This window comes from Gastrolobium bilobum, unplaced genomic scaffold (assembly GCF_033153095.1).
Source record: "Gastrolobium bilobum isolate Gb01-03AN ecotype WA unplaced genomic scaffold, APGP_CSIRO_Gbil_v1 utg1103, whole genome shotgun sequence".
In the NCBI taxonomy this organism is placed as follows: domain Eukaryota; kingdom Viridiplantae; phylum Streptophyta; class Magnoliopsida; order Fabales; family Fabaceae; genus Gastrolobium; species Gastrolobium bilobum.
Genome location: NW_026895762.1, coordinates 1 through 144,179, shown reverse-complemented (window position 1 = coordinate 144,179; position 144,179 = coordinate 1). Strand labels below are relative to the sequence as shown.

At 36.0% G+C, this 144,179-nt stretch overlaps 6 protein-coding genes and 1 pseudogene across 10 annotated transcripts; 3 read left to right on the top strand and 4 right to left on the bottom strand.

Moving 5' to 3' along the window:
• Nucleotides 1–1,944: 1,944 nt before the first annotated feature.
• LOC133295694 (putative pentatricopeptide repeat-containing protein At1g12700, mitochondrial) lies at nucleotides 1,945–3,386 on the top strand (annotated as a pseudogene).
• Nucleotides 3,387–4,759: 1,373 nt separating this feature from the next.
• On the bottom strand, nucleotides 4,760–8,761 carry LOC133295689 (probable galacturonosyltransferase 12). The gene is made up of 6 exons (XM_061494541.1): nucleotides 8,043–8,761; nucleotides 7,244–7,299; nucleotides 6,982–7,137; nucleotides 6,277–6,867; nucleotides 5,856–6,158; nucleotides 4,760–5,702 (listed from the first exon to the last, which is right to left on the bottom strand). The coding sequence occupies exons 1-6, from the start codon at nucleotides 8,251–8,253 to the stop codon at nucleotides 5,418–5,420; spliced, it is 1,602 nt and encodes a 533-aa protein (XP_061350525.1). The 5' UTR covers nucleotides 8,254–8,761; the 3' UTR covers nucleotides 4,760–5,417.
• A 31,107-nt stretch (nucleotides 8,762–39,868) lies between these two features.
• LOC133295690 (autophagy-related protein 18f-like) lies at nucleotides 39,869–48,283 on the bottom strand. Of its 2 annotated transcripts, XM_061494542.1 has the most exons (8): nucleotides 47,387–48,283; nucleotides 43,743–44,207; nucleotides 43,234–43,665; nucleotides 42,088–42,318; nucleotides 41,129–41,950; nucleotides 40,843–41,012; nucleotides 40,213–40,581; nucleotides 39,869–40,016 (listed from the first exon to the last, which is right to left on the bottom strand). In XM_061494542.1, the coding sequence occupies exons 1-7, from the start codon at nucleotides 47,717–47,719 to the stop codon at nucleotides 40,215–40,217; spliced, it is 2,820 nt and encodes a 939-aa protein (XP_061350526.1). In that variant the 5' UTR covers nucleotides 47,720–48,283; the 3' UTR covers nucleotides 39,869–40,016; nucleotides 40,213–40,214. The 2 variants fall into 2 exon arrangements, with proteins under 2 accessions (XP_061350526.1, XP_061350527.1); XM_061494543.1 differs by lacking the exons at nucleotides 39,869–40,016; nucleotides 40,843–41,012 and having other exon boundaries at nucleotides 40,437–40,581.
• A 38,817-nt stretch (nucleotides 48,284–87,100) lies between these two features.
• On the bottom strand, nucleotides 87,101–95,688 carry LOC133295692 (disease resistance protein Roq1-like). Its single transcript, XM_061494545.1, has 7 exons — nucleotides 95,554–95,688; nucleotides 91,486–92,066; nucleotides 90,028–91,129; nucleotides 89,653–89,922; nucleotides 89,183–89,506; nucleotides 88,652–89,113; nucleotides 87,101–87,673 (listed from the first exon to the last, which is right to left on the bottom strand). The coding sequence occupies exons 1-7, from the start codon at nucleotides 95,686–95,688 to the stop codon at nucleotides 87,101–87,103; spliced, it is 3,447 nt and encodes a 1,148-aa protein (XP_061350529.1).
• Nucleotides 95,689–106,335: 10,647 nt separating this feature from the next.
• LOC133295686 (uncharacterized) lies at nucleotides 106,336–117,114 on the top strand. 2 transcript variants are annotated; one of them, XM_061494536.1, is made up of 20 exons: nucleotides 106,336–106,447; nucleotides 106,529–106,617; nucleotides 107,135–107,244; nucleotides 107,358–107,412; nucleotides 107,844–107,932; nucleotides 108,317–108,383; nucleotides 108,478–108,540; nucleotides 108,706–108,825; nucleotides 108,982–109,075; nucleotides 109,171–109,250; nucleotides 109,552–109,627; nucleotides 109,760–109,803; nucleotides 110,976–111,043; nucleotides 111,473–111,558; nucleotides 111,865–112,022; nucleotides 112,118–113,294; nucleotides 113,602–113,861; nucleotides 115,364–115,570; nucleotides 115,655–115,811; nucleotides 116,816–117,114. In XM_061494536.1, the coding sequence occupies exons 1-20, from the start codon at nucleotides 106,336–106,338 to the stop codon at nucleotides 117,112–117,114; spliced, it is 3,411 nt and encodes a 1,136-aa protein (XP_061350520.1). The 2 variants fall into 2 exon arrangements, with proteins under 2 accessions (XP_061350520.1, XP_061350519.1); XM_061494535.1 differs by having other exon boundaries at nucleotides 108,706–108,876; nucleotides 112,118–113,489; nucleotides 113,596–113,861.
• A 5,944-nt stretch (nucleotides 117,115–123,058) lies between these two features.
• On the top strand, nucleotides 123,059–123,616 carry LOC133295691 (uncharacterized). The gene has a single exon (XM_061494544.1). It carries the CDS (start codon nucleotides 123,059–123,061, stop codon nucleotides 123,614–123,616), a length of 558 nt encoding a protein of 185 aa, XP_061350528.1.
• A 1,155-nt stretch (nucleotides 123,617–124,771) lies between these two features.
• Nucleotides 124,772–138,401, bottom strand: LOC133295687 (disease resistance protein RUN1-like). Of its 3 annotated transcripts, XR_009749386.1 has the most exons (9): nucleotides 137,880–138,401; nucleotides 136,418–137,522; nucleotides 136,046–136,315; nucleotides 135,149–135,925; nucleotides 134,405–135,063; nucleotides 133,391–133,550; nucleotides 125,504–125,580; nucleotides 125,324–125,402; nucleotides 124,772–124,892 (listed from the first exon to the last, which is right to left on the bottom strand). XR_009749386.1 is itself a non-coding variant. In XM_061494537.1 (5 exons), the coding sequence occupies exons 1-5, from the start codon at nucleotides 138,392–138,394 to the stop codon at nucleotides 134,476–134,478; spliced, it is 3,255 nt and encodes a 1,084-aa protein (XP_061350521.1). In that variant the 5' UTR covers nucleotides 138,395–138,401; the 3' UTR covers nucleotides 134,200–134,475. The 3 variants fall into 3 exon arrangements, 1 of the variants encoding a protein (XP_061350521.1); XR_009749387.1 differs by lacking the exons at nucleotides 125,324–125,402; nucleotides 125,504–125,580 and having other exon boundaries at nucleotides 124,856–124,892; XM_061494537.1 differs by lacking the exons at nucleotides 124,772–124,892; nucleotides 125,324–125,402; nucleotides 125,504–125,580; nucleotides 133,391–133,550 and having other exon boundaries at nucleotides 134,200–135,063.
• Between the last annotated feature and the right edge of the window lie 5,778 nt (nucleotides 138,402–144,179).

Genomic DNA, 144,179 nt, shown 5'->3' with positions numbered 1-144,179 from the left:
ATGTAAAGATCGATATATGACGAGATGGATGGGGTTGAAGTACATACCCCCAAATCCCAAGTGTTTCCCTTAAAGCTACATCCACACCCATCCAATCCTAACTTTCTTCTCATAACTCAACCATCTCAAAAGAGGAGACTATGCTGCTGGCTTAAACTTCTCTCTCAACAACGCCTAACTTACATGCAAAATAAATAAACTAAAGCAAAAAAGAAAAAAGAAAAGTAAAGCAACCCAGGTTCAGGGTTGAAATTCCATTGATACATACATAACTTGCTAGACTCACTATCCGAACTTGCTCGAGTCTTGGATGTTTTTAGGAACATAACCATCAAAAGAAAAGGTGAGTCCTGACCCATTAAGATCTTGATCATGTGCCCTGATCCCAGCTTAAAAGAGGTTGCCACCAACCACCCAAGTTGAACACAGAGACATTCCTCCAGTTACCCACACTGACCCCAGAATCTTGAATTCTGCAGATGTGGCAGTAGTATTGTTGGCAGAGACTTGTGTGTGGGCCCGGATGAAACATATGCAATGCCTTTTATCCAAAGCCAGTGGTTATAAATTATATTCAACCCAAAAATGGCATTTGAGGAAGAGAGCAACTTAAGTGAAACCAGTGACTTTGCTGATTCATTTTCAGTGGTTTAAGCAAACCGTTTATATCAATTTCTTATCGGAGGCTTTATGCAAAATTCATCATCTTAGAGAAGACGGTTATACTATTCACGAAACTTAAAAGATGATGGTATACATCCAAACATGTATTTAACATGGGAAAATTGTTTATCACTTTAAATGACATAACTTATATTATTTTACTCTTATAAAGAGGTAAGACTCATACTTTTATTTTTTTTGTCAACTCTCTCTTCTCCTTTATCTATTTCTTTCTTTCTCTTAAAATGACACAACTTTACATCTTTTAAAATGACACACACTTTTCTCATTTAAGATATTGTTAAAGATAATTTTTATTTTTTATAATTTAAAAACCATATATAAAAATAAACTAAGTCATTGTAATTTTTTTTAAGAGTAAAATACCTTTTGAATCCTCAATAAATATTACAGGATCAATTTAATTTCTTAGAAAAAAAAAAGTTAACTCGTGATCCTTCTGAAATTCAAAATAAATCCATCTTAGTCTTTTTGAGAAACTAATGTGGAGTCTTCCTTGAATTATAGAATACCATAATTTTTACTAATTGGATCTATTTTAAAATTCAAAGTAATTACAACTTGATTTTTTTTATTTTTTTTGTAAATGATTAAAATGGGGGTGGCGTGATTTTTGTTGAGGATCAAAAGTTATTTTATTTTATTTTTTTAAACTAAAGATACAAACCCGAAAATAGAAGAAACAATGACCAAAATGTCATTGTTCGCCAATTTTTTTACCTAAATGTCACGCGAATAGTCTTATTTCTCAATCTGCCACGGGGGCGAGTTCGCTACCCGATGTAATGAACTCGGTTTGCTGACGTGTCATGTTTCTAGTGGACACCAAGTTCGCTATACGAGGTAGTGAACTTCAAAACATTTTTTTTTTTTAATTTGGTACTTGTTATCTACTAGAAATGTGACACGTCAGCAAATCGAGTTCGCTACACCAGGTAGCGAACTTGCCCCTGTGACAGATTGAAAAATAAGACTGTTCGCGTGACATCTAGATAAAAAAATTGATGAACAGTGACACTTTGGTCAGGGTTTCAAAATAGAAACGGATAGTATTTATATTGAATTACCCAATTACCCTTATCCATCAACGAAGGCACTTAACCCTGTTTGGTTACCGTGAAAAGACATCAGGGGATCCAACTTGACCTATATCAATGCTCTGTATAAGTAAAATACGCTCAAGCCGTTTTCATTTTACAAAAACCAACCCTAACACAATTGGTAGCTACCGCCTACCAACACATGTTGAGTTCAACAACAATGTCAATATCAAGGTTAAGGTATGCTGTTTCCATCTCAAGGTTTCTTTCAAACCCCACTTTCCTTCTTTGCTTCAATTCGGTATACTCTCATTCTCAGTCTCAAGCCCCATTCATTGATAATGCTGATGACGCTGTTCTCTTATTCACTCGTATGCTCTATATGCGTCCTACCCCACGCATCATCGAATTTGGCAATATTTTATGATCTCTTGTGATGATAAAGCATTAGCCAATTGCTCTTTCCCTTTCTAGACATATGGAATTAAGGGGAATTAACCCAAATATTGTTACTTTGAGCTTATCGATCAATTCTTACTGCCACCTGGGTCAAATTGCTTTTTCTTTTTCTGTATTGGGTAACATTCTTAAGAGGGGTTATCAGCAAAATACCATAACCTTGACAACACTTTCGAAAGGTCTCTGTCTTAGTGGTCAGGTTAAGAAAGCATTGCTCTTTCATGACAACGTGGTGGCACAAGGATTTCAGTTGAACCAAGTTAGTTATGGAACCCTGATCAATGGTTTATGTAAAATAGGAGAAATGAGAGCAGTTTTGCAATTGCTGAGAAAGATTGAAGGTCAATTGATTAAACCTAATGTGGTAATGTACTACATCATCATTGATAGCCTATACAAAGATGAACTTGTAACTGATGCCTGTGATTTGTATTCTAAAATGGTTGTCAAGAGAGTTCATCCTAGTGTTGTCACTTACAATGCTCTAATCTTTGGCTTTTGCATCCTGGGTCAATTGAGAGCCGCAATTGGGTTGTTAAGTCAAATGCTGCTGAAAAACATCGACCCGGATGTTAATACCTTTAGTATATTAGTTGATGGATTATGTAAGGAAGGAAATGTCAAAGAAGCTAAAAATGTATTAGCTGTGATGATAAAAGGAGGTTTAAAACCTAATGTTGTTACTTACAGTACATTAATGGAATGGTATTGCTTAGTTAATGAAGTGAACATTGCAAAATATGTATCGTACAAAATTGCCCAAAGTGGAGTGAATCCTAATGTTCAGAGCTATAATTTTATGATTAGTGGATTATGTAAGATTAGAATGGTGGATGAAGCAATGAATCTCTTTGGAGAAATGCATCGCAAAAATATGATTCCTAATACGGTAACTTACGACTCTCCTATTGATAGCTTGTGCAAAGCTGGGAGAATCTCTTGTGTTTGGGATCTTATTGATGAGATGCATGATAAAGGTCAACTAGCCGATGTAATCACTTATAATTCCTTATTATACTTTTTATGCCAAAACCATCATCTTGACAAGGCAATTGCATTATTCACAAAAATTAAAGACCATGGAATTCTGCCAAATATGTAGACATATAATATACTTATTGATGGACTATGCAAAGGTGGAAGACTTAAGAATGCTCAAGAGGTTTTTCATAATCTTTTGATTTAAGGCTATCATGTAAATTTCATAACATATAATGTTATGATCATTGGGCTTTGTAAAGTGGGCTTGTTTGAAGAAGCATTTGCCTTGCGGTCAAAAATGGAAGAGAATGGTTGCATCCCTAATGCTATAACTTTCGAAACAATTATTCGTGCTCTCTTCGAAAAAGTTGAGAATGATAAGGTTGAGAAACTTATTCATGAAATGATTGCTATAGGCCTATTGCAAGAGTAAAACTAGGTGAGATACTTTTTTTTTTTGAGTATTAACATAAGTATACTTTTTTCTTCCCATTGTAGTGGTCTTATGCTTCATCTACTTTTATGGATTTTCTAGTCACTACTCATTGTTAGTGTTTCAGATATCAAAGCTTTCAGCTGGGCTTGTTATCTCTAATAGTTGACTCTCTTTTTTTTGGATACAGTATAGTTGACTCAATTTACCCCATATTATGGATGGTAGAGTTGGATTTTTTTTATATATTTTTTTGGATATATGTTTCTCGTGGTGTTTTAAACAAAAAGTGAAGAGTTCTTTAGTTAAACATACAAGCCTAATTTTGAGTTGTCTTAGGCATTGAAGTTGTTGATATTTTCCTCATGTTATTGTTGCACAATTAATTGGAGCTTTTTCAAAGGCTATGGTTTATTTTGGTGATAATTATTTTAGGAATGTGCATAGTGATCGTCTAAAATCTACCTTTATGAAAGAATGTACAAAAGGGATACAAGGAATGGGGATTATTTAGAAGCTCAGATTTTATTTTCTAGTTTACTATATGATCATTTATTGGGTTAATACCTAACTCATTCCCTCATTAAAGTTAGACTATAAATATGATGTGGACATCAATGCTTTTTGTCAGCTGGTTTTATTGGACTTTAATTTGGTCGTCTATCTTCTTATAGAGGTATCCATTTTCTTTTGGGTACTTCATTCTTTTGATATCAGCAGCTAGAGGTGGAGTTACTTGTCCCTTGTAAATTTTTCAGATCTGTTGTTGAACGGCATGTAAAAACTGTCATCTTTTTATTACAAAAAAAAAAGATGTCATCTTTTTTCTTTTCTTTTTTAGTTGGGCTTTGAAAGTATTTGTGAGCTTAATCCTATTGTCACAATTTCACTTCTTTCTGACAGATTTTTCTCCTCTGATATCTCGAGGATAAAAACAATGTTTACCTTTTGTTCATGAACAAGCAGAACTTATAACAGATGCCAAGAACATAGAACATAATGTTGCAGTTACTCCAGACAATGCCTACAATATATAGTAGAAACACAGCATTTTTCAGATGCAAAATGAGCTAAAAAGTAGATGAGTATATGATGAATGGGCAAAGCAGCATGATGAAGTATGGAAGTATAGATCCAATAGTTTTAATGCTGACTTCATACTTAAAGGCATTTACTTAATTTGGCAACTTTCAACAAATTTCCACTTGATTGAACTTGTATCAGTGAATGTAGGGCATGTAATGGTACCAACCATTCTGATTCAGAAGTCAGGTTGCTTTGGGAGATAATTCTAAGTTTTTGATATTTTGCATACAGTATACTTACGCATCCATGTATTTTTGCGAAAAACATGACGTCATAGATTGCAGGATACTACTGTCTGCATATCAAATACATCATGGTAAAAGCTTTGCTGTTATTGTGATATATTATATAAATGGGCAACAAAATAGGATTTTCAATTGTCCTTTTGTCTTTTCCTCGAAATCTTTTATTTCATCTTACTAAAAGCTTATTTTTAAGCCATCAGCTTGCTTGTTTGTTTCCCGAAAGAACTGCATTTTCTTTATACATACATATATGATATACAAATACTCATACTTACAATGTTAATTTGACGAGAAAAAGAATTGAGAATTTCAACTGAAAAGTTAAAAATTATTATAACAAGAAGGGAGCATCATGCCATATCATTGTTGTCTCTTCTTTGTCGTGGATGGGGGCTTATGCTTGGAAGTCCTCTGATTTTCATCTTTCCTTATATATGCAAATAACTTTTCTTCACTGATCATAAAGGCCACATTTTCTCAAGATCCAAGCTACGATGCCCTGATGTGACAGCTCTTGATGAAGTAATCCGAGAAGTCAATATACTTGGTCCACAATGGCCTTAGTTGTGGAAAAGCTATATCTAGCCATGGCTTTGCCCTGCCATTGAAATGGATGACACCAGCACTCTCAGCATCTGCAAAACTTGTATTTTCCTGATATCCCAATCCCAGCATGTGCCAGAAAGGATCAATAGTGTGGACATGACCATGGAATGCTATTAATCCGGGTGGTAATGTCCCTAGCTGCCACAAACTGAGGTCTGATTTTATATTCTGCATAAAGCATAAAACGATTATTGTAATTTTGTACTATCTTTATCTATCGTGGAAACTCAAATTTTAATGACAAATTTTAAACATATCAAAAGTAATTTACTTTTTTTCTTTTTCTTTACAGTGTTATGGTAGGATGGAAGATACATGTACCTGCTCTACCCAGTAATGGTATGTAAAGCTTATATTGGTCTTCCTCCAAGCTGCCAGGTCGAAAATGTTCATGCCATAAGCCCAAGCGCATTCATTGGGATCAAAATTTGTGGATATTAGAGGGTGGGAAAAGTTCAAATAGCTTTTCAACCTCTTTGACATCACAAACTTATCTCCTCCACTGCATGTTTCTACTGCTCCATTGACGTTTCCATTCATGTCAATGTCCCACAGAGGTGAAAGATCTGTTTGTACTACAATGTCATCATCGAGGAAGACCACCTTGTTAAGGCTTGGGAACAACTGTTTAGAACATTTATTATGGCAGTAAGCATCACAGGCATAAAAATAAAATAAAATAATCATTCTGAGTTATAAGCTGTCAAAAAGTAGATTTACTTCCTATTGCTATCGTTTTTACCTCTGGAAGATATATCCGAATGTGATTCATCACTGAATTATACTTGGGACTAAGTGCTTGCAGCTTTGCTGCAATGACATGTGGCTTCTCAGTAGTATTTGCAACTATAGCTGATGAACCCCCTCTAAACTGTGATCGTACATGTTGATCTTTTTCCATTGCTTCCAGCACAGGAACTTTTCCCTTTGTAAACCAATCAAAATGGTGCAATGCCTTGATCTCAATTATAGCAGGTGATAAAGGATGCAATGAAAACCAAGCCTGCATGGGATAATATGTCTTTCTATCTGTGATTATGTGCAAAACAACTTTCTGAGGTCGCAAACTGTTGCGGACAAGTGATGTGGCAACCACAGAGGTTGCCAGCACATTGTCTGAGGCAAGGACAAAGTGGAAATAGGAGTTGTCAACCAGGGCAGGGACAAGTTCTGCTGAGGGTAGCTGAAGGCGTGCTGCTGCATTGTTGGTGTGCTCATTGGCCAGCCTCAAGTCAAGGCAGTGAAGCTGTTTAGGTATGCTGCTTGATGCTACATGACGATATAAATATTCTTGGATTTTGGCAGTCCTGGTTCTTTGTTCCATAAGAGTTACCTAAGAAAATGTTCAGCACTAAGTAATGGAGACTTGAACGTGGAAAACTGTTATTTTTGCATTAGATTAATCTTATTCTAATTCCTCTAGATTAAAGGAGTGAGAAAATGGTACCATTTCTCGTAGTTTAATTGCAAATGTCTCTGCATCATATCTACCTTCCTTCATTTCGGCCATGAACTCTTCTAAAGTCTGAGGGATATCAGACCTTCCCTCTAGTTCAACTTTGCCTAGGGGTTGATTTAATATTCCGTATATCACTTCCGGGACCTATCAGAAACCAATGTCATATTCAGCCAGTATTAGAAAATTCAGGTCAATTAATTACCATATGGATTCACATGCTGACAAATATAATTAGAGTTCAGCAGATTACAGCTGGTTCAAGACTTCTTCCCAAAATCTTTGGCCTCAGTTTTTTTCCCAGGCAACCTGCAAATATTATTTTTAGTAAACCAAAAGGTCATATATATACATAAATAGTCACATTTACTAGAATTGTAATTTCTAGACCTAAAAAGTAATGCACTTGCTTCAAAAGGTCAGAGAATTTATCACTACCTTAAATTTATGAGTTCAGAACATGAGATTTGCAAATTGTGGAATTCATCCTTTGTTATTGTACTTTTTAGAGCATGTAGTCGATATTGAATGTGCATATATTTTTGTTACATAGCGTACCTTATCTACTGTCAAAACGAAAATAAAGTGGATGATATCAAGTTTAGCCAACAGTAACCATTGAAGAATCCCACTACACTATTACAGTGCAAGATACGTATTTCCGACAAAGGAAACTCAGTAGATATTCATAATCTTGGTAATGCATCTCATAACCAAATATACATGAGTAGCCAAAATTGAAAAAAAAAACACACAATGTTAATGCTTCGTTTCCATTGGTTTCGAGCTCCTTTAATATTTAAAAGCCCCGTTTATCATTAATCATAAAAATTTGAAATCAAAGGTTGGTGACCATTTGCACAATATATATAACTATTTACTAATCCTGAAAAGTTCAAAGCTTTGTACAATACATATATTCTTTGATATAACTATTTGTTCATGTCTTTCTGTGTATGCATGTAAGTGTTTATGTTTGTGACTGTGTGTATGTGTCAGTGTGTTTCTGTGGATGCAAGAGAGACAGAGAAAGAGAGAAGCTGATATTGTACCTATCGTAGAGCACTTGTTTTCTCCATCAATGCTATCCACTGCTGTTAAAACAAACACAAACCGGAGAAGAAAAGTGAAGAACAAGAGTGCATAGAAGAGCATCCGATAAGAAAGCTTCCTTGATGCAACTGTCACTTTGATAAATTCCTTCAACCCTTTAGCCGGAAGCACAGTGACATGCCTCAAACTTGGTGATATCTGCAGCTGCATTTTGTCCAAACACAACAAGGCAGGACAACACCAAAAGCCAAAACAACAGTACTTTGAGTTCCTCCTCTTCAATGGGTAGTTGTAGTTTTTGTCATTTGGCAATTCACCTCCTGATCAACAACAGAGGAGAATCTCAAGAACCCTTGTCAGGTTATGCTGCATAAGGAAGGCTTTGATGGTGCTTAAGGTTGCTATATTTCACCTAACCTTGCTTGGTATTTGGTACAGGCATGTCAATGGGGTTTCAAGGCTTTAATATTGTTGTGGAGAACTATGGGGGCGGGGGTTGTTAAAGAGAAAGAGACATTGGACTAAGAAGGACGATGTTTTTTGTTTCAAGTTTTGGCTATTGACTTGGTTATGAAGAAGGCAAGTTGAGGAACAAAGGATAGGAAGTTAAATACGAACTTGGGGTTTGTTTGGCGTACAGATTTAAATATTAAAATTTACAGTGAAAACTATCACTCAACACCATTCTTTTTATGTTGTCTGAATAGACTCTAATCATTTAGTCCATATTTAATTAGAAATTTATTGTATTTTTTTTTTAAATGACCACTTAATTTGTCTAATAAATCAAATATCATAATATAATTGATACTTAAATATGCAACAAAAATGATATAGAAATATAAAATTTCCTATATTAGGGGATGCTTGGCTTTGCCTCCACATGAAGTTCGTATATTTTTTTAGCATATAGAGTTTGGAGTTTGGACTATGACAGAACAGGACTTCTACATAGAAAATGACAAGCTCTCTTTATCTCTCTTGGGTGGGGTTCAGGATGTTGTTGGAGTGAAAACTCAGCAAACGTTATTTCTATTTCTTGGAAAGTAACTGAAATTTCAAAAGGAGAGTAAACCCTGATTGGTGAGAGAACTATTAATTTGCATTATGTGGAATATTTATTTCTAGCTGAATTTAATAAATCTCATCACTAATCTTGTTTAATTCTGCAGTTTTTTTTTTATTCTCCTTTTTCAAAATATTTTTATAAATTACTAACTACGATGTGAACACAAGATGTTTTGTGTGATGTACAATTCACATCTTCTCTTATGATAAAATAAAAAAGTTGAAATTTGACCAAAAAACAAAACCTACTGAACTCTTAAGTTATTAGAAGTGGGTTAGTAATGAAAGCTTTAGGATTTTGGGTTATTTGTTTAAATTAAAACTGCTATAATTCTCAAACTTGATGAAACTAACATTCATTTTGGGAAAAAAAAACCAATCTACTGTTTTCATTTCTCTTCCAAGTATTTATACAAGTGCTGTTTTACATCAGAAAGAAGTAAGATAAAAGCGCGTGAAAGTCTAACAAGAACCTAATTCTGTTTTGCCAGTCCACGTGGCATAATCTTAACAGCATTAGCAACACTAGTTTGATTACTATCAGATGTGGGACTTCTTTGTTCCAAGACCCCCCCACAAGCTGGACGATGTATATCAAACATCCCCAGCTTGGAAACAGCATCAGTAAAAGCAGCACGACCCAAAGGTTTGGTAAATGTGTCAGCGAGTTGATGAGAAGTGCCAATGGGAAAAAGTCGAAGGAGACCAGATTGAATTTTGCTGCGAGTGACATGGCAATCTATTTCAATATGTTTGGATCTCTCATGAAACATGGGATTATGAGCAAGATGTATGGCGGATTGGTTATCACAATACACAGAAGCTGGTGACGGCCATGGCAAATGAAGGTCTTGAAAGAAGTATTGAAGCCACTGGATTTCGCAGGAGAGGCTTGCAAGGGCGCGATATTCCGCTTCAGTTGAGGAACGACTGATGGTAGATTGCTTCTTTGTCCTCCAGGTTACCAAAGAAGAACCAATGAAGACACAAAATCCAGTAATGGATTTTCGACTCTCTGGACATGTAGCCCAATCGGAATCTGCAAAAGCTTGCACACGAAGATCATTCTTTGCTGGAAAAAATAGACCAGTACCAGGAGCTTGTCTGAGATAACGAACAACCCGTTTTGCAGCAGCCATGTGAATATTGGTAGGAGCAGAGATGAACTGACTGAGAGTTTGAACAGCAAAGCAAATGTCAGGGCGAGTATTGGTGAGATATAACAAGCGACCAACAAGTCTTCGATAGGGAAAACGATCAGAAAGGAGGGTCCTTTGATTACTTTGAAGCTTGGCACAAGCTTCCATTGGGGAAGAAACAAATTTGCTATCAAGAAGACCAGAATCCTTGATGATGTCCAGCATATATTTCCGTTGATTCAAAATAATACCTTTGGAAGAGCGAGCCATTTCTAATCCAAGAAAATAACGTAATTCTCCCAGATCTTTAACACGAAATCTGTCATCAAGCAACTTTTTGACTCTTGTAATCTCAGTAAAGTCATTGCCACAAATGAGAATATCATCAACATAAATCAGTAAAGCAGTAGAAGAAGTATGCTGATGAAGGAGAAATAAAGAATGATCAGAATGTGCCTGAATGTATCCTATGGATAGAAGAAAAGTAGATAGCTTCGCATGCCACTGGCGACTAGCTTGTCTTAATCCATAAATGGATTTTTGGAGATGACATACTTGGCCCTGTTTAGGTAGAAATAAACCTTGTGGAGGTACCATGTAAATTTCTTCAAGGAGGTCCCCATGTAAAAAGGCATTGTTCACATCTAATTGATGAATGAACCAGCCTTTAGCAGCTGCAATTGATAGAAGATTACGAACAGAAGCTAATTTTGCCACTGGACTATAGGTATCAAAAAAATCAACTCCCTCCAATTGAGTGAATCCCTTGGCAACTAGTCTTGCCTTGTATCGTTCAATGGAGCCATCTGAATTGTATTTGATTTTGTAAACCCATTTACATTGAATAGATTGTTTATCAGAGGGGAGATCAACAATATTCCATGTATTGTTTTGTTCCAAGGCTTGAAGTTCTGCCTCCATTGCTTTTCTCCAATGTACTGATTTAACAGCTTGAGTGTAACAACTAGGTTCATCATTAGTGGATATATTATGACAGAAATGTGAATATTGAGAAGAACAATTTACATAAGAGAGTACAGTAGAAATGGAATGTTTGGGAGGTATGGAAAATAACTTACTCTCACAAAAATTGGTATGCTGATTGATGATAGGGCTATAGTGATATTGGTCAAGATATTTAGGAGTTGCCTTTATCCTGGTGGATCTGCGAAGTTGAGGTGGCTGAGATAAATCATGAGTTGTAGCATGTTGTGTAGGATCCTCAATAACAGTAGGTGAAGTGTCTCCATGAGCAGATAGAACATTATCATTGCAAGTATGTTGATCAAATGCACACTGTGATGTATCAGCAGGTAGAGAGGTGGGAGCTGTAGGGATAAAAAAATAATGGTCAAAGTCAAGATATGGTTGAGGTGTAGGGAGGGTAGCAACTGCAGTATCAGAAGAAGCAATAGGTTCTGGCTTATATGTGGTATCAAGAAATGGGAAGTGATCTTCATAAAAAAAAACATTTCTTGATAAAAATATCTCTCTGGACAAAAGGTCATATAAGACAGAACCTTTAACACCAGCCTTATGACCTAAATAAACAGATTTGCGAGCCCTAGGAGAGAATTTTGAACGATGGGCATGAAGGGTGGAAGCAAAAGCAAGACAACCAAACACTTTCAAATGAAGAAGAATTGGAGGTTGATTGTGGAGAACCTCATAAGGTGTTTTGTGGGCTAAAATGGGAGTGGAAGTTCGATTGATTAAATGAACAGCATGTGTGATAACATAACTCCAAAGGGAAATTGACAAATTGGATTGAAAAAGGAGGGCTCTAGCCACATTGAGGATGTGTTGATGTTTCCTCTCCACCATACCATTTTGTTGGGGACATTCCACACAACTGCATTGATGAACAATTCCCTTTTGTGAATAAAAATCAGCCATGAGAAATTCCTTTCCATTGTCACTTCGAATAACAGTAATGGTAGTGTGAAACTGAGTCTCAATAAAAGCCACGAAATTCTTTATATGAGAACTAGCTTCAGATTTAGCCTTCATTAACATCACCCAAGTAAATTTTGAATAATCATCAACTATGGTCAAAAAATACCTATAACCTTCAAGGGAAGCAATAGCAAAAGGGCCCCAAATGTCAACATGAATCAGCTGAAAACTATGTATTGAATTCGATACAGAAATAGGAAATGACAATTGTTTCTGTTTTGCCAAGTGACAAGTATCACAAGGGTGCAAACAGTCACCCAAAATAAAAGGAAATCTAAGAGACATCTGTCTCATTACAATATGTGGTATATGACCAAGTCTTCTATGCCAAACAACAGAATCATGTTTCTGCATATTACAAATTTGAGTGTCTTTATTGCTACTATATCTCTGCATATGACAAGCTTCCTTGATATTCTTTCCCATGATCACATATAGCCCATTTCGTTGCTCAGCAATACCAATCTTCATGTGGGTATGGATGTGTTGTATAAGGCAATGAGAGGCACAAAAAATTAGAGAACAAGGGACATGAGTTAACAGTTTGGCAACAGAAATGAGGTTAACCTTAAATTGGGGAACAAAAAGAACATCAAATAAAACAAGAGTAGGAGAAACATGAACAGTTCCAGAAAATTCTGCAAGAACTGTGACTCCATTAGGCAAGTTAATAGAGATAGGTTGGATCTTTCTCAATTGTGTAAATTGGGATCTCAAATATGTCACATGATCTGTGGCACCACTGTCTAAAAGCCAATATGAATCTATGTTACCTGGCTGATCCATCAATGCAGTATTAAAATTGGATACTTGTGTAAAATTTGTGGCATGATTGGTAGAAGGAGCAGAAGCGGAAGTAACATTATTCTTCTGGAGTAGGCTCAGAATGTGCTGATATTGATCACCAGAAAGAGTGACACTTGAAGCTGAATCTGATTTGCTAGTAAAAACATCAGATGTGTTTTGTGCTACAATATTGGTAGCATGAGGTGCAGGATTTCGTGGTTTTATGCTTGTGGAAAACCATGAAGGTGAAAGCAAGTTTCAACAGTGTGATTAAATCTACCACAATGAGTACAAATCTTTGTAAGTTGAGTACGACCTCCACCATAATTGTTGAGAGGAACTCTGCCTCTTCCTCTAAAACCTCTAGCACCATGATTTCTTCGAAAAGAAGCATTATCAGAAAAGCCAACAAAAGATTGGTTGTTACCTGCACGACCTTCACCTTGAAACTGTCGTTCCTGTTGAGTTACCATGGAAAAAGCCTGAGAAACATCAGGAAGAGGCTTAAGCAACATTATTTGGGATCTGACTTGTGAATATTGCTCATTTAATCCCTTGAGGAACCTTATGATATAATCTCGATCACGATAATCCTTCATTTTCAAATATCCACCACATGAACACTTGGTCGAGCAACTACAAATTGGTAATGGCTTCAAATTATCTAATGTATCAAACAGAGTTTTAAGTTCAGTAAAATACTCTGTGACATTTTTATCTCCTTGCTTCAAACGATAGATCTCCTCTTGAAGATCAGAAATCCGAAATATGTCAGAACGAGAGAATCTGTTACATAAATCAACCCAGACATCTCGAGCTTTTTCGATCCATATGATCGATTGGACAATTGATTGTGAAATTGAACGGTGAAGCCATGCATTTACCATATTATTACACCTCTGCCAAGCGAAATAAGAAGGATCATCTTCCAATGGTGGATCCATGCTACCATCAATAAAGCCTATCTTGTTCTTCGAAATGAGCGCAACTGTCATGGCTCTAGACCACGTATGATAATTGTTTCCATTGAGTAACTGAGGAACTAAGATTGTGGATGGTGATTCGTTCGGATGTAGAAAAAACGGATGAGAAGGATTTGTATAGAAATCAGGCACCGCCGGAAACACCACATGATGTGGAGGCACCGGTGGTGGTTGTGTCACTGTAGCAGAAGCATCGGTGGATTCACCTTCTGCCATTATAGAAGACAACAAAACGAAAATCACGCGTTTCTCTCACTGCGATACCAGAGCCCCAATTTAGGGCTCTGATACCATCTCAAACTTGATGAAACTAACATTCATTTTGGAAAAAAAAAAAAATCTACTGTTTTCATTTCTCTTCCAAGTATTTATACAAGTGCTGTTTTACATCAGAAAGAAGTAAGATAAAAGCGCGGGAAAGTCTAACAAGAACCTAATTCTGTTTTGCCAGTCCACGTGGCATAATCTTAACAGCATTAGCAACACTAGTTTGATTACTATCAGATGTGGGACTTCTTTGTTCCAAGAATAATTATAAAATTTCTAAATTTATTAAAATAAACTTGACATTATTTATAACTCATCGATGGAAGAGTGGTTTCCACTAATTTGACTCATCAAAAAATTACTTTTGAATCTTCAACAAATTTTAACTGAATTTTCTCCAAATTTTTGTAACTATATAGCATAAGTCATAAAATTTTATAAATCCTACGACACATAATTTACCCATCAAATATTTGGAGAAGACTCCTATAAAATAAACTGATCCTTAAAATGAGCAAGTAAATGTATATTTACTCTTAATTTAATTTATAGTGTATCTATAGACATACTTACTTTAAAGAAACTATTTTCATGATAGATAGAAAGACAGAAACAGATGGTCCAAGATTGAAAAATATCTAATATATTACCATAATATTTACATCCGGCCAATAGGAATATAACACTTGTGCTGACATATTTTTTGAAGGGAAAAAGAAAAAGAAAATAACTTTAATATTATGATTATGTGATAGTACTAAAAATGTTCTCCCAAGATTGATAACAATTTTACATAGAAATTAAACCTTCTAAGAAGTGAAAAACAGGGAAGTGCTAGAGTTGTTTTAAAAGGGCAAGAGGGGAAACCAATATAATAGGTCTAAGTTTGCAAAAACCCTGTCCTGCACCTAATTCAGTAACAAACTGGTTTGAGGTATTATGCAATTTGTATATCATTGGCATACCAAACAGGGTAGTTCAAGAAAGATAGCAAAAGCATAAAGGAAGAAGAACTATAGGATCCCTCCCCTCACTTACTAATATGTACCGTGGATTCCATTGCCATTGCATGCTTTTGTGGGAAGACCTGCTTGCTATTCTCAGACTACCTAGTTTGCACAGTAAAAAATTCAAAGGTTATTAGCATCATTTGGCTTGTCATGATTTGTTTAATTAGCATAACAATAATGGTACCTTTATCTGTGCATCTTAAGGCCACTTGCAATGGAACTAGCTTACAAAATTTGGAATATATCTATATTATATATAAAAGGAAACATTTACGGTCATTGGATCATTGAAATTTTCGCCATAGCATATTATATATTGATTTGTCCTTACATTTGGTGTTTCTCTAGTCTTCATAGAAGTAGGCAAAACATTTACCGCATGTTTGGTGAATAGTATAGTATAAGATCTGATAGTATAAGATCTGATTAAATTTTAATATTATCTAGCGTTTGGTATGATATAGTATAAAATAATATATTGTATAAAGATAATATCATCTAATATTTGATAATACATTGTATAATACTATATAGGATAAAAATAAATATTTTTAATAAAAATATCCTTTAATAAAGAATTTATATAATTCTTCAAAAAATGTCATATGATACTAATTTTTATAAAAATTTATTGATCAGTGTATCCAAAACATAAATTAATTTTTATAAAAAATAAAAAATATTCAATATTTTAAAAATTAATATATTGAAAAATTAATTTTATTTTAATATATTAATATTAAAATAATATATTAATTTTTTAGAATTGCACTGGTCAACGATGTTAATATACTAACCTCTTATCAGGCCTAATCCTTCCCCTTAGGCCGGATTAAGTTATACATCGTTTTGATGTATTAAGAGATTATGCTGTATAAGCTTATACTATACGATAGTCACACCAAACAGTTGAAAATGTCATAATGTATAGTATAAGTTTATACTATCATGCCTTATATGTCACATCAAATAGGTCCTTAGATCAAGTCTTTCGTTTACCAAAGAGACTGAGGCTTTAATATTAGAAGGTTAAATGCAATCTTATTATTCTTGTTACTCATCTTTTTCATTCATATTATACATACATGCATATTAGTCTTTTAATATATATATATATATATATATATATATATATATATATATATATATATGGTAAAATCATTTCTAACGCCGCTTTACGTATAACAAAGACAAGTGTATGGTTATTATTTTCCACATTTAATGCTTTCATATACATATATGACAAATATTTGTCTGCTGCACGTACAACAGCTGCAGAAATGTAAACCCATATATATATATATATATATATATATATATATATAGAGAGAGAGAGAGAGAAAGATTATATTTACAAACTTTTTGTTTACAAACTCTTACAAACTACACTAAGTACGACCGGTCATACTTCAATCAAGAGTGTATGACCACGGATCCATATATATAGGGTTCTCTTTTCTGCAATAAGCCCAATACGACGTCGTTCTTGGCGGAAATCATGGTGTTTTTGTAATTTTAATTTATTTCAGGGTTATTATAGTCTTTAAAATTATAATTTTCTAATCTTTCAATCCCAAAACGACGTCGTTTTGGAAATAAATGCAGATAGCTTATCTGTATTAAGTACAAAAATATTTTTCTGATATATATATATATATATATATATTTATATATATATATATATATATATATATGACTTTAATGTTTCTAAAATGAATGTAGATAAGTTATCTACATTTTCTCCCGAAACGAGGTCATTTTGGTTTGAAAAAATTAAAAAATATAATAAAAAGACTATTATAACCCTAAAATAAATTATAATTACAAAAATTACCTTGATTTCCGCCTCAAAACGATATCGTTTTGGGCTCAATGTAAATAAGTTATTGACAGTAGAAAAAGCGAACCCTATATATATATATATATATATATATATATATATATATATATATATGAGGTAAACATTTCTACCGCTACTTTAGATAAGGTTATCTACAGCTACCTCAAAAACTACGTCGTTTTGATTAATGAAGGGTGTTTATATAATTTTAGGTTAATTAATGAAGGGTGTTTTCGTATTTTTGTTTATTTTTTTATCATATACGTTTTACTGAAACACCCTTCATTAATTCACCTAAAATTACAGCAACACCCTTCATTAATCAAAACGACGTAGCTTTTAGGATAGCTGTAGATAACCTTATCTAAAGTGTCTGTAGAAATATTTTTTCCTATATATATATAGGGGTTTACATTTCTGCAGCTGTTGTACGTGCAGCAATCAAATTTTTGCCACATATATACTTGAAAGCATTAAATGCAGGGAATCATAACCATACAAATGATGAAAGCATTAAATGTGGGAAATCATAACCATACACATGTCGTTGCTGTACGTAAAGCGGCTGCAGAAATGATTTTACCGTATATATATATATATATATATATATATATATATATATATATATATATATATAAAAGATGATACTCATACAAATTGTTCTCCAAAATTAGTAGATAAGAACTAGTTTAAAGGAGAGTCATACATAAGGGATACATAATTACTCAATAAAATTATATAATTAAATTGAGTAATTTCACCATTTAATAAGTTAATTCTCCTTATGTGTAAATATCTTGACAGAGTAAATAATCCTTGTCAGTAACTTTCTAAATTTTTATTCATAAACTTGCAATATTCGTCGGCGACACTAGACTGAAATCGAGTGAAAATCCAAGGGAAGTTTGAATGAAAAAGTTGCAAAAGGAAAAAACATCACTTTTCAGGTGAAAATGAATAAATTTACTCTAAACGGATTTAAGTAACCTTTGAATGTTGATATATGATGTGAATACTACTTGAATATATGATATTCTAAAATAAATGTTTCTTGACCACTATTTCAACTGCTATGTTGATGTGCTAACTGAACTGACAAGCATAGTAATAGAAAATTACATGGACAAAATGAAAATCTAGTTTACGAGTTTTAACATCATTTTCTTGCTTACAACTTCTTGGGGTCCACCTTTCATGTACCAATAGTATACGTAAGTTCAAAAGTTTAACTTCTTTTAGAGGGAGAGAAGAAAAGTAAAATATCAACATTGAACAAGTCATGTATGACAAATGACATGTAGAAGGACAAAAGCATAAATATATGTAAACAGAATTGATAAGCTAACTATCAAATAGAAAAATATGTATATTAACAACTTTCAATCACATAAACAAAATTGAAATGCTTTTATAGACTTTGTAACCACATAATATGAATAGAATCAATAAAAAATTATGGCTTGCATTCTAACATTGAGGAGCCAACCTTTCAAGTCTTTAAAGACACTTTTGACACGTGCAGCAGCAAAGACTGTCAATTTGTTCTAAATTTGCATCCAAGCTACTACAGAAGGTAAAATGTCCAAAACAGAGAAGCTCTTAGATCACTTTGACCTTGTAAAGCACAGAATCGCGAAGCATGCTTATTATGATTTCAATGCTTTATTTGCACGTCTATCAAAAACTAAGTACTAAATCACAGGTTTGCTCGAACCGGCTATATATGGGAAAAACTATTTTCATTATTATACATGAGATAAGTTTTTCCTCTTACACACCCTTCGATTACTGTGTCATCTTTTTATTTTATTTTATCAGTAGTGGAACTCACAAATTTATCTGTATGACATGAAATAACTTATCTCTTTTAACATGAGATTAGTAAAACGCCGATATATATATATATATATATATATATATATATATATATATATATATAGGGTTTTATAATAGTTATGTTGTAAGAAAAATGATTGTGTAATGTTATAGAGATTCATTTTGTGTGCCGTAATTTTCTTTTTTTCTTTTTTCTTCAAAAAGTGTGAGCCCCACAAAATGTTGTGTGTGTAGGAAAGTTTGTTGTGTCATGTTAAATGACAAATGCAAACCCCATATATATATGGGTTTTGTTAATCTCATGTTAAAGGAGATAAGTTATCTCATGTCATAGAGATAAACTTGTGGGCTCCACCACTTGAAAAAATAAAAAGAAAAAGATGACACAGTTATCGAAGGGTGTCTAGGAGAGAAATATTATCTCATGCAACATGAGAATAGTTTTTCCTTATATATATATATATATATATATATATATATATATATATATATATAGAGTTAGGATCTTTTGACACCAGTGTCAAATTTGAAATTTGACACCTCACCTGAGAGCCGTTAGATCAAAAAAGATCAATGGTGTCACATGCTTACAAATCAGAGTCGTTGATCTTTTTTGATCTAACGGCTCTCAGGTGAGGTGTCAAACTTTAAATTTGACACTGGTGTCAAAGGATCCTACCTATATATATATATATATATATATATATATATATATATATATATATATATATATATATATATATATATCGGTTCGTCACTTCTCATGTCGTGGAACTAATATCACCCAAATTACTGCTTTGTGCCTTGGGAAAAATCACCCCAACTCAGTGTTGTTAAAATTGGATCAAAACGGTTGGTGTGAATGGTTGAACTGGAACCGAACCTGATTGGGTTCAATTAAGGGATCGAATTTGTAGACAAACTAGTGAATCGGTTATAAACTGAATTTAACCGGTATTAAATCGACTTTGAATTTTGGTGCAAAATATTGGATAATACTATTAGCCATTAGGCGCATGTGATTGTAACAATAACCACACCTTATTCAAAGAAAGGAGAAAGGGAATCTTATGATTAAGGTGTAATGGTTTAGTGGTTATTGTTACAATCATATGCCTGATAGTATTATCCAATATTTTGCACCAAAATTCAAAGTCCATTTAATACCGGTTAAATTCAGTTTATAACCGATTCACTAGTTTGTCTACAAATTCGATCCCTTAATTGAACCCAATCAGGTTCGGTTAACCATTCAAACCAACCGTTTTGATCCAATTTTAACAACACTGAGTTGGGGTGATTTTTCCCAAGGCACAGAGCAGTAATTTGGGTGATATTCTGCAATGCTGCCTCTCCCAATAATTATAAGGGGATGGGTTCGTTTATAATTTTTTTATAAATTACACTAAGTATGACCGGTCATACACCCTTCATTATTGTATGACTGGTCAGACATAGTGTAGTTTGTAAGAGTTGGTAAACAAAAAATTTGTAAGTATAATTTTACTATCAGTACAAATATTATATTTCTTATTATTGTGGAATTCTTTCAAAATCTGGTTTTTTATTTTCTAAATTAATATATTCTAAAAACAATTTACAGTTCCATTATCTGCATAAATTCTTTTTGATTAATGAGTCATTTTATAATAGAAAAAAAAAATTATAAGACCCATTTGAAAAAATGAGTGTAGAAAATAATACTTTTTTATATAACATAAGAAAAATATTATCCATAAAATATTGAACAGAACATACTCTAAACAGCAAAGATTATCTCGAAAACGGAATTTGGAAAACCTTATTCATTTTTGTTCTTGTCTATCTATTTTTAAGTTTTGCCTAAAATTTTAATCAAATAGCATATTTTGTTAATAATAAATTTGTTAATTAATTTTACTTTTTATTAATTACTATTTATTAGCCATATATCTCATCATTACCCGAAAACTATTGAACATTCATATTCGACGACTGACAGAGTCAATTTGGTTTGCTTAGAGATTCAATTTGGCATTAATTTTGTGCTTTGGCTTGTGTTGCATCTTTCATGTATTGCTTATGTTGTGCTTGAAAGGGATGGGTTGCACGAGTCCACCTAAGTCCCCTTTTGAATTGATTGCATCACTGAGTCCATGGGTCATAGCATACCATAGTCTCTCAATAAGGTCATTCTATTTTTTTATTAATAATTGCATATTATAAATTTATCTGCCGGCCACTAAATGATAACGTTACAAAGATAGATAAATGATGATAAAGAAAGAGAAAAAAATAAATCATAATCATTTAAAGGTGAATCAATTAATATAAGAAAATAAATAAACAAAACGACATAGTTTTGGAGTTGACGGAGATAAATATATCTCAATTGACTTAAGAAATATATATATATATATATGGCTTATTGTTTCTCAAGCTGCTTGAGATAATTTTATCTACGGCCACTAAATTATAACCGAATAAAGATGGATCAATAATGATAAAGGAAGAGAGAAAAAGAGAATCATAATCATTCAAAGGTGAATCAATTAATATAAGGAAATAAATAAACAAATCGACATAGTGTTGGAGTAACCAGAGATAAATACATCTCAAGCAACTTGAGAAATATTTTTCTCATATATATTTATAATAACTAAAATATTGAGGAAATATTTATTATGAAAATTTTTATTTATAATGTTTTATTTATAATATTGATATTTATTTTATTAATAATAATTCGATTAGTTGTTCAATTTATGATTTATACTATCAATTAATTAATTAGCATTAATATTAATATCTAAAATCTAATACGTACATATTTGTTAACTATATTGATTATAAATTTTAATTAATATTAATAAATGAGAAAAAGTAAAAAAAAATAATCAAATATTAAATGGGGACATACCTTTATGCTATGGTCCATAGACCTAGAGTAAAGCATGTTGCGACTAATAGTCAGAGAAATCACAACTTTTATGGGGAGACTTAGTGTGGGGAGTTGTTCCTCCTTCAATGCTTGACTTAAGTCCCAAGAGGTTGGAACTCTCCATTTTTAGTGCAAGGCTCAAGGGTCATAAACTTTTAGTGGTTGGATGTCTCTCCATAAATAAAGGTGCAAGGCTCAAGGGTCAAATTTTGAGTGGTTCAATGTCTAGAATCATTTTCCTCCTCTATATAAGCTTATAGTGTGTGAGGTTTAGAGATATGAGATGAGGTGAAGAAATCCTCCATGAGATGAAAAAGAATTTGAATACCTCTAGAGAGAAGTTTGAGTGAGACCTCTTTAGGGAAGTTTGATATTACCACCATTGTAGGTGAAGTTTGATTGTACCTCTAGTGAAAGACTAGGGAAGTTTGATTGTTGTAACCCATTATTCTTATAGTGGAAGTTTGATTCTGAACTAGTGTCCCGTGAGTTTTTACTTCTTCATATTGGAGAAGGTTTTCCCACGTTAAACAAATTGACTGTGTTCTTGTCTATCTCTCCCCTCTTGCAATTGACTTGAGGATCCGTCTTGACCCAACAGTGGTATCAGAGCCCGAGTTCGAAGGGTTCTGAAGGAGACAAGATGGAGACCAGTGGCATAACTCATGACGGAGATATGTTCAAGCTAACCGCGGACAATTTCACTTATTGAAGACCGATGATGGAAGATCATCTCTACTGCAAAGATTTACATGAGCCCATTATCCTTAATGAGAGACCAGAAGAAAAAACTGATAAGGAGTGGGAGATCCTGAGTCGTAAGGCGGTAGCTACAATCAGGAAATACATAGACAAAATCCTCTTTGAGCACGTGTCTGAGTTCTCGAATGCGTACAAATTATGGAACAAATTGGAGTCCATGATTCAAAAGAAGACTCCCAGGAACAAAGCACACCTGGTTCACCGACTTATGAATCTAGAATACAAGGACGACATGAGCATGATTGAACACATCAACACCTACAAAGGGATTGTGAATCAGCTGTCAAAAGATGAGATGAAAATTGATGACGAGATGCAGGCTTTGCTGTTGTTGAGCTCGCTACCAGAAAGCTGGGATACTCTGGTGGTGACTTTGAGTAATTCGGCTTCAAAAGGAAAATTGAAGATGGATGCCGTGACTGACAACCTCCTGAATGAAGAAGCCGGGAGAAGGGAACGAGGTGTAACCAGCACATATGAGGCAAACGTGACCGAGAATAAAGGAAGGTCTGACGCCCGGGGTCGTAGCAAGAGTCGGGGTCGTGACAAGTCCAGAGGTCGATCTAGGCCAAAATATGAGATGAAGTGCTTCTATTGTGGGAAGCCCGGTCACAAGAAGACGGACTGCAGGACTCTACAGAATGACGAGAAGAATATCTATGTGAAGCCTGATCATATTATTTCCAAGAAGAGGGAAGACAAGAGCACTACTGTGGTGACAGCCAACTCCGATGCCGAGATATTTCTCCTCGACGAAGATAATTATTTGAATGTTGCATATGATGACTACACCTGGATTATTGACTCTGGTGCCTCCTTCCACGTTACTCCTCACAGAGGATTTTTCTCCTCTTACCGAGATGGTGATTTTGGAGTCGTGAAGATGGAAAATCAGGTGACCAGCAAGATTGTTGGTATCAGTGATGTAACTCTAACCACATATGTCAGATGTTGACTTGTGTTGAAAGATGTAAGGCATATTCCTGACATGCGACTGAACCTAATCTCGGTAGGCAAACTTGATGATTCCGAGTTAGTGAACTACTTTGGTAGTGGTAGATGGAAGCTGGCCAAGGGAAACTTGGTTGTTGCCCATGGTAAGAAGGAATGCTCCTTGTACGTGATGCAAGGAAAGATAAATGGCGGAGAAGACAATTCTATTCGATATGGACATAACTTGGAGCTACGGCACAAACGCCTCGGCCATATGAGTGTGAAAGGGCTCCAAATCCTGAACAAGAAATGATTACTGACAGGATTGAAATGCCAAGCGTTGGAGAGCTATACGCACTGCCTAGCTGGAAAGCAGCACCAGATTTCTTTCGTGAGATTGGATTGACCCAGAAGACGCATGTATATTCTTGACCTCGTCCATACAGATATTTTCTTCATGTCGGAGAGATCCCTTGGAGGAGCTCAATATTTTGTTTCTTTTATTGATGATCACTCCCGCAAAATGTGGGTATATTTGTTGAAGTATAAAGATCAGGTACTCCAATCATTTAAAGAATTCCAAGCAATGCTTGAAAGGGAGACTGGCAAGAAATTGAAAGTGATTCGATCTAACAATGTAGTGAGTATCGCGACCCATTTGATGCTTACTGTAGAGCCGCTGAGATCAGACTTGAGAAGACTCCCCCCCAAGACTCCGCAGCTGAATGGACTTACTGAGAAGATGAACCTGACTATTGAAGAGAAGGTCTGAAGTATGCTATCTAATGCCTGATTGTCGAAATCATTCTTGCGTCAGAACTGTTGTTAACTTGATCAATCTCTCACCATCACAGCCACTTGAAGGAGAAATTCCAGAAGAAGTCTGGACAAGTCGGAAAGCGGCCTATGATCAATTGAAGGTATTTGGATGTCGAGCTTTTGTGCATATCCCTAAAGATGAAAGGGCCAAGCTCGATGCAAAGACAAAGGAATGTATTTATCTTGGTTCACCAAAATCCGAGTTTGGTTTTCGACTTTGGGATCCAATCAACAAGAAGATATTGAGAAGTCGAGATGTGATATTTGATGAAGATGAGACCATTCATGACATCTCGAAGCCCAAATTCTGGGTTGCTGTCAGACGTGAAGAATCCATCCCTCCCGTCCAAGCTGAAGCAGGGGGAGAAAATCAAGAGAATAAAGAAAATTATGATCAATAACAAGTTGATGATGACCAAGATACTGAGGTCCGAGTTGATGATGAGATCCGAAATGAGAATGATGAACCGAGTTCTCAAGATGAAGAACAACCAAGATATCCAACTCGAGAAAGAAGACCCTCTACAAGGTACCCACCTGATGAATACGACGTTGTTGCTGAAGACGGTGAGCCTTAGAGTTATGATGAGGCTGTAACGAGCTCAAAGAAAGAAGAATGGGAAAAGGCAATGCAAGATGAGATGAAGTCTCTGCACGAGAATCAGACATATGAGCTAACTGAGTTGCCTCAAGGAAGACGAGTTCTGAAAATAAATGGGTCTACAAGATTAAGAATGAAGAGAATGGCCAGAAGCCGAGATACAAAGCCAGAATTGTGGTGAAAGGCTACAATCAGAAGAAAAGAGTAGACTTTGAGGAGATTTTTTCTCCTGTGGTAAAAATGACTTCGGTTCGAACTGTGTTAGCCATGGCAGCTTCGATGGACATAGAGGTAGAACAAATGGACGTGAAGATGACATTTCTTCACGGTGATTTAGAAGAAGAGATATATATGGAGCAACCTGAAGGGTTCCAAGCTCTAGGACAAGAAGAATTAGTATGTCAGTTGAAGAAGAGCCTCTATGGTTTGAAGCAAGCACCTCAACAGTGGTACAAGAAATTTGAATCCTTCATGACTGAGCACAAGTTTGTGAAGACTGAGGCCGATCACTTCGTATTTGTGAAGAGGTGTGAGGCCAGAGATTTTTTGATTTTATTATTATATGTTGATGACATACTTATTGTAGGGAAAGACAAATCGAGGATAGCCACCCTGAAGAAGGTGTTGAGTTCGTCCTTCGCAATGAAGGACCTCGGCCTTGCAAAGCAGATTCTAGGAATCAAGATTATTCGAGATAGACAAAAGAAGCTATTGTGACTGAGTCAAGAGAAATATATTGAGAAGATTTTGAAGAGATTCAGCATGAACAAAGCCAAAACAGTGAGCACCTCCCTAGCTGGACACATAAAGCTGAACCAGAAGTAATGCCCGAGATCTGATGAAGACAAAGACGAGATGCTGAGGATCCCGTACCAATATGCTGTTGGAATGGTAAGCCGATATCCGTCAAACCCTGGCAAAGAGCACTGGGAAGCAGTGAAGTGGATCTTCAAGTACCTTCGAGGTACGACCAACTTATGCCTTCGATTTGGAGAAGGTAGAGTTGAGTTGCAAGGCTACTCGGATGCTGATTTAGGGGGAGATGTCGACTCGAGGAAGTCGACGACTGGATACTTGATGACTTTTGCAGGAAGAGCTATCTCCTGGAAATCAAAATTGCAAAAGTTTGTGGCACTTTCGACAACCGAGGCTAACTACATAGCCACGACTGAGGCAAACAAAGAAATGCTTTGGATGAAGAAGTTTCTCTCTGAACTCGGCCATGATCAAGTCAAGTACGAGTTGGGATGTGACAATCAAAGCGCAATTCATCTTGTGAAGTATTCGACCTATCATTCCGCACTAAGTACATTGATGTGAGATATCACTGGATCCGAGATGTGGTGGAAGGTGGAGAGCTCGAACTTGTCAAAGTGCACACTGACCAAAATTGGTCCGATATGATGACAAAACCAGTACCAATAAGAAAATTCGAAGAATGTTGTGAAGGTGTCGGACTGATGCTGATCCCGATGCATTGAAGTCGGAAGGGGGAGATTTGTTGGGAGTTGTTCCTCCTTCAATGCTTGGCTCAAGTCCCATGAGGTTGGAATTCTCCATTTTTGGTGCAAGGCTCAAAGGTCATAACCTTTGAGTGGTTCAATGTCTCTCCATAAATAAAGGTACAAGGCTCAAGGGTCACATCCTTTGAGTGGTTCAATGTCCAGAATCATCTACATCCCCTATATAAGCTTATAGTGTGTGAGGTTTAGAGATATGAGATGAGGTGAAGAAATCCTCCATGAGATGAAAAAGAATTTGAATACCTCTAGAGAGAAGTTTGAGTGAGACCACTTTAGGGAAGTTTGATATTACCACCATTGTAGGTGAAGTATGATTGTACCTCTAGTGAAAGACTATGGAAGTTTGATTGTTGTAACCCATTATTCTTATAGCGGAAGTTTGATTTTGGACTAGTGTCCCGTGGGTTTTTACTTCTTCACATTGGAGAAGGTTTTCCCACGTTAAACAAATTGACTGTGTTCTTGTCCATCTCTCTCCTCTTGTATTTTACTATTTCGCTTCCGCAATTGACTTGAGGGTCCGTCTTGACCCAACACTTAGTGATGCAATCAGCTTAATAGGGGACTTAGTTTTAGAGCTGCCTCTCCATGCAGAAATTACACCATCCTGCAATTTAAATCATTAATTAAATGATACATAAATTGATAGATTACATACAAGAGTAGGAAAACAGTAAGACAGAAGTCTCATACCTTCTACTGGTTTAACTTCACTGTATCTTAAAAAAAAATCAATTTTAAAGATTACCAATTTAGCTTAATAATGCCATTGGTTTAACTCAAACTAGAATGATTTTTGTAACTCAAGATATATATATATATATATATATAAATTCAACTATTTAAGAAATCAGCATACAAGTGAACAACGATAGATATAATCATGTTCTATGCATGAGTTTCAACATTCAAATCAAGCACTCATGATTTTATCCATTACCTAAGGAATATATCCATGTTCATAGAATTTGTAAAATAATATGCGTAGGATGTAGGAGCTTTTGACACATTGGCCTTGGTAATTAATGGAACATATATTTTCTTACATGTTGTTTTTTTTTGGATTTTGAACCTTTTAGGTTCCATCTTGTTCATGTGAGAAGTTTTAGTTGAAACATATTTCCTTCTTTAATTAAGAATTTCAATTTTGGGCCTTGAAGTCATTCTCCTTACTGATTATTTTTTCTCTTTAGCCTTTTGTGCATCCTCTCGATTAATTTTCTGCACATTGGAAGTACTAGGTGGAGTCTTCGGTAACCATTTCATCTTGGGTCCTTGAATGTTAGTATTGAGAGCATTATGAACTTTGGGAACTAAAATCATATTATTTCTCATGTATGAATTTCTTCTATGGTAGCACAAGTGAGAAATATTTCCTATTTTAGCATAATAATTGCATATAATATGTTTGCAAGAAGACTTAGCCTTTTTAAGATCAACATTCAAAATTTTGGCTATCTTGTTATTATCTTTATAATTATTATTTCATTTTCCATGTATCAGAGCATTACTTTTATTTTTATTTTCAAACATGGAGCTTAAACATGAATCATCATTAAATATGGAAAATTTGGAACGTGACTCCTCAACTAGATTATTATCATCAATGTAATTTTTAAAAGTAAAGGATACACAAGTCAAAGAAATTTTCACTTCTTGAAAATCGTATTGATTTTTCAAATATTCAAGTTGAATTTCAATGAAGGAAATATTTTGTAAACTAGGCAAATTTTTCTTTTGCAATTTTAACAAGTCATCATAAGCAGCTTGCAAATCATCATATGAAGGATCATAATAGTTTAGCTTTTGTTAACTCAAGTTGAATTTCATCATTATCAGAAAGAGGACTTGAGCTTCTTTGATCACTTCAATATGTTCTTTACAGCATTAATCATCATTTTCTTCTTCCAAAGGATTTTGTTCTCCTTGCTCTCTATATGCATCTTCACACATAAAATCATCATTGACAAGATAGATAGCAATAAGAGTATAACATATATCTTTAGCACTAGAGCACTATGTTATTCTAGCATATACATCATCATTCAAGCTACTTCTTAAAATTTTCATTGCTCTTAAGTTTGAAGAAAAACATTTCTTATCATAAGCACTAAAGCATTCTTTTAATTTAGAGGAAAAACCTTCAAATACAACATTCCATAAATAAATATCAATAGATTCTAAATAAGTTTCCATTCTACACTTCCAATAAATAAAATCCTCAACATCAAAGTATGATGGTTTACACATTCAAAGCCTTCCATTTTCTTAAAAAATATATTAGAAGCCCCAACAAGGATCTTTAACTCTAGGTGATTAAGCCTCTAATAGATCATTAAGCTACTTGTTAAGAATGTGACTTCCATACTCAAGAGAGGGGTGAATTGAGTATTATGGAATTTTAACAAATTCCCCCTTCTTGTTTCTAAATAATCATTTCAGCCAAACTTTAATATGTAAAATGTTAATCAATTCAAACAATCCATTATATATATTCTATCGTAATTGTACAATCTATACTAGCACATACAATATATTAAAGAATAATTAAAGTACTAGAAAATAAATAGTTAAGGGTTAAGAAGAATGCAAAATCGGCTTATCCTAGTTCAACTATCACCACTTGTGACCTACTTCTAGACTGCAACCACTTAGTAGTTTTCCACTATTGCACCAAGCTTTATTGGGTGCTTAATAAATTGCTAAAATCTCCAAACTTCCGGGTACTTGAAAACCTTACAATCTACTAAGCTGCACAGGTACTTAACCTTACAACCTATAAAGCTTCACAATGCTTATAAACCTTTACACTTTTGAGTCTCACTACCTTTAATTCAAAAATTCAAGAGAAGAAGCATTTGAGTAAGGACTTACATTCTCAAAGTGTGGATAATACAAATTGAAGCTCTATGGGTATATAATCTTTCACAAAGAAATGAGTTTAAAGACATTAAATGATCAAGAATGAGTAATGCAAGAGCAAGAGCAATAACGTCTATAAAGGAAGGCTCATAATACGATTCAATAGTGTCAAAGCTTGTTTAGAGACATTTGGGTTGAGTATTTATAAGTTTCCAACACAATATAGATGTTTATAGCCTTTATATCACTTTATAGAAAGTACGTACCAGATATATATATCAAGGCATATCCGGATATATCACCCCTATGTATCCAGATATATATACTACAACATATATCTGGATATATCGTTGCAGCAGGAACCTATAGCTCGAATCTTAATTCCTTTTGATCGAAAATAGTTTCCAACAATGTGAACACATGTAACTGGACTAGGAAAATATATCTATGTGTTCAAGTTATATAAGAATCATTCCGATCCAATTTTAATACATAAAGCCAAGGTATCAAGCTCTTTTTCATCAAGCAATGTCAAAAATGCATTTCTTTAAGTTCAAAGAAAATTTCAGTAGTGTGAACATGTGTAATTAGGTTATGCAAGTATGCTTGTGTGCTCAAACCATGCCAAAGTTCGATTCATTTTCTACCTATCAACCAAAGATTTTCATGATGTTTTTCGATATGTAAAGATGGAAATGTTTAAGCTCATGCAACACAAGCTATCACATACCTTTATATATAAGTCTGAGTCCTAAAGGTAGAATCTAATAAGGTCTTGGACTTCTTTTCTTGATGCTTGGACCTTAATGCTTCTCTTAACTGTTGCATTGGATTGACAATAGTTGGCCACTTGTTTGACTTGATATATATACTCTTTTACCATGGCTTGTGACATTAAGCTTCTCTTGAAGGTTGTCCACAGTTTATGGCCTTTGATCTTGGTTTTGCTTTTTTCATTCTTCTTTGTTGTTATTGGTTCATTTCTACCTTTCTTCAATGCTTATCCATGTTCTTTCCACTTTGATATCTCACTACTCTTCTTATGAGGCTCTATCATATATCTTCAATTTTCATATATTCATCATTTTTGTTTTGCTCTTGATCAAGTCTCCTTCCTTTTTGTTGTTGCCTCTTTATTATCATCAAAACATATCTTCAATCTACAAAATGCGTAAGCGGCAGAAGGTAGCCATGGCAATTGCAGCCCAAAACTGAATTCGAAAATATAAAAATTCTTGCAAGAATTCTCCTCGTGCAATTCTTATTGATAACATCCACTTTCAACTTTTGGTCTAATGAGATTAGTCACAGACCTCAACAACACTACAATATATAGAATATCATTAGCTTGTCTTTTCTTGCTTTCTTTTCCCTCCATTTCACAAGTATTACCTAAGTTACATTCATATTTATAGCATCGAAGTTTCTACCTTAAAAAGAAGGAACACAGACTATACCTTGAGTAATATGATGACAAATATGAGATTTTGTTATTAATTAGGGGTATTTCTTGTAGATACAAGGTATGCTTTGATGATAAAGAGGCAAAAAAAATCCTTAATGAAGAGAAAAAAACGTCAATTATGTTCAAAGATTAAAGATGCATATTAGAGCCACACAAGAATAATGAAGAGATAACAAAGTGGCTAGAAGATGGGTGAGCTTGGAAGAAGGAAAGCAATGAGTTAATAGCAACAAGAAAAAAAAAAGAATAGTAAAGTCAAGATTAATGGCAACAAATCGTGAATAACCTTCAAGAGAAGCTAATGTTACAAGTCATGGTAAAGGTAAATCAAATCCAACAAAATGTCAAAGAATTGTCATATTCAACAAGTCAAGCATCAAAGTCAAGGGGAATCAAGATCCAAGAATCAATGTAAGAAGCTAAGTATAAGAACCTTAGAAAAATATATCTTTAGGACTTAGACTTATATGTTAGGGTGTATGTGACATTACATTGCATAAGCTCAAAGTGGTTTTCAAATTGCATATTTGAAAGTGCATGGAATTTTTTGATATATCAATCAAAGATAGATGAAAATGTTAACATGTTCTAACCTCATAAAAAATATTTCTCCAAAAGTCACCTATATGTTCCTAGAATAGTAGGAACCATTTCAAAGTGAAAGGAGTGAAAAACAAAACATTTCATAATTTGCAAAAGATCATGAAATCTTTTATTTGATCCCCCAAAAACGAATGAAAAAGTCTTTTAACATGATTATGAATTCATAGACGTTCATCCATAATCCAATTTTATGTGTTTACAATGTTAGAATTTGATTTGAATCGAAAGGTATCAAGTTTTGCATAAAATACAGATTTAATTGACTGATTTACTTGAGTAATTGTTCTTTGTTGTTGAAGAGCAAGTTACACAAGTAAGCTTGAAGATCTACTCGAGTAAATGTTGTCCAGAAAGCTTCCAACGACTATAAATGGCTATATTTAATTGGAAACACTATAAGGGCCCGTTTGGATAAGCTTTTGAAAAAAGAATTTATTGAGTTGCTTTTTTAAAAAGCCAAAGTTTGGATGCAATATTTGAAAAGTACTTTTAAGTAAAAATATTATTTGAATATTAAAATAAAAAACTTTTTAAGTATAAAATGAATGTTATGCCTTTAAATATTTGGGAAAAAGTAAACAAATGACGTCTAAATATACTTCTAACGGCTTTTGCTGGCTCTCAGCTCTTTCACCTCTTTTGCCATCTTGGCTCTATCATCCTCAGCCTTTTTGTTGGCTTCCTCGAAATTTGCAAGCATGCCGGTCTTCTCACCCTCCAGTTCTATGATGCGTTCTTTGAAATAACCTACTGTCCCTGAAAATAGGAAACAAGGTCACATAAAGAGGAAGGATTACCAAAAACAAAATAGACAAGTTTTAAACTCAGACTACAAACACACACACTTTACTTCGACACGCATACCTGTCACAGACATTAGATGTTGGTTTGCGACATTCAGCTTTGCGACAGCCCCCAACTAGGAATTCATGGACGCCTTTTCAATCAGGGGGCCAACCTCCTTCCCCTTGGCGTACAGACACTCCTCAACGCCCCAGTCACCTCCAAAGTAGGTTGACTCCTGAAAGGTTGTACCCGTTTCCGGAGCTTTCCTCTTCTGGCCCCTAGAAGATTGGATTGTTTCCTTCTTCTTGGATGATGACACATTGGTCATCGCTTTGTGGACCAAGAGATTTTAGGCGCGCAGCACCTTGGCTAGTTTCTACACCTGCCGGAAAGGCATCAGACGAAGGCGCCACAGTTTCAGCAGGGCTGGTGCCACCACCAGCTCTCATTACGACCATAACCTCCAGCATTTTCAACTTGGCAGACATCGCGCTATCTGGGGCATAAAACAACAAATCTGCATTAACTCCGTATAAACAAAGACAGGAAAAATACATTGAGTAATTATAAGATTCAATCAAATAAACTGTTTACCCAAGAAGACTTTAATATCTTCGTTAGTATATTCATTCAAGATGGTGTAGGTATTCAGATAATTCGTGCCTGATGCTTCTCGCGCGATGTTACATAAGGTGGTAACTGTCTTCTGTTCATAATAATTTAAGTCAGCAAAGGAAATGTTCAACTTGTACTCGTCTAAAGGGTATCTGTTCCAGTAGAGGGGGAACAAGGGAGCATTATCTTCTTCCCTAAGGAAAATGGGATGGTAATCTCTTGCGGGGTAGATTTTGAAATACTCTACTGACCAGTTATGAATTCTTCTCAGGTATGAGTCATAGAATTTGTGTTTCGCATTCCCTCTAAACGAAACCTAGCTAGTGCACGATCCAAACAAGTTAAACATACATAAAAAAGACTCTGGAGACTGGAACAAATTATAGGCCTTACATACTGTGTGACGTATATTCGTTCCCATCTAAGCCCATTTTGATGGCAAAATACCACACGTTCCCTGATCTGATGAGCAACTTCGGCATGAAAATCACTTGTTTTACACATCTGTGACAAAAACACAGTGGGGGAACAGATGGTAACATATTCCTTTAAAATATATTAAAAGGGGAACAGACTGAGACGCATTTAATGCATCTGCTCCACTCATTTAATGCCTCTGTACACTTTGCAGGTGACGTAAGGTTAAAGTCTTCTAACAGCAGAGGCGGTTCACCAACTGAGCAGCTAGAAACGTGAAGAGCAGAGAATCAAGAGTTCTCATTGGCTGAAAAGGAAAGCAAAGCATGGGAATGACTGCAAACAACGGCTAATCATCACCAAATCCTGTTCCATCCAGTAATTTGCGCAATCTTCACACTCTGCTGCCACCATCTCGTCCCCTCAGTCAAACAACTAGCTCCAAAGGATTTACAACATTGCCACTCCTCTTCCATCTATAAATAGGACCACCCCCACACAAAAACACCATCGAATCCTGGAGGGTTTGAAGTCCGAAAGGAAGAGATCACCTAGTAGTAGTAGTTAGTAACTTAATTTTATTTTAAGTTGTAACTATAGTTAAGTGACAACCCATCTCTGTTCTCTATATCAACCCTTAAGACTCCTCACGAGCATCAACCCATCTTTCTCCATTTTCTGTTTCTTTTGTAAACTGTCTTTTCAATTAATATAAGTGTTTTTCTCTTCATTCCATTCGTTATCTCTTAATTGAATCTCGGGTCTACGGGATTTCAGTTGGGAATAATTTTGTTTAAACTATCAGCCATGAGCTGAACTATCTGTGGAACGGGTGAACTGAGAAACTCTTAAAGAACTGTTTTCAAAACTCTTGACTGAAGCTTTTTGTATTTCTTTGGCTAAGTAAGCTATATTCATTGTGTACCAATGGAAATTGGGCACATACTGAGAAAGGAACTTCCATAAGGAAGGGATTTCAGACAGCTTAACCATTGGGGGAAGGTATTGTTATGGCAAAAACACTACGGTCACCTTAGGAATAAGGGGCCAACTCGTCCATTTTAAGGTTCTGTTCTAAGTACCTGTTGGAGTCAAGGGAGCCATAGGAATATGGAAACTTGTGAGCCATCTAGTCCATGAGCTGAGGAATCAGAGTTGGCAGACAAGAAACTGGGACAAAGCCAAAAAGTGCTAAGTCTTGAGCAGAGAAAACAGCCCCTTTAACAGTGGAGCAGTAAATCCGTTCCTTCTGTTAAACTGTTTTAGCCACCACCCTGTTGTCTCTTGATTATAGTTATTTCTATTTTAGTATTTTTTACTTTATTTAATCTTGCACTTATAAAACCCCAATGATTATTATCTCACCTTCTTCTAAACAGGAAGGATCACATATATAACGCAGCGAGCAATTGTTTGTCACCAGATTGAACCTACTGTTCCTGAGGAACGTTGTCAAGACAGTAGGGAACGTTTGACCAGACAGTTCATTTACTAACTTTTCTTCTCATCTTCATTCTTTATAAAACAGTATAAGACAATAATTAGGACTCTATCCTCGTAGGAACGATAATTTGGGCACTAATACTCCCTTTATTACTTGATGCATGCACTTGCGCACTTGGGTTGGAACTAAGGGAACGAATCTGTGTTCTGCAAGAACAGAGGAACGTCCCCTATCAGAACTTACATTTTTCCACCATCAGCAAACCACCCAACACATACCATTTCATAAACTCTTATAAAACCCCAGGCGTTGGGAGACAATTGTGACGGAGCTACCTGAATATGTTCTAGTAATTTGTAGACAAAAGGTGAGAAAGGAAGACGCATTCCAACGTTTAGGAAGTAATACGCGTACATCATTAAAAAAAGGCTTTGATGAGCCATCAGCCCGGGATGAACACACACGCTCATTCAGAGGGATGACTGATAATTCCCATTGATCATCCTCCGCTTTGTTCTGTGTCAGATGGATAGTGGCCTTCAATTCCTCAAGTTCCCCCGGTGAACTATAGATTGAGATAATCTCTCGAACGATGTTAGACACCCACTCCAGACTTTCAGCACTGCGAATACTTGAGGTACTTGCTCCCGTAGCCCCGGGATCCTGACGTTGCTTCTTCTTCTCGCCAGCTGCACCGTGCTTTGCCATAATTTCTTTGATTTTGGGCGAAATAAAATCTATATCAGAAGAGGAGGAATTAGTAGAGCTAGAAGAAGAAAAGGAAGAACTAGCATATGAGGACTTAAGGTTGTCAAATTTGTGTTTCTTATACGGATACCCTGTGGGATAGATGACACTTAATAAAAGTGGACTAGGGCTTTTCTCTTGGGTTGGCTCATTACGCGCGATGGGAGAAGGTGAATTGTGTGTTGAATTTGGTGAATTTACATTCAAAGAATCCTCAGAACCTAGGGCATTCACGAATTTACATTCAAAGAATCCTCAGAACCTAGGGCATTCACAGGATCATAACAATTTTTAGGGCCAGAACTGGAGTCACTCGATATACAAATAGGATTGGCCACCTTCTCCTATACTGACACTTTAAATACGGGAAGAGGGGATGAACTTTGTTGAGACAAAGTCTTGGATATCTCGCATTTAGATTTCCGGGATGAGGATCCTATTTCATATCCTCGAAGCATGGAAGGGAAACTTTTGTCAAGTTTCACTTTCTCCCAAGGTGCAGTACCCTTGCCTGTTAGCCACCATTCCCCAATCCCTAAAGACCTGGACCTAGGGAAATACCATGATGGAGGACTGGTGGAGTCAGACCTCTCGGCCATTCTGATAAAATTCACAAATTTGTGATTATCAGGCATACCTTAATGTGATAAAAGGAAGAAAAAAAAGAAGATGAAGAACACTTGAACAAATAATATGCAGAAAAGAAGGTAGAGTATACCTGAGCTTTATATTTCTGGTAGAAAACAAGAAAGTAGGACGTGTCACCAAAGGAAAACTTAGAGTCAGAATGTTGGAGAGGAGCACTTTGTAGCAGAAATGAGTATCTTCGAATGTCTTTCCCTCCACTTAAGCAACTCAGTACAAATATAAAAAGTCACCGAAGGAGATTAAAGTAAAACGTGTTGGATGAAACGGATAAAAGGGGGCACATGTGGAGAAGTTAAAAAGGTTAAACTTTAAAACACCCCATGTTTGCTGTTAAAATACCCACGTAATTTAGGTAGCATTTAATGCTTCTGACAGTTAAAGTATAATCAACCATTTTAAGCGGCAGTGTAATGATGATATTTTTATAACGTACGAGATATGGTCCAAAGCACCAAAAATTGACGGAAGAGGAGCATGCAATAATACATCTACATATCTCACATCTTTTACCTTCTAAAATATAAAAGTGATCAGCTAGGGGGCAACTGATCTAGATAAATTACATTAGGCCCACAAAGGGTTAAAGCGTAGAATAGGCCCAGAAACACATGGGTCCAACAAAATGCGCAAAGTTTCCATCGCGCATAAAGACCTAAAGGCCTAATGGCCTCATTGCGCCTAACCGCCTAAAACATTACTTAAGAACTAAGGAAGGATCCTATAACAAAACAAGGAACCACCGCGCCATAAGCTAACACACGAAAAATAGCTCCAACTGGCCACTACTCTAAGAAGGTAGCCTATCATATAGGAGTATATCCAGAAAGGCACCAGTTGAGACAGATAAATCTGTAGCCCAGGAACAGCTAATCAGAAGGCATACCGCCTACCAAAGGTGGCATAAAGAATTTCTATATAAGCTAGGAATACATACCCAAGTACATCTATCTAATTCAGTAAGAATATAACATTAGCTTAGTATTAATACTGACTTAAGCATCATCAGAGTGCCATTGCGGGTACCCCCAGTCAGATCCATCGCGCCGGAGGAAGCACATCATCCTTTAACTGCAAAGCAGACATCTTCAGCCCACGAAGCACTTCACCTAACCCAAAGTCTTCGCTCTTCAACCGTGTGTGATTCGGCCCAGTCCATATTGGCCAGCCCATATTGTACTTGATTGATCAAATAGCATCGTTCAAAAAAATCATTATTTAACATATAAATAAATGAAATTTATATTGTAATAAAAATTGAAAACAAATATGAAGAATGGACAAGAGCAATCACATGTTGCCAAGTTTCTTAAAAGAAAGAAAATAAATGGAAAAAACGATGGTGCAATGACGCTGAAAATCATAACATGTTGTCCTTAATCACCGCAACAAAGAGTTTAGAAAAACCCAGATAAAAGGACGGTGGTATTGGAGGTAGGAAGGGGAACGATGAAGAAGATAGAAGTTATCGTGCTGATAACGTGTTATAAAATAAAAGAGGAATGAGAGAAAAAGATGGAGACAAAGAGCAAAGTAGACAAATAGGGTAGAATTCTAATTCTAATTCAGCTATATACTCCAATATAAACAATGTCAATATATAAGATTACAACCATGAATAAGGGAGTAATGATCCATTAGTGCGGTGATTACATAATCATGAATGAGAGATAATTACACCACTACTGTCAATAGTAACGTCATCCATAATTGTACCGTTAGTACCAACGGTAACGTAATAGAAACATGATTTAAGTCATTCATATTTTACAACATTTTTTAGTATAGCATAACATTATTACTAAAACTTGAACTTCAGGCGTCTATTTAAATTCTTATTCTAAACATCAAAAGAAGGCTTATCATTCCTAACAAACTCTAATATTTTTCTGTAAATTATGGCTTATAAATCAATTTTAATTTTGAATAACTTATATCAAAGATGAACTGAAATTTTCCTAAGAATGGCTTTACGTCAACATAGAAGTACTTGATTTGTTTAACTCGGGGATGGAAAGCTTTGGACAATTTGAATCGACCCTTTACTTATTATTTTTAATTAAAATCTGCATCATCACCAAATAAGACTGGAAGTGGATCGAGCAAGCTTGAGTTAGGGCTAACTCAAATCTTATATTAATTAAAAAATTTACCTAAATGAGTTAAAAGGGTGTTTGGTAAGAGGATTTATTTTAAATTCTTGGGAAAGTGATATAGGGAATGCTATTTTCCCATATTTGGTAGAGAGATTTTAAAAAAATTTCCAGGAAACTCAGAAGTCTGGGAATTGATTTTGTGAAGAGGAATACCATATGAGAATACCACCAAAAGGGTGGTATTTTGTGAATCCATATGATGGGAATATCTTATAATTTTTTATGGACAAAAATAACCATCGTCTTCTTCGTTCTTTTTCTTAGTTCTACCTCCTTTGTTCTTCTTCTTCTTCGCTCTTTTTCTTTTTCTAGTTCCAGCAAGTCACACCAATGAAGAAACAGATGAAACCCATGGTGTTGTTGTTGAAATGACGTGATGCGATGTTGTTGAACCCACGGTAATTTTCTCTTTCTGGTTCCAGCAAAACACGCTCAGTTTGGTTTTCCCTTGAAATCGCATAAGCCAATATTTTAAATATCTCATGATGCGATGATTGCACCGACTGGAAAAATAATAAACATTATGCAGCTGCTTAATACTCTAAAACTAACTTGTATATAAGTAATAAGTATAGATCGGTGAAAAAGGATTGAATGGAAAAATTAATGTTGTTAGTTATTCAACAACGTGTGTTGCAAGAAGACAACAAGTTTTTGCCACATGATCTTGAATTGATTTTTCATATTCACATAAAAGCATCAAGAACCTGCAAATTTGGAAGAAGGAAAAGTTTGAAGAAAAGACAATATTTGACAAGAGATTATTTTTGTAAAATGATCTTACATTCCATTCCCGGTGATATTTCATAATCAACCAAACATAAATTTAGTGATTTTGAGCCAATATTCCTAGTTATATTTTGGTCTATCAAATAGTTTTTTGATACCATCCCCAAAAAACTCACTTTCAAATCATATTTCCGATAATCGTAATTCTCGAATAAAAAAATTATCTCCTATACCAAACGTCTCCTAAGTGTAAATTTAGAACTTAATAAAAAATGTTTTTATACAAGTGTTCAGTTAAAACAAAAACAAAAAGAACAATTAGTTAGACCAAATATAAAAAAATTATTTCTATATTAAACTAAAATACTATAATAATAATAATAATAATTATTATTATTATTATTATTATTATTATTATTATGTTCATATATTCATATATAAAGCAAAGCTAGAAAATGGAATGATTGAAAGTTCAAACTTAGCTCATTTATAAACGAGCTAAAAATTTTAATTCATCAAGTTACTAATTGAATTAAATAGAAGTCCTGCTTAGATTATGATCATCCAACATTGGGTTATGATCAGATAAAACATGTTATTTACACACCACTTTTCACATAAAACATGTTATTTACACACCACTTTTCACGCAGCCTATTAGCAGATAATTTAACATAACCCTGCATTCAATTTAAACCACCTACAAATTAAGTGTGCGACAAAAAAAAATTCTCCCTAAACTGATCTTTTTGCCACGATAATTTCATAAAACTAGGTCAAGTAACAATCAAAAAGACAAAATTCAAGATGAGAGCTAAATCAAATTAATTATATAGAATGAAAGAAAAAAGAGAATATGTATGTTATTTACACTACACATTACAACTAATTATGGATATGCATTTGTCTGTTATTTACAAGGTCAACAGAAGAATCCCAACGCAGTGTCCACATTATAGCATCGTTGGTCAAGCCCCTACACAAGCTTCTCTACCTCTCCAACATAATATTAACACAGTTAATAAAGCCTACCATGCGAAATGAAAGAATATTTCCCAAACCTATATTAAAAAAAGAAGGAAAAAAATAAAATTAAATGCAATTGTTAACCATAGCTCGATTACAAATATATAAATAACCAGAATATTCAGAAATATAACAGTCTTTTACACGTACATTATTGATTTAGTAAAACAATTCAATTATCTCAAGAAACTTACCATTTGACAATAACTACATCAGAAATTAAAATATTACCTTTAATCAAATTCATTTCCTTTTTCTTCAAAGTGATTCTCCATTTTCAGGCCTTCTCTGTAATTATTTACAATCATGTGTTGAGCCTCCATGTTTAAGTGCTCTCTTCTATTATTTACAATGCCATGCCTAGTATTTGGTGGAATGGTGTCATTATTATTTACAAAACCCTTTTTTTCTGATGGAATCAAATGATCATGCCACTCATTTCCTTCAATCACACTTTTATATTCCGCAATAATACCACCAGAATTAGTCATACACTCAGTAGATCCCAAAATACTCCTGGGTGAAATCCTTCCATTTTCAAACAACTTGGAACCTTGTTGCAATAGTTGTTCATTTAACTTGTTATCCAGAGAGGGAGTCCTGTAAGAGAACCATAATTTTTCATTATCATAAATAAAAAATCACCTTGCATACAAAGGGTAAATCAAGAATAATAGGCAGGCCAAAACCCAAAGAAATTTCTTCATCAATCGAGACGAAAGTCATCAAATTTGTTATTTCCATCCAGCCTTTGAAAATTGAGGTACTGTCGTTGCGTACAACAATAATAAGCACAAATCCAAAGCCTAAGTTTTTTGACCAATCTAAATAACTGATTAGTATATTAATTAGTCATCAAACCTCATTTCTTGAAATTTTGGGGTCTGAATATAGTCAAAAATTGGAACCAAGTCTTTTGACCTAGCTTCTATCATTCGAGTTGGAATCTTTTCAATCTCAATTTCTCCTCCTGAAGCAGCTTCTTCACCCATCATCATAGTAGCCTCTTTACCCATTGAATGAAAATATATCTGGTTGGCACAACATAATCATGTATTTAAATGCCAAACTATCATGCAATTAAATTTCCTACCTAAGAGTATGATAATAAACATCAAAAATACAATTTCTAGTTTTAATTATATACCTCGGCCTTTGCCCACAGTGGAGTCTTAGCTTGATGCATTTGCAGTTCAGCTTCCGAAATATACAAATGATGCTCTTTTTCAGGACAGGTATTCGATTTCATGGCTACATTCTTGATTTTAGGGCTAATGATATTATCCTTGTGCGCTTCCTCTGAACATACTTTATGGCCGTCTGAAATCCCATTCTCTCCATATATGTCAAAATTATCTTCTCGCTCTCTCAGACTATGTTGCTGACTTATATTCCACTTCTGGATAGCCTCAACTATTACTCTTGCATCCATCTTTGGAGAGGATTCATAAGCAGAGGTTAATCCAGAAACAACAGCTGAATCTTGATTGTTAAATGTCTGCAGAGCATATTGAACCATAGAACCAGTCGGTGAAAAGACCAACAGATGATACTTTTCCTTTGAGTAGTTCCCATCAACATACAAAGCACTGTTGCCTTTTAAGTTGCGGAAAGATGAAGCAATAGCCCCAGAAATGGAACTCATCCTACCAGTTGCAGCTGCAGCAGCACCAGTTACAGTGCCTCTCCATCCATTAGATCCGTTCCTAATTCTGCTTACAACAGAAAGTGTGATAGGAGGGCCAGCAGCACAAAGAATCTGCTGTTTTGAAATTTCTAAGGCTGAACTCTGAGGCCAGAGAACTGCTTGATTAGTCAATCCACCATTTTTTCCAGTAAAACTATTATCATATGACTGAATATTTACAGGTCCTCCTTGAGGATTTATAGCAAATAGATGGCTAGTTCCCCTTGAGGAACTAATCATAATCCACTTGCTATCAACACTGAAACTGATATCTTGTATAACCTGAAAAGTCAAATATAGATTTATTTTTTATTTTTTACATCTTTTTTTTAAAAAGAGACCTAGTTTCGTGTAAATGAATTTTAAATAAGAAAATGGCTATGTATTAATCCAAAGAATGGGCAGGAAGATGAACTCACTGCATTTGTAAAGCCACGTTGCAGCCTGTAGAGATGAGCATAAGGACGAGCATCAGATTCTGACAAGCTCTCATATCCAGGCATTATCTTAAAAACATTAATGTTATGCCCCTGAACGGAAGCAGTAACTAATATGGTCCCACTATGATCGAAGCATAAAGCTGAAATATGACTCTTGTGGGCCCGGAATTGGGCAACAACATTTTTACTGGATATATCTCTCACAATGACCTAAAAGAGACCAATAAAAGTTATTATAGGTAAAATCAAAATATAAAATCTAATAACATCAGTTATCGAATTGTAGAAGGGTAACCAAGACCAAAGTATACAAACATGGTGAACCCAACCTGAGATGAAACAAAATACAAAACTTTAAGCTTTTGCTAAATTGTAGTAGACTACTTTTTCCACAAAGACATAAACATGCAAAAATCCCACCAACAAAGGTGCTAGGAACAGCAGTAAAGGCCAAAAAGGTGCTGTATAGAGGGTGGCAAAGACCAAAAAATAGTGACAAAGTTGAGAAATGGATGTGGAACAGCGGTTAGCAAAAATCACACCAGCAAAGTAAAAGGTGATCATAATTTGTGCACAGCCAACTAGAAGAAAAGAATCATGAAGAAAATGACATTGTTACAGTAGAGTTTCAGATTTTAGGAAACTGGTCGAAATAATGATGAGACAGGTCGCTACCACTTTGATACCATTTTGAAATTATGGGAACCTAGGTGAAAAAGGAATGAAACAGAAAATAAAGTGAATAGTATGAAATTGATAATGATTTGATATGTTATGATGTAATACAAACAACAAAGCACTAATCCTTATTTATACTAATATTATACTCTAAATTCCAATTAAATAATGAAATATAAAGAAATAAGGAAACTATTCCGGAGAGATAATCCTTATTTATACCATTTTGAAATTAGTCTATGTAAAGAATCTTGGGATAGGATAGAGTTGAGACATTATGAGATATTTTTCATATATTCTAACAATAATATTAAGTACTACCTCAGACTAGACAAGCACAGCCTAATATAGGGAGGATGCTATCTATTTGAGCCCAAAAGATAATCAAGCACAACACACACGGTTCCAATGAAAAGTGAATACAAAATTAGGACAAACAGTATTTACCATTCCAATGTTATCCACATCTGCTGAATGGCCATTAACGATTCCATTTCCCTTGAATACAGTATTTACAGATTGTAAAGAACCATTGCTATCAGGGAGAAGCTCCGAGCAGTATCTGGAAAGCTTCTTATACCCTATATCTCCAAGGGTCAAAATCCCAGTAGCAAGATGCCTGCTAGACTCGTTGGCGTAGTGTGCAACCAAGCTCCCATTTGAAGAAAAACCACGAAAGCTTGGAGAAGGTGTTAAATGTTGTGGGTTGACACAGCCAGAAATGGCACCTGTAACTGGGCTTCCACTATAAGCCAGCCATCTAGGACCCACTGCAAGTGGTCCATAGCCAATACCTCCAGAACCAGGAAAACTCATTACTATAGGATTGGTAAGTAAAGTATATTCTTTTCCTAAACTTGTGGTATCAAAACAGTGTATCTGCAAAACAAAGACTCCATTAAACATTCTAAGAAAACAGATATTAAGGAGCTTGATATAGATATTTGAAAGTATACCTGAGTGGTTAGAGAAACAGCGACTATTCGAGAACTGCACCTTACAGAATAAACAACCGATCTAAACTTTAGTACATGAACATATAATTGGGATCTCATAGAATAAAACTGAACAGTTGTTGGGAGATAGTTTCCATTCACTTGGTCTAGGCATTTTAAAGTGCTGCCATTGCAAGGGGCGGCCAACCCATCTTGAACTTTGCTTCTTCCACCAAAGAAACCATCCGTACAAACTACTAACAATGGGCGCTTGTCTGCAAACTTATCTTCTGGTCTCTTTGATAAAATTGGACTTGGTACCATTTGCAAAAAAGAAACAGGACCATCTTGTCTGGAAACTAGGTCACGGACGTTATTTGAATCCTCAACATCCCAAACCTGGAAGCCCGAACGATAGCCTAGAAGAAGTACTTGCTGAATGACTTCTCCCTCACCCTCTAACTTGTCAAACCCAGCCCAAATAACCTACACAAATTTAGAAGTAGTTGAAAAATGAAAAATAGAATAAAGTATCAATTATTCATTAAGGGCAACCCCCCATGCACAAGGCTCATGAACTTGTGAGCATAAGGTTGAGGGACGATTGCATGCACTTTACCCTTGCATTTTTGCGAAGAGGCTGTTTCTTAAACTCAAACCAGTGACCTTCCGGTCACAAGGAGCAACCTTACCGCTGCTCCAAGACTCATCCTCAAATCGATTATTCATTAAGAAGGAAGCAAAAGGAAATCAGATCCAAACGCATGAAAAGGCGGATAAAAATTAATATGCAACATTTATATCTTAAACCAACATTCATTAAACATAAGAAAAAAAGAATGTAAAAATGATGACAACAAGCAACATCGTTCATACAACAATGCAAGACTACAAAGCTCAATACTTCCAATAGGATCGGGATATTTGCTTAAATAATCAATAAGATAGGAATATTATAGTCATCTCATCTAAATACTGCAAAAATGTTCAGCTTTGTACATCAAGAACTTGTGTCTATTTTAAGTAATTAAAACAATTCTATAGATACCTTTCCATCTTGATGTACCCCTTTGGATGTCCAAAGCTCTCTCTAAGGTCAAGTTTTTTATTTGACTGCAGTTTTTAATAGAACAAATACCAATGACACATTGCAAGCTCATAGGCCAAATAAGACTTGGTTCCTCATCTGTTATTACATGTTCTGCTGTTGTTTCTTTACATTGTTTCTTGGGACCAATTTTGTGCGACTAGCTTTCATAATTTTAGTGGTAAGTAAAGAGGCTAAATTTTTATAGCAATTATATGTTACTATTTGGTGCTCTTACACATATTTGTAACAAGATTTCTTTGGCACAGCAGCTAATTGGGAACAAGATTAGGCCCTTGACTTCAATTTGGCATATAGGTCATTGTCTTTTTAAGTTCTTTATGAAGACAGATTGGACAGCATTGCTCCATTGGTGTTTTCTCTTTGCTTGTTTGTTTGTTCCTCTTTCCATTAAGAAGAATCCCTTCTCCATTGTAATTTTCTTTTCATGTCTTGATGAATTCCTTCTTTTATCAAAAAGAAAAACATTAAATAGGTACCCATTTGACGTCTCTTTCAAATAAATAAGCCACTCCTTGATAGGTAAATTTTTTAAAACCTGAATAACTCCAATCGATCAATAGCAGTGTATAGTATATTGACTAAACCTAATTTTTAAGTTACACTGCATAAGTAATCCGCAAAAGAAAATGAATTATATCACTTTGTCACATATGGATATCCACCAACTCCATTACCATTAAAAAGAAACCTAAAAGCCATCCACATAATATCAATAAATCACATACTCCATGAAATTAAGACACCAAACATATGTTCTGTTACGAAAAGAAAAGGAAATGAAAGTCTAGATTTAGAGAGGAAATGATAATTGCCTAAGATTCCCAAGTTACAGTTTAACTTTATCAAGAAACATGAGTAACCCTCCAACCATCATGATTCAAGTGACATCCAACATTAAACTTCATATCAACTGAATATACCCATCAAAATCACAGATGCAAAGCTCCTTATGAATCATTGTGTATATGAATTCTTAAATCATTGAATACTAGCTCTACAACCATGCAACCTGCGAGATATTAGCCACTAAACAGAGAAAAATAAATTCATTTCCGTGACAGACTTCCATACTTTCCTGACTACTAAACAAATATGATTAATACAACTTCACAAAAAGAATAGAGCTCAATTTAAACAGATAAATTAATGAAAATTAATAGGGATATCCATTATCAGGTGCAATAAATTTGGTTCACTATATTCGATATTCAAGAGCAAGGCTGCATACAAAAATTGCCCTTACCCCTACCCTCGCTAGATGGGATATAATGGGTAGTGATTTTACCTTCACCCCTACCCTTGCAAAATTGGGAGTTTTGTACAACAGGTCTGCCTTTGCCCTTTATATTCGATATTCAAATTTCTTAAAACCCTATTTAATAGTGACCATGCTGAAACCGACAAATAGGTTAACAGTTCAACCGGCAAAAAGGACACCTTGCTGCCAGCTCTACAGACAGAAAAAAAAACAACAAAAATTTCTTGACCAATATTTCAACCATGACATTAGACCACGCGCTCATCCAACAAAAATCCTAATTGCTTAACACATGGATGCTCGTACCCGAATACGTACAAATATCGAATCGAAATAGAATAAAATCTCAACTAACAGATACAGCTATAACCTCCCATAACAAAACATTCAAGGCAAATGGCAAAGATATTATCAGGTTTTTAATTAGAAAGTCCAATACATAAATCCATAAGACACGTGTACCCATTCAATTTGCAAAAAATACACGTCATGTTTCTACATTTCAGCTTTTTAAAAACATTCTGCTTGACAAAGAACTATTGTGGGATAAACACTGCATGCATGCTCATGAACTTCACAAACTGGTAGTCACAAACCCCAGCAAGTGCACCCTGCTGACCAACTTGGATAAATGATGGCATGCTCATCACCATAAGGAATTGCACATATACATTACCCATTTGCATTTATAGAAGTAATGTGCACCACATTTGCATATGCGAAAACTTGCATGCACCAAGTTTAGGCATGAAATTACTAAAAGAACTGAATACAAATAAAATTTACTATACTTCAAATACGGATATGGGTTCTCTAAAGTGCAGGCACACTTCAAAGGGTAAAGTTCAAATGGTAAATGCTGGTGAGAAAATGATGAGAGTGGACTCTCAAATTAACTATAACTTATCCGGCTTATTTTACTTCAAAAAATCTAAACCATTAATTTTCTCAAATAAACTCCACACTCTACTGTCCAAAGTACACTTAGCACATGACATGAGGATCCTGATCCCCCAAGTGTGAGCAAACAGAGTAACAGCAACTACACCTGAATTTGACTTGTCCAAACTATCCTCTCAAGTTAGGAGAAGCCTAAACTAATTGGTGAACAAAGAAGCAAACTTTCACCCCCAGCAATAAAAGCAGAAAGTTAATCTAGCTTGCATAACTCAACAACCTACAAGTATGACAAGTTTATCATCAGGAGCAAGTAAACTACAATTCATAAACTTGATCATCTTGATGAGCAAGCAAGCCACATTTTCCCCCCATTTAGTACTCACACTCCGTGCATACCTTATCACAGTCAGCATCATCATCCCTATCCAAAATCGTGGATGCAAGGGAAGCCGCAGCAGACCGGGCAACGGTTGAAGCACCGGAGGAAACAACCCTCAGGTAGCTGGAGAGAGAAAGGAAGGAGCTGGGAATAAAGCCATTGTTGTTGTTTTTGCCACTATGATCACTTCCAGTACCAGCAGCTCCACCTCCATGAAGAAGGTGCTGTTGTTTCTGGCCATCATTCCTACTCATCCCAAAAACCAAAGAGATCAAAATAACAGCTACACACAACAACAACAACAAAAGGGTCACCACCGATTCTTCAAATTCACCCTTATATTCAATCATCACCCTCTTCTTCCACCATCATGAAAAAAAAAAGAAAAAAGACTCACGAATTTCTCACTGCTCAGGTCACAAGTGTCTCCATGTCCTTAACCTCGTCGAAACCATCCAAATCACAACCACCCCAAAACAAAACTCACCTCCAAAATTTCTCTACTTTTCGCGTTTTTCCCTCAAAACAAAACACCGAAAAAGCACAACGACAACGAAGACAATGGTTTGGACTAGAGAAAGAAAAAGAAAAAAAAAAAAAGTTCCAAAAAATTTTCGTTTAATTCTTACTCTGATGGAAACCCACAAAAATAAAAATAAAAGTTTCCAAGTTTGTTGTTAATTAATCTTCCTAATAATCTCACAAATGAAATAATAATAATGATGATCCAAAAAATTATAGAAAAATAATAATGAAATTTATTTGAATGAATTTTTTTATAAATAGGTATGAATATTTACGTATTGCCAATATTGATGATTTAAGAAATGAATCGTGGCAGGGAATTGGGGAAAGGGGAGTGTAGGAATTTGGAACGAAAACCGCCGGAAACTCGCCGGAAAACAGGGAGGGATCCGAGGAGAGAGAAAAACAAAAAAAAAGGTAGAGAGGGAAAGAACAAGATAACGAAGGAAACAAATTCGGAAAAATAAAAAGACCCTCCATTTACGCGCGCGTGTCTGTGTCTCTCTCTCTCTCTCCAAAATGTTAAGCTTTTCAATTTTCACATCTTTTTAATTTTAATTTAAATTTCGGGCTTGATTTACATAAACTTTAATACATTTATGCCTCAGACAAAACGAGAGACGAGAAAGTTTATATTTATAATTTTTTTTTATATAATTTTGTATAATTATATCTTAATATTGTTGATCTCTGTCAATTAACTGTTATTATTTATTGTGAATTAACAATTAATTAATGAGTTTAATTTGTGAAAATAAGAACCGTTGATTGCAGAAATCAACGATATTAAAATATGGTTCTAAGAGATTGTAAAAAAAAAATATAAGTATAACCTTCTTCACAAGAGATTACATAAAATATTTTTGATGGAATAAAAGAGAATATTTTATCAGAAGAATGTTTTTTTGTGTTTGTGAACTATTTCGGTCACAATTGCAGATTAATACTGTATACATTTATATTGATATATGAAGTTAATAAATTATTCATATAATATTGATTGTATAATTAATCGTGATATTACTAATATATTAATAATTTATTTTCAATGAATAAGTAAAATTAGTTTATTTATATGTATTTATTTGAAAAAGAATTTTGATCCCTTGTAAAAAAAAATATTATTCGTTGACATTCCTTTCAATGGCTATTATAATAGAGAATAATACACTATCATTGTTTTCAGTAAGTTTGTTCGTATTAATTAGAGAGGTCTCAAGTTGAGTCCTCATAATTAATAAAATGATCTTGGAATAGCTACTCGCCTATTATTATAATGGAGTACTTCAACAAGAAAAAATAATTTTGAGAAAATCAATGTAATGGAGTACTAAAACTTGATTATAATTTAAATGGAAAAAATAAATTAAAAAAAAACTTTGTTAAATCTATTGTTATAGTTCAATGGTTTTTGGAAATCACGTTGTTACATTTCAATGCCAATAAACTAACCTCTTTCTCATCTACCACCACAATCGTTCTAGCACATCTTCTGCCGCCTATTTATGTGTAACAATAAATGATTCTTTATATCAATTGAAGTTTTGGGGAGATGAATGAATAAATCCATTGTACCATGTATAATTCACTTGATCAAATTATTGAAAATCCAATGACAATTATTGAAAATCCAATGACAAAAAACTCATTGAGCCTTACACACATATAAATTGAATGAAATGTAAGATATTTAATCATTGGATATAGTCCCACATTAATTGTATGTGCAACTAATGTGGAGTTTATAAGGTCTTGGGCACTCTTACCCTTTGAGCTAGTTTTTAGGGTGGTGTATCCCAAGGTTCTTTACATGGTATCAGAGTCTCGTCGCCCCCCACTTTCTCTTGTGGCGTTTCTTAGCACAGGTAGGCTGGGCCTGTTGTATTGTCCACTCTTCAAGCCTAATGGGTTCTTGTGTGAGGGGACGTGTTGAGATATATAGTCCCACATTGGTTGTATGTGCAACTAATGTAGAGTTTATAAGGTCTTGGACACTCTCACCCTTTGAACTAACTTTTGGGGTGATGTATCCCAAAGTTCTTTACAAGGGAATTGATGGTGACCAAGAGTAAAAAACAATGTAGTTTTGACTAAATTTGCTAATATGTATTCATACATGGATTGAATGATATTTTTAAATTGGTTTCAGCTAATTTGTATACTTATAAAATATGTTTAAGAATTAAAAATACAAGTTATTAAATAAAATTAAAAATATTTAATACGATAAAGATTAAAAAAATTAGTATTTCTTAATAATTAAGAATTTAAGATGATTTTACAAAAAATAATAAATAGAATTATTTTTATGAAAATTAATATATCTTTTAATTCCTTAACGTGTTTCTTTATTTATAAAATACTAGTTAAAAAAAATCCATTTAACTTTTAGTGCAATATTTTTTAAAGGGAATGGTTATATTGGCTACCTCTTTAATCTTCCTACCTTTATTACCTTTTTATTACCATTACATTAAATTTAAATCAATGATCTTAAATAAAATGATTTTTTTTATTTTGTTTCTCTCCCTCATTTTTCTCAACTAATTACACATTTTGATTCTCTCTATTTCAACCAAGGAAGCACGGACACTTGTTAAAATAGGGAGAGTCGTGTCTGACACTCTCCGACACGGCGACACGCTCCGACACGGTGTCGGACACGCGGTCAACTTTCTCCGACACGTTGACCATTCCGACACGCGAATTTGACCGTGTCCGACACGGTCAAACGGTATTTTCGTAATTTTTTTTAAATTTTTTTAATTCTTTTTTAAAAAAAAATTATTTTTTTTAAAATTAAAATATATTAATAAAGCTTCCACCTGATCATATCAATTTTATTTTTTTGTCTTTTTCCCCTTAAGTAGATAAGAGATCATTTTAGCATCATTGTTGTCAATTCCTATCACGCTCTTGTTGTATCTCTTTCTCTCTGATCTCTCTCTAATATGATTTGATCTCTCTATCTGATATTATATCTCTTTCTCATCCCAGTTCTTATTTTTTTATTAAAGTTTCCATCTTTATAACGTGTTGATGGATATTATTAATTTAGTTTCACTTTTTTGTTAAATTATTAAATGTTAAATGAAATATACACTATATAAATTAAAAATATTATTTAATATTAAAACGTGTTCCAAGGTGTCGAAATCCATAATTTTTTAAGATTGGCATGTCGGAGTGTCGTGTCGTGTCGTGTCACGTGTCGCGTATCGTATCGGTGCTACATAGATTTCAACAATTAATTTAAGGAGAAAGTGTTTGTCATCTTAAATGACATAAAGTTATGTCATTTTAAAAGAGAGATAGATACAAAATAATTTTTTTTATTTAAATTTTAAATTAAAAAAAACTATCCACTTTCTTTCTCCCATGATTTTTATTTTTTGTGTCTATCTCTCTCCTAAAATGACATAACTTATGTCATTTAAAATGACAAATATCAAACCCTTTAATTTAAATATAATTGAACAGTGATAAAAAGTAGTAAGGGTATAAAAATTAAATAGGTAGACAATATAATCATCCCATTTTTTAAAAGAAAAAATATCTTTGAGACATTAACTCGCTCTTATATAACTACCATTGTTCTTTATGTTATCTTTCAATCTATATTTGTTTTATTTTTAATAATATTAGCATTATTAATAAAACCTATAGGCCAGGCCGTAGACCTGTGATAATTCGCGTAGCTCATTTATACTCTAAACTAAAATTATGATATTTAATGTTTTCTTATATTGAACTTCCAATATGTAACTTTCCCACTCAAGGCATTCTTTGTTTTTATGTTCCATTCCCAAAATAAAAAGTTAAAAGCAACAAGCACATTCACCCTCTCATATGTTTCCTTAAAAAGAAGTTGTGAGCAACAATTGAAATTAAGGGTGATTTAGTTATATCATTGAAAGAAACGCATGACTTGGTGCATGTGCCAAATATATGAATGAAGTTATCATTAATATGACTTTGTAATTTTAGTTTACAGAGCAAGAAATCTTCAAATACACTCCAAATTGCTTATTTCCAACTTAGTCACACTTTCCCCCTCTTTTTCTTCCATAAGGAATGAAACGGTCTAGTCATGAAGGATGAAATGACAAAGAAATTAAGGACACTCAAAATTGCACAACGGAATCTCTTTTTTTGGCATACATATTCTTCTTTTTTATGAATATGTTATAATTAGGTAACTGCGCCATGATTGAGTAAAACAAGCAAGTTAACAATAGATTAAAATTTTCTATTTCTCTTATTAAAGAGGAAAAATCATTTGGGCATGATCCATGTATCCTTTAGATTTTTCCCTCAATAAAGTAAAGACAGGATGAGTGGCAACCAAAAACAAGTATTAAAAAATGATCATAATTTGGAGTGAGATTTGAATCATATTCTAAAATAGGTTGCATTTAGATAAGATTAAAAAAATTTGGGAAACAAATTTTTTAAATTTTTTGTATAAGGTACTTTTTTTTGTAACTAGGTACTTTTTTATTTTTTGAGAAAAACACTATAATTCTTATTATTATTTTTGTGACTTTTCGTCTTTATCTTTATTTTTGTTTGTAAAGAAAAATTATATAGTTACCATTAAAATTTTAAATGCATTAACCACAAAAAATGTAAATGTATTTTTAATTTAAATATAAAAAAAAAGTGGGTCAAACCCAACTCCACGTTTTACCCAAAGAGAGAAACATATCTTGACTGATTTGATGTAGTGGAGTCATGGAGGAATTAGAGGGCGATCACCCTCCTGTTCATCAAAATTTTACTTTAGACTAAATTCAATCTTAAAAAATATAGTGCAACACAATTTCACCCCTTTCATTTTTGTTATTACTAATGTATGAAGAAAATTCAAAAACTTCTTTAAATCTGACCATATATCAACTCACTATTGTGTTATCCTACTTAAGTAGTGTGAATTTTAAATTCCCCTTCCACAAATTTTTTCTGAATCCGCCACTCATTTACTTATATTTAATTATGCCAAACCAATAACCAATGGTTGAAGTTTACATTAGAACATCTAGTTTGACTAACCTAATCATCCTAGACTGGAAAATGCATCAAAGAAGCCTGATTATGGGATACATAATGATGACACAAAGGTGCAATTTCCACCACAATGCAAGAGGTAATGGCAAAATGCCTCCCCTGCTCTTTGAAAGTAGAATTGGCCTTGAAGGCCGAAACATGCGTGAGGGAAAAACAAAATTTTTCGCAAGCGGAACACACGTGCATATCAAGATACATACTTTAAGACGTATGTCATACCTTGTTTGTGAAAACTCAAGATGATCAAGGTAGGTCTGAAGGGTTCAGACCCTCTAACGTTGATCCACATCACCCGCGTCTAGATACAGGAACTCCTTCCAGTAAGGCCGCCGATTGATCACCACAATAAGGCTTGCTATACGCTCAGTGTGTGATGCAGGAGGCTAGGTAAAAGTGTTTAGAAGAGTGAAGTGTTCTAAGAGAAAACCTCACAAGGGGGCGCATAGATGAGTAGAGAAAGGCTTGGCTTTTTCACAAAAACCTAAGGAGGAACTAACTACACTTTAAGCACACAAGAGGAGCCTTTTAAGTTTCAAAAACAAATCAGATTTTTCTCCCAAAAATATGATCAAAGTGGCGCCCTATGGGGAGAGAATAAGTGGAGTTGTTGCATTTCAAAAATTGCCAACAACATCCCAGAATATTCTCATGAGACTAAGTTCAAAACCTAGTCAGAAATCTGATCATGAATCATCATATAATCAGCTATATGGTGCGCCCCATATAGCCTAAAAGGTGACCAGATACATTTGAGTTAGTTGCATTTCAAACTTAAATCAACTCACTCAAATATTCTCCCAACAGACCGTATCTTCTGGAGCTGATTTTGATGATCAAATCTAGCCAAAATCAGCGCCATTATCCTTGGATTATGTCCAAAATATCTCCTCCTCCTGATATGTTCCAACAAGATCTCATCTTATCCTTTTGTTATGAAACAACTTTTCATAGTCAATTCAAATTCGAATTTCAAACATTTGAATTCAAACTTTCAAACACTTAAATTTTAAATTCAAATTCAAATTCTAAATTCAAATTTCAAAATTCAAAATTCAAATTTCAAATTTCAAAATTCAAATTCAAATTCAAAATTCAAAATTCAAAATTCAAATTTCAAAATTCAAATTTCAAAATTCAAAATTCAAATTTCGAATTTCAAATTCAAAATTCAAATTTCAAATTTCAAATTTCAAAATTCAAATTTCAAATTTCAAATTCAAAATTCAAAATTTAAACATTTGATAATTAATTTAACTAATTAAATTAATTAGTAATGTCTTTGACTATCCAAGCTCATTACTTTGATCCATGCGCCCTCCACCCTATCTGTGGAGTTCCAAACTACTTCTTGGGCTAATAACAATTGTTAGGCCCAATACCTTTAATGTTAGAGCATCTAGACAATTAGGTGTTAGTGTGTGACCCATTAGGTCCAACATAGCTACTGACATAAATGGGTTTGGGCCCAATAAGCCCACAACCCATCTAATGACAACACAGAGCACTAGCAATGCTTTGTTGCCCCAGAACTAGTTAGATTAATGACTTGATCATCCTATTACACATATTTGGTTGCCGTATATATTTCCTTTCGTCTCGGTTACCTTCCCATAAAACCTAGGGTAAGGAAGCGTATCAACCCCTGCGGTTTAGGGTAAGCTTTATTCGAAATAGGGAATCTTCAATTTACAGACTCTAAAGGCAGATCATCTCATGATCTCTTTTACTATGCATAGATTCCCGAGTCCCTGTAAATGTCATCCCGATTTCTCCGGTTTACAGATAACCTAATCTTTCACAGAGATTTGACGAATTCCTTCAGCTTATCACCCTAGCCCTGTGTTCTTTCAGGACAAGCCCAACAGTATACCTATGAGTCTCCATGTTTCAGGCAGACGAGGTGCACAATCAAAGCATGCCTTCTAGAACACAGTCTAGGTAATAACTTCTGGTCTTAGGAAAGACATACCCAAATATAAAGAGACTACTCTAATTATACTCTCTGTGAGAGTTCCTCATAGAGTCTCTTTGTGGGTCTGTTCAGTGCGAGCTATACCCTTATAGGTCCACCCACGACTTTAGCTAAGACATCTCCATATCTGTAGCTCATGAGGTCTTTACCTTGGATCCAAATACAAGTAGATAAGTCGTGCTAGTCTTACCCGAGATCACTGATCCTCAATCTCAGTGTCTCTAGACTAGGAACATAAAATTAGGAATAAACATGCAGTATCCTTGAATCCTCATAATCGTGATCTCATCACAGATACTCAAGAGATACCTATTTTATTCCAAGGGGTTTATCCAGTTACTCATATAAATATTAATAGTACTATTGGGTCAAAATATGAAACAGGATAAATAGTGCTTTTATTTGCGATAATATAAAAGGTCTACATATGTCCTAATCTAATCAAAAGATTGTCTCTAGGACATCCATATACTAACAAGCTCCCACTTGGCCTAGAGCCAATCAGACCTAAGTCGTATACCCAAAGCCTCATAATGACTATCATGTTTTCTCTGAGAAACAGCCTTTGTCAGAGAATCGGCCAGGTTACCATCTTTGGGAACATAATCCATCTTTACATCCATCATATCAATGATTTCTCTAATCAGGTGATATCTGCGGAGCACGTGCTTAGATCTTTGATGAGACCTAGGTTCCTTTGACTGCGCAATGGCTCCAGTGTTGTTGCACAGCAACTGTATGGACTCATCCACGCTTGGAACCACCCTAAGTTCGGATATGAACTTCTTGATCCACACGACCTCCTTAGCCGCTTCTGAAGCAGCTATATATTCAACTTCAGTCGTTGAATCTGCTGTTGTCTCCTGTTTGGAACTCTTCCAAGATACTGCCCCACCATTTAAGGTGAATACGAACCCTGACTGTGACTTGCAGTCATCTTTGTCACTCTGAAAGCTGGCATCAGTGAACCCTTTCACTGTTAGCTCATCAACCCCTCCATAGACCAGAAACACATCCTTAGTTCTTCTTAAGTACTTAAGGATGGTCTTGACTGCCGTCCAGTGACCCTCTCCAGGGTCCGACTGGTATCTGCTCGTAATGCTTAAAGCATATGAGACATCTGGTGTCGTACATATCATGGCATACATGATGGATCCAATAGCCGAAGCGTATGGAATTCCACTCATGCGATCCTTCTCAGCCTGTGACTTAGGACACATGGCCTTTGAAAGATGTATCCCATGACTGACGGGAAGAAAACCCTTTTTCGATCCTTCCATGCTAAACCTCTTTAGCATCTTGTCAATATACGTGGATTGAGATAAACCCAGCAGCCTGTTTGATCTATCTCTATAGATTTTTATACCAAGTATAAAGGTCGCCTCTCCCAAATCCTTCATGGTGAAGCTTTTTGAAAGCCACTCTTTCGTTGTTTGTAATGTGGGGATGTCATTTCCTATTAACAATATGTCATCTACATAAAGTACTAGGAAGACGACATTACTCCCACTAACCTTCTTGTAAACACAAGGTTCATCCTCGTTCTTGATAAAACCGTTACTCTTAACGACTTCATCAAAACGAATATTCCAACTCCTTGATGCTTGCTTTAGCCCATATATCGACCTTTGAAGTTTGCATACCATATGCTCCTGATCTTTGATTTCAAAGCCTTCAGGTTGTGTCATGTACACATCCTCCTTCAAGAACCCATTCAAGAAGGCGGTCTTGACATCCATTTGCCAAATTTCATAGTCGTGATATGCCGCTATTGCAAGCATGATCCTAATAGATTTGATCATGGCAACAGGTGAGAAAGTCTCATCATAGTCAACTCTTTGTCTTTGACGATACCCTTTCGCAACCAACCTAGCTTTGTAGGTCTGAACGTTGCCATCTGCATCAGTCTTTCTTTTAAAGACCCATTTGTTACCAATAGGAACTATTCCTTGCGGTTTAGGAACCAAGGTCCATACCTTGTTTTGATACATCGAATCCATTTCAGATTCCATGGCTTTAAGCCATCTAGAAGAGTCAACATCCTTGACTGCCTCTTCGTAGTTACTTGGTTCATCATCCTCGACGGTTTGCTGATTCTCAATCACAAACCCATACCTCTCAGGTGGATGGATGCCCCTCGTTGACCTACGGAGTTGTGTGTTTACTTCTCCATTGGAGAGCGTCGCCTGCGGAGTAGACTTGGGTTCCTCAATCTGTTCATGTGGTTCTTGAACTTCTTCAAGATCAATCTTACTCCCACTGGCTCCTTGAGAGATCAAATCTTTCTTAAGGAACTCAGCATTCTTTGACACAAACACTTTGTGTTCATCCATGGAGTAAAAGTAGTATCCCTTAGTACCTTTAGGATACCCCACAAATAGACATTTAGTACTCTTAGCACTAAGCTTGTCTGATGCCAACCCTTTGACATAAGCTGGCGATCCCCATACCCTGAGGTAACTCAGGTTGGGTCTCTTACCATTCCATATCTCATATGGTGTGGTCTGAACAGATTTAGACGGTACCCTATTTAGAAGGTATGCCGCTGTGTCTAAGGCATATCCCTAAAACGATTTTGGAAGTTGAGTCTCACTCATCATAGACCTGACCATGTCTAACAAGGTCATGTTTCTCCTTTCGGAGACACCATTTTGGTGTGGTGTGTAAGGTGCAGTAAACTGCGAAAGAATTTCATTTTCTCTCAAATGATCCTGAAACTCATGGCTCAGATATTCACCACCACGATCTGATCGTAATGTCTTAATCATCTTGCCACGCTGTTTCTCTACTTCATTCCTAAACTCCTTGAACTTTTCAAAGGCTTCGGATTTATATCTCATTAGGTACACGAACCCAAATCTTGATTTGTCATCAGTAAAGGTAATGAAATAGGAGTATTATCCTCTAGCCTCTATAGACATTTGCCCACAAACATCAGTGTGAATGAGTTCTAATAACTCACTAGCCCTATGACTCTCAAGCCCCTTGGGCTTGTGACAAGTCATTTTCTCAGCTAGACAAGATTCACATTGTCCATAGGATTCCAAATCCATGGAATCTAGGTATCCATCTATATGCATCCTAGACAATCTTGTTTCGTTTATGTGCCCTAGTCTACAATGCCAAAGATAAGATTGATTATCTATCCTAGGTCGTTTCACAGCTACATTGAGCACTTCAGTTCCCATTTCCAGAACATACAATCCATTTATTAATGAAGCAGTACCATAAACAATATCATTCAAAATGATAGAAAATGTACCATTCTTAATAATAAAAGTAAAACCATCTTGTTCTAAACAAGAAATAGAAATAATGTTTCTAGAAATGTTCAGAACATAAAGACAATTATTCAAATGCAATAAAAGGCCCGTAGGAAAAATAAGGTCGGCATCTCCAACAGAATGAGCAGCAACCCTTGCTCCATTGCCAACGCGAAGATCCACCTCGTTTCTCTCCAATCTCCTTGGGCTCCTAAGCACCTGCAACATATTGCAGATATGAGAACCACAACCGGTATCCAATACCCATGAAGTCGGATTAGCACAAGAATAATTTATCTCAATCATGAAAGTACCTGAGGCAGAAGCATCACCATGCTTCTTGTCCTTCACACTCTTCAGGTAGTCTGGACAATTCCTGTTCCAATGGCCTTTCTTGCCACAATGGAAGCACTCAGCATCGCCTTTGTCCTTGGATGCTTTCTTACCCTTCTTGTTGCCCTTTTCTTCTTGGATTTTCCTTTGGGCTTAAGGGAGTCACCTTTAGCAGGCTCCTTACCCTTACCCTTACCCTTGGCCTTGCTAGGCCCACCAATCAGAAGAGCTTGTGTCCTATCCTTCTTGATAGACACTTCAGCAGTTGTTAACATACTTAACAATTCAGGCAAGCTCACAAGCATCCCATGCATGTTATAATTCATTATGAATTGACTGAAGGAAGGTGGAAGTGAGGCCAAGACTAAGTCATTACTCAGTTCGGCATCCATCAAGAAGCCTAGATTTCCTAGCTTCTCAATCAGCCCGATTATCTTAAGAACATGACTGCTAACAGACATGTTCTCAAACATCCTGCAAGAGAACAGTTCTCTAGAGGCCTCATACCTCTCATGCCTGCCTTTAACGTCATACAACTCATTGAGATGTAAGACAATAGAGGGAGCATCCATATGCTCATGCTGCTTTTGCAGTTCAGGCGACATGGATGCCAACATGATGCATACTGTAAGAACTTGCACCGTTAATTAAGGAATTTAATTAATTAATTATGAGAAAATAGGAAATAATTCCATAATTGACCCTAATAATTATTATGAGGCTTTAATAATTATAGTAAGTGAGTAATAATGCTGAAAGTCGCTTTCGGAAGAAAAGTGCAGATATCGGTTCTGCTAGTCGGTATAAATGTGTGCCGAAAAAGTATCCCAAAAAATTATAATAAGTGCATGAATATTACTAGAATGATATGTAGGACTTGTAAAACGAGTTTCAAGTCCAGATAATGAGAACTGGTGCTAGAAACCGGTACTGGCTTGGAAAAACGCGTACCGGAAAAGTGCTCAGAAAATTATAATAAAAATATGATAAATCTTAGAAAATTATGTAGTTTCAGAATCCAAAATTTGGGATTAAAATGCTAAGCGTAGAAATTAAAGATAATACTGTGTGTTTAAGTGGCTTGGGCTATAAATACCCATTTTTAAGGGCACATAGCCCTAGAAAACAGAATTTCCAGCGAGAGTTGTTGGTGGAGGCTGACCAGAATAGTGCTCCATTGCTCTTCCCTTCATTTCTTGGCCAATTTATCACCTTTGATGCTTGTTCCTTCTTTCTAAACACTTGGTGAGGGTGAGAGCTAGCTTTGGGACTGCTTTGTTGGTCTCTTTCTGAGTGTTGGTGGCTGTGTTGAGCTTGTGAGGAGGCTGAGTTAGTAGGTTGGAGTGGAGAGGTTTTGTTCTTGGTTGTTGAAGCTCCAAGTGGTCATCTTTGGGAAGAAAGGAACCACCTTGTTGTGCATTTTCGTGCACTCCTCCAAGTCAGAGTTTGGGAGCTGGTTGTGAGCTCCAAGAGCACCTCCAACCTCTGTTTTTGATTTTTGGTGAGTTGTACCTACCTTGAGCTTGTGTTTTAATGGATTAAAGGTGTGATCTTTGCATGTTTAAAGGATTAATCAAGTAACCAACTGGGGTGTGGACCTTAATCAGTATAAAGATGCATGCTTTAACGTAAGTAAGTGTTAAAAATGGAACCTTGGAAGGATATCTTCACGAAATGCATTTTCTGCATTCTGTCGTGAAATATCCGGATATGTGCCCGATGAATATCCGGATATGTGATATCCGGATATGGGTTTTGGGTATCCGGATATGGGATTCTGGATATTCGGATATTGCATATCCGGATACGTCCATTGAGATATCCGGATATTGCATATCAGGATATGGACCCGAGGAATATCTGGATATTCTGGGATTTCAAAGAACAGTAGTTGTGCTGTGAGGACAGTAGGCTATTGGGGGTTTGTGGACCCTAGAATGATGAAGTTGAACTTCTATTTTAATTAAACTAAGTCAAAATCAAGTGATCAAGGACTTATGGCTTGGTATGGAGCCTTAAGATGTTAAACGTAAGGAAAGACGTTGTCTTTAAGTTATATGCTTGTGTTGCATTTTTATTGATATAGTATTGGTCCATAACAGATTGTGAATCTGCTGTGTTTGGACTTTGAGCTGTGGACTCTTGGCTTTTGGAGTTAGCTTGCAAGGTAAGCTTTCGTGTCCTCGGTTTAGCCATGTTGTGGTTCCACCATGTCCCATGGGGGTATGGTTTATGCATGTTGTGTACATGCTTTTGGATATTTGATATGTTGATTGAACTATACATGTAATGGCTTTTAATATGCATGTGTTGTTTCATCTTAACGGGAAGCCTGAGTATGTAGCGCCATACAAGAAGGTGTACCGGGGTGAATGCAAGTGGTACTTGCACGGTGTGTAGGTGATAGACGTATACCTGCACTGTCTCTGGCCAGTAGATTAGTATTGACACACATAGCATGATTATCTGCTGCATTGCATTGTTTTAGAAATGATAAATGATAAATTGCTTTTGAACTTATATTGCACATGTAAGTGAGCTTGGGGTGGAAGATCCTTGAGGACTCACTGACTTACTGAGATTTCTAGATTAGAGATCTTACCCCACGTTTGGGGAATGCTTATTTCAGGATTAGGTATTATGGGTACTGATGCCTCAGGCGGCAAGAGGCCGGAGCTTAGCTGATTATGTTTTACTGCTTATGTTAGTATGACTGGATTTGGATGCTGTTTATGTTTTCCGCTATTTATGATATGTTGTTGTTGAGACTGATGTTAGGCATGTTGCCTTATTTGAGTGAGCATGAGGATTGTCCATGACACTCTCTGTTAGTACTTTTTAGATTGGAGTTGTATAAACTGTTAGATGGTCCGATCTACGTTGTTGTAGTTCCGTGACTAGAGCCACACTTATATTATCTATGTTATGAGGTATTTCAGTTAGCTGCTTTATTGCAATTACATACAGACGATGTTTTATTAATTGATTATTAAGCAAGTTGGTAATGTTAATGGCATCATAATTGAAAAGAAAAAAGTAATTCCGCATTTTAATTAAGCGCAGCTTAATACGATATTATGATAACATTACCGGATATATACGGGGTGTTACACATACTGCCATCGTATTGTCATCCATGTGTTGTTTGTGGGCCTCGAAATCATATTCCTCGAACCCATCTTCCCCTTCCCTAGGAGCTACGGGTAATGCACCATCAAGAACGTAGGCGATCTTTTCGGCCCTAAGAACAATTCTCAGGTTCCGATACCAGTCCATAAAGTTTGAACCGGTCAGTTTATTCGTATCAAGTATTGAGCGCAGTGACAGTGGAATAGTCATACTAAAAACTGAAGAAACAAAATATGTAAAGAAAGATTAATTAATATATTGTCGTGTTACAATTTATTAAAGACTTTAAATAAATTGCCCATCCCACTATTTTATCTAAGTCAATGACCCTTACCATTTGACTTAGGGTTAATCTACTTTTAGATTTTACCTTAGTGAGATTAAGAGTGCGGTTATTTATTTTAACACTCGTCTGAGACCGCAAGATTAATTTAAATAATGGGTTGATCCTAATCAACAGTATCTCATACCCTCTCTTAACATTAGGTTGAAACCTCCTTGTTACTTAATGGTGTATCTCATGCAACCAACCTAGCATTATTACCCTAAGCCCATAAGCCGGCTGGGCCTGCAACTTATGCCTCAGTCAAGCATTAACCAGCACCCTAAGTGTCTAAAACTTTTAATACTACTCTTACTCAACGAAACAGTGGGTCCCAACTGAGTTGTGGAGCACCACTATGTAGAGGAGGTTCGAGTAATATTGGTAGTTAGAGGTAATCATATACTTAATAATTTATTCCTTTTAAGGGTTCCTTTTATTTAGAGATTTTATTAGGTCTCATCAAACGCATTAATATATTATCATGCTAGTGGTAACCTATGTCATACATCTATCGGTTTAGACTAGTCGAAATTGGACATGCATAATAATCATACAAACGCGATTTGTCCAATTCATGCATACTAGTCGTCATAAGCAATAAAGCATACATATCGTGATGCACTATCTCATGCATGCTAGTCGTACAAAACATACATGCAAATAAAACAATTTATTTTGAGATAGTCATGGTGCTCAATCTTTTGTCCATCTTGCTTCTCAAGCCACGGCTTCTTGTCGTCTATACGCCACTAGCCTAAATTCTCTAATTACAATTAAAGAAACTCCAAAACATTTTGGAGGGACAAAATTTAAAATACAAAATTTAAAAATCAAATTACAACTCTAATTTAAAGAGAAAAAATTACACATTAATTTTAAAATTCAAAATTTAAACTTCGGGCACATGACCATCCCCTTCCTCTTTTGCACCTGAAATGTTAGACAACTCACAAGTACAAAATATTATCATATAATATGTTTTTCACATATGTCTTGATATTTAACAATTAAACATCAAAACAAAAAATTAAAATTAAAATTTTCTTAGATTTCTCAATTGGCCGAATTATATACAACCATTAATATAACTCAAATTTTATTGTCTCTTTCTCAAAGAACATAAAATTTAAACCATGCATGTAGCCATCTACACTTGATGGCCGAACCATATACTAATGTATATGAGATTAATTTTTGAAAAATTTTATTACATGCTTTGCTCACGAAACAATTCATGAAAAATAAGAAAACAATCAAGGTGTTCAAAACCTTACATGCTTTGCTCACGAAACCTTTCATGGTCGAACTCCACCTTTCAAAAAGGTGTTTCCTTTTTAAAACTTTCATAAAGAAAAGAATGATAACCATGAATACGTATGGATATATGAACACAACAACCAAATTAAGATGTTCATAAAAAAAACAAAAACAAAACTTTAACCGTTTAAAGTATTGTAAATTAAAATCCATACATAAAAATTGAATCTTTAACTCTTTAAAGAAATTTTAACCGTGAGAAACAGGTTCATAAACAAGGTACCATCACCCGTCTATGGTAAAGTAACTGGGCTCTGATACCACTTGAAAGTAGAATTGACCTTGAAGGTCGAAACATGCGTGAGGGAAAAACAAAATTTTTCGCAAGCGGAACACACATGCATATCAAGATACATACTTTAAGACGTATATCATACCTTGTTCGTGAAAACTCAAGATGATCAAGGTAGGTCTGAAGGGTTCAGACCCTCTAACGTTGATCCACACCACCTGCGTCTAGATACAGGAACTCCTTTCAGTAAGGCTGCCGATTGATCACCACAATAAGGCTTGCTATGCGCTCAGTGTGTGATGCAGGAGGCTAGGTAAAAGTGTTTAGAAGAGTGAAGTGTTCTAAGAGAAAACCTCACAAGGGGGCGCATAGATGAGTAGAGAAAGGCTTGGCTTTTTCACAAAAACCTAAGGAGGAACTAACTACACTTTAAGCACACAAGAGGAGCCTTTTAAGTTTCAAAAACAAATCAGATTTTTCTCCCAAAAATCTGATCAAAGTGGCGCCTTATGGGGAGAGAATAAGTGGAGTTGTTGCATTTCAAAAATTGCCAACAACATCCCAGAATATTCTCATGAGACTAAGTTCAAAACCTAGTCAGAAATCTGATCATGAATCATCATATAATCAGCTATATGGTGCGCCCCATATAGCCTAAAAGGTGACCAGATACATTTGAGTTAGTTGCATTTCAAACTTAAATTACTCACTCAAATATTCTCCCAACAGACCGTATCTTCTGGAGCTGATTTTGATGATCAAATCTAGCCAAAATCAGCACCCCATTATCCTTGGATTATGTCCAAAAGATCTCCTCCTGATATGTTCCAACAAGATCTCATCTTATCCTTTTGTTATGAAACAACTTTTCATAGTCAATTCAAATTCGAATTTCAAACATTTAAATTCAAACTTTCAAACACTTAAATTTTAAATTCAATTTCAAATTTCAAATTTCAAAATTCAAATTTCAAATTTCAAAATTCAAATTCAAATTCAAAATTCAAATTTCAAAATTCAAAATTCAAAATTCAAAATTCAAATTCAAAATTCAAAATTCGAATTTCAAAATTCAAAATTCAAAATTCAAATTTCAAATTTCAAATTCAAAATTTAAACATTTGATAATTAATTTAACTAATTAAATTAATTAGTAATGTCTTGGACTATCCAAGCCCATTACTTTGATCCATGCGCCCTCCACCCTATCTGTGGAGTTCCAAACTACTTCTTGGGCTAATAACAATTGTTAGGCCCAATACCTTTAATGCTAGAGCATCTAGACAATTAGGTGTTAGTGTGTGACCCATTAGGTCCAACATAACCACTGACATAAATGGGTTTGGGCCCAATAAGCCCACAACTCATCTAATGACAACACAGAGCACTAGCAATGCTTTGTTGCCCCAGAACTAGTTAGATTAATGACTTGATCATCCTATTACACATATTTGGTTGCCGTATATATTTCCTTTCGTCTCGGTTACCTTCCCATAAAACCTAGAGTAAGGAAGCGTATCAACCCCTGCGGTTTAGGGTAAGCTTTATTCGAAATAGGGAATCTTCAATTTACAGACTCTAAAGGCAGATCATCTCATGATCTCTTTTACTATGCATAGATTCCCGAGTCCTGTAAATGTCATCCCGATTTCTCCGGTTTACAGATAACCTAATCTCTCACAGAGATTTGACGAATTCCTTCAGCTTATCACCCTAGCCCTGTGTTCTTTCAGGACAAGCCCAACAGTATACCTATGAGTCTCCATGTTTCAGGCAGACGAGGTGCACAATCAAAGCATGCCTTCTAGAACACATTCTAGGTAATAACTTCTGGTCTTAGGAAAGACATACCCAAATATAAAGAGACTACTCTAATGATACTCTCTGTGAGAGTTCCTCATAGAGTCTCTTTGTGGGTCTGTTCAGTGCGAGCTATACCCTTATAGGTCCACCCACGACTTTAGCTAAGACATCTCCATATCTGTAGCTCATGAGGTCTTTACCTTGCATCCAAATACAAGTAGATAAGTCGTGCTAGTCTTACCCGAGATCACTGATCCCCATTCTCAGTTTCTCTAGACTAGGAACATAAAATTAGGAATAAACATGCAGTATCCTTGAATCCTCATAATCGTGATCTCATCACAGATACTCAAGAGATACCTATTTTATTCCAAGGGGTTTATCCAGTTACTCATATAAATATCAATAGTAATATTGAGACAAAATATGAAACAGGATAAATAGTGCTTTTATTTGCGACAATATAAAAGGTCTACATATGTCCTAATCTAATCAAAAGATTGTCTCTAGGACATCCATATACTAACACTCTTTATGTAAAGCACATCTCAATAGCACTTAAGATATGTTCTCTCTCTATACACACTCCAAAGACTTACCCACTTCTCATTTTCTCATTGATTTAAGTATCAAAGTGTCTTTTTAAGTGCCACATATCACCATGACTATTAACCATGCAGCTCACTAACTAGTGTGATCAAGATAATTAGATAACTACATATCCCACCCCTAAGCCAAGGCAAAAGTAGGATAATATTTACATCTGATTTTGGTCAAATGACATAGAAACATATACTAAAATTATTTAGATGTAAAGACCCATTTTAGAGTTGTGTTTCTAATGCTCATAAGTAGAGACATTAATTACTGTTTAGTAAACATGTCATTCTACTTTATTAATCATCAAAAGTTTAATTTCCCCCTCCACAAGAAAGGTTGTGGTGTGGGGACCAAAAACTTCATGCCATGCACCCAGATAGGGGAATGGCCATAAATGATTAGAGTAATGCTATATAGAAAAAAATTGATAGAATTTAGACAAAATTTAATGGTGATAATTGTATAAGTCATAGTGGCTAAAACCATTCATTTGTTCAAGAATAAATAACAATAACAATTCATTCTAATAATAATAATAGTAAAAACTATGACTCTGTAGTATTTTCCAAGTGATTATTGGACATTCTAATCATTTCGCAATTCTAATCATTTCGCAATTCATGTGTGTGATGCAAAGCTCTAAGCAAAACACACTTCTTATACTTTTATTCACCGGTCAGATTGGTATGCATAGCAAATATAGGAATAAATTTTTTTATAATTACTTTTTCATTCAATTTAACTAATAAAATCTACCTCGATACTAAACTAACCCCTAACGTTTTCGGATTTCATAACTTTGGTTCCTAGCAAACTTAGAGGAACAAACACAAAAGTATTTTGTCGTTTACCAGGTCAACTGTTTTTCATGGCAACACAAAAATTCAACAGATCTCTCGCAAATTCTGAAATGTATTATGATTTTTTGGGCAGAATATTGATTTTAACTTAAATTTATGTCATTGCTTGATTGATTTGTTGAGCAATTGACTCGGTTTAATAATAATAAAAAATGTGGTATATATTGAAATAGTAAGCAATAAGATAAGGTTTGTCAAAAGGAATATCCACTTCTTGTACGCAAAGCATTGGGAATGACTTGTTTCACAAGCCCAACTAATGCAAGCCTAAAGAAGCAAGGAACGACAAAGCCAACATCGCTCTGTAAGTCAATGGAACCCAATATGCATAACTACTACTTCATGCTCTTCAATAAAGAGGGGGAAAAAGGGTAGGAGTGTCTTCTAGCAAATACCAAGTCTGTTGGGAAAAAGGGATTGATTGTCTGAAAATAAATGCTCATTAAGAAATAGAATATAAAAAGTATTCTTAGTTATTAAAATAGATAAGTGACATACAGACATAATGACAACTGACAAATGGCAACGCACTAGTCTTATAATTATATCGAAATCATAATCATATAAAGTAGATTAATAGTAATAAAAAGAGAGAGAAAAAATATATTGAAATAGATAGTTAAAAAATCATAATTGTTGATTCACTTTTATATGATTGTGATCTTTCTACATGACCATGTTATTTTTTTATTTTACATTAGAGGATCCATTTTCATTTTTTTGAGTAAAATAATTAAAGTCATCATGATCGGTATGTGTGTAGAAAAAATAGCTAAATAAAAAGTTAGAATTTAATAAAAGAGCAACTATTCAGTTCTTAATTTATATATTCAAAATAATAAAAATCTAGTGATGATCTAATAAAATTTTAGGTTTTAATTTGCCCAAAGATTAACGGGTTCAATTGTGAGAGTCTCAACTTTTGTAACGCGCGTAGATCTTATGCGCCAAATTTCTTTTCTCTAAAAGAACCTTCATCTGCCATGGAAGAAACAAGATCGGCTTCGACTGAAGAGGAAGACAACCTGAATCGAAGTATCAAGAAGCCAAAAGGGCTGGAGATCCAAGATGATGTAATGGATGATCACATGCATGGAGGAGATCCATGCACTCCGGGACCTCTAACAGGGGAAAAAGAAGGTTCGGCAAGCAAGCCTTTGACCCCTGATAAGGACACTAATAGTGAAGTTGATCCACCTTATGGTGGATCCTCTGGAAAGAGTTGCGGACAGAGACATAAGATTGTATCCTATAAGGATGAATTGATACGGCTTAATGGAGCTGATGACATGACAAACAGTGAAGACGAGGACTGGATGGCTGAACAAAGAAGAGAAGAAGAAGAGGAGGACTTGCTAGAGGAGGGTGCAGATGATGGATTGGAGGACCCTCTTTCTCCTTCGTATAAGTTTTCGAAGAATCAACACAAAGAAGATTGCAGGCAGTGGAGGAAAGCTCTTATTATTAAGCTACTAGGGAAGAGAATGGGAGCTCGTTTTCTGATGGCTAGGCTGGTGAGATTGTGGAATCTTATGGGGATCTATGAGGTCATTGACATGGACAATGGGTATTTGGTTATCAGGTTTCAGGAGGATAGTGATTACAACCATGTTCTTCATGAGGGGCCATGGATAGTTGCAGATCACTATTTGACAGTGCAGAGGTGGAGGCCATTCTTCAATCCTTATGATGAGCACTTGAAGAGACTTGCCGTCTGGATTAGAATTCAAGGTTTGCCTCTGGAATTTTATACCACTCATAATCTTTGGAAGATTGGTAGTATTTTTGGGAGGAGCCTCAAGATAGATAAAAATTCTCTGAGGAGAAATGAGATAGGAGATGGGGATATCTCAGAGAGAGCTAGGTTTGCTCGAATTTGTGTTGAAGTGGATCTTAGGAAAAGCTTCTTGTATAAATTTAAAATAGGGGGAAGAGTGTTACATGTGGGGTGTAAGAAACCGCATCGTTAAATTAAGAAATTAATTGATTTAATTATGAGCTTAAAGAGATAATTACATAATTGACCCCATTAATTATGAGAAGGCTTAAATAATTATAATAAGTGTTTAATAATGTTGAAAGTCGATTTTTTGATGAAAAGTGCAGATACTGGTTCTGCTCCACGATATAAAAGTGTACCGATGAAGTATCCCTGAAAATTATAATGAGTATAGGAATACTCCTAGAATAATATATAGGACTAGTATGTCAAGTTTCAAGCCGAAATAATGAGAAAAGGTGTCAGAACTGATACCGGCTATGTAAAAGCGCGTACCAACAAAGTGCTGCGAAAAATAAAATAAAAATATGATAAATCTTAGAAAGTGGCTAGGTTCAGAATCTGAAGTTTGGGATTAAAATCCTAAGCGTAGCTATTAGTGCTAATACAATGCGATTAAATTTAATACACTTATAAATAGAGGTAGCACATGATCCTAGGTCAGCCTCCCTCTTTTCTACGTTAGAAATTCTGAAGCTTTGGTCTAGCCACCACCCTCTTCTCTTCATTTTGTGAGCCAAGAGGCCACTTTCTTCGTGAAACCTTCACCTAAACACCTTGTGTGAGTGAGAGATAACATTAGGGGTGAGTAGGTGACCTTGTTTCTGAGTTTTGGTCACTGTTTTGGGGGAGTCTTGGGGTTGAGTTCTTGAACCTTGTTGAGGGAGCCTTTGTCATGGCATCTTGAGCTTCAAGAAGCCATTTTTGGTGAGAAAGAACCAAGCTTTTTGTGTGCCATTTCCGTGCACCTTTGAAGTCAGACTTGTGGAGCTGGATAGAGAGCTCCAAGAGCACTTGTGGTTCTGTTTTGAAGCCTTTGGGTAAGCACCATCACCTAGCTCTTGAGTTTTATTGGTCAAAATTGAAGTCTTAACACGTTTAATGAGATGAATAGGTAACCAACATAATCACTGACCTTAAGGTGTCTAAAAATGCATGCTTTAACGTATACAAGTGTTAAAAAAGGAACCTTGGTTGGATATTTTCGCGAAAATGCAGAACTGCATTCTGTCGCAAAATATCCGGATATTGATATTTGGATATGGGGTTTTGGATATCCGGATATGGCCCCGACAAATATTCGAATATTCTGAGAATTTCGAGACAGTGACTATTCTGTTCATACAAAACTGTATTTTGGGTTTGTGGACCCATGATTGGTTAAGTTGGACCTCTGTAATAATTAACTAAGTCAGAATCAATGGGATTAAGGGCTTGTGGCTTTGTGAGATGCCTAATGGCATGAAACGTAAAAGGAAAACGTTGTCTTTATGTCATATGCTTGTAGATTATGATTGTTGATATGATTGCTAGTATAAACTGACTGTTAGAGTGCTGTTTGTGGACCTTGGACTGGGTTGGACTCTTGAGTTGGATAGTTAGCTTGCGAGGTAAGCTTTCATGTCCTCGATTTTGCCCATTGTTGGTTCCACCATACCCCATGGGAGGATGGTCTATCTGCATGATGTTGTTTTATGAAATGTTGATTTGATGAAATGTTATTGAGTTGTTACATGTAAATGCCTTATGATATGCATGTGTGGTTCCACCTAGACGGTAAGCTTGAGTATGTGGCGTCTTACGATGTGGTGATTTTGTGGGTGGGTGCAAGTGACGTCTTGCACTGATTGTAAGTTGTAGACGTATGTAATTCCTGCATGTTCTCTGGCCAGTAGGATCTTGACACACATGACTTGATTATATGCTGTATTGCACTGATTTTGGAACTTATATTATTATACTATTTTTGAACTTATATTGCACATGTAAGTGAGCTTGGGGTGGAGAGATCCTTGAGGACTACTTGTCTTACTGAGATTTCTTTTTAGAGATCTCACCCCATGTTTGGGGCACATTTTTAGGTTTAGGTACCTCGGGGGCTGATACCTCAGGTGGAAGGAGGCCGGAGCTTAGTTGATGGATGCATGCTGTTATTACTGACTTGTCTGGTTGCTGACTATACTTTATCTTCATTATATTGTTATCTTTGTTGTGACATTGTTCGGCTTGTTGCCTTATTTGGTGAGCATGGGGTTGTCCATGCCACATTGATTATATTTTTATTAGTTAGATTTGTGTTGTATAACGAACTAGGATTTTGTCCGGTCTACATGTTGTAGTTTCGTGACTAGAAACACATTTATTTATATATGAGGTATTTCAGTTAGTTGTTTAATTGTAATTTACATACATGCAATCTTTTGAAAATGAATTAAGTTATCACTTGGTTAATAATGATGACGTCATAATTGAAATGAAAAAGTTTGTTTCCGCATTTTTATTAAGCAGCGCTTAATATGATGATATGATAACAAACCGGGTATACACTGGGTGTTACATTTTATGGTATCAGAGCACTTTCTAGGGAAAAAACTTGTATGTATTGCAATAAATTAAGATGTTTGCTGTGTGTTTCTTCTGTTGTGTTCTTTGGGTTTTACTATGATGATGCATGTGTGATCACATTGCGTGGGTCTGATCAACTCATTCTTTGTGTAACTTGTGCAGAGTCATGGTACTACCTCGGAGGAACCGAGAGACGAATGAGGATCAACCTGATCCTGTTCTAGCTGCATTAGCTGAGATGCAGGCGGCCCGACTAGCCGACCAGGAGGCCATGAAGATGGCAAACCAGCCTATGCTGGACGCTGTCAGAGAGGCGAACAGGAAAGTCATTGAGGATGTGCTGGAGGCGAATCGGTTGGCGAACATGACCATGATGAGGGTCATGTTGGAGGAGATGAGGACTGGTCGTGCTGATGGCCAAAATCCTCGCCACCACCTCCACCGCCAACACCTCCACCCAGTCATCAGGATGACAGTCAGAGTCACATTGAGGGTGCCAATCATCTTACTGGGATGATGCAACCCTATTTTGAGCCAGTTGAGGACCGTAATGTTATTTACCATCGGCTGAATGCTTTCCGTAAGCATAAGCCACCTTCCTTCGACGGATCCTATGACCCCACAGCTGCTGCAAGATGGCTTCAGGCCCTGGATACGATATTCAGGGTGATGCAGTGTACAGATCCCTAGAAGCTGATGTTCGCCACATACATACTAGAGGGAGGTGCACATGAGTGGTGGACGAACACCTCTCATGCGTATGAGATGCAGGGTCATGTGATTACATGGCCATTCTTTGAGGATTGCTTTCTGGGTGGATATTTCCCATATGACGCGCAGGAGCAGAAGCGGGGAGAGTTTGACATACTGGTGCAAGGCTCGATGTCAGTTGACAAATATTTGGCTAAGTTCAATGAACTGGTCAAGTTTGCACATTTCAGGATTGTTATGTCTACTCCGACGTTTTTGGCTGCTAAGTTCCGTAGGAGACTTAATGAGGAGATAGCTAAGCGCATTGCTGGTGTTGCATCTAGAGATTTCAGCACTTTGGTTCAGCAGTGTCGTGACATCGAGGATATCTATATCGTGAGTAAGGCCAAGAGGGCCAAGTTAACTGATGTTAAGGGAACTGGTAGTTCCACTTCCTGGAAGGACAAGAAGTTTTCTGGTAAAGGAAAGGGAAAGCAGTTGGCTGCTAGACAGGCGCCTAGCCAATTCAAGAGTACTTCGGCCCAAGGGAGTACAATTAGACCTCCTACTCTCAGATGTTCGGGATTTGAGAAATTCCATGTGGGGCCGTGTGCTACCGGCCAGTTGATCTGTTTCCATTGTGGTAAGGAGGGCCACTACTCTAGAGATTGTCTGTCGTCGACAACGAGAGCTGCAGCAGTTCAGGCAGTTCCATTACAGATGGTTCCCCTTCCACCTACAGCTGCACTTGTTGTGCCACCTATCACTGGCCGTGTGTATATGTTGGATCGCCAGCAGTCGGACAAAGCTCCGAACCTGGTTAGAGGTATTGTTTCCATTGGTGGAATTGTTGTTGATGTAATGTTTGACTCTGGGGCTACGCATTCTTTCATCGTGACCCCGATTACTGTGAGGCTTGAATTGTCTATGTCTGTGCTTTCTCCACCGTTGCGGGTGACTACCACCACCGGAGAAAAGTGTGATACTTCCACTGTACATCGAGATGTCGTGTTTCAGTGGGATGGCCGTGACTACTCGGTAGATCTGATAGGATTGCCGATGGATAATTTGGAGATCATCCTTGGCATGGATTGGTTGTCTAAGAATTGTGTGATGATTGATTGCGGTGCAAAGCGAGTGGTGATGTCTTCGTGTGATTCCACAGTCAGTTCCTCGCCTTATATTTCAGTGATGCAGGCTAGGAGAGCCTTAAGAGCAGGGGCATTTGGATATGTCATGTTGAGAGGTTTGGTGAGTGGGACACAGAAGGATATCACTGGCATTCCTGTGGTGAAGGAATTCCTCGAGGTGTTTTCTGAGGAGATTCCTGAGTTTTCGCCACAGCGGGAGATAGAGTTCTCCATTGATTTATTGCTTGGTATGGGGCCTATTTTATTAGCTCCATACCGGATGTCTTCACCTGAGCTAGCAGAGCTGAAGAAGCATATTGAGAATCTTTCGGCGAAACACTTCATCCGACCAAGTGTGTCTCTATGGGGAGCACCGGTTATTTTTCTAAAGAAGAAAGATGGGACCAGGCGATTGTGCACCGACTACAGACAGTTGAACAAGGTGACATCAAGAACAAGTATCCCCTCCCTCGTATTGATGATCTATTGGATCAGCTTAGGGGTGCTTGTGTGTACTCGAAGATTGATCTCCGGCCCGGATACCATCAGATTCGGGTCAAGCCGGAGGATGTCCCTAAGATCGCGTTTCGTTCGAGATACGATCACTATGAGTATTTGGTGATCCCGTTTGGACTCACCAATGCACCCGCAATGTTCATGGATTACATGAACCGTATTTTCCTGTCGTATTTAGATCGGTTTGTGATCGTCTTCATTGACGTTATCTTGATTTACTCCAAGATGGAGGAGGAGCATGCAGAGCACTTAATGATTGTGTTGCAAGTGCTGAAGGAGAAAAAGCTTTATCTAAGCCTTCGAAGTGTGAGTTTTGGCTCAAGTCAGTGAAGTTTCTTGGACATGTGATTTCTGTTGAGGGAGTTGCAGTGGATCCCAACAAGATTGAGGCCGTGTTAGATTGGGAGAGGCCCAAGACGATTACAGAAGTGAGGAGCTTCTTGGGTTTGGCTGGTTACTATATGAGGTTCATTGAAGGATTCTCCAAGATGATTTTGCCATTGAATCGTCTTACCCGAAAGGAGACTCCATTTGTGTGGACTCACGAGTATGAGGAGTGTTTCCAGGAGTTGAAGGAAAGACTGACTACTGCACTAGTGTTGGTCTTTCCTGATCTTGCGGAGCAGATTGAGCTTTATTGTGACGCCTCTAGGAAGGGGTCGGGTTGTGTGCTGATGCAGAAGGGCAGAGTGATTGCTTATGTTTCGAGGCAGTTAAAGCCTCATGAAGACAATTACCCGACTCATGATTTGAAGTTGGCTGCGATCGTTTTTGTTTTCAAGATTTGGAGGGATTATTTGTTTGGCATGAAGTTTGCCGTGTTCAGTGACCACAAAAGTCTGAAATACCTGTTCGATCAGAAGGAGCTGAACATGAGACAAAGGAGATGGATGGAATTTCTGAAGGACTATGACTTAGAGTTGAAGTACCATCCTGGCAAGGCCAATGTGGTAGCTGATGCTTTGAGTCAGAAATCTGTGAGCCTATCTAGTTTGATGATGGGTGACTATGATATACTAGAGAAGTTTTGAGATCTGACAGTGACCTCCTTGTTTGGGGGTGCACTTCTCGAGATGGAAACTGTGAGAGTCGAAAATGAACTAATGGAAAAGATTAAAGAAGCGTAGGTGCAAAGAGAGTGCCTTGATTATGTGAAGAACCAAGATGAGGTGTCTTGGAATAAAGATGGTTTGTTGACATTCCAGAAGAGGATCGTGATTCCTCGAGGTCCTCTGATTGAGGAGGTAATGACAGAGGCTCGTAAGGGCCAGTTTACTGTACACCCTGGTGCTACAAAAATGTACCAGGATCTAAAGTGAAATTTCTGGTGGCCGGGCATGAAGAAAGACATAGTTGTGTATGTGTCCAAGTGTTTGATATGCCAGAAGGTGAAGATTGAACAACAGAAACCGTTTGGTAAGCTTCAACATCTTGAAATATCGTAGTGGAAGTGGGAGAGCATTTTCGGACTTCGTGGTGAGATTACCTAAGACTCAGGCTGGTTGTGACTCTATCTGGGTCATTGTGGACAGATTGACCAAGTCTGCCCATTTTCTTCCGATAAAGGTGAGCTTCACTACTGAGCAGTTGGCCAGATTATATGTTTGTGAGATTGTGAGGCTTCACGGGGTGCCCGAGAGTATCATCAGTGATAGGGATCCGAAGGTCACATCTCGGTTTTGGGAGGCGCTGCAGGAAGCTTTCGGTACGCAGTTGAGACTGAGTACAACGTAGCACCCTCAGACTGTTGGACAGACGGAGCGAACCATCCAGACATTGGAGGACATGTTTAGGGCTTGCACATTGGAGCAGGTCTCAGCATGGGATAGGTACCTGCCATTGGTTGAGTTTTCGTACAACAACAGATTTCATGCTAGCCTGGCATGGCGCCCTACGAGGCACTGTATGGTAGGAGGTGTCGGACTCCTACCTGTTGGTCCGAGGTTGGAGATAAGGAATTATTTGGCTTGGACTTTGTCAAAGATACCACCCAGCAAATCCAGATGATCAGAGAGAAGCTGAAGCAGACGCAGAATCACCAGAAGAGTTATTATGATGTCAAACATCGACCTCTGGAGTTCAGTGAGGGGGAGCACGTGTTTGTGAGACTTTCACCTATCACCGGTGTTGGTCGGGCTCTCGAAGTGAGGAAGCTTAGATCGAGATTCATAGGGCCATACCAGATCCTTGGTAGGGTAGGGCCTCTTGCCTACCGGCTTGCCTTGCCTCCGAACTTGGCCAACATCCTCGACGTGTTTCACGTGTCCTAACTTCAGAAGTATATTGTGGATCCATCGCACGTGGTGCAACTTGATGTTGTGGAGGTTCGGGAGAACCTAAAGACTCCCGTCGAATCACTCAAAATCCTTGATCGTGGCGAGAAGAAGCTTAGGAGAAAGATCATCTCAATGGTCAAAGTTCAGTGGACAGGAAGAACTCCTGAGGAGTGCACGTGAGAACGATAGGATGAGCTTCTCCGGCAATACCCCGAATTTTGGAACAGGTATGCTTCTGATTTTGCGGACAAAATCCTAAAAGGTGGGGTGAATGTAAGAAACCGCACCGTTAAATTAGGGAATTAATTGATTTAATTATGAGATTAAAGAGATAATTACATAATTGACCCTAATAATTATGAGAAGGCTTAAATAATTATAATAAGTGTTTAATAATGTTGAAAGTCGTTTTTCTAATGAAAAGTGCAGATACCAGTTCTGCTTCACGGTATAAAAGTGTACCGATGAAGTATCCCAAAAAATTATAATAAGTATGAGAATATTCCTAAAATAATATATAGGACTAGTATGTCAAGTTTCAAGCCGAAATAATGAGAACATGTGTCAGAACTGATACCGGTTACGTAAAAGCGCGTATCGGCAAAGTGCTGCGAAAAATAAAATAAAAATATTATAAATCTTAGAAAAATGGCTAGGTTCAAAATCTTAAGTTTGGGATTAAAATGCTAAACGTAGCTATTAGTGCTAATACAATTCGATTAAATTTAATACACTTAGAAATAGAGGTGGCACATGATCCTAGGTCAACCTCCCTCTCTTCTACGTTAGAAATTCTGAAGATTTGGTCCAACCACCACCATCTTCTCTTTATTTTGTGAGCCAAGAGGCCAGTTTCTTCATGAAACCTTCACTTAAACATCTTGTGTGAGTGAGAGATAACATTAGGGGTGAGTAGGTGACCTTGTTTCTGAGTTTTGGTCACTATTTTGGGGGAGTCTAGGGGATGAGTTCTTGAATGTTGTTAAGGGAGCCATTTTCATGGCGTCTTGAGCTTCAAGAAGCCATTTTTGGTGAGAAAGAACCAAGTTTTGTGTGCCATTTTCGTGCACCTTTGAAGTCAGACTTGTGGAGCTGCATAGAGAGCTCAAAGAGCACTTGTGGTTCTGTTTTGAAGCCTTTGGGTAAGCACCATCACCTAGCTCTTGAGTTTTATTGGTCAAAAGTGAAGTCTTGACATGTTTAATGTGATGAATAGGTAACCAACATAATCACTGACCTTAAGGTGTCTAAAAATGCATGCTTTAACGTATACAAGTGTTAAAAATGGAACCTTGGTTGGATATCTTCGCGAAAATGCAGAACTGCATTCTGTCGCGAAATATCCGGATATGATATCCGGATATTGATATCCGGGTATGGGATTTTGGATATCCGGATATGGATATCCGAATATGGCCCCGACAAATAGCCGGATATTCTGAGAATTTTGAGACAGTGACTGTTCTGTTCATAGAGAACTATATTTTGGGTTTGTGGACCCATGATTGGTTAAGTTGGACCTCTGTAATAATTAACTAAGCTTGAATCAATGAGATTAAGGGCTTGTGGCTTTGTGAGAAGCCTAATGACATGAAACGTAAAAGGAAAACGTTGTCTTTATGTCATATACTTGTAGATTATTATCGTTGATATGATTGCTGGTATAAACTGACTGTGAGAGTGCTGTTTGTGGACCTTGGACTGGGTTAGACTCTTGAGTTGGATAGCTAGCTTGCGAGGTAAGCTTTTGTGTCCTTGGTTTTGCCCATTGTTGGTTCCATCATACCCCATGAGGGGATGGTTTGTATGCATGATGTTGTTTTATGAAATGTTGATTTGATGAAATGCTATTGAGTTGTTAAGTGTAAATGACTTATGATATGTATGTGTTGTTCCACCTAGACGGTAAGCATGAGTATGTGGCGTCATACGATATGGTGATTCTGTGGGTGGGTGCAAGTGGCGTCTTGCACTGGTTGTATGTTGTAGACGTATGTAATTCCTACATGTTCTCTGACCAGTAGGATCTTGACACACATGACATGATTATATGCTGCATTGCACTGATTTTGGAACTTATGTTATTATACTGCTTTTGAACTTATATTGCACATGTAAGTGAGCTTGGGGTGGAAAGATCCTTGAGGACCCTTTGTCTTATTGAGATTTCTTTTTAGAGATCTCACCCCACGTTTGGGGCACATTTTCAGGTTCAGGTATCTCGGTGGCTGATACCTCGGGCGACAGGAGGTCGGAGCTTAGTTGATTGATGCATGCTGTTATTAGTGACTTGTCTGGTTGCTGACTATGCTTTATCTTCATTATAGTGTTATCTTTGTTGTGACATTGTTGGGCTTGTTGCCTTATTTGGTGAGCATAGGGTTGTCCATACCATATTGATTATGTTTTGATTAGTTAGATTTGTGTTGTATAACGAACTAGGATTTTGTCCGGTCTACATGTTGTAGTTCCGTGACTAGAAACACATTTATTTATATATGAGGTATTTCAGTTAGTTGTTTAATTTCAATTTACATACAGGAAATCTTTTGAAAATGAATTAAGTAATCACTTGGTTAATAATGATGACGTCATAATTGAAATGAAAAAGTTAGTTTTCGCATTTTTATTAAGCAGTGCTTAATACAATGATATGATAACAAATCGGGTATGCATGGGGTATGAGGGTCTCCATATGATTTGTTTTTTGTGTGGCATGTATGGCCATAGAAAGGACTTTTTTCCTAGTTCTGAGGGTCGGAAACACACCTCTGAAGATGTGGGATCTAATAAAGAGATTCAGAAGGGGATTGAGAAAGAGAAAGGAGTTGTGCAACAGAAGGAAAAGGAGACATTTGGCAATTGGATGGTTGTTCAGAAACCAGGAAGAGGGCGCAAGATGAAAGTCTCACCAGTCAAACAAGTTGTGAATAAGGAAAATAATCCTAAACTTGCTGAAGATCCAGGCTCTAGTGTGATTGAGAGTTCGGATGCTGGAGTTTTAATAAACTCAGATTGCTCAATGGAAGAAACTGTCCCTGAGGGTGGTATTAAAACAGTTGAAAAAAAAATGTGGTGAATAAAATAATTGATGGGGGTGGGAATGAGAGGAGGACAAGGGAATCTCCCATGATTAATAATAATGCTGGGCTGGAAAAGCAAAAGAAAGGTGGAGGGAAGTATAGTGGGACTAAAGCTCCAGGTACAGGGCCTACTGGGCTGTAGAAAACCAAACTAAATTCCAAAGGGACTGTGAATAAGGGTCATGTTTCAGAAAATCAATCTCCTAACTCAGTTATGATGGGGCCTCAGAAGGTGGGAAATATGAGCAGAGGCCCTGACAGTGAGTTCTACAACCTGCTAACGAGTTCTCTAACCAACCTACTAGAAAAAGAAAGGGAGAGGGGACCTTGAATATGATGAAGTCTGGTCAGTGTGTTCAGAATGGGATGGAACTTGATCAGGTGAATATATCCCTGGGAGGGGCCAGGAACCTCAATAATAGTTGATGGGCCAGGCCTTTGTGGTTGAGGTACTTTTACTTTGTACAATTATTTTTATGAATCTTTGCTCTTGGAATTGTAGAGGGGTGGGGGAAAAAGGAATTTCCTGCTCTGATTAAGGATATTAAATATAGATTTAATATTAAAGTTTTGGCTTTGTTAGAGACTAGAATTCAGGGAGACAGGGGTATTTTAACTTCTTCTTTAACGGCAAAGTATCATTGAACGACAAAGTTCTTTAACTTCTTTCTGCTGATATGCTTTATTGACACTCTCTGTTTTTGAACTTCTTCTTTAACGACAAAGTATTTTAACTCCATATGCTTAGCACCCTTGGAGTATCTGTCGTTCTTAGAAAAGAAGACTGCTGCGGAATTATCACAATAAATTTTCAACAGCCTATCAATATTGTCGACTATTCTAAGCCCTGAAATAAAGTTCCGTAACCATTTAGACTGAAACATGGCTTCAAAGTATGCCACAAATTCAGCTTCCATAGTGGATGCAGTAATTACTAACTACTTCGCACTCTTCCATGATATAGCTCCTCCAGATAAAAGATACAAGTAACCAAAAGTGGACTTTCTTGTATCTATACATCCGGCATAGTCTGAATCTGAATATCCAATAACTTCAAGGTTACTAGATCTTTTGTAAGTAAGCATGTAATCTTTGGTTACTTGCAGGTACATCAGAACTTTTTTTGCAGCTTTCCAATGATCTATACCAGGATTACTCTGATATCTTCCTAACATTCCAACTGCAAAGCTAATATCTGGTCTTGTACAAGTCGTAGCATACATTAAACTCCCAACAAGAGATGCATATGGAATTTCTTCCATTTCCTTTCGTTCCAAATCATTCTTAGAACATTGCATGAGACTAAACTTGTCTCCTTTCTGAATTGGAACAGGAGATGATGAGCATTTTTCCATATTAAATCTCTCTAAAACTTTATTGATATATGCTTTCTGAGACATACCTAACAAACCTTGTGATCTATCACGATAAATTTCTATCCCAATCACAAAGGTCGCCTCACCCATATCTTTCGTTTCAAAGTTACTAGAGAGAAGCTTCTTGGTCTCATTCAAGAGCCCGAGATCATTAGTTGCAAGCAAGATATCATTAACATACAAGATCAGAAATATAAACTTACCCCCACTGACCTTTAGATATATACACCGATCAACAGTGTTTTCCTTAAATCCAAAGGAGACAACAATATCATTGAACTTAAGGTACCATTGCCTAGAAGCTTGTTTAAGTCTGTATATTGACTTCATAAGTTTACACACCATGTGCTCCTTTCCCTTTTCTACGAACCCCATTGGTTGGTCCATATACACATCTTCTAAATTCCCATTTAGAAAGGCCGTTTTCACATCCATTTGATGTAGCTCTAGATCATAATGAGAAACCAATGCCATGATAATTCTTAAGGAATCTTTCTTAGAGACCGGTGAGAAGGTCTCCTTAAAGTCAACTCCATCCTTTTGAGTGAATCATTTTGCAACAAGTCGGGCCTTGTCTCGTTCCAAATTTACCTTAAGAGTCACGTTTGGTCTTGAAGACCCACTTGCAACCAACTCTCTTACAACCTTCAAGTAATTCAATTAGGTCCCAAACTTCATTATGTTCCATGGATTCCAACTCATCTTTCATGGCATTTAACCATTTATCAGAATTATCACTATTCATGGCTTGTGAAAATGAAACTGGATTGTTATATATTCCCAAGTCATATTCATGTTCTTGTAGATAAACCACAAAATCATTAGGAATAGCTGGTCTCCTTTCTCTTTGAGACCTCCTTAATGTTATTTGTTGTGGTTCTTCCATATGGGTTCATTCGGTTCATTCATTACAACTTCATTGTGGTTAGTGGTATCATTCATATGTTGTTCTTTATTATTGTTAATCGGTACAACAACATGAGGAATAACACCTTTATTATAGATGCAAGTTAATGGAATTTGCATTCTTATTTCTTGAATCTCCACTTTACGTGGTGGTTCACTCCCACTAACCTCTCCATCCTCAATGAATCTAGCATTTCCAGTTTCAACAATCCCTGTAGTATGATTAGGACAATAGAATCTATACCCCTTCGAATTTTCTGGATAACCAATGAAAAAACCACTGATTGTTCTGGCATCCAGTTTCTTGTCTTGTGGATTATAATGTCTAATTTGTGTCCGGCAACCTCAAACATGCAGGTGCCTTAGACTAGGTTTCCTGCCTGTCCACAGCTCAAAATGAGTCTTTGGAACTGTCTTACTAGGAACCCTATTCAATAGATACATGGCAGTCCTTGGAGCATAAGTCCACAATGAAGTGGGTAAAGAAGAATGACTTAACATACTCCTAACCATGTCTAGCAAGGTTCAATTACGCCTTTCTGATACACCATTTTGTTGTGGCGTACCTGGCATTGTGTATTGAGCACAAATACCACGTTCTTCCAGGAATTTAGCAAATGGACTTGGATGTTGTCCACTTTCATCATACTGTCCATAATATTCATGACCCCTTATCAGACCTGACATTCTTCACCTTTCTGTCTAATTGTCTTTTCACTTCATTAATATAAACCTCTAATGCATTAACCGTTTGAGATTTATCATGTAACAAATAGATATAGCCATAATGTGAATAATCATCTGTGAAGGTGATGAAATATTTTTTCTTTATTGAAAGTGTTAACATCAAATGGTCCACAAACATCTGTGTGTATAATTTCAAGAAGTTGACTACTTCTTGTGGCCCTTTTTTGTGTGTTTGGTTTGTTTACCTTTCATGCAATCTACACAAACATTCATATCAGTAAAATCTAAATCCGGAAGTATTTCATTCCTTACTAATCTTTCCATTCTTTCCTTGGAAATATGTCCCAAGCGTTTATGCCACAAGTAAGCAGATTTTTCATTTACTAAACAACGTTTAGTACCGACATTTTGATGCATGGCTATAAATGTTTCAACAAAAAGATTATCAAGACTCAACTTATATAATCCATCACATAATATACCTTTACCAATTAAATAGTTATGTCTATACAAACTGAAACAACCACTACCAAATTCAAAAGAATATCCAGCTTTATCAAGTTTGGATAACGAAACTAAATTCCTAGTTATACTAGGTACATAAAAAGTTTCCAATAAGTCCAGATGATGTTCAATGTCTAGGATTAAACGATAAGTCCCAACAGCTTCCACTGGTGCCTTTATTCCATTGCCCATGAAGACAAACTTTTTATTTGGTCTTGTGTTGTGGGTTGCAAGGAATCCCTTTCTTCTCAAACCAAGCCTTATGTTTTGAGCAATCCTTTTGGAGATGCCCAGTCTTACCACATAAATAGCATCTGTTTCCTTTATGTTCCTTCTTGTGAATCTTAGAAGAAGAACCCCCATTGATCTTTATAGCTCCTCTTCCATTATTCTCATGTTTCTTGATACCTTTCTTTTCAGCTCCTTGTTTCTTAACATAATGAATGGAGTGACTTCCCAGGTTCTTAAGTCTGGTCTCCTCCTGAACTAACATACTGTGCAGTTCATGCACATTCCATTTGTCTTTCAAGGTATTATAGTTCATTTGAAAATGACCATACTCAAATGGGAATGAGTTTAGAATAAATTGCACCTCAAAATTTTCAGCCACTTCCATTCCCAATGACTTAAGTCTTGCTGCAATGTTAGTCATTTAGATCACATGCTCATGCATAGTCCTTGAACCATCATATTTCATGGTGGTCAAGGTACTCATTAATGTCCCAACAAGAGACTTGTCAGCAATTTGGGAGCGCTCTTCCACATTTTTCAACATTTCCTTGGCATGTTCAATTTATGGAAGAGCTGAGTAAATGTTGCCAGCTATACTCATATGCATACACAACAAACTCAGTCTGTTCGACCTTTCGCAGTTTCGAAAATAAGTTTTTTCTTCATCAGTGCTAGCATCAGTAATAGCACTTGGCTTTTCTTCTCTTATGGCTATATCCAGATCTAATACACCAAGGTGAAACTGGATTTGCTCTTTCCAATCAGAGAAGTTAAGACCATTAAAAACTGTAACAGCTAAGAGTTGCGAATGTAAGGCAATTTGTACTGCAAGCAATAGAAAACATCAATGCTTTGAATCTAATATATATTAACATGCTTCATAATTTCAAACATACTTCATAAATGCATATTAATGTTCACCTTTGGGGATCCACCAACATGTAACATTCAACAATAATGATGCTATAAAGATTTCACATAATTTGACAATGATGCTATAAAGATTTCACATAATTTGACAATGATGCATACCTCAACTAGAAATATTTACCATCTTTGAAGTCTAAATAAAACCAGAAGTGTAACAACAATATCAACGTTTATGTTCATTATTACAAAACAAATAATCATCCTTTGGGTTGATCCCTAATTGTCATACAATAACGAACTTCAATACACCCACAACATAAACAGTAATAATTTTTTTTATACAATTCATAGCATCACAGTCATGGGCAATTGAAAACACATCTATAATGTTTGGAGTTAAGAACAATTCTTAAGAATTTGGCCACTTTGGTGACTAGCTAATCCTCTATACTCAACTCCAAACCATACACATTTCATAGACAATCATAAGATTTTACATTTAATCATATTGTAAACATTATAAATAATTTCAATGTTAACAAAAGGTATACGACTATTCGATCCATATTCCAAAATGAAATAACAGTGGCGCACATACATATAAACAAATGCAATGTCATATATGTAATGGAAATCATATATGCCTCGATTTTTGTAACAAGTTCAACAATAATATAATATAAGGCATCATAATTCTTGGTTTAAAATTCAATTACGTTATGTGGGTTTCTCTTTATTCATCATGCATATTAGAAATATATTATTATATTCCAAATAAAGAACCCATCACTTTCATTTTAAATGAATACTTGTTGTTCATGAATATACCAAAACTGAAAATTAATTTGTGGTTTCTGATGACAACTCGGTGGTTTATTAATCCATACATAATTCTTTCCAAACAAGACTAATTTCAGAAACCAGATCAATGATTCAAACATACAAGGAAAAACATGAATTCCTAAACACATGCTCTGATACCACATGTATACCTATGGGTTTATTCAATGATTGTATTCTTTAATATGCAGGTTAAACGATAACAAGAATACATAAGGATCTTGAAAAATCATGTTTTCACATTTAGTAAACAATGATGAGGATACTAACCTTTGTCCATGATGATGACAACAAATCTTCAATTGAGAACTCTTTCTGTTGAATGACTTTTGACAACAAACCTTAGACTGAGAACTCTTGATGCAGAATAGTTTTTCTCAATCTCTTTACCCTCCTATTCTAGGTCCCTATTCTATTCTTGATGGCAAAAACTCAGAACCTCTTAATGGGCAGAGATGAAGAGTTTTACCTTAATATTTATATAACTGCTTCCATCAAGCAAATTACCATATTATCCCTTAACAACCTCCCACTAACCAGGCCACTAATAAACGTAATTATCTTTTAGCCCTTCTTATATTCAAATCACGTGAGCCACTAATAACGAATATATCTAACACGTCATGTATTATTGAGAAATGTAATTAGAAGATATTTGACATTTTTAAATTACTATTCATAATTTTAAAGTCACCACCTTCATTTCCATTTAAAACACAAGCAGAGCTAACACACTTGTGTTAGCATGTGTAGCACTACACAACTTTATTCAGATGAATTTTCAATTGAACCAATATATGCATCTTCTTCTTTAGTATCACAAGTTAATAAATAAGATAATTTCCAACCCATTGGTCAAACCTAAGAGCAGAAATGAGAATATGCTAATTCATGGAGTGATAGAATATGCTAGTATAACTTAAAGTAACTTTTAAGCTAAAAAATTTATATAATCATAATAATAACCAAATAGCTATTAACTTTTTTTTTTAAACTATTTTTTTTTTTACTTTTAACTTCAAAAAAAAAGTAAATCCGAACAGGCTGTTAGAAACATATACAAACCTTGCTATCTTGAGACTTCATTGGGGAAAACATTCCCCTTCAGTTATATGATGATCCTATGAAATTGGTTGATTACTTTCTGTATGGTTAATTTGTCACGTACGTTCTTTTTTTTTTCTTGTGAATAAGGAGGGGCATAGCCCCAGACAAAAAAAAAAACTACAAATCAGAAAGCCTAAGAGAAGAAATATTTTTAGCATCATTAGCTAAAAGGTCAATAAACTGATTTAGAGGATTTTTCAATATCCTGAATTGAAGGCTAGTCATTATGCCCAGCTTGCGCTAAACAATGAGCACTCTTGTTGTTTTATCTTCTCGTGTGAACAAGTTGAACAGTCTAATCTTCTTTAACCCACAACCTCAACCTCCTAGTCACTTGGGATTCCCTAGGGTATTTATATGTCTCCTTCAAAACTTGAATTGCATTGATAGAATCACATTCCATCTAGGGGTACAAGGTTTTTTTTTGAATTTTCGGAAAACTAAATTTTTTTTAAATTTTAAATTTTCGGATAGGGTTCCCTTTTTGTCATTTGACATGACAAGAGCACTTTCCTACACACACAAATCAAGTGTGGGTCCCACGCTTAAAAAAAAAAGTCAAACCAAAATCAGGATACGACGCCGTATCCTTAGGATACGACGCCGTATCCTTGTTGCAGGAATGAACAGTGCCATTCCTGCAACATGATTCTTATATTTCCCTTTCGGATATTATCGTAAACTGAATGTAAATCTTATGTAAACTGAATTTTGAATTTTAAGAACTATCCTGTTTTTTATTTATTTATTTTTTTCATTCTTTGGACCTTGAGGACAAGGTCTTTTTGCACAGGAAGACAAATCTTATGTGGCTAAGGAGAGAGTTTGTTAGGCCATTCCGTTAATAGCTGAGCTATATACAATACGTCGGATACGATTATAGTACTATAAATAAGTGAAATGAAATGCATCAGTTGTTTGACATTTGAGAAAATAAAAAAACCTTCTTCTTTTGGTTACATTCCTCCTCCTCGTTCTTCTTCCAGTTACGTGTATGTTAAGCAAGATCGTAACAATATGCCAAAATATGGATCCAGATACAGTAAAAGCATATTAACCAAAAACATGTATCGGTTTTTAAAATAAAATAAGATCAGAAATTATATAATACTTCAGTATCATTACAACCAATAAAAATAAAAAATCCAATGGCAACCAAAAGAAAGCTTATTATTCTAAGTAGCTTCTTCAGAATTCGCATCACTTCCCCTTTTTGCCACTCCCTGACTCATGAGTACGTAACAACACTTGAAAATCTTGCAGGTAAGGTTTAGCATCCTTTCTCCATTTTGCCTTGATTCGTCCTTGCATTCTCATCAGGAACTTTGACTGCCACCTTAGAGTCACAACTAAACTTGATCAAAGAGAATTAACAGAAAAATCAACTTGAACCGAGTTTCATAGATGGGATAGGATACTGTGAGAACCAAATAATGTTACTACCAATATTACTACCATATCAACCGTTGATTTCTGCCAATCAACAGTTATTATTTATTGCGAATTAATAATTAATCAATGAGTTTGATTTGAAAAATGATAACCGTTGATTGGCGGAAATCAACAGTTAAGATGTGGTAGTAACATTGATAATAACATTATTTGGTTGTCACAATATCTATCCCTTCATAGATTTAGAAACCAAATGGTATCAGTAGTTTACTTAATATAAAATTTAAAAAAAAAAGAAAAAGAAAAAGATCATGAACATTTCTTCTTACCTTTTAGTTAATCAGCCCAGTGATTATGGCTGTGGCTCTCCATCAATTTCTAAAATCTCGCGCTTTTGAGACATTGGATCACCTCTATGCATCTTCTTGAATTGTTCAAAGTCCTTCTTAAATACCCAATGATACCCACAATTTTTCACTTCCAAGTGCACACCTGCACCGTCCCTGAACGAAACTATCATCTTAATATCTTCAAAATCATGATTGTCACTTTTTTGGCTAGCTGCAAGACTCATAATACCACTTGATATTTCCCATGGGAAATAGAATAGCCAGATATGATCTGATTCAACAGTTAACAGTTCACCCTGCATGTGTACATGACTGTCGAAAAATGACCAATCCGATTTATAATAAAAACCAATCTGAAAAGTGACACCGTGTCCGCATCTCAAAGTAATTGGATCACAAGATGCCACAAATACTGCACAGCAAGCAATGCCTATCCAATCATCGTCATGCATAATGGGAGATAGGTCAACACTTATTGAATTGCCCACATTCTGATTGTTGAACCACCTTGGTATTTCACTTCCCGGAAAAACAATATCAATACCCTCCAAAGGGGCAGAGGATTCTAGGCTCACCTAATACCATAAACAAAGTTATATCTTAGTGAAAAAAATCATTTCAACCTAAATTTAATAAATTAGGTGTTAGAGAAATTATATATAAAACCATTAAATTGACTTTCTCCTAACTGCCATAAGACTCATTTGATACGGTTTATCTAGTTTAACCTATTGATGGTGGTTGCCCACAACGATTCCCCTAGCTCGTCATGGATTCCATGTAAAACTGAAGTTGTAAGTTGTTAGTTGAATGCAACTTTAATGATTTTATATATAATTTCTCTAACAGAGCCTCATTGCAAGAGCCATGGATATTGGATAGACCATTTGCAACTTGGAACCAATTTAACTTAAAAACTTAAGCTATTAAGTGAATGTCATTTGCAAACAATTTAACTTAAAAGCTTAAGTTATTAAGTGAATGCTACTTTAATGATTTTATATATAATTTCTCTAAACATTTGTTGAGATATATAAAAAACCATTAATGTAGCCTCACCTAACAGCTTAAGCGCTTTTGGGTTGAATTTGTTCTTTACATGGTATCAGAGCCTCGTGTTCCGGGTTCGATCCTCGCCGCCCCCCACTTTCTTTCAAGTGGAATTTCTTTGTTTGCACAGGTAGGTGGGCATGTGCATTGTCCACCCTTCAAGCTCAGTGGGCTCTCGTGTGAGGGGGCGTGTTGAGATATATAAAAAACTATTAATGTAGCCTCACCTGACAGCTTAAGCTTTTGGGTTGAATTGGTTCTTTACATTAATGATTTTATATATTATATTGTATTTTATAAATAATGGACAATGCACAAAACAGAACAATAAGGATGAAACTTGTGATCATTTAATCAATACTACTAAAAAAATCATTATCATTTCAACTCAAGAATTTAAGCGATTAGTGGAAGGACATCAATAATTTTTATATTTTATTTATGTAACTGAGAAAGAGAGATGAGAAAAGGCACGAATGAAGCAAGGGCCAAAGAGTGTGCACCTGAACGACCTGTACCATCCATGAAAATATCATGCTGTTGCAGCGTTCCCTCTCACTCAAATTTGGGCAGTTGAAGATGTATAATGTAAGTGGTGTTCTCTGATGCTCAGGAACTTCATCTCCTGCTGGCATGTAAGGACGTGAAGGGAGCTGAGGCAAAGATTTCAAGTGCTTGCAATGTGACAAGTTCAAATACACAAGTTTTGAAAGCTCCTTCAGGCTACACGTCATTGTCACAAAATTGTTTCCCTCCAAATTAAGAAATGTTAAGCAAAGCAAAGTTCCAATAGCTTCAGGAATTTGTTGCAGATAGCAGAAACTCAGATCAAGAATTGTCAAACAAGAGAAGCAAGGCAAGGAAGGCAACAACCAAGTAGCTGAATCTTTATCTGTTCTAGAATTAGAAGAGTGGAAAGGCAACAAAAGCCTTTCAAAGGTAGAGGATGTTGACTGCAAGTGGGAGTGCATAACACGGAAAGGAAACAACATAAGCCTTTCAAAGATGGAAGAGGATGTTGATTGGGAGTTCATGGCTGTTTCACTTATACCAAGCTTCTTCAAATGCTCCTCATGCCATGGAAGATGGTTACTGAACATTTTTGAACAGCCAGAGAGATTTAGATATAGGAGAGAGGTGACATCCACTATGTTGTTGGGTATACCTACTAGATTTTTGCAGTTTTTCAAATTCAAGTAAGCAAGCTTTCTTAGAAGACCAACGGATGGATCGATCTGCACAAGTTTTGTACATCCTTCAAGAATAAGCTCCTCAAGATTTGGGACCTCTCCAAAATCTGGCATCTTCATAAGATTTTTGGAGTGGCTAAGGTCAAGACTCATCAAATTGGGCATGTACTGTGAAGACCAACAAGAATATAAAGAATTACTTTCTTTCGTTTTCTAATTTATCTTCAAAAATAAAAGGAAAAGAAAATGAGAATTCATTTGCCTGATTTTGTTTGTATTTCTAAAAGCAGAATGAAAAAGAGAGTTTATTGTACCTTCTTGCCCTCCCATAGTCTTTTTATGTTGCTTTGCTTCAAGATCAAATGAACAGGCTCTTCCGGTTCAAAACTTGATGGCAAGTACATGAAGGGATATTCATCCCACTCAACATATCGAAATTTATTGGAAAAACAATTGAGTCTTCCCGAAAATTTCACACCATTGAGTATGAGCAATCTAAGGTGCTTCATTTTTGACAATCCTTCGGCCATCAATTCTTCAGATTCTTCTGAGCCGTTCAAAACTATGGCTTCAACCTTGTTTTCCTAAAGGATTGCATACAAGTGAGTAAAACTTAATTAAATTTAAATATTTATAACTTCTTCAAATATTGAATTATAAAGTTTTATATTTTCAAACAACAACTTTACCATATTCTCCTCCAACATAACCTTGCGAAAATCTTTGTAGAGCCAAAGCCTGCTCCAATTTCTTGGCTCTTTGGGTGAATTTTCTTGAACTATTTTTCTCCCGAGCTCTTGCAACAAATCGTGCATTTTGATATGATAAAATACTGAGTAATGGTAAGAAATAGTTAGCAGAGATTTATCAATGAGAACTTTCATTCCAATTTCTGGATGAAATCCACAACAACGTAGAACTTCCATAACATATCCTGGCTTTTTCCCATTGAAGAAACAAGCAATATCCAAAAATATTTCTTTTTCCATTTGTTGGAGTCCCTCGTAACTGATTCGTAGCACATCTAATATATCTCTGTTTGGAATTTCTTTCAATCTTGCCAATGCACTTCTCCACTCAGAGACACTTCGTCCAGACAAAAATGAGCCCAATACTTTAATTGCTAGTGGAAGGCCATTAGCATATTCTAATACATCATTTGTCAATGCTTCATAACCTCTCCTTATATCATCACATTTGAAAGCTTTTTTACAAAATAATTGAAGAGCATCATCACAATTCAAGAGTTGAACCTTGTGAATAGCGTGCACTCCATACTCTCTTAAGATATGTTCATCTCTAGAAATTATAATGATTCCACTCCCCGCACCTAACCATTGAGGATCCACAGCTAATTTCTCTATATGTTCAACTTTATCAACATTATCAAGAACAATCAGGGACCTTAAATGACGAAGCCTACTTCTTATTAAACTAGCTGCATTTAAAGGATTGGGCATATGAAGGTTTTCTTCATGTAGAGTTTGGCTTAGAAGTTGCTTTTGTGCCTCAATTGGACCAGAATTGCTTAAATCATGAATAAAACAGTGAGCATCATAATGATGAGAGATTCTATCCCACAAAACTGAAGCAAGAGTTGTCTTTCCTATCCCCCCCATACCACAAATTCCTACAACTCGAACATCATCAACCGGCCCCAAAAGTAAAAGTTTTTCTAATTTTTCTGCCGGAGATTGCAACCCAACAATATCATTTGGAAGACTTGAAGTTTTGTGATTCAATATACTTCCTATGTATTTAACAATTTTTTCAATCTCTGCATTTTGTGGCCTGAAAATTTAAAGAAAATCAAGAACACCATATCAGCACCTAAAAAAACCAAAACAAAAAGTACATATACAGGACACGATTAATAGTCTTTTTTTTTTTTTTTTAATTTTCTAAATTAAGTACTCTCTTCATATATATAAAGCATGTACATTTGGACCGAATTTTGGGTTTCCTCTTCAACAGATTATACAGAATCTCTCTCAACTCTCGCTTGAAAAGGGAAAGTAAATCCATGAACATCAATAAGTAAGAAACAATCAATATAAGAGTGCCTTAAAGTAAGAACTTACACATATAAAAGCCTAAAACTTACTAAATAAAGTTAAAACCATTAAACTTGAGAGAATATTACTTACGTATCTCTTACATCCCAACCAGAGAGATTGGCCACTTGTGTCAGAACTCCTCTCCATCTTTTCACTTCCTCCATCTTGTCTAAATCTTCTTTGAATTTTTCTTCATATTCAGCAAAGGCTTTCTCATAACTCTCACTTTGTTTTCGTACCTCAGATGGATCAACATCATAGAAAATAGGCAGAACCCGTCTTCCTGATACTTGAACGCAATCGAGAATATTTGCAAGTTCTCGCAAGCACCATGTTGAGAAAGCATAGTTCTTTGAGAAGACCACAACCAAAACCCGAGACCCTTCAATTGCTTGTTGAAGCTCAGGTCCTATGGATTCACCTTTCTTGAGCTTTGTATCATCCCTGAAGGCAAGAATTCCTTTTCTATGGAGAGCAGCAAAGAGATGATCAGTGAAAGTTTTACGTGTATCCTCACCTCTGAAGCTCACAAACACATCATATTTCCATGTCATCAGAGATGAAGAACTGCATTGGATGCTCTTGCAAGCCATTGCCATTGCAATTGCAAAGCTAACTTTTCGAGGATGGTGTATAATGGGTACACTATTAATGTTAGGATTGGTGTGATGCTCCAACACAAGGATCGAGTGTGGAAATAAACAAACTGTGGATGCTCCAATACACTATTACTGTTTGACTTTGTCGTCTTGTGGTTTGGGAGTTGGTGAAAACATATTTCATGCCTCTGTTCACGTGCGGTGAAGGTTTTGATAAAATTCAAAACCTATTGTGTGTAGGAATAAAAAAAATTTTATCTGCGAATTTTTTTTTTCTCCTCTCCTCTGATATGTAATTCTATTAGTGGGATGCACTGAATTTTGATGCTGCTACAGTAGTACCAAAGATTTATTCTGTAGTAGTAGAGCACGACATGCTTTCACTTTTTCTATTGAACACAAAAACCTGATCCATTATTTTTTGTGGTTCTCTTTTTCTTTTTTTGGAAAAATGTGATTCCCTTCCAATCCTTCGCTTTTTGAAAAATTCCTTTCCACTCCTTTGTTTTTTACTATTTTTGGAAGGGTACAATATACTCTGGACCACTAAAACAAACCTCATCCTATTGACATAAACTTTGGTGCACCGGCTCATCCAAAATCGTTGTTCTATTTTACCAAGAAAATAATTATATTGACAATTTTTTTTATTAATTTATAAATTATATTATATTTTATTGAAAAAAATTTATTCAAACGTATTTTATCATTAAAATATAATATAATCGGTAAGAATTTGTAAATAAAAAATTTATAAATATAATATTTTTCTTTGTTAAAATAGAGAAAAAAATTAGGATTTAAAAAAATATGATTAAAAAGAAAAAATAACAATAAAAAAGAGCATCGAATTGGGGAACAGTGACCAAAGTGTCACGTTTGGACAAAAAAATTACCAGACTGCCACGCCAACAGTAAATTTTGCCAAACACGCGGCATAATTCGCTACACAATGTAGCGAATTATGTATGCAAGTAATTCCCTACACAGTGTAGCAAAATATGCCACGTCAGAACGCACAGAACCAAAAATGCCACATGTCACATTTTGCAAAATTCTCTACATAGGATAGCGAATTTCTCAAAATTTGACATGTGGCATTTTTAGTTCTGACGTGGCATATTTCGTTACACTGTGTAGTGAATTACTTGCATAAATAATTCGCTACATTGTGTAGCGAATTATACCGCGTGGCATTTTGGCAAAATTTACTGTTAACGTGACAGTCTAATAATTTTTTTATCCAAACGTGACAAAATAATCACGCTCCCTCGAATTGGATTCTTTCTGTACATCAAAGTTTTTCTCGATCCTAACGTGTCTTATCTAATGGTTTTGGCGTTTACCCGCTGCTGGATTTATCATTGTTATTGTGTAATAATCACAAAAGAATTCTCAAGACAACCAAGATATTCCTTTTAATTTTAATACTCTTAACTTGAATGGGCACATGCATTCTAAATGGGATTTTTTTTTTTAAAAAGAAAAAATTTAGCTTATCGAGCTTATACATATGGCGCCAGCTGCATTCTCCTTATTCTTTAATATATATTGTTTATGCATTCCCGTCGGTGTTTGGATGATCGAAAAAAAAAAATTCATAAGAAAGTGAAACTGGCATTTTAATTTTGATACAAGAAAAAGTAAAAAATTTCTTGAAAAAATTACATTCTCAGAATTTTAAATTACATGTGAAAATGCCATCAAATAATCTCATAGAATATGTGGTATTTCAGGAATTCCGAACTGAAAAAATGTTCATTGATTTTTGTTACAAAAATACCCTCCCTGCTAAACGCATAGCGCCTTCACCTCCGGCAGAGGCTTACACTCCATCAGATGCACGATCTACTGGTCCAGATCCGCATGCTCAAAATTCTCAGATCCAATAAACAGCTCCGAGATCGGAGTTTGTTTCTTTTTCTTCTTTCTTTTGTAAAAACTGAATAAACAAAAACGAGATTAAGGTTAATTTTGCAAATTCCTATCAGTATTTTATGATTAATGAAATATAGCATTAGAAAAATTGATTCAATATTTGTCAAAATATTTTAGTCTACCAAATAACATTTTGATAATATTTTCAATAAATTCACTTTTTCTACATATTTCTGAAAATTATGATTCTTAGATTAAAAAAAAAATTCTCTACTAAATGTCCCTTAATGCATTTTCCTAATTGCCAACCACGACATGCATGCATAGTTTATCCCTATTAAATAAGTCAATTTTACTTTCTTTCTTTTTTTTAAAAAAGTAAGCCAAAGAAAAACGACTTGCTCAACTTATTAAAAAAAACATAAAATAATAATAATTAAGAGATAGGAGTCTAAACTTTTTCTCTTTTTGTGTTGTGAACAAGTTTTATAAGATAATTCAGTGATAACAAAAATTTAGAGTTTTATACTATCAATTGAGTTGTTGTTTTTTTCGAGTATTTATATTATTTTAACAATTAAATAAAGCATAATTTTTTTACATTGTGTTGTCCTTTATTTTTTTAGCATATTATAATGTAAACAGACTCTTAATAAAATAGAGGGAAAATTGTTTGTCTTTTTAAATGACACAACTTGTATCATTCCACTCTCACCAAGAAGTAAGACTCACACCTTTGTTTTTTTTGTTCATTCTCTCTCTCTCATAATCTATCTCTTTTTTCACTTAAAAGACACAACTTTACATTTTTTAAAATGACACACACTTTCCCTTAAAATAAGATATGATAAGGTCTGAAAAGTTTTTAACACTATATATTTAGTAGGGTGATATCATATAAGATGATATTATATTGTGTTTTGCGATGCATTATATATTACTATATAGCATTAAAAATAATGCTTTTCACAAAAGTATTCTTTACTTAAAAAATAAATTATATTCATTTAAAATTCTCAAGTTATACTAATTTTTGGAGAAATAAAAGTGCATGAGACGTGGGGGAAAAATTCAATAACATAAAGAAAAAATAAGGAAAAACAATCATCTTACCCAACAACTTAAACTTATAAATGATAGGTCTTCAATTATTTTTATATTATATTTTTGTAACACACCTCTACACAAGAGCTCTTTGATATCATATAAAGCATCAATTCAACTCAAAAGTTTAAGTTTATAAGTGAAGGCTCATCAATAGTTTTTATATTATCTCTAACACTAAGGATTATAAAGTTTCCGCTCCATTTAATGTTTAGGGAAGGATAATATTCACCATATGGATCTGATCAGACCAAATACAATATGGGCTGGCCAATATGTATCGAGCCTAATCACACACGGTTGAGAAGTGGATTGTTGTCCTTGGTTTTGGGCCTGAAGTGGAAGTGAGATTGTCTCTGTCCTTTGTTGTAGCGCGTTGGATCCGAATGAGGGGGTACCTGCGAAGACACTTTGATGCTTAAGTCAGTATCAGAGGCAGGAGTTTTTATGTTATTACTGTAAAGGATGATCGTACCTTGGTGTTGTACCATTTGTTTATATAGCGGTTATGATGCCGCCTTAGTAAGGCGGTATGGCCTCTGATTGGCCTGGTTTGGGCTGTAGGTCAGGCTAGAACCTGAGTAGCCTTATCTCCAGTTGTAGAGTCGCGGCAAGCTGGAGCTGTCTGCCTTTTATTGGAATAAAGGCGCGGTGGGATTGCCTTGGGCCTTAAGTTAGCTTCCTTAAGGGGTTTTATCCGCGATATGGGCATCGTGTCTTGTCCAGCGCGATGAGTGCATCGCGTCTTATGCGCTATGTTTGTCCATCGCGCTTGCTCTGGATCCTTAATGGGTTTGGGCTTCTCCGTATGTCAATGGGCCTCTAATGGGCCTATATTTTATCCGGGTCAGTTGCCCCCTAGCCTGCGAATTTGTCATGTGGCAAAGCTGTGAGCTATATGCTGTTCAAGCGCGGTAGTTGCATCTCATATGTCCTGTCTGTTTTCCGTGGTAATCATGTTAAAGTGTCATCATGATTGTTAGTCGCTTAAGAACGGTGGATTAGACGTTTAACTGTCAGAGGCATCAAATGCTGGTGTCATTACGTGGGTGTTTAAGGGTAAGCGTGGGTGGTTGTTGAAGTGAAAACGCTTCCCCTTCTTGCCATGTGTCCCTTCAAAACCGTTTTACTCAACACGTTTTGGTTCCTTTCGGACTATCCGTTTGAGAAAACCTTTCGTATTTGTACTGAACCTTCTTTGTGCCTTCTTTGTGCTTGAGGCATGTCTGATAATCACAAATGTGTGGACTTTATCAAATTTTTTGAACGGTCTGGCTCGTCCAGTTCGCCTTCGAGATTGTTACCTAGGTCAAGATCATTGGGAACTAGGGAAGAGCGGCCTACTGAGGAGTGTGTTTCCCCCTGTCCCAAAGTGTGTGTGAATGATAGTCGTGTCCCTACTGTTCGTAGGTTCGAATTAGGATCATCTTCGGCACAACCAAGTCGCGGAAAGACATTTTCTCAACAAAGTTCATCTTTGTTTCCCCAGGTTTCCTTTAGAATGTTGAGGCCTATTATAATTTTGAGTGATTCCTCCTCAAGTTCTGAATGTAGTGGGAGTAGTAGTATGTCTGATAATACAGTAGATCCTAAACCATCTTCTCCAAATACTCTGTGTGATACTTCGCCTCCTATCGCGCAAGAGTATCGCGGTCGGCAAAGTCCAAGTCTATTACCGTTGAATGTAATATATCCGGCAGGGTATCCTTTTAAGAAAAGGAATTTTGATACTTATAAATCTGCATTTCCTGTCTCTGCTTCCTCTGATTCGTCTTCATCTACTGATTCTTCCTCTTCTGAATCAGATTTCGTGTCTCCCCAAATCAAGGAAATAATGGCCAAGCGCAGTGCTAGCGAGAAGCGTGCCGCTATCGATAAGAAGAAACAAAAGCTGAATCTTGGGTCTAAGAAGAAAGTTATACAGTTTAATCCTGAAGAAGAATCTTCTATCAAGCGGAACTTGCGGGATGAGGAATCCCTAGGTTGGGTAACAGATACGGTTTTAGATACCGAGTCCATGTTTTGTTCTCCCGGAGAGCTGGCGGAAGTATCAGCTGCTATCCACCGTACTCCTGATAAAGCTTTTTATGATCAATGGGTAGTTGATGTCGTCCCAAAGAATGAGCGCGTGTGCTCTTCGTGGGCAGAGGGATCAACCAGGCATTTTATGATGATGTACTCCTATTTCTTTTTGTCCATAGGAGTTCTTCTTCCTTTTTCTTTGTTTGTTTTTAAATTGCTAGCGCATCTGAATGTGGCTCCTTCACAACTGACCCCCAATGCCTGGGGTTTTATTAGAGTATATGAGATGGTTTGCAAGGCCTATGGTCTTTTTCAATCAGTAGAGTCATTCTTATATATGTTTAGTGTGATGGGACCACATTCTAGTTGGATATCCTTTAGAAGCAAGGTGAAGTTCTGTGAGTCGTACTGCAGGAAGATCAACAAGTGGACTGCAGAATACTTCAAGTTTTATCCCGCCAAGGATACCACCCCCTTTTTCTTAGGAGATGATGGAACTCACATCTTTCCTTTATACTGGACTGAGCATTCTGTAGAAGGTGCTAATTTGAGTTATAATTTTGATGACTTAAGTGATTTGGAGCAGAAGACTGTGACCACTCTGAGTAATATTGCTCGTGAAGCTTCTGATTCGGGCTCATTGACCACATATACCATTTTAAATGAATATTCGGATGATGATATCCGAGCATATTTGGGTAACTGATATCTCTATTTCTTTGTTGAATTCCTGTATAAAGAACTTTGTATAGCGTTATGTATAAAGAACTTTGTATAGCATTTCTGCGATCATTGTTCCGTGCAGGGTTGTAGTCCCTTCTGGGATATGCCCTTTGTTCATTAGGGTTGGGATCGCGATCTAGGCTTCTATCGCGTCTTCTTTGCGTCTTGTATTCCCTGCAGCTAGAAACGAATTCCTGGAGTTTCCCTGCTCTTATGAGTGTTTCAATAGTATTTTTGAGCTCGAAACATTCATTAGTTGTATGGCCTTTGTCGTTGTGGAACTCACAAGACTTGGTATCATCGTGCTGCACTCCTTTTCTCATTGGAGGGGGTTTGCTAACTCGTACATATCCCGTTTGGAATACTTCTTTCAAAATTCGTCTCTGGGACGTGTTTAATGGAGTATAATTGTCATATCTTCCCCACTTCCTTTTTTCACAGAATTTTCGCTGAAAATTCTTGTGGACGTCCTTTTCAAAGTTGTCCATGTCGGCCCTGGTATTGGGAATTGCACGCAAACGTTTATAATCTTCCAAGTTGATGAATTTTTTTGATCGCGCACACAACTCTTCTATAGTACGTGGTCACTGTTTGGCTAGCGACATAGAGAAAGGGCCTTCAAGTAGCCCTTCAGTAATGAGATGTAATGAGACTTGTGTATCCAAGTCTCTGACCAGGAGTGCTTCATCAAAGAATCTGTTGAGATAATCGCGCAATGTTTCGTTTGGTCCTTGGCGCGTAGTTTTGAGTGCGTGCGTAGATTTGTATTGCGCTTTACTTGTTGCAAAGCGCACAAGAAATTGGTTGGTTAAGTCCTCCCAGCTTTGTACTGAATTGGGCGGTAGCGCAGAATACCACCTAAGTGCTGTTTCTTTGAGGGTTGTTGGAAACAACCGGCACGCTATTGGATCGGCTACATCTTGAGCCATCATATTGGTTTGGAATTTTTCCAGATGTTCCTGCGGATCCCCCTTTCCGTTATACTTTTTAGTTGTAATTTTGACGTCTCTAGGAATTAGGATATTCATTATGCATGAGGTGAATGGGTGAAGAATTCGAAATAACGTCCTAGAATTTCCCTGAGAATTCTCGTTCTCATTAGTATCTTTCACCTCTTCACCTTTTTTATTTTTGTGACCCGAAAGACCAGGGTCACCGAGTGACTGTTCCTGTCTCGGTTCACTTTCTTTAAAATTTTCAAGAGTTTGCTCCTTCTCATGTTCTTTTTCTTTTCCTTTTTATAGATTTTTTTCTTTGTTCTTTTGAGCTTTTTTCAATTGAGCTAGATCTCGGTTTTGTTGGGCAATTCTCTTATTTTGTTGTGTGATAAGGTCCAGCAAGTGCTGGGCTGTCGGTGGGTTATCCTCATGGATAGAAAGTGGTGCCACCGACGAAGCTGATTTTTCGCGGGAAACAGGAGTCTCCTTCCGCTTTCCTTTGGAGTCGTTCTAGGATTTGCTTCTGGTATCAACCATGTTTTTAATTTGAAAGAGATGGGTTCTAACTGGTAGATTCCCACAGACGGCGCCAATGATCAGACTAAATACAATATGGGTTGGCCAATATGTATCGAGCCTAATCACACACGGTTGAGAAGTGGATTGTTGTCCTTGGTTTTGGGCCTGAAGTGGAAGTGAGATTGTCTCTGTCCTTTGTTGTAGTGCGTTGGATCCGAATGGGGGGTACCTGCGAAGACACTCCGATGCTTAAGTCAGTATTAGAGGCATGAGTTTTTATGTTATTACTGTAAAGGATGATCGTACCTTGGTGTTGTACCATTTGTTTATATAGCAGTTATGATGCCGCCTTAGTAAGGCGGTATGGCCTCTGATTGGCCTGGTTTGGGCTGCAGATCAGGCTAGAACCTGAGTAGCCTTATCTCCACTTGTAGAGTCGCGGCAAGCTGGAGCTGTCTGCCTTTTATTGGAATAAAGGCGCGGTGGGATTGCCTTGGGACTTAAGTTAGCTTCCTTAAGGGGGTTTTATCCGCGATATGGGCATCGTGTCTTGTCTAGCGCGATGAATGCATCGTGTCTTATGCGCTATGTTTGTCCATTGCGCTTGCTCTGGATCCTTAATGGGTTTGGGCTTCTCCGTATGTCACTGGGCCTCTACTGGGCCTATATTTTATCCGGATCAGGATCTATTTTACATTTTGCAAAAGGCTTATTTCCAATGGCAGATACAGAATTTTCTATGATTAAGGGCAAGAATAAAATATTAAAATTACAAGTGTTATTAAGGCTAATAATAGAGATTCATTATTATAAGTGTTTTTGAGTACTAAGTCTATTATTAATATAAAAGTATTATTTTTATACATATAATAATAAAAATAACAAAATTTAAGGAAGGTCAAATGCCAATCCACACCCCTCTCTAGGTCCGCCCTTGCTTATTATGTAAATCAGACTCGTTATCCAAAAGTCGCATGAAAATTTACCAAACGGTGAGCAGAGTCATGTTGGAAAAAAAATCTAACATGAATCTAGATTCAATATCCAATGACCAATTTAGGGGAGGTTCAATGTTAGGAGTTATTTGCCTTACGATAGTGTAAACTTATATGAGAAATTGTAGTTTCATATTCTTTATTATAAGATGAGTAGTAATACATCAAAAAATATGTTCACTACAAAAAAGCACGTTATTTGTGACAGACAATTTTCATCGCAAACAAGGCAAATTCAGTCAAAATACGATTTGCGACGGAATCTATAAGGTGACAATGATCGTTGCAAATTGTTTCATTGCAAACGATATTTGCTATAGCAATTAGGCGATCAAAATTCCCTAGAAAATTGCGAAGGCATTTTTTGGTTGAAAATTCTTATTATTCTGTTGCAATAAGCAGACATGTTGAGATTGGGATTCGGTTGAAATCTGCAACAGATTTTACCATTGCAAAATTACGACAGAATTAAATGAACAAACCATCGCAAATTTGCGTCAAAAATATTATTTTACTCCATCGCATAATCTGCGACGGAATACAAGTCATTTCCATCGCAAAACTTGCGATGGAATTTGTAACATAATGTCGTTGCAAATCTGTGATGGGCTGAACCATATCCGTCACAAACTGTCTCTCAAATTTTGAAATTTTTTCAGAAATGGGCGAATTAGAAATTTTTTTTGATAATTATTTAATTTATAACTGTAAACAACAACCACTCAAGTGAAAATAAAATATTAATGAATAAACAATACTAGATATCCCAATTTAATTAAAAAAGTGTATAAACAAAAGTAAACAACATCAATCCTAAAAAATTATACGTAAACAAAATAAAATATAAACAATACTATTTCTAAACAAAATAAAAATGTTGTCAACAAAATGAACTAAAAACAATTATAATAATAAATAATGTCTCTAAAATAGCAACCTAGTCATCATCACCAACCAGACTCGATCCCTTCTTCTTCTTATTGTTCTCCCCTTCTCCTTTATTGGGAGCTAGTGTTGTTCCTGCATTTGCCTCATCATATCCGCTTGCTAATTCAGCTGATGTGTCATAGCATTTAGTTGCGCCTCTAGTTGGGATATCCTCTCCTGATGTTCGACGTCTATGATGTGAACCAACGCCTTCATCTTTTTAATCTCATATGCAAATACATCAGTATAAATTAAGTTTTTTGTACTTAATTTAAATAGACTAGGGAGTGAAAGTGTAAAACAATTAATTGTGTCTTTACTTGTAGAAATACCTTTAACCTGGCTGGAGGGATGCTTGATAGGCTTCAATCGGCTGGCAAATCCTCCCAGCCCGAACACACTTCCTTTCTTGTTGAATCCTCCTACAGCCTGAAGGAAGAGGTTGTCGTTAGTGGACTGAGAGGAGTCGGATAAACCGTCTACTGCTTCCTGCTTGGCCCTCTCCTCTTGGAGCTTTTGATAGTTCTCCTACAAGCAAAAAAATAAAAATAAAATGTGGACATCTAAAATGAAATTAATGCTCATAGTTCAAACAAGAATGAAGTAATAAATTCAATAAAATTTGACTCATGCACACCACTAATGCTTGGATTGCTATGGAATGTGGGATTATAAGCTATGTAAATAGCTGAACAACTATCACAGACACGACCAAAGTAAATGAAGGTCTTGGAACAAGAATTGCACCATCGGAGCTTGTAAGAACCTGCACCGGTAAATTAGGAATTTATTTAATTAATTATGAGCTTAAGTGAATAATTCCATAATTGACCTTAAATAATTATGGTAAGGTAAGAATAATTAATATAAGGGCTTAATAATGCTGAAAGTCACTTTTCTAACGAAAAGTGCGGATACCGGTTCTGCTCCACGGTATAAGTACATACTGATGAAGTATCTCAGAAAATTATAATAATTATGTGAATATTCCTAGGATAATATTTAAGACTAGTATGTCAAGTTTCAAGTCGAAATAATGAGAACTGGCATCAGGACTGATACCGGCTTCGTAAAAGCGCGTACCGGCAAAGTGCTGCAAAAAATAAAAAAAAATATGAAAAATCCTAGAAAAATGGCTAGGTTCAGAATTCAAAGTTTGAGGTTAAAATGATAAGCGAAACTATTAGTGCTAATACAGTGTGATTAAACTTAAACCGCCTATATATATAGTAAATGGCCCAAAACCCCAGGCCATATTGGCTTCTTACGTGACTTGTTCAGCAGCTGAGTGCCTCCCCTTGCCACCACCCTTCTCCCTTCACCTTGTGAGCCAAGACACCACTTTTCCTCTTGGTTCCTTCACTAAACTTCCATGTGTGTGTGTGTTCTAGCCTTATAGACACTTGAGAGCAACATTGGTGTGGGTTAAAAACCAGTTCTTGAGAGGGTGAGCTTCTGAGTTATGGCTTTAGGGGCTGTGTTTCTGAGTTTATGTTGAGAGAACCATTCCCTTAACCTTTGAAGCTTCAAGAAGCTATTTTGAGTGATGAAGGACTAAGCTTGTGGTGCATTTTCGTGACTTTGCAAAGTCAGAATCTTGGTGCTGTGTTGGGGGCTTCAAATCTGTTCCTCTTTCTGAATTCTCAAACCTTGAGGTATACCATGATCACCACCTTTGAACATTCATGATTTTAATTTGATTAAACCATTAAAAAGGGAAACTTTGATCATTCAAGTTAAAGATTGATGAACCATGTTTAAAATGTATAAATGGACTTCTGTTTATGGAGTTATTGGACTCCCAATCGCATTTTGACGCGTAAAAATGGAATTATGCAGTGAACTGCTCGAGTTTCTGCATTCTGTCTGATAAGTATTCGAATAATCATCAGCAGGTAGTCGAATACTTTTGAAGGAGTATTGGAATACTTTTCTGGAAAGAAAAGTATTCGGATACCTTAGTGTTTGTATTCGAATACTGTATAGTATTCGAAAATTTGTGGTAAAAGTATTCAGATACCAGGTGGTATTCGAATACCTTAGTGAAAGTATTCAGATACTTTATGGAGACATGGAGTATTCGGATACTCATCGAGGAGTATTTGAGTACCTCCTGCAGAATTAGCCTAAAATCACTGAAAACAAGTTGGAGAGTCTTAAACACTTAATGGAGCCTTAGGCTAATTATATTAATGATTGTTTATGGTATAAACAAACCTTAAGGGTGCTGTTTGTGGACCTTGGACTGTTGTGGACTCTTGATTGGATTGTTAGCTTGAGAGGTAAGCTTCTGGCCTTCAGATTGATCTATTGCTTGTTTCACTGACTTCCATGGGAGGGTGATTTATATGCATGTATGTTTTTATGAAAGATAAAATATGCACTGATATATGCCTGCGATATGTTAATTCAACTTTTGATGTAATGTATGAATGTGATGTTGATTACTTACACGATCAGGCTGCGACCTTGGTGTGTAAGGCATAAGGTTGCGACCCTTATGTTTAGATAGGTCGCATACGTGCATAAACTCTATCATGTTCCTTAGCCAGTCGAATCGCATTTGCATACATCACATGATTAATGAGTTGTAGTTTTTGGCTCGTTGAGCAAGAGATGTGTTGTCATGATTTAAATGCCTTAATATGAACATGCATTGTAATTACTGTTTTCGAACTTATATTTATACTTGTAAGTGAGCTTGGGGTGGAAGAGTCCTTGAGGACCCCTTGTCTTACTAAGATTTTGTTTTAGAGATCTCACCCCACGTTTGGGGCACATTTTCAGGTCCAGGTACCTCCAAGGTTGTGACCTCGAGCGGCAGGAGGCCGGAGCTGAGCTGATTAGCACATGCTTGATGATTTAGTTACTTTATCTGATTATGTCTGATTCTTCTGCTATGACTATTGTATTGAGACTCGATGAGTATACTGTTTAATTGGTGAGCATGAGGGTTGTCCATACAACATTGACTTGACTATGTTTATTTAGACTTGAGTTGTATAATTGTATCAGGATATTGTCTGGTCTATGTGTTTTAGTTCTGTGACTAGATACACATCTATATTTAGAAGGTTATTCAGTGTAGTTAGCTTTTATTGCAATTTACATACATGCAATGTTTTGAAAAAGAATTTAATAATGAGCTTGGTTAATAATAATGACGTTATAATTAAAATGAAAAAGTTAGCTTCCGTATTTAATTGAGCTGCGCTTAATATCGTATCATGATAACAAACCGGGTATACTCGGGGTATTACAGAGCTCACAAGAGAGGCTAGCAAGTGCCTTATATTCAGTCTATGAGGAAGAACAACTTATAGAAGACTACTTCTTGGACTTCCACGCAACCAAGGCAGACCCAACGAAGATGCAAATTTCGATGATAAATTTATGCGTATCTGGGCATGTAGCCTAGTTCGAATCAACGAAAGCTTGAACACGAAGATCATTAGTGGCTGGCTAGCTGCAAAGAACAAACTAGTACCAGGGGCACCTTTCAAGTATCAGAGAATGTGCTTTGCTGCACTACAATGACCATAAGTTGGTGAAAAACATATTGGCTCAAATGATGGACCGTACATTATATGTCTGGCCGGGTGATGGTGACATAAAGTAGACTACCAATTAATTGCCGATAAGGAGAAGGATCAATGGGGCCGGGGGAGGGAGTGCCTTGCGAAGAACTAAGCTTGGCAATGGTGTCCATAGGGGTAGTGATTGGCTTGCATGCGAGGAGTCTCAAATCAAAAACAATCTCCAACGCATATTTGCATTGGTTGAGAATAATGCCACGTGAAGAGCGAGATACCTCTAAGACAAGAAAATAACGAAAATCACCCATGTCTTTGATACGAAAAGAGGCATCTAAGAGACGTTTAACATGAGAGATTTAAAATAGGTCATTACGACAACGAACAATATCGTCCATATATACAAGTAAAATGGTGAACGCAGATTGCTTTTGTAATGTTAATACAGAAATGATCAGCATGAGCCTGCTGATAGCCAAGCAAAAGTAGAAATAACGATATGTGGGATAAGGGGAAAACAAGATGAGAATACACTTTTAGATACACAAAGTTAAAAATAATCTATATCATTCTTTTAGTCTATATAATTCATCCTACTATTTAGTGGGGAAATTCTTATTTACTCTAACTCTATGAAAACATAACGTGTGTGGCACTACATAATTATAAATATTATTAACTTACAAATAATATAATTAAATTATATATGAAAACCACTTAGAGTATCAGTCTAAAAGTACATATAATATAATATTTACCAAAAAAAAAAAGTACATATAATATTTTTTTTTTCTTTTTTGTGTGTAAAAATTATGATTCTATTTCAATATGATAATAGTTATGACAAATAATGTAGGGACATAAATTTACACATGCATCACCTCATATTTATAAAATTTCTACCATACCCTTGGCCCCATAAATTTTCTATCCTTATACTCTAACGCTACCATCTCATATTGATGTAATGAAATAGGGGATTATGTCTCTCATGTAATAGGAGACAAATTCTCTCATGTTGAAAGGTAAACAAAGTGGAGTCTACCAATTTTTTTTTTAATGTGAGTGTGATATGAGAGAACAATTTCATGTTACATGAGAATATGATTTCCTAATGTAATATTCACCAAGATCTCAAAGAAACATTTTTCTTTTTGGGTTATAGAATAAAAATAAAAATAATAGGGCCTAAAACAATTCTTTCGGACTGGACTAGCCTGCCAATACAATCTCTATAAAATCAAAAAAGAGATGACCGACCCAATAAATTATTCGGGTCTAAAGGAGGAGCCCACCCAGTTTTAACTTTAATCCAAAGCTCTCTCCTCCCGCTAAAACTAACGCCCACTCGCACGTGCCACACGTACCTCCTTCCACCCATCCCACACCACAGACTCTTTCCTGCACGTGGTTTTGCGCAACAATCACACCACCCCGTTCACTGTTTTTCACTATTCCATTTTCATACTAAAACTAAACCCAAATGCTATCACTGACCCGAATGCTCCGATCCAAACCCGATTAAGAATTGCTTTTATCGTTTTCGCATTTTCATTACACACCATGATCTGATACATTTATATATACACATTGTCGGTTACGGTTCTGTTGTGAGCTGTTGTTCGTCGGAGACACTCTTTTCGAAGATTTTGGTTCGGCATTTTCCCGAAGCTAGATCCGAACGAAGGAACGAAGCTTAGGTATGGAGTCGATCCTGGCAAGAGCTCTAGAGTATACTCTCAAGTACTGGCTCAAATCATTCACCAGAGACCAGTTCAAATTGCAGGGTCGCACCGTTCAGCTCTCCAATTTAGGTCAATTCTCTATTTCAATCCTTTTTTTTTTCTTTTTGAATTTTATAATTAATTGGTTGATTTTGAATTTTGCTTGTTCAGATTTAAACGGGGATGCATTGCATTCCAGCGTTGGATTGCCACCCGCGCTCAATGTCACCACTGCCAAAGTTGGCAAATTGGAGATCATGGTTTGTCAATTGTCACTCTCACTGTTTTGGTTCTTGTTTCTCTTTAGTTCATGAGAATCACGAGTGAAATGGGTAGAAGAAAGTTGTAGCCTTTAGTGCCCAATCAAATTAGATATAATGTTCTAATTGTTTGATCCATAAATTAGATGTATTTCTAATTTTTCATATCTAGGTATTTACCAATTTCTTTTTCTTTTTTTGAGGGAAATATTTGTATTTTCCTTTTCTTTTTTTATTTTAGTGTGTTTTATTTTCACTTGATATGCTTTCATTTATAATTGAACTATGCCACCTAGTTTTCAGCATTTCCTTCACGAAATCATTAGGAAACAAAATAAAAATAAGGTGACATTCTTGTAAATTACTGTGAAGACATATCAGTTGGAAACGAAAACATAAAACAAAGCAAAGACATCTCCTTATATAGTCGCGTTTTGTCTTTTGCTTCTTTATTTTAATAATTTTTTAAATGAGTTTTTGTGGTTTTTGATTGAGTCCAATGTGTGTGACTTTCTAGCTGCCGTCAGTGAGCAATGTACAGATAGAGCCAATCATTGTGCAAATTGATAGGCTCGATTTAGTTCTTGAGGAGAATTCTGATTTTGACACTTCTGAAAATCATACCAGGTAGTGAAATTAGTCTCCTGCTGATTATTATGTGTGAGGAGTCTTGTTGTAGAGTGATGCTTTTGCTGTTAGCTATTACGTATTTTTCTTGTTTCTTACACTGTTGTATGCAGTTCAACGCCATCAAGTGCCTCTGCCAAGGGTAGCGGGTATGGTTTTGCTGATAAGGTTTGAATCTGTCATTTCTAAGATATGTATTAGTAAGTGATATTTATATTTTATTAACCATTCCATGCTTGTAGCAAAATTTCGCAATTGAAAGAGGGGAAAAAGAAAAGCAAAAACTCTTTGTAATAAAGTCGGGGGATTTGAATTATCCACTTCAAGCCTTTATGGGACTTGTAATTTTTTTTTTTCCCTTTTCCTTCCAATGAAGTTGTTGCCAGTTGTGTTGAAGAGAATTTCAAGTAACATAAAAATAAATAAGTAGGTGGAGATAATTTCCTCGCTATAGGGAGAGGTTAGTATTTATTCAACAACTATAGAGAAGAATAGGATAAGGATGGGTAGTTCCTAGCAAACACCCGTAACTTTATCCATGGATATAGATATTTAATTTTGAATGTTACTCATTTCTACTGACTGTGGGCAACGTTCAGATTGCAGATGGAATGACTATTCAGATTCATACAGTTAATCTATTACTTGAAACTCGTGGAAGTTCTGGTCGTCAAGGGGGAGCAACATGGTAAGTTCTTCTTACCAGTGTTCTGAATTGGGTATCTTAAGTTTATTGATGCTTTACAATCACTGTCAATTGTTGTGGATCTTAATAAGTTGAAAACTGATACTACTATATTAGCATCTCGTTCTCTTCTTGGGTTGATGCATTGTTTAAACTGCATTTTTTAAAGGAGTTCAGATAATATGGGTGGGTTCTATGGGATACCTTTTAGCATGATGCAATTGTTTAAACTGCATTTTTTAAAGGAGTTCAGATATTATGGGTGGGTTCTATGGGATACCTTTTAGCATAAACCTGATGAAGTATACTTCCTCTTTGACTCAAAGACCATATAATTTTCCCTGAATTCTATTTATAAGCATCTCCATTCCATGCCTCTGGTTGTAGGGCACCACCTATGGCTTCTATCACCATGCGCAACCTTCTGCTGTATACTACAAATGAAAGCTGGCAGGTAATTATGTTGAGAATCATTCTTACAATAAATACCTGGATATTTCTTGCGTATGAAGTTTTCTTAATTTTTTTTTTTTTTGTATATATATCAGGTTGTAAATCTTAAGGAGGCTCGTGAATTCTCCAGTAATAAGAAGTATATATATGTCTTCAAAGTATTATACCACTTTTCATTTTATATTCTTATGTGTGTATGTGACCTGTATTGGGATGATTTGCCTGTCTTCATATTGCTCTTCTATATTGTCTCATGAGGATGCTATGTTACTTATATTTCTATTACCACATAATAATTCTTAATTTTTTCCTTCTCTCTTCAGAAACTGGAATGGGAATCTTTGTCTATTGATCTTTTGCCTCACCCTGACATGTTCACGGATGCTACTTTAGGACGTTCTCAAGTGGGAGCAAACCTGAGAGATGATGATGGTGCAAAGCGAGTATTCTTTGGAGGCGAGCGTTTTATAGAAGGAATATCAGGAGAAGCTTATGTAATCAATATATTTCCTCAAATTTGTTGTATAAATATTCTGTTTTCTTCTAGAATTTTATATGTCAGGATGCATGCAATATGGCTTGACTTTTATATTTACCAGATCACAGTTCAGAGAACTGAATTGAACAGTCCACTTGGGCTTGAGGTTCAGTTACATGTCACCGAAGCTGTTTGCCCTGCATTAAGTGAGCCAGGTAAGTAAAAGGAGACTTGTTAGGCTTCTACTATCCATATTGAATTGGTATAAAAGGCTCGGATATAACGTGGGATTGATATAACATATGAGCAGGACTGCGTGCACTTCTCCGCTTTATGACAGGATTATTTGTCTGCCTAAACAGGGGAGATGTAGATTTCAAGGCTCAGCAGGTTTCATACTGCCTTAATGTTTCCCTCCTTTGGGCAAAACATTTTTCATCAGTTTTCTATGGACAAAACTTAGAGGGAGAGACTAGAGCAGTGATATAGCTGTTCCTTTGTGACTGAAAGGTCACGGCTTCGAATCTAGAAAACAGCCTCGTTGCATTTATGCAAGGGTAAGGCTGTGTACAAGGATTACCCTCACCCCACCCTTGGAAGTCGGGATTTAATGGGGAGTGGTTTTCTATGGACAAAACTCTAGCATCGTTCTAGCTTTCTGAGTTTTCTGTTTTTCGATTAATCATGACAGCGATCAACTGAAGCTGCTGGGCGTTCTCTTGTCTCAATTGTTGTGGACCATATATTTCTTTGCATTAAAGATTCTGGTGTGTCTTTAGCCTTAATTTTTCTTTAGATGATTTAATTCTCCATTAATTATTATTAAATATCATAGAGCTAATAGTTTTATGTGTATGCATACCGTGAAAATTGATCCTATAATTGGCATTAACTTGCAGAGTTCCAGCTTGAGCTTTTAATGCAGTCCCTCTTCTTTTCTCGGGTAATTTTCCTTGATGTATTCTTGTTTGTTTCTTTCTTCATGCACTTATTCTTCTTTTTCTTTTTTCTTTTTGGATGTGGCCGCATTACTTGTTGGAATTATAGGTTTTTGATTAGCTTGGAAAAGAGGAAAGAGAGGAAGGAGGTTCTGAATAACTTGATATGATATATATTAAAGTACAATGCACTGACACCTATTTATACTTAGAATTAGGCTCAGTACTAGTGTAGTTCAACTAGCACAACCCCAGCACCCGAATAAAATAAAACTCCTAACCCTAATTAAACAAGGAACATACTAAAATTAGGAAGCAACCCTTGAATTAGATAACTAATTGATTGCGCACAATATATTCTAATGATCTTCTGAGAATTTTGTTGATACACTTCAATATTGGTGCTGCCTTAGTCTTATATCCAACAGGTAGAATAGAATCGTTTATATCTTGTTCTGCTTAATGTGCCAATATATATATATATATAGATATATATATATATATATATATATATATATATATATATATATATATATAGAGGTAGGATCCTTTGACACCAGTGTCAAATTTGAAATTTGACACCTCATCTGAAAGCCATTAGATCAAAAAAGATCAATGGTGTCACATACTTACAAATCAGAGTCGTTGATCTTTTTTGATCTAGTGATTATCAGATTTGACACCTCATCTGAGGATCCTACCTCATATATATATATATATATATATATATATATATATAACTTTGGAAGTCCGTTGGGCCTTTGGGCAACAAGATAGGAGATAACCATAGCTAATACCTATGGGATTCTGTGTTACATGTTTACTATTGATATGAATGATTCAGAAATAACAGGAAACGGACATAAATTTGTAAATAGCACATTTATTGGGTCTATGTGAATTTGGCATGATAAGCTTAATTCTTTAGTTATCGGCTAAGTATTCATAAAAATCAAGTGATGGAAAGCTCCTTATACTGTTTATTTCCTTTGATGATTTATGCTATTGCTATGTGTATTCTGCATTTGCTGATTCATAAATGCCAAATGCCACCGACAAACATGCACATCTTGTCCTCTCTTCAATGTCATGTTGCCATGCTTGTATTTCCTTTGCTGTGCCATGTTATCAGGTTTCCAGTGTGGAAGAATTACTGTTTGATAGATTATCCGTGCAGGCCAGTCTTTCTGAAGGAGATAATGACAGTAACTTGACCAGGATTACAATTGCAGGATTATTTTTGAGGTTAGTGTCATTGTGCTCTGCCTAATAAGTATGATTGAAAGGATTAAGTAGTCTGTTTATGCTTGCTTTATTGGGTGACCCAAATTGGGTGCCACTGTGCCAGTGCTGGTGTCTGTATCACTGTATATCCGTGCTCATATAACATGAATTAAGACTGAGAACTGACTAATCTGAAAATATTGGCAATAGGGTGTGACCTACATAGCACCACTACTTTATTGATTAGATATCCTAGGTTGACTCTTGAGCAGCTAATGCAATTTAAAAGGAAAAAAAAAGGAAGAGAAAGAGCCTCTATTCCTCTAATATTTGTAAGGTTGATTATTTTGATAGTTGTTGATAGTTATGATGATGCAGTCATTTTTCGGAGTTGACTGTAGGAATTGTTATTATGTAACTAAATTGTAGTTTGTGTTTCTTGAAATACAGGGATACCTTTTCACGCCCTCCATGTACCTTAGTGCAGCCATCAATGCAATCTGTCACAAGAGATGCTTTCCCAGCGCCAGAATTTGGTATTAAGTTTATGAATTTAATTTTGATCCACTGATAAGTGTAAACTTTATTACGCTATCATCGACTTTTACATGTAGCTTTATGAGAAATTTTTGACTATGATAATAAGTACATATTGTCTAAGAAGTCAAATTCTTTTAATGACACTTGAACACATGATTGTATTGTAACTTTAAAAGTTTAACACTAACACTGGATCAAAAATTAACTCTTCAAGTTATTAGCTCATATTCTTGGGAAGAATCTATTTAGCAATGAATATGTAGTTTGTTTAATTAAATATTTCTAATCCTTTCTTCTGGCAGCTAGAAGCTTTTGCCCTCCAATATATCCTCTAGGAGAACAGAAGTGGCAATTGATTGTGGGAACTCCTCTAATATGCCTCCATTCCCTTCAGATAGTACCTTCACCACTTCCACCATCCCTTGCTTCTCAAACGGTTATTGATTGTCAGCCTCTTATGGTATGTGAAAGTTCTTTCAATAAATGGCCTGCTAGTGCATCTATTTAAATTCTTGTTTCCAATTATGTTTTTGATGATATTTCTTTATATTCCAGGTTCATCTTCAGGAAGAATCCTGCCTGAGGATATCATCTTTCTTAGCTGATGGTATTGTTGTCAATCCTGGTGTCATTTTACCGGATTTCTCAGTAAAATCTTTTATTTTCACTCTCAAGGGACTGGACCTTACAGTTCCTTTGGATAAGACCCAATCGGATATTTCTAAAAGCAATATGGACAATACAGTCAAGACCTGCTTTGCTGGAGCAAGGCTTCATATTGAGAACCTTTTCTTTTTAGATTCACCCTCGATGAAACTAAGAATACTGAACCTGGAGAAGGATCCAGCTTGCTTCTGTCTATGGGAAGATCAACCAATTGATGCTAGCCAGAAGAAGTGGACTGCCAGAGCATCCCAGCTTACTTTATCTCTGGAAGCAACTACTGGCATTCTTGGACATCAGAATTCTCTTGGATGGACTGCTGGATTGTGGAGATGTGTTGACTTAAAAGATCTTTGCATTGAAGTAGCTATGGCAACTGCTGATGGCAGTCCATTGTTAAAGGTTCCGCCTCCAGGGGGTATTGTGAGGGTTGGTATTGCTTGTGAACAGTATCTTTCCAATACTTCTGTTGAACAATTATTTTTTGTCCTTGATTTTTATGCTTATTTTGGGAGAGTTGGTGAGAGAATAGCAATAGCTGGAAAACAAAAACAATTGAAGGACGTTAGGAACAAATCTTTTAGTGGAAAGCTGATGGACAAGGTTCCTAGTGACACTGCTGTAAGTTTAGCAGTAAAAGACCTCCAACTTCGATTTCTTGAGTCTTCAGTGAATGTTGACGGAATGCCTCTAGTACAGTTTATCGGAGATGATTTGTTCATTAGTGTCACTCATAGAACCCTTGGTGGTGCTATTTTTGTTTCATCCACTTTACGTTGGGAAGGTGTTGAGATAGATTGTGTGGATTCTGAAGAGCACTTGGCATGTGAAAATGGCTCACTTTTTAGTTCTGAAGAAAATGTTCTCTCGATGAGTGATAATGGATACCCTCAACTGAGAGCTGTTTTCTGGGTGCATAACAAGAAGAACCATTTATTGAATGGAAATGCTCATTCAGTCCCGTTTCTGGATGTAAGTACAGTGCATGTCATGCCATTTTGTGAAGTAGACATGGAGTCACATAGTTTGAATGTCTCAGCTTCTGTATCTGGTGTTCGTCTTGGTGGGGGTATGAACTATGCTGAAGCCCTCCTGCATCGATTTGGAATACTTGGGCCTGATGATGGTCCTGGGAAGGGTCTTTCTAAAGGGTTGGAAAACTTACAAACAGGACCGTTGGCAAAACTCTTTAAGACAACACCTCTCATTGTTGATAATTCAGAAGATGGTATGAAACAGTTTCATCTCATTTTCTGTAGCTGGTGTATTTTCTTGATATATAGTAAATTTTTGCTCTTTGTTTAATTTGTTACTTTTAAGTATCGGTTTCTTACTAACCATTTTTACACCAGTCGAAAGTATGAGAGAAGGGAAAGAAGGTTTTCCACAGTTGAAGAAGCCAGATAATGTGGATGTAACTATAGAATTGAGAGACTGGTTATTTGCTCTTGAAGGTGCACAAGAGATGGCTGAAGGATGGTGGTTCTCCAGCCAAGAAGATTTAGGCAGAGAAAAGAGGTGTTGGCACACAACTTTTCGCACTTTACAACTAAATGCAAAAAGTAGCCCAAAGAATATTCCAGATGGAAAAGCACAATTGCCTCGAATACAACAATATCCTGTAGAACTGGTTACGGTAAACAAATTCTTATTTCTTCTTTCTTCAAGATTTAATGCAGTTTGTCTGTGTAAATTGCTGCACCACTCTAATCGGGAATTAAGGAATTTCGTACTGCTTTGAAGAATGAAGTTAGGTTTATTTGTTGACACTAGAGAATAAGGAGAAACACAAAATCATAATTTATTTAAAATATAGTTTGGCATTTGTTAGGAAGGGTCCTATTATGCAGAAGTACAAGAGGAGGCGCTATAGGGAATTTATCCCTTAATTAGTTGTGGAATTTTGTCTCTTCACTTCTCCACTAACCATCCCACAACTAATTAAGGGATAAATTCCCTATAGGGCTCCCTCTTGTACACCTGCATCGTAGGAGCCTTCCTAACAGCACTCTATCAGGCGTTATATATAATAGAAAATTTCCATTTCTGTCATCCATGATATGAGTGGTCCAGTGTACATCGGGAAACCTAGCAAACTAATTTGCAAATTACAATCTATGTCTTTCATCGGTCAGAAACTACTAAAATCAGGTCAGAAAGGACAATAGATCTTCTTCATCTCTCTCTCTATTTTTTTTAATAAGTATTATTATTAATTTTTGTTGGTTTGTTTGTTACTGAAATGGATCATTAGACCTGCTACACATTTTTCCATTGACTGACTAGCAACTACTGCTACGTTGAAACATGAATAACTCATTGTCAAAACTAACACATCTCTTTAAAGACATACCTTGGCTCATGCTTTTTAATAAATACTATATAAAGTTTTATTAGTTTTTCGTGATTAAAGCTGATCAATTTTCAATATATCTCTTGTTTATTTTGTTCCTTATTTGTAACTATAATTTTTTATTCATTAATTAATAACAATCATATGATGATTTTGTTAGCTTTAGAAAGTAGCTGCCTAGCTGGTAATTATATTTTTTGTGAAATGCATACACATCAACTTCAAATGTATGATGAATTTATCCCATATGAAAGAATAAAAGAACTAATTGGTTAAGTTTGCATTCCGTAGTTTTGATCTGATTTATAGAAATAGGTTGTTTCATAAAACTCTTGGTTAATATTAGTTTTAAATCGGGTCTTTAGTGAAGTGTCCAGAGGAGGTCTGAAGTAACTTTCTTGCAGCCCAAGTAGGATTCCATTCTTAATTTTTAATGTGATCTATATCTCAATGGAGTATCAGGTAGGTTAGCCTTACACATCCTTTGGTTTTTTTTTTTTTTTTGGGAAATATTCCATCGGTTCGTTGCTTGGCTGTTTGAATGTATGGATATTTGTTAATTGTATGATGTCAAAGTCAGTAGGGACAGGCTTTTTGTTAGTCAGATTCAGTGGCCCAATATAATGAACTAAATACAGTAAATGCATGCTTACAATTACACTGTAAATGTTATATATTAGCTGAAAATCAGATTTTTATTAATTTTTATGTGTATGTTCTTATTTTTGTATCTTACCTGTTTTTAAGACATGTTTCCTCCTCCTATATTGAGCCAGCACTTGCAGGTTGGTGTTCAAGGGCTGCGGATCTTGAAGCCCCATACCCAAAATGACATTCCTTCGTCAATGTTAAATGCAAATGGAGTTAAAGAATTTGCTGATACTTTGGAGGGAATTGATCTTGAAGTGGGCTTCATATTATGTGAGGATAATGTTGATGATGAAATGGCCAATTGGGAAGTGGAAAACCTAAAAGTTTCTATAAAGCAACCGGTAATGGGAATTTCATATTTAATCAATGTGGTCACTGTCTCTCTTTAAAGGAAGATTGTGTGTAATGAAGATTTTACCATGCAGATTGAGGTTATTGTAACCAAGGATGAGGTCCAACACCTTACTTTTCTGTTGAAATCTGAAATTGATTCCATGGGCCGGATAACAGCTGGAATTCTACGGCTGCTTAAGTTAGAAGGTTCTGTTGGCCAGTCTGTAATGGATCAGCTAGGCAGCCTAGGTATGCGGTCAAATTTTCTTATGCATCTAATGCATTTTATTAGCAATAAATTCTTATTCTTTCATATATTAGTGATTATTTAGCCTTACATAAAGTTACTAAGTCAGGAAGTGTCATCACTCGGCCTTACTTAAAGTTAGTAAGTGCTGTCATTGTTATATCTTAAGAAAACTGCATTTTGATGTAGGGAAGATGATGGATTTGAGATTTCAAGTCTATCATTCTTGATTGGCAATGAATGGTTGGTGTATAGATCATTGAAGAGAGGAAGTGCTTAAGAACAGTAGCCAAAAGGATTCTATTTGTGTTATTATTTTCAGAAGTTAAAATTTTTAGGAAATTGATAATAAACTTCAGAACAAGGTGTCTGGATAGAATTCAAATGGTTGGTAATTTGTTGTATACCTCAGCAGGCTGTCATATATGATACTTAAAATAGTATGTATAAGCCGGAAAATTGACACATAACGGAAAGTCTTGAAGTTGAAGACTTAATCGATTGTCGCTTGAATAAACTACTGAACATGGGGAAATTTAGACTACAATAAATTTTCAATTGGTAGATAGACCAGGACAATAATGATATATGCGCTACTAATTGTTTGGTGTTTTTTGTAAATTGGACAATAATCTACTAGTTGTTTCAACAGATATATAACATGGGGGATCTTTTAATTGGATAGATCAATAACAAGAAGAAAAACCTAGCTGCAACATTGAAATTGCATGACTCGAGTATATTAATTCAGAAGTTGCTTGAAAGATGCCTCCTTTTATCTATATATCTATCCCATTTTGCACCTCCACCTCCTGAGATTGGTCCAAGATCAGCTTAGACTATTAGCCCTCCTTAAACCTATAGCTTTGGTTCATTTTGTTGCTATTAATCCTTTGCCTGTATGCATTCATGCTTATTGTTCCTAAAATTTCAAAAGGTTGGCTGGGCTGATCCACTCATTTATACCGTCTGCCATCATTCTTTAATATGTTATGATGATTTGCAGGGAGTGAAGGCATTGACAAGATTTTCTCTCCTGAGAAGCTCAGCTTAGATGGTAGTGTTCGTAGTAGAGGACTTTCTCCATTACCAAACCTGATAAACGAAAGCCCACGCAAAACTATGGAACCAACAATAACTTCGCTTGAGGAAGAAGTTGTGGATTCACGGGCTAAGATTAATGATTTGATAACTGAAATTGGTACTTGTGAGTCTTCCTCTCACCACCTTACTGTTGTTAAACAACTCAGTGAAAAGATGGAGTCGATGCAAGGTTTGTTGATGCAATTACGGAATCAACTTTAAGTCCTTCGTGTCATTTTTGTATATAATTAGAATTAAATTTTTTAATTCACATTGGTTACAATTCTTTTGTATATAGCATAAAGGTCCATATGTTGAGTGTTATACAAGTTAGGCAGAAATTCAGGCTCTCCATTTGTGTAACAGAAAATTTTGTACCCTTTAAGCGTCGTGGAATGTGAGAAAAGAATGCAATGTAAAGTGTTGGGTTCTAACAGTTGACAGTTTAATCTCAGAAAGGAAAAAGAAATTAAAAAAATAAATAAATCCAAATTTCCAAATATAACACGGGGACATTATAATTATGATGACTGGTCTTTCGGGAACATTTTAGTCAATTTTACATATTTAAGTAACTATAGTAGCATTATAGTGTACTAATAATCACAAGCACTCAAACGAATTTAATCTAAGTTTCCTCTTATAAAAAGGTTGAATTTTTTTTTTTTTGGTGGATGTAAAAAGGTTGAATTTAATCCACTCGTTTTCAGGCAATATTTAACTTTTTTGAATAACCATCACTAGTATTTTGTTTCTCTTGCAAAAGGAAAATGTTAGATGATTAATTATTTTTTCTCAGAATTTTTTATAAAATAAATTGACTTATTTATTAACTCTTCAAAAATGACTTGGAATCAAATAAGGATAATTCTACTGGGCACAACACTAAACAAAATTATGGAAGTATAAAATTCCTTTAGACAATTTAATCATTTAATAAATATTAAATTTTGAATAATGTTGCTCATATCAAGGTTTTTAGAGAAATTAAAAAGCAAAAATAATAACATATTGTCTAACTTTTTATTTTAAATTTGCATTTCAAGTTGCTATATATAAGTTTTGATTTTCAGAGTTAGTATCATACTATACACGATATGTATCGTGCAATACAATAGAAAAGCTGAGCTATATGAATCGACAATCTATATGGCAATTAGCCATTCGAAATTAGGCCTAAAATTTGTGATTTCAAGTCGGAAATGGAAATAACAATTTGATTTGTTATTCAAATTCAAAAACAAATCTGGAAAGTCACTATTAATTAAAGAAACAAATACGTTAACAACACAATAATGCGGACAAGAATGATAAAAGCAAAAACATCTTATATTCTAAGACAAACCCATTCTTTGGCAACCCCGCTGACGTGTCACTTCCTTCTTTAATTTCAGATTTGCGTTCACACTACAAAAATTTAAAAAGTTTCCTTCTTTGGTAAATCAGGGAATAAAAAAAATATAATTTTTAATCCAAATCGATGGACACGATTTCGTATCTCAAATCAATGGTACAGATTTGTTATCAATTGTATTGGCAGACAACTCATCTTAATTTGAATTTTGGAGTTCAAAATTTAAATTTGATTTTAAAAATCTGACAACTCATTTAATGTTCAGCTACTTTCTCCATTGGAATTGCTAAACATTTAAAAAAATATACAAGGCTTCTCATTGTTCTATGCGATTGCAAAAACACAGCCTTTTTCTTTCTTTTGTTCTTCGTCGTTTTTCCCCCCCACATTCCATATTATTCTATGCGATTGCAAAAACACAGCCATTTTATTGCTCCTGTTTGTTGTCGTTTTTTTTCCCCACACTTCATATCAGTTAAAACACAGCTTCAAAGAATCAGCTTCTTCGTTCTGTCTTTGATCGTCTAACCAATATGTTTTCAAAATATGATTTTCTGAAGGATGTCAGTCCTGCCGAGGAGGACTGGAGGATTAAGGTGAAGGTGGTTCGGGCTTGGAAAGTTCCTAACTTTCAACGTAGAGAATTTGACGACAACATTGAAATGGTTTTATTGGATGAACAGGTAGTTGTTAGCGTTTTTTAAATCTTGGTTCTTGCGTTTTTTAAATCTTCCATTTTTTGTGAGTTGGCTGTGTTTTTTTGTAAGGTGGTAGGATCCATGCCACTGTCAAAGGTTATTTGCCGGTGCGGAAGAAAATCCATGAAGGAGACTGCTATTTTATAAAAAAATTTGGAGTTGGATTCAATAGCGATGTGTTCAAGCCAACCAGGCATCAATATCATTTGTCTTTCAATTTGAGGACTGATCTTAGATCAATTGTTGATTCTAATATTTCTGCGAGTGAATTTGATTTTGTTGATTATGACATCATTGAGAAAGAAACATCTGACTCTCCTTATTTAGTGGGTAATATAATTTTCCTTACTGTTTTTCGTTTTTTAATTTTTGATTTTTGTTTACAAACTCTTTGCTGCTCTTTTTTTTTGTAGACATCATTGGTTTAATATCAGGAATTGGTGAAGTTTATGAACGTGTGGTTTCTGGTAGGAAGACGAAAATGATTGTGTTGGAGCTTGACAACCTGAGGTATTGTAAATTTTATATTTAAAAAGATTATTTTTTTCGACCTCTGTTTGATTATATTTTTCGCGTATTACAGTTGTTCTTGCTGCAACTCATATGAAGGGGTCACAAGCTGGAGTGCACTTTGTGGGAGCATTATGTGGATGAAATCCAATCTTTTATGACAACCAGCGACACTCCTCATCACGTCATGATAGTCCAGCTAGGCAGGATAAAATGTTTTAGGGGTATGATTTTAACAATCTTTTTTGACAAAACGTTATGCTTCTGTGTTCTGTTTAATTCACATTTTTTTTTGCTTTTCGGTTTTTATTTGATATGCTCAACTCGATAGGTAAGGTTGGGTTAACCAATACAAAATATACAACGAGGATTGTCATGGATTCGAATATCCCAGAGATCGTTGAGTTCAAAAAACGGTGTGTTTGTTATTCTTGAACTCATTTGACAATTTATTAAGTTAATCATTTACGGTGCATTAATTTTCTCTCTATAGTCTTTCGGCTGATGGTGTTGAAAGTAATCTGCGGATGACTCAGTTGTCTACTCAATCATCCTATTCTTATGAAAATGATTTTCTGAAGGAGACTGAAAAGAAGTCTATCAGTGATGTGAAGCTTTGTGGCGAGGTAAATATAGAATTTTTGTTTTTTCAATTTTCTTGAATTTTTTGAATAATATCAAGTCTGTATGAATGATGTGAATTGTTTGCCTGCGATTGCTATATTTAAGGTTACAACTTGCATCACGTATGGGACTATAAAATCTATTGAGAGCAAATACAACTGGTGGTACAAGTCTTGCAAAAAATGTCCATTTTCTGTTTGTGAGAATTTTGAGAAGTGGTACTGTAAGAACTGCCAAAAACATTGGGAAGATTACTATCCGAGGTATTGTTTTTAATCGGTTTGTAAATTGTCTTTAATCTGTAAGCTTAATATTTTTTTCTGATATACAATTTTGCAAAACGATAGATTTAGTGTTCAGGTAAGAGTTGTGGATAACACAGATTCTGCATCATTTCTTCTGTTTGATCGCTACTGTGTGTCTTTGTTGGGGATGAGTGCTGCTGAATTGCGCGAGTTGCATTTCAAGAGGGTTTGTATTATCGTTGCTATAAAATATTGATAATGTATATTTTGACGTAGAGTGCACTATGTTCGCGCTGTAGTTCTTTTTATTTTTATTTTCCATGTTTACTGGATGATCGTTTTTTTCTCTAGGGGTGCAGATTTGGATCAATTTCCAGAAGAGTTAAATGTTTTGAATGAGAAGTCCATGTTGTTCAAGCTAAATATCAAGCAAAAGGATTTGAACTCATACAGCGAACCCAAGTATCAAGTTTCTAAAATTTGTATCAGCAAAAACGTAATCTCAGCGTTCCTTAAGTCTCTTATCTCTGACATCGATCCAAATGTATGCTGCTTCTCTATTTCTGTTGGGTATCCATTTTTCTTATTCATTTTGTTGACTGTTGTTGGCTATTGTATATTACAGGATGAAGCAAATTTCGAGGATGCACGCGAAAATGAAATTGTATCATCAGAACCAGAAAAGGCTGCGTTAACCCAATATTTTATTTTATATTTTCATGTTATGCAAAAGTCGATACTTGACATACCTTTATTTTTCTTTTTACGAAATAATGAATAGGATGTTGAGAGTCAGACCTGTGATAGTGCTGACGTTGGTGATATCTCTATGATAATGTCGACACCAGTGATCCATTCTCATGATTCCATTGCTGGAGAATTCAATTTTTCAGCTGTTCTGACAGCCAAAAAAATAAAGCTTGAAAAAGAGTTACGTATTTTCAAATCTATATTTATAATTCAATCGTGTGGCATGTATATTTTTTTTTCTTTTCGTAATATAATGTGCAAACTACGTCATTTGCTGATATATTTTTTTCAATGCTGATTATTGTATTTTTTTCTTCCTTTTTTTAAAATAGATTTGACGCAGAAGCAGATGAGAATACCTCGTAGATTGGTGTACTGTGACTGAAGAGTGGTTTTTTTGTGTCTTGGAGACAATATGTTTACTGAAGAGTGGCTTTTTTGTTGGAGTTACATGTTGAACTGTTTACATCGTTTTCTTTATCGTGAGATTTATGAAATATTCAAAATATTTTGTGATGTTTTGCTGTGTTTAGTTCAGCCAATGATAACGCTTATGGAATGTATGTTGATATATTTGATAAACGCTGTGTTTTTGCAATGGAAACCTAAGCTGTTGATCTATGTCATGTTATGTGATATGTTGCTATGTTGAAATCCAAAAATTTCCTTTTTTGACAAATAAACACATCTTCTTGACATCTTGACGTTTATAAAATTTTTAAGTCATTATTGTTACAATAAGTAGCTTTAATTCAAATTTTTTCCCCATATATTTTAAATTTTAAGTTTGAATTTTTATTAACCTTTGTTCATTGCAATTCAAGAAATGTCTTTTTGAAAGAAAAAAAAAAGAACATTTCTAACTACTAAAAACAGATTAGGATACAATTTCAAATATATGTCTTTTTTTATCCTTTGTTCATTGTTAACCTTTGTTCATTGCAATTCAAGAATTATCTTTTTGATCCAAAAAAAAAGAACATTTCTAATTACTAAAAACAGATTACGATACAATTTCAAATATATATCTTTTTTTAACCTTTTTTTATGTTTCTTATTTTTAAAATTTAAATTTTTATTATCCTTAATTCAAGCAAGGACTGATAAAACAGAAATTATAATCTGACATTTTGGAGAGTTCAAATAACATATCTTAACAACTGATATCATATCATTTAACAACTGATAACATATCCTTAAATTTTATTGTTTCCTTTTTAATTTTCTTTTTCTTTCCACATTGTTTATTTTTTTAAAATAATAAAAATGGAATTTGGAACGACGGTGTATGAGTATCCTCATCTCTCATCAAAACGCTGCACCTAATATAGCCTACAATCAGCGTATTAATTCACGACCATCTCAGGTTTAATGACCGTTTTGAATTTTGCAGAAAAAATGTTTTGGAAATCGATTAGTGTAATTAATCAATTAAAAGCTTAATTCAAATTAATCTCTCCTCAAAATGTTGCACGCTGCACTTATCCACGACGTTCCAAATTCCAGGCTTCCAGTTAACGTGTGCAGCCAATGAGTTGCAGACCATTTAAAATCGCGCGTCGTTCAAACATGACCAGCCGATGTCTACGTTAATCGTTTGCCTATGTATCGTTCTACGTCATTATAAAAATGCAGTCGTTTGTCTATTTTTTGTATTCATCTTATCTTCCGTGTATTTTTCATCCAAAGTTGTTCATCCTCAGATTGTTCCATGGCTGCTTCATCGTCACACAAGTGCATGAAAATGAAGATAACCGGTGTCCAGTCTCTGCAACATCTGCCGTCAGATGTGTTGCTGTTGATATTTGGAAATGTGGCGTCTCATTCAATTGAGGACATCACTAACGTCAAGATTGCTTGCACCGAATTTCTTCAACTTGCCAAATCAAATTATGTCTACGAGCGTGTTTCGTTGGATAAGTTTGCGCTGGGACCATTGGAGTGGGTTACAAATGCGAAGCCTTTTCCTTCACCGAGTTAGGGTCATGGGCAGTGAAGAAGAACAAGGTGAGGCGTACTACGACCCACTGCAAGTACACAAAAGGTTTCGACAAGTTCAGTTTTTGAAGCGATGTAGGGAGAGTGGCAATCCGGAGGTGTTGTATCGTGAGGGCTTGGTCAATTACTTTCGAGAAACATCGACTTCGGATATGCAAGCTTTGGCTCTTGAAGGCATTAGGACTGCAGCGCTGAAAGGTCATCAAGATGCCAAGTACGCATCATCCATCATATTGATGGCCAGTGTTGATGAAGATGAGAGGTCTGTGGGCTTTGAATTTTTTCGTGCGGTGGATAATGAGTGCCTTTTGAGGCACTGCAGACGACGTGTAAGACTTTTCATCAGGTCCTTATGGGTGCGCAGGGAGATGGTTTATCCCGGAATACCCATTTGCAATCCCCGCATATGTGAAACGCGATTCTCTGAGGATGACCCTTCCTCATCAGAGAACCATGAGATTAATAACATGCTTGGGAATAAGATCTGTCAATGTTGCAAGGCAGATTTTGAGATCTACTTATTTTGCATAATGACTATACTCTAATTTACTCTTGGTGGTGTTTGTAACACCCCGTTCTAGAACCGGATTGTTATCATTACGTACGGCATTAAGCGCAGTTACAATCACATTGGTTCAATTAAAAACTAGATAAATTTTTCCTTTTTAACAAGCCGGATTTAAATTAACCAAGTGCGTGATCATAACCATATATGCTTTGCGGAATAGTGGGACAAAACTTAGTCTTATGTTCCCATTTTATTCGACAATACGTCATTAAATGTCTTCATCTCTTCGATTATCAATTAATTCTACACTCCTTTTATGATTCCCATCTCCTACTATGTTATAGGATTTTTCATTATCTACGCGTAGGTTCAAACCGCGCCCAAATCGGAGCTCCGTAGCCCAAGTTATGAATTTTCAACGAAATGAGTGCTGAACCTACTGTTCTCGGCGCGATTAGCGTGAAACCGGCGCGATTAGCGTGAAACCGGCGCGATTAGCGTGGAGCAACAGAGGGTTTCCTTGTATTTGGCGCGATTAGCGCCAGAGTGGCGCGATTAGCGCAGGGAAATGTCTCCCTCTCTGTCCCTTGGCGCGGCTAGCGCCAACACGGCGCTAGTAGCGCCAGATTTCTGGGGACAACACCCAGCTTGAGTGTTTTAACCCTAACTAGAGTTGTACACCTCCAAATTACACAATCTTGGTCTCAATGGAAAGCTAAGAAAAGGATCTACCACTTCCATTAAGACACAAGGGTCCAAATCTATCATATAGGATACGAAAATTGGACAACAAGACGGGATATCATTACTTTTTACATGGGTTATCAATCCTACACATTTTACAACCTATTTAACAAGCTTGCGATATCCCTATACCATTGCTTAACTCCCATCCTCTCATCATTGATTTAACGGAAATTGGGCAGCATAACCTTTGTTTTCTCAACATTTCCCAATCTAACAGCTTGGCTCCTAATAGACAATTCAGCTCAACATTTCCAATATTCATCATGCATTCATAACCTTGAAGTAAATAGATTTAATACAAGTTTAAATACATAACGGGGAACTTAGCTACAAAAAAACGATGATTATCCCTTGGCTCTCATCAACAAAAGAGATATCCAATGGCATGATCATAGGCTAAGTCCATCAAATATAACGAGATATACATACGTCAATGCTATCAATGATCGATCCTATACATGTAAATCTACAAAACAACATGTATGATCTCAAAACATCATTTTCTTCATGCATGATCTACTGCAAATAAGGTCACTTGCCATCAGAGGCTCCTGCAGCTTCCTTACCTGAAAAGGGGTCCCCACAACACGGGGTGAGATATACGAATATATCCAGTAAACCAGGGGTCCTTGGAGCATCTCTCCACCCCACAGTTCCATATCAGTGTAATAGCAATAACAATAATAATGCAGTAAATACATATCTATGCAAAGTGCAATACATCTCCAGGAGAAATCCCTCGAGCTCTCAAGCTGTCCTAAGGAAACTCAGATGCAAATAGTCCTACTGGCCAGCTAACTACCAAGTATGATTTACGCATCGTCATGCAACATACCAACACAGGGAAACACCATCCTATGCCACACCAAATGCATACACATACATATAACAAAGCATTACACTATTTTATTGCATTTATATACACAATCACAACCTCTACCCTTTCAGGGCTTGGTAGAACAGTCAAGGGAATTACACCCAAGGTCCGAAGGCTTACCTCAATGCTTCAGTCGACCTTTGTTCTTCACCAACAGTTTCAGCAGCCAATTACAATAATCACTCTTTTCAAATAAAACCTACACAAGGTTTAATGCAATTAACACATATTGCATCCAATAACATCTCCTAGCTATCAACCAAGCTATCCAATTCATACCAAACCTAAGCATGAATTTACCTATTCCAATGAGCTAATCAAGCTCCATAACTTGCTCCAACGGTTGGTCACCCAATGTTGGTCCAATTGCCTCAATCCTAGACAACACCAAGGCTTAATCAACAACCAACCAAACCAAACCATTTATTAACAATGCAAGAAATCCAATATCTAAGTGTCATATTCTTGCCATTTTTCAAATATACTCATTTAGCTATCTAGGCTCATTTTCACCGATTAAATGTCGTTCCTAGAATTTTTCACAACATGCTCTAAGCTCCATTCTTCCTAGAACATAGCTAATTTTACAACATTTCATCAAAAACCCTAAAACACTATTCATAAACCCTAACTCATGCAATTTCAAGGAACCATGATGTTCAAGGGGTAGAATCTTACCACCAACGGTTGCACAACCAAGCAAGGAGCGTTCCTCAAGCTCCTATGGAAGTAGAAATTCCCAAAATCCCAAAATCTCACAAAGGGCCGAATTTTTGAGAGGCAATATCTCTCTCCACAATGCTCCCCACTCAAAACTGAGCTTAGATTATGAAAGAGGGGATGATTTAGAGTGGTTTAGGCTTTTGAATCACCCAAAACGGTTGGGATTTGCTCTTCCTCTCTCTTCCTCCCTCCTTTCCCTTCTTCTTCTTTCTCCTTCTTTGCTTCTGTTACTCGACGGGGGGTTGGGGAAATGGGGCTCTTTTTGGTGTCTTAGTCACTTAACATAGGTTAAGTGACTTTAAGCGGGTATTAGTTCGTCTATCTATTCAACTCCATTAATTACCAAACTTTACCCAAAAGTCTGGAATATCATTCTAGGAATATTTTCATTTTTATTTTTATATTTTGGGCACTTTTGACTGTACCCATTTATACCCCTTAATTTTCACTGAGTACACTTTTTAACTCAGAATTGACCCTATCTCACTTAATTAAGACTTATACTTAATTTTACTCACTAAAACATGCTTAATTATTTAATTACATGTAATTCGCTAACTAATTAGGTTAGGGCTATTATACATCGATTGGAGAGGGGAACGAAGCATGCCTTATATAAGGGCGTGGATACCTTTCCTTGTAGGAGGCCTTTTGGGGGTAACCCAAAACGTAAAACCGTGAGCTCGACGGTGCTTGTGCGCGAGGCAAAGCGGACAATATCCTGCTACAGGGTTTGAGGCTGTTACATTTGGTATCAGAGCCTGGCCCTGGACCGGTGTGTACAGCGGGGACGCTGTATTCCCAAGTGGGGGAGGATGTAATGTCCTACATCGGTTGGAGAGGGGAACGAAGCATGCCTTATATAAGGGTGTGGATACCTTTCCTTGTAGGAGGCCTTTTGGGGGTAACCCAAAACGTAAAACCGTGAGCTCGACGGTGCTTGTGCGCGGGGTAAAGCGGACAATATCCTGCTACAGGGTTTGAGGCTGTTACAGTGTTGGTTTAGGCTTTTTTTTATCTGTTTTAGTTATTTTATGTGTTGCATTTTGTAGTTTCTTATCTTTCAAGGTTCAGTTATTATGTGATGTCAACTTTTAAATTAATGATTGTTTACTGTTTTTTTCTTTTGGTTTGTGTTTTTTCATATACTGTAGAGTTTATTTCATTTACTTTCATGTCTGTAGAGGATGATTACATTATACAAAATTTCTTTTTGAAATAAAAGGCAAGCCCAACTTAAACTGATGGTTACAAAAAAAAAATAGCTCTTTGTTTGTTTAGGGTTGCAATATTTTACTCAGAACACTTCTCCACAGTCATCGTTTTCAACTTACAGTCACCGTTTTCAACTTCTCACTATCCCCAACATGCGATTTCGTTTATAGAGTAAATAATGTACAAGAGTTTATGCATTGGAACAATAAGAGTCATATTAGCAGACAATTTTTTTCCAATTTCGTATATAATTCAATTTCGAGTATTTGGCTATTAGAGTGCACCTTCATAATAAAAGGCCTGATTCCTAAATTAATTTGTCAAATCAGTATGACTGCACAATCCATTTCCAAGCAACAAAAAAATGTACAGAGCAATTATTATGACTACACAAACTGTTGGGGATTTTTTTAATTACTTACATCAATTATAATCAGTAATCCAAATTTTCATCTGTGTTGTTAAGTTTGTGATTTTGGACGCATTACAACTATGACTTAGTATGGCTGTTTGTTGGTTTAAAAAAGGTTTTGGTTGGTTTCCTATTTTGGTTCAACAAAGTTCACGGCAAATTTTAGTTTTTGGATTGTTTAATCCGCGTTGCAACAGACCAATGAAGGAGTATTGGATTGTATATAGCATTGCCATAAATGACTCCCATGTGCTTCATTCTTTGTATAAGCTGAGAGTAAATTAGAGTAAGAAGTATCATGTGCACTATACTCATTCTTGAATGCCAAAGGTCATGCATCAAGAAACTTCCCTGTCATCGAGTGAGCATCCCCAAGTGGGGAGTACATTATTGCCCATCGGTTTTGACACTAAAAAACAAAACCTGTGGCGCCAACAAATCAGCTTTCCCAATTTTTTTAAAAAATTTATGTGTCACGGCAAAAAAAAAGGAGAGAAGGAACGTTTCCCGCCAAGATAATATTAACTCATAATATTGTCTCTTCATATTCCAACTGCCTACACTCAGCTGAACTGTGGTTTCAGCATCCTCTTCTTGCAACAGTGAGCGAGTTAATCAAGCAACAGGAATCGTTAAATGTACGTTGTGAAGCATCTCATACGCAGGTATATAACGTTTCAATATCATCATGTCTAACGACGAAAATGAATTCAAAACACCTTCGAGGAAAAGAAAGAACCAAGGTCGCATTGAATCGAATCAGTTGACTGGTAACGACGATTTATGTTCTTGCGTTTGACAGTTATTTCTCATTGTACTATCTAATTCATTGAAATCATTGTTGTGTAGAAAATCTTTTGGGGTCTTCTCCCTCCCCCGTTGGCAGGTAATTTTAATTCGTCATAAATATTACTTGCCGTTAATGGAATTTGTATATTAATCTCAACACAATTTAGTTAATTTTGATATTGTTCCTTTTTTAAATATGTAGCATTTCTGAGGTAGGCAACATGAGGAATGACATAAGCTGCAACAAACAACGGCTATGTAATATTACAAATGGTCTGTTTCGTTGTTTCTTTCATCAACAAGTTTTTTAACGTTGTTTCTTAGCGTAATATAACACACGGTTATGATTATGATAAAATCGTATCTAATTCCTCCTTTCCACACATTATTAAATCGTTTCCTTTTAATGGTATGTAAATAAGCAATATTCCATAAACTTTGATTAGTTGTGTTCTTATATAATGGACTTTGTAAAAAAAAATTTTGTAGAAAATCTTTCTCCATTAACTGCGTCCACAATTGGCAGGTCAGTTTATTACCTGGGTTAACTCTTTTACTAATCATTAGTGAGTATGATTCCTTCTTTTTTAAACATACAACGTTACTCAGATCACTAGTATGAGCTCGGAGTTTATACGTAACAAACAACCTCTCTAGAAGTACCACTCATGATGTGAAGGAAATAAAAGAATTTTCAGAGTGGCTACTTAAAGTTGGGGATGGTGATCTTGGAGATGATGAAGACAGAGAATTTATGATAACAATTCCAGATGAATTATTGATTACAGAATCAGATGATCCCTTTCCAGATATGGTTAATTTTGTTTATCCGAATCTCTTGGATAATATTTTAGATCTAACATTTTTCAAAGAACGTGCTATTTTAACTCCTAAATTGTCCGATGTTGCTATGTTGAACGAGCACCTGATGTCTATGATTCCTAGTGAAGAAAGGACATTTTTGAGTTCTGATAAAATTTTGAAGCAAGATGTGGCTTCCTCTGTTGAAGATGATGAATTCACACCTGAGATCTTAAATACATTATCGTGTTCGGGGATTCCTGATCATAAATTAACCTTGAAGGTTAAAGTTCCAGTAATGCTATTGAGAAATATTGATCAGTCCAGAGGTTTATGCAATGGCACAAGGCTGCTCATTACAAAATTGGGGAATCATGTTGTTGAGGCAATTGTTCTTACAGGAAGCAATATAGGTGAAACTGTGTTAATCCCTAGAATGACGATGAGCCCATCAAGTCACACATTTCCTATAAATTTCCAAAGAAGACAATTTCCCCTGATTGTTTCATTTGCCATGACTATCAATAAGAGCCAAGGACAATCTCTTTCTCATGTTGCAATTTATCTCCCTAAGCCTGTCTTCACTCATGGGCAATTATATGTGGCACTGTCTAGAGTAAAGAGCAAGCATAGATTGAAGATATTGATATTTGATGAAAACGGTTGTGTTACAAATAGTACCCTTAATATAGTTTACAAGGAAGTATTTCAAAGATTAATGTAGTAAATTTCCTTCTGTCTACTATGAGATAACATCACTGCTTGGTACAGGTAAAGACAAAAAAAAATGGCAATGGAGTGCATTTTTACTTATATTCGTTACCGTTTGGTTTTTTTAACTGCTACTTTTTTTCTTATGCAGGAATCATTTTTCATGCACACATGGTATATTGTTAACTGCTATTTTTGAACAAACAATATTCCATGGTCATCAATATATGGATGTATTGTTATAACACTTTTTATTTGTACTCACATGTTCATGTGTTTTTTTTTCATACTTTCATTTGTAGATTCTTACTCATTCATTTCTAAGAGGATGAAGGATCACAAATGTAGGTTCGGCATCTTACATGTGTTACGTTAATTTTTACGAGACAAACAAGTCGATTTTTTTTCCTCCGTGCAACGCACGGGTAATATACTAGTAATCATACAAGATAATGCCAATATGGTTGATAAACAAAACGACATTGCCTACAAAAATGATAAAAACAAAGGCATAATCATACAAGAATGATAAGGAATAAAAACCTCAATTGTTGAACAAGACATAGGAGATAAGTCATGACTATACTAATAAAAAAAATATTGATGAATTAGTTATGTCAATGCTTGATAGTGACAATGATAATCTTAGTCTTAATAATTGATAAATAGGAGAACAATTGATTTTAAATTTGATTAGTTATGTTTTTTGCTATTTGGATTTTTTCTGAATTGGACTTCATAAAATATTATATATTTTTAAATCATTTTTCATCATGTTTCTGAATTTTAAGATTTGATACAAAATAATAGTCTGACGGTAGCCGATTTGTATTGCGATGCAACAAGCTTAATTCCCACTACTAGCTAGCTTCCACAATATAATCCCTCGCAGAGATGCTTGCAAGTTGAAACCTTATTTATAGCATTCATCTGATAATAAACAGAGAACATTAAATTTTCGGTGATGTTAAAATGGCAGGTAAAAATGTAGGTATAGAACATCTATAGATTTCTCATTCTTATCAATCACACGATCGGTATATCTTATTTATATTTTGGTAAACGTATATCTTATTTATTATTATTATTATTTATTAATTATCAATAATAACCTCTTAAAACACATGCTTGTCTACTCAGTAGGACTTACACAAATTTCACACTCAAGTGCACCTTACGTTATTCTTACATCTATTAATGTCAAAATTTTCAATTTTGTTAAGAAATATTTGGAGCGGCGACTTGCGTGAACAAAGTTGGGCATTCAATCTGAAGAAGGAATGAAATTAGATAACACATCTGATGACAAAGAAGAGGATGTCAATCCCTTGGGGATTCTATACCAGGGACAAAATTGGGAAGTACGACCTGAAAATCAGTCCACTTTTCAAGATATAAGATATCGAGATGCAAATCAGGATTCCTGACTTTGAAGTCTATGATCATAATCCAATTTATGATGATTATCCGATTGTTGATAATTATCCCATTTATGATGATTATCCATGTTATGATGAAGATTCAGTTTACGATGATAACACAGTCTATAACAAATATGATGGTGAATCAGATTATGAAGATCTAATAGAGGAAGATTTATCATTTGAATTTTTGTCTAAAGAAATTGAGATCAGTGGAGATAAACAAGATTCGAGGACGAATCTTTTCCTAGTAAGGGAGAATGATGCACTCATAGTTGTCCCATTGTACATGGCTCAACCATTGATTCAAGAAACTCGTAGTCAACTAGAATTGTGGCCTAATAAGTATGGCCCAATTGTTGAAAAAGGCAATGATTTGAAATATAACAAATTACAATCGAATCCAAGTCCTAGTAAAGCAACAGATGTGATTGTGATTTGTTTGGGAAGAAAAGGAAAGCAACATAATTGGCGTGATTTGAGATTAAAGATTTAGGATGTATTTTGAATTATTTATTTGTAATTTTTTATTAATTATTGTTATATTTATTTTATGAAGTTTTATTATTTTTAGAATTTTAGATTTAGAATTTCGAATCAATTTGTAATTAGTCTATAAAAGGGTGCTTATGACCCTTATTCTAGGAGTTGAATATGTTGTTAATAGAAATTGAGAACAAGAGGGTTATTCTTTTGTGAAATCCTAACTTTCTGTTTAGCCACTTTTTTATGCACTTTTTTTGAAATACAAAAGCATCAGAAAACAATAATATAATATTTTTTTTTGGCAATGAGATATGAAGCTCTACACAGATGAAATTTTGTTGATGAGATATGACTAAATTTTTTCTTGAATTTAGTTGATGGGTTGATGGGTCTTGGGTTTAGAAATTTTTGGGCTATGATTGGGGAAAGGCACAAGTAGGTAGAAGAAAATTAATATATTGGATCGGTTTGGATTTGATTGATTTTCATCAACCAATCCGAAAACCGATCCAATCCAATTAAAATTTGCGGTCTTTTTTTGGTTTTCAGTTTTTCGGTTTTCGATTTATTTGGTTATCGATTTTTCGGTTCGGTCACTACGGTTTGAATCGGTTTGGATCGGTTGTTAAACACCCCTAGAGGAGAGGTTCTCTCTTCCGCCACCGCCTCTGCATTTGATCTTGTTTCACTTCCAGTTCGGGTTTGTAGTCATAGCTTGTTCAAATCTCCTCGCGCCAACGTCCGTCCGCCATGTTGATCCACTACTACCAACTCTTCAGACTGATGGTCATTCCAACTAATTTGTTGTGCTACCGATTTCTCTAGCTTATGTTCCGCGAAGCTTTGTTTTTTAGTCTTCTTTCTTCCCAAGATAGAGTATTCATGTTATTCATCATCCATCTTGAGGGAGAGTGTTAAGAAGTTCCTCTCGAGGAGGAGCACCGTCCATGTTGCTGATATTCATTCCAGCACAGTTCCTCTTGAGGGGGAGAACCATCCATGTTGCTGATGGTCATTCCAGCACAATTGTCTCTGCCGATGGTCATTCTGGCATCGTCCATATTGCTGATGTTCATTCCAGCACAATTCATCTTAAGGGGGAGCATCGTCCCTCTTGCTGATGGTCATTCCAGCATAGTTGTCTCCACCGATGTTCATTTCGGCACCATCCATGTTGCTTATGTTCATTCCAACACAGATGTTTCAGCCGATGTTCATCCCAGCACCGTTTCTTTTCGTCGATGTCCATCCCGACGCCATTTTTAGCACATTGTTGATTTTTGGTTCCTCATTTAGGAGATTTATTTTGATGTTATGTTACTTAGTCTTTCCTGTTTAAGCTTGTAGCATATGATTTATATGCTCCAGCTTGAGGGAGTGTGTTAGAGAATAATATAAACTATTAAAAAGGCCATAACCCAACACATTAAAGTTTTGGGTTGAATTGATTCTTTATACGGTATCAGAGCTTCAGTGACCACAAGGTCACGAGTTCGATCCTCACCGCCTTCTACTTTCTAGTGAAATTAAAATAAGTATAAGGTAAACCAAAAATTGGGTCTTTGTAAAGAGCTCTCTTATGAGGGGATGTGTTAGATTATAATATAAATCATGAAAAAAAACTCTCACCTGACACCTTAAGATTTTAGATCGAGACAATTCTTTACTTATGGCTTCTTATACTTGGGTTCTGATTCATTTAAACATGTTGAACTTGGGCTTTAAAACCTGATCCATTTGCTGGTGGTCGTTTGATAACCTGAGATGGCATCAATCCTTATGGATATAGCTGCAGGATCAGAACTCACATCGTGTTAATACTTGAACCTGTCAGAGCACACAACTCCACTAAAATTGACCATTGCTATATGATCACGTGTATCTATGTGAGGCTGAGACATTATAAAAAGTGTAAAAAATCTCACTTGAAATAAAAAATCAAGTCAATTAACTTTCAAATATGTACCGATTGTTAAGGCTTCACTAATTACACACAATTTTTGAATGTGAAGTTCCAGCACAGTTAAATGCTATTAAACAGCCCATTCTTGATAATTTTAATTAGATTCTTATAATGAAGTCTAAGTAGATTAAGTGTGGAAAATTCCAGATCAAAATCTTAACCAGATTCTACTTAAGCATTTAACACTTGAAAGGAGAAACCAAAGATATAGTGACTCTTTATGCATCAGAAATCTTTTTTCTCAGTTTTTTCCCGGTTAGTCAGAAATCTTTTTCATTATTTTGGCTAGTTTTCAATTATCAGATCGAGTGATATGAGATTTTTTATAAACTTCTTTCATTGTTGTCATGAGCAAGTTGATTTAAATGACACATGATTGAAACATTATACAATTCTGCATTAACAAGAACCAATAAAACCGTAATCTTATATGCCAAAATATGGATTCAGATACAGTAAAAGCATATTAGCCATAAAAAAGACCATAAATTGTATCATCCCTTCTCCACTTTCTAATTGCCACCTTGTAGTCACAATTAAACTTGGTGAAAGAGAATTAACAGAAGGATCAAGTTGAAGTGAGTTTCATGAATTTAGAGACCAAATGGTATCCAGGATAAGCTAGTTTACCTTAAAAAAGAAAAAAGAAAAAAACAAAGATCATGAAAATTTCTTCTGACCTTATTCCAAATGCAGCTCAAATGCAGTTGGTATTGCTTTTTGTTAATCAGCCTAATGTGTATGGCCATGGCTAATCATCAATTCCTAAAATTCCACCCTTTTGTGCTGGCAAATTACCAGTATGCATCTTCTGAAACAGTTCAAGATCCTTCTTAAATACCCAATGATACCCACAATTCTTCACCTCCAACTGCGCACCTAGGCCACTTCTTTCTCCATATGATCCAAGATGATCGAACAAAACTTCCATCTTGATATCTTCAAGATCATGCGTCTCGCCCTTTTTGCGAGCTGCCCGACTCATAAAATCAACTGATTGTTCCCTAGGGAAATAGTATAGCCACATATGATCTGATTCTACTGTTACCAGACCTTCATCGAGTCTGCACAGGGAATAGCCACTTATGATCTGATCTGCTTTACAAGTAAAACGTATCTGTAAATAGGGTATCTGTTCATTTCTCAAAGTAATTGGATCAGTAAGTGCCACAAACACTACACAGCAAGCAATGCCAATCCAATTATTGTCATGCATAATGGGTGACAGGTCTACCCTTAATGAACAACCCACAGTCTGATTGCTGAACCACCTTGGTATTTCACTTCCAGGAACAACAATATCAATCCAACAAATGCCAGAAGATGATTCTTGCCTCGCCTGGTAACACAAACAAAGCTATATCTTAGTTCATAGTTCATAAAGAGTGCTGGGAGAAGGAAGGAAGAAATAAAGAAGTATGCACCTGAATGACTTCTGTTATCCATGGAAAAATCATACTACTGCAGCGTTCTCTCTCACCCAAATTTGGGCAGTTGAAAACGTATAATTTTCGTATTCTCAAATGCTCAGGAATGTATGTACCTGAAGGGGTACCCAGAGGGAGCTCCGGCAAAGATGTCAAGTGCTTGCAATGGGACAAGTTTAAAAACACAAGTTTGGAAAGCTCCTTCAGGCTACAAGTCAATCTAACAAAATTGTTTCCCTCTAAATATAGTCTTTCTAAACAATGTATACTTCCAATAGCATCAGGGATTTGTACTAGATCGCAGAAACTTAGATCAAGATATCTCAAACAAGAGAAGCTAGGCAAGGAGGGCAACAAACAAGTAGCTGAATCTTTATGTATTCTAGAATACAATAAAGGGTAAGGCAACAAAAACCTTTTGAAGATGGAGGATGTTGATTGGGAGTGCATAACAGTTTCACTTATATCAAGCTTCTTCAAATGCTCCCCATGACTTGTTAGCTGGTTATTTAACACTTTTGAACAGCCGGAGAGATTTAGATATTCAAGAGAAGTGAGACCCACTATGCTGTTGGGTATGCTTACTAGATTTTTGCAGTTTTTCAAATTCAAGACAGTAAGCTTTCTTAGATGACCAATGGATGGATCTATCTCCACAAGTTTTATACATCCTTCAAGATCCAGTAACTGAAGATTTGGGACCTCTCCAACATCTGGCATCTTGCTAAGATTTTTGGAGTGGCTAAGATCCAGCCTTATCAAATTAGGCATATACTGTAAAGACCAACAATAATAAACAGATTTACTTTCAAAAAAGGGAAAGAAAATGAGAATTTATGCTCCTGATTTCATTTATATTTCTAAAAGAAAAATAAAAAAGAATATTCATAGTACCTTCTTGCCTTGCCATAATTGTTTCAAGCTGCTATGCTTCAAGTTCAATGCAACAAGCTCATCCGGCTGAAAACTTGATGGCAAATACATGAACGGATATTCTCTCCACCCAACATATCGTAATTTATTACAAAGACAATTGAGGCTGCCTGAAAATTTCACATTACTGAGTATAAGCATTCTAAGGTGACTCATTTTTGACAATGCTTCAACCGTCAATCTTCCAGTTTCTTCTTTACCATTCAAAGCTACAGCTTCAACCTTATTTTCCTAAGAGATTGAAAAAAAGAAGAAGAGAAACTTATATAACTTCCACTACATATAGAAAAATCAAAATATAAATTTTTTTCTATTTTCAAACAACTAACTCACCATTTTCTTATCCAATGCAACCTTGCAGAAATCTTTATATAGCCAAAGTCGGCTCCACTTTCTTGGTTCCTTGGGTGAATTTTCTCGAACTATTTTTCTTCCTAGCTCTTGCAACAAATCATGCATTTTAATATGTGGAAATCTAGCATAATAATCTGAAGTGGTTAGGAGTGATTTATCAATGAGAACTCGTATTCCAATATCAGGTTGAAATCCACAACAGTCTAGACATCTCTTAACTAAATCCAACGGCTGCCCATTGAAGAAACACGCAATATCTAGAAATATTTCTTTTTCCATTTCTTCCAATCCATCATAACTGATTCGGAGCACATCCATGATATCTTTGCTTGGATTTTCTCTCAATCTAGCCAATGCACTTATCCACTCAGAGACATCTCGACCAAATAAAAATGAGCCCAATACTTTAATTGCCAGTGGAAGGCCATTAGCATAACTTAGTATGTCATATGTCAAAGCTTCATAACCTCTCCTAATATCATCATATTTGAAAGCTTTTCTACAAAATAATTGAAGAGCATTATCACCATTCAAGAGTTCGACTGTGTAAACATTGTCCACTCCATACTCTCTAAAGATATGCAAGTCTCTAGAAGTAATGATGATTCTACTCCCCGCACCCAACCATTCACGATTCAAAGCTAATTTCTCTAATTGTTCAACTTGATCAACATTATCAAGAACTATAAGGACCCTTAGATGACCAAGCCTACGTCGTATCAAATTAGCTGCTGTAAAAGGATCGGATATATGAAGGTTTTCTTCATTTAGAGCTTGACGTAGAAGTTGTTTTTGTACATCAATTGGATCAGACTTGTTTACATCAGCAATGAAAAAGGAAGCATCAAATCGATGAGAGATTCTTTCATATAAAAGAGTAGCAAGCGTTGTCTTACCTATTCCACCCATACCATAAATTCCTATAACCTGAACAGCATCAACTGAGCTCCAAAGTAAAAGCTTTCCTAATTCTGCTACTGGAGATTCTATCCCAACTAGATCATTTGGAAGACTTGAAATTTCCTGATCCAATAATATACTAATTATCACTTTAACAATTTTTTCAATCTCTGCATATTGAGGCCTGAAAGTTGAAAGAAAAAAAAAGAACACAAGATCAACACCTAGGAAAACCAAAACAAAATGTAGATATACAGGTCAACATAACAGAGTATATTTTTTACATATTAAAAACTATTTTCATAGAGCATGGAAATTTGTTCCCAATTTGAGTGTGAACTCTTCAACATATTATACAATACTCTCTCTCTCTCTCTCAATTATAGTTCGAAAAGAGGAGATAAATCAATGAACACCAAATCAGTAATAAACAATCAATATCAAGAGTGGCATGAATTTAGTTCTTTCATGAAAACCTTAAATTTGCTTAATCAAGTGTTGGTACAGGCTATAAACCATAAATATCAGTGAAGATACTTACTTATCCCGTACATCCCAACCAGAAAGATTGGCAATTTCTGTCAGATCTCTTCTCCATCTTTTCACTTCCACCATCATATCTGAATCTTCTTTGAATCTTTCTTCATGTTCAACAAAGGCTTTCTCATAATTCCCACTTTGTTTTCTCACTTCAGACGGATCAACATCATAGAAAACAGGCAGAACACGTCGTTTTCCTGATACTTGAACGCAATCGAGGATCTTTGCGAGTTCTCGCAAGCACCATGTTGAGGAAGCATAGTTCTTTGAGAAGACAACAATAAAAATTTGAGACCCTTCAATTGCTTGAAGGAGCTCAGGTGCTATGGATTCGCCTTTCTTGAGCTTTGTATCATCTCTGAAGGCAACAATATTTTTTCTTTGGAGAGCACCGAAAAGATGATCGGTGAAGTTATTACGTGTGTCTTCACCTCTGAAGCTGACAAACACGTCATATTTCCATATCATCCGAGATGAAGAAGTGCTTGTTGTTGTTGAGGAAGATGATGAAGCCATTAAATTACAATTGCAAAAGCCGAAGCAAACTTGTTGAGGATGATATATATAGCTTTGATATTTCTACAGTGAATGTAACATTTTCTCCAAAGATGTCGTTTTGGTTAAAAGTTTAAAAAATTACAATGAAAAAGATTATTATAACTTTAAAATAAATTATAATTATAAAATTATTTTAATTTCTGTCTCAAAATGAGGTCGTTGTAGATTTAATGTAGATAAGTTATCTATGTTGATTGTAGAAAAAGTGAACCATATATATATATATATATATATATATATATATATATAAATTACTGTGAATATGCAATGGAACGGAACCACAAGTGTTTCAGGAAATAGAGAAACAATGGGTAATGAACAAATATAAATGAACCTTAGAGTTAAGACTTAATAGTCTTAAGTTGGTGAATACATACTTCAATGACTCTGCTTCCTATGTGGTGAAGTTGGGTTGCGGCGGGTAAGGGAAATGCTTCTTCTTCTTTCTTTATAAAGCTGACATGAACGCCATTTAGGTTGAGGCGTTGACTCTGGGCAGCTTCTCTCATTTTACATTCTAATAATTGAGTTACAATTTTCAATCCACGTTAGGAGGAAAGTTCTGACAATTTTCAACGTGTCCATGTTACTCTGACAATTTATTGAACGTAAGCCAAACGCATCCACCCCGCATCCACTTTTTTTTTTTTTTTGGTATCCTATTTTATTTTATGTTATTTATTAGTTAACACTTCGACTGTTATCTAAAGTTAATATGAACATATTTTATTTTTCCATGAACTTTTTTTATTAGGGAAAATTGAATTGAGTTTATAAAAAATATTTTGAGTTTGAGAAAGACTAAATTATAAGTTTAATTCAATATATTAAGATTTATTAATCTTGCGAATTTTATTAAGAATTAAATAAATATTAAAATAATATTTTTTATTATTGTTGTTATTTATTATTTTTATTATTGTTATTACTATAAGTAATACTTTTCTTGGGTTATATTTATCTCAATTTACATAATAGAAATAATTTTTTTACACACACAAAAGAGGGGTGAATCCCTTACATGTGGGTCACACTTATAATTTTATTTTTACAATATGAGATAACTATTTTCCTACAACATAAGAAAATATTTCCCTACTTTTCTTATGTTACATAATAAATATATTATTTCTTACACTCATATTTTTTTAAATGAGTCTTACAAGATTTTTTTTCTTCTCCTTCAACTCTCTTTCCCCTTTTATTTGTTATTTACGTAGGAAATAATATTTCTTTTAGATAACATAAAAAAGTGTAACCCTATTATTAAAACAAGTCAAGTCTAAAACTGACTCAAATATAAGTGGTTCAATATTTCACCCAGTTCAAAAAAATAGGTATTTATGGGTTAGATCAAGGTCAGATCAAGAGCAGGGCAACTGAATCAATTTTTTTGCACACCCCTAATAAAGACCATACATAATCAAATCTTAAAGGTTTAGGTTGTTATAGCCACTAAGGCAAAATCATCTCGCGTAGAGAGGGTGGGATCTCGCTTATTTGACTAAGCAAGTTAACGTGAATTAACCAGAAAGGAACCATCATTATCGAGATCAGCAGCTCCAACAAGTTGGCCACCACCTGAACCTATAATAGCCCTAACCTAATTAATTAGTAAATTACATGTAATTAAATAATTAAGCATGTATTGGTGAGTAAAATTAAGTATAAGGCTTAATTAAATAAATTTGAGTCACTTTGGAGTAAAAAGTGTACTCAGTGAAAATTAAGGGGTATAAATGGGTGTAGGAAAAAGTACCCAAAATATAAAAATAAAATTGGAAATATCCCTAGAAAAATGTTCCAGACTTTTGGGTAAAGTTTGGTAATTAATGGAGTTGAATAGATAGATGAATCAATACCCACTTGATTCCACTTAACCTATGTTAAGTCATAAAACACAAAAAGGAACCCATTTCCCACCCCTTGCCCGTCGAACAGCCAGAGAAAGGAAGGAAGAAGAAGAAGAAGAAGAAGAAGAAGAAGAAGAGAGGGAGAGGGAGAGGGAGAGGGAGAGGGAGAGAGAACCCTAGAGTGAGCAAATCTTAACCGATTGGAGCGATTCAAAAGCCTAAACCACCTAGAATCTTCCCCTCTTTCATAATCCTAGCTTGGTTTTGAGTGGGAGTCCTTGTGGAGAGAGATATTGGCCCCCAAAGATTCGCCCATTTTGAGAAGTGTGGGGTTTTGGGAGTTTCTACCTCTATGGAAGCTTGAGGAACGCTCATTCCTCTATTGTGTGATCATTGGTGGTAAGTTTCCACTCTCTTTCACATGATTCTTGGAGATTTGCATGAGTTTAGGGTTTATGAATAGTGAATTGGGGGTTTTTATGAAATGTGATTAAATTAGCTATGTTCTAGGAAGAATGGAGCTTAGTGTATGTTATGAAAAATGCTAAGAATGGCATTTAATCGGTGAAAATGAGTTTAGATAGTTATATGACTATACTTGGTATATTGCAAGATTATCATGCTTGTTGATGAGTATTCTCGCAATGTTGAGTTATGGTGTGGTTGATTGGTTATTGATTGTGCCTATATGGTGGTTATGGTTGAGGCAATCGGACCAACCGTGATAGACCAACCATTGGAGCAAGGAATGGAGTTGGATTAGCTCCTTGAACTAGGTAAGTTCATACCTTGTGGTTGATGAGTTGTATAAGTAGTTGATAGTAATGAAGTATTATTGATGCAATGTGTTGAATTGCATTACATCGTGTGTAGGTGTTAATAATTGAAGTAGATAATTGTTGAGATTGGTGAAAGAACAAAGGATAATTGGAAGCTTTGAGGTAAGCCTTCAGACCTTGGGTGTAATTCCCTTAATTGTTCCACCAAGCCCGGAAGGGGTAATGGTTGTTATGTGTATATAAATGCAATGAAATAGTGTAATGCTTTGTTATACGTATGTGTATGCTTTGGTGTGGCATAGGATGGTGGTTCCCTATGTTAGTATGTTGCATGACGATGCGTAAATCATACTTGGTAGTTTAGCTGGCCAGTAGGACTATTTGCATCTGAGTTTCCTTAGGACAGCTTGAGAGCTCGAGGGATTTCTCCTGCAGATGTTATTGCACTTTGTATAGATATGTATTTACTGCATTATTATTGTTATTGCTATTACACTGATATGGAACTGTGGGGTGGAGAGATGCTCCAAGGACTCCTGGTTTACTGGATATATTCGTATATCTCATCTCGTGTTGTGGGGACCCCCTTTCAGGTAAGGATGCTGCAGGAGCCACCAGTGGCAAGTGGCCATACTTGGACTAGTAGTGATGCATGAGGATCCTGTATTTTGATATTATACATGTTGTTTTGTAGCTCACATGTATAGGACTGTAATTAATAGACAATTGATAGATGTATGTTCTGTTTATTTGGAATGGACTTAGCCTATGCTCATGCCTTTGGTTATCTCTTTGTTGATGGGAGCCAAGGGAGTGATCATAGTGTTTTGTAAGCTAAGTTCCATGAATTGTAATGAATATGATTTGTAATTGATGATTACCTTAAGTTCATTATATGCATGCTCTCTATGTATTGGATTGTTGAGCTGGAAATTATATTAGGTACCTAGTTCTAAATTGGGAATTGTTGAGAAAACAGAGGTTATGCTGCCCAAATTTTAGTACAAGCCATGAGGAGAGGTTGGAAAAGTTCTAGGGTTAAGTTAGATGGTTGAACAAGTGTGGCTTGTAAATGGAAATGCAACCTCCCTAGAATTAGACTTGAAAAATGGGGGTATTGGAATTCCCTGGCAGCGTGCTTCAGCGCCCAGGAGCGCGCTCAAGCGCTCTGCTGCCCCTGTGTGAGCCAATGCTCACTGCCTCCTCGCGCTGGAGCGCCCAAAGTGGGGGCTTAAGCGCCCAAGGTTGCGCGCTTGAGCGCCCTGGTTCGCGCTTAAGCGCCCTTCGCTGCAGAATGATGGGATGCTTACTGTCTCTGCGCGCTAAAACGTCCCAAATGGGGGCTTAAGCGCCCAGGATATCGCGCTTGAGCGCCCTGGTGCGCGCTTAAGCGCCCATTTACACTGAAAGACCTGATGCTCTCTGCCTCCGTGCGCTTAAGCGCCCAGATGGAGGCTTTAGCGCTCGATAACGCGCGCTTGAGCGCCCGGTAGCGCGCAGGGCCTGTGTTCAACACCCTTTTGTGTTGCTTCAAATTGACATAACTTGGGCTACAGTGCTCCAAACGAGGCGCGGTTCGAAGCCACGCGTAGCTAATGATTAGAAGAAGACATTTAGTAACCTTTGGTCTAAGGATATAAGAGTATGATGTTAAGCTTAATTCATTTTATTCCGCAATGTAATATGGTTATGATCACGCAATTGGGCATTATAAATTCGGCATGTTTTAAAATGAAAAATTTGACCGGATTTTAATTGAACCCATGTGATTGTAACTGCGCTTAATATCATAATGCGATGTTAACAAACCGGTTCTAGAACGGGGTGTTACATTATATGGTATCAGAGTAGTTTCGTCGGGAATAATTGTTAGCTATTGTTGTGTATGCTTAATGTTTGATGCTTTATAGTTGTTTTAGCACTCTTGATGATTATTACATTTGTGATCACTAAGTGTGGGCCTGATCAACTCATTTCTTTGTGTAACATGTGTAGTGACATGACGAGGCACCGAAACAACCCCGGACCATCAAACACCAATGCTCAGTCAGAACCTGTTGTGGCTGCTCTTGTGAGGCCCAGAAGTGGGCGTGGGGCAACGGTCGTACAGCCTGATCCAGTGGCTGAAGCTCTTGCAGTCGTTCAGAGGGAGTTGGCTGCTAGCAGGCAAGCCAATGAAAATCTAATGAAAACAAATGAAGACTCGCGGAATGCTATGGCCGTGATGATGACCGAGTTGAGGACGTTGAGAGGTCCTAGGCCCGTGAACCAGCAACCCACTCCTCCTCCTCACACTGCTACGCCTTCTCCACCTCCTTCACAAGAAGAGGGTGTAGCAGGTAACAATGAAGGTGAGGCTAGTCATCCTTCTGGAAGCCACAGTCATCACACAGAAGTTCGTCAACCACGTGTAGAGCATGTTGATGAACATGAAGCGGAAGAGAGGAGATTGACGGCTTTTCGGAAACATAAACCTCCTTCTTTTAAGGGGGGTTATGATCCAATGGCTGTAGAAAAATGGATCCAGGCGATGGAGAAAATCTTCAGGGTGATGAGATGCCCCGATGCAATGAAGTTAATCTACTCCGTGTACATGCTGGAAGAAGAAGCGGAGGATTGGTGGACTAATACCGTACAGCCCCTAGAAGCTGAAGGCCGGGAAATCACCTGGCGGTTGTTCGAGACATTGTTCTTGGATAACTACTTCCCTAGGGAGGCTAGGGAACAGAAGCAGAATGAGTACAATGACCTAAAGCAAGGGTCGATGTCAATTGACCAATACTTTGCTAAATTCAACGAGTTAGTGAAATACGCCAATTATGGGAGAGCCTTGCCCACTCCAGCTGAAATGACCTCCAAGTTCCAATGGGGTCTGAACGAAAAGATGTCTCGGAAGATGTCAAACTGTGACATTCGAGAATTTAGTAGATTTGTAAATCAGTGCCGAAAGGTGGAAGAGGTATACAAGGGGTCACAGATCAAGAAGCCTTCTGAGGCCCAGGCACCTAATGCCAATAAAGCAACGAGCTCAGGTTATTGGAAGAACAAGAAGATGAAAGACAAGAAGTTGAATGTGAAGAATCCATTCGACTTATTCAAAAAGCCCGGAAC

What these genes read in the sequence shown, in the direction of transcription:
- LOC133295689 (XM_061494541.1), bottom strand. Translation starts at nt 8,253, where the DNA reads ATGCAGCTGCAGATATCACCAAGTTTGAGGCATGTCACTGTGCTTCCG. An exon ending in AAACAAGTGCTCTACGATAG is followed by an intron (nt 7,300 to 8,042) that starts GTACAATATCAG and finishes TAATATTTGCAG; the next exon opens with GTTGCCTGGGAAAAAAACTG. An exon ending in ACCATTACTGGGTAGAGCAG is followed by an intron (nt 5,703 to 5,855) that starts GTACATGTATCT and finishes TGCTTTATGCAG; the next exon opens with AATATAAAATCAGACCTCAG.
- LOC133295690 (XM_061494542.1), bottom strand. Translation starts at nt 47,719, where the DNA reads ATGATTGAATATAAGGGTGAATTTGAAGAATCGGTGGTGACCCTTTTG. An exon ending in ATGATGCTGACTGTGATAAG is followed by an intron (nt 44,208 to 47,386) that starts GTATGCACGGAG and finishes AAATTTGTGTAG; the next exon opens with GTTATTTGGGCTGGGTTTGA. An exon ending in CTGTTTCTCTAACCACTCAG is followed by an intron (nt 43,666 to 43,742) that starts GTATACTTTCAA and finishes TTTGTTTTGCAG; the next exon opens with ATACACTGTTTTGATACCAC.
- LOC133295692 (XM_061494545.1), bottom strand. Translation starts at nt 95,688, where the DNA reads ATGCCCATATCGCGGATAAAACCCCTTAAGGAAGCTAACTTAAGGCCC. An exon ending in TTATGTTGGAGGAGAATATG is followed by an intron (nt 89,923 to 90,027) that starts GTAAAGTTGTTG and finishes GCAATCCTTTAG; the next exon opens with GAAAACAAGGTTGAAGCCAT. An exon ending in GGATGGTACAGGTCGTTCAG is followed by an intron (nt 87,674 to 88,651) that starts GTGCACACTCTT and finishes TTATGGTATTAG; the next exon opens with GTGAGCCTAGAATCCTCTGC.
- LOC133295686 (XM_061494535.1), top strand. Translation starts at nt 106,336, where the DNA reads ATGGAGTCGATCCTGGCAAGAGCTCTAGAGTATACTCTCAAGTACTGG. An exon ending in ATTGCAGGATTATTTTTGAG is followed by an intron (nt 111,044 to 111,472) that starts GTTAGTGTCATT and finishes CTTGAAATACAG; the next exon opens with GGATACCTTTTCACGCCCTC. An exon ending in TTTCCCAGCGCCAGAATTTG is followed by an intron (nt 111,559 to 111,864) that starts GTATTAAGTTTA and finishes TTCTTCTGGCAG; the next exon opens with CTAGAAGCTTTTGCCCTCCA.
- LOC133295691 (XM_061494544.1), top strand. Translation starts at nt 123,059, where the DNA reads ATGGGCAGTGAAGAAGAACAAGGTGAGGCGTACTACGACCCACTGCAA.
- LOC133295687 (XM_061494537.1), bottom strand. Translation starts at nt 138,394, where the DNA reads ATGGCTTCATCATCTTCCTCAACAACAACAAGCACTTCTTCATCTCGG. An exon ending in TTGCATTGGATAAGAAAATG is followed by an intron (nt 136,316 to 136,417) that starts GTGAGTTAGTTG and finishes TCAATCTCTTAG; the next exon opens with GAAAATAAGGTTGAAGCTGT. An exon ending in AATTATGGCAAGGCAAGAAG is followed by an intron (nt 135,926 to 136,045) that starts GTACTATGAATA and finishes TGGTCTTTACAG; the next exon opens with TATATGCCTAATTTGATAAG.